The following is a 144,179-nucleotide window of genomic DNA, read 5'->3' as shown; positions in this document are numbered from 1 at the left end:
GTGAATTTTATTCTTCGACTTCTAGCTCATCAACAACACCGACGAGCGTCACCATGGTTGTCTAGCGGCTAAGGTACTCTGCTGCTGACGCGCTGGTTGCAGTGTCGGCTTCCGGCGGTGGCAGCTGTACTTTCGATGGAGGTGAAAATGCTGTAGGCCCGTGTTCTCAGATTAGGGTGCACGTTAAAGAAAACCAGGAGGGAGAAATTTTCGGAGTCCTCCACTACGGCGCCTCTCAGTATCATAAAGTTGTTACGGGGCATTGAACCCCACTTATAAAGAACACCAACGGTGCCGGTACTGAGTTTTGTACGACACAGGCTCGATAAAGCTATCGTGCTAAGGGTTCCTAAGCCCACTCTCACTATCGTCAGTATAGACTGTGAATTGCCTGCTTTTACTCGGTTATCATAAACCGTGGTACGTAGCTAGCGGCCAGACGTCACCATGGAAAGCGTTTTAATAAGCATGTGCTAGGCAACACCCGTTATTCTTGTTATGAGCTGTAAACGTGTTCGTCATGTATACTCAAGTACTGCTCCATCATTCACTGTACATACAAAGTAGAGGAAACGACTCTGTGAGCACCGAGAGCACGTGAAAACGGTGATAACGAGATAGAATAATTGAATGGTCGAAGTCTTTTTTTTTGCTTAGAAGGGCTTCGCATTTGAAGCAAAACTACCACCGTTCCAACAGTCCTGTCAAGGAATAGTCCAGCAGTGTAAACTGTACTTGGGACGAAGAAACACAGGTAGAGAGCCCGGCTGTAGACTAACAACTGATTTGTTGAAATCACAAAGACTTTCTTCGTACAACAGTGAGCATCTGCAAAGAATCACAACCACGTGGGGATGGTACACTACCCTACCAAAAGCACGTGAAATCCGCGAACGTTGTGGATATGTAGGCACGTCCCAGATAAGCGCGTAATCGCAACATCTGTACATGTCATCAAGAAAAAGCGCCATTATATTTTGTATACTGGTGCCTTGGCGGGGGAGTGTACTATAATTACGTGTTCGTTAGTGCTATTGCGCACACGTAAATTTACTACCAATTAGTGCCTCAAAACCAGTTCCCCGAGCAGTAAGTATCCTTTGTTGCAAAATTACGACCAGCAGCAAAATTAAATTCTGCTACAACTGCCCTTGAATAAACGTAGTGTGATGAGAGACTTGTAAACTTACAAATTTAAGGCAAGTTTTGTGTTGCCATATCGACCTTAGTCCAGAACTTGTGTGCCTGTGAAAAAAGTAGTAAACATTAGTGAAGATGTCACGACATTTAGTAGTTCAACGTCATTCAACGCTTCCTTTTCGTTTGCATTTATCAATTATACACATACGCTTTCACAGCTGGACTTAACCTATTGATGACCTAAAAAATTCTTTGTCGCCCTAATCGCCCGAAGAGGTGCTGCTGGAAAAAACGTGATTGTGCTTATTTTCCAAAAATAGGTAGTAGTGGACGCCCAGAAGCACACACCCAGGTACGCCTGTAGGTTGACACTCACTTAACTTTTTGCGTGAGTGTCTCACTACTGCCAACATAGGCGTATCTCCTGAGTTTGCAAGGGGATGCTGCCCCCCCTCCACTGACAAAAACGAGAAATGCTGAGACCCCTCCCCCTATTCCGGCAGTGGTCGTTGTCAGCTGTCCACTGAGAAACTTACTGGGGTAAAATTTTGGATCAGCCCATCAGCCACGTAACTATACTATAGAGCTTTTCAACATACATTTTCTAGACTTCTGATGGGAGGGGAGAGGGGCGACGAGGTTTTTGCCATGTGTCGAAACTACGCACTGTAGACTTTCGGATTTCCTGGCCGCTTTCGCGTCGTTTACTCAAACTTTGTAGAGGCGTTTACTACTCAGCAGGGGCTCTAGAGCTTTATACCACTCTGTCAGTCAATTATTGTGGTTCGCCTGAGCATGTATTTATATACAAGTGAAGCAGGTGCAGGTTGGAACCAAATAGAAAACGCCATATAAACCGATAGCGCACTCTTCTTGGCTAAAAAGTTATCTTTCTTGGAAAACGAATTGAATCGCCACTGTTCTACATCACAGCCGCAATGAGTCAACGAGGCAGTAGAAGTGTTTTTAAAGGAGGTCAAATTATGAGAGCAAAAAATACTTGGCAGTTTAGACACCCATTTACCAGTTTCATCTTATGTATAACTTGGTAATTTGCAGTAAACTGGCGTGGCTCGCAATGATGTGATGAGCAGCTGTCTAGAGCACAGAGGGAAGCCCGTCTTGGAGGTTTTTCCTGCAAATTTATCGACCTGAGCAGGGAGAAGGTTACGTCCACAGTTATCTGGACTAAATAGACTGCTCATCTGCGCAGCTTCTTATCCCTTTCTATGAATATTGATTTTATCCTGCCGGAAAGCAGTTTCTAGAGAACAGTACATGTGCTTAACGGCTCGATATCGTTATACTACAACTACAATTATGTATTAACTGCGCCAGATTCCGTGTAGCCAACTACTACAAAAGCCACCGCTAATCTTATCGACGGGAATCCTTTAAAATTACGCTCAGGGGACACTGTGCGGCGATGCCGAGGAAACCTCACCATAGTAAAGCACTCTTTATAGTGCACAAGCAATTTTAACGCAACGAGTTTTCACAAATTTGCGACGTCGCGTATAACGCAGGTGATTTAAAGTGATACGAACTTTTTTACCATTTGAGAAAAATTATTTTAGTGGTATAGTGCACAAAAAATTTTAACACAGTAGAAAGTAACGTGGACACAGCGCAAACCACCAACTCAAACTTTATTAAAAGAAAAATATATGCGTAGTTCAATAAGCACGCGTTGAAAAGCGATGATTTAACAAAAATGAGCTCATTGGCATCTTTTGAGAAGTTCAAACCTGAGGCAATCGCTAACAGGACCCAAAGTTTTGCGAAACAGAATCCCCTGCTTTTTGCATTAGATACGTTTATTTCTTCACTTTCATGCACTACCCTATCGTCAACCTACATTGCAATACCGTGTCAGCAGATAGAGGTGCGCAGCCGGATTCTCTGCCGCAAACTGATAGCTTACAACTCGGCTGTCTTTTAGCGAAGCTAGAGTGTATTTGAACAGGGGAATGCTCAGAATGGTCGCAGCATGAACGTACTGACGTTGAAGCAGAAACAGGGTAAAAAGCCACTCGGGGCGCCGTGATCGGTAGTCTGTAGGGTGTTGTCGTTTTAAGAGTTCAGCGTAGTTTCATAAAAGTGGTGCAAAGGTAGAGTGTGCCTTTCCTACTCGAAAGGCCCTGGCTTGAATCGCAGCTGTAGATGTTCAGTTTCAATTTGCTGGTGCAACTTCTTTAGCTGTTTTCATTTTTCTTTATTTCTCAAAACTACCAGTATTGGGGGCGTGTTCCTACAATAACTAACTTGAAACGTGAAAATCGAAAAAAAAATTTCATTGAGCGTAATTATTTGCAGCGTGGCAACATGGGATTCGAAGAAAACGTTAAGTATGACTCCGAAACTTCTCGCATTCGCAAGATCTTGGAGCCGTACTTTACGGTTGCCTTTCGTTCAACGTTCTTTTATACTAAGAAACGCAGACAAAAACTTGTATTGAAACAGCAAAAAGGACGAAAAGAGCGAAACAAAGAGTGAAAGGGGAAAACTATGAAATAAAATACAAATACTATAAAAGTTAAGAAGATAAAGATAGAGGAAGAAATAAATAAAGAAAAGAGCAGCAACAAAAAAAGTAGAAGACGAAAGAAATGAAGAAGGCTTCCCAAATCCGCCATTTCTCCAGGCTTGGCACCAATACGTGCGAAGCTGCATTTTTGCATAAAAACACTGCAAGAGCTTGTTTTTGTTATTTACGACTTTATTTACAACGTGAACGGTGTTCAGCTGCCCTGTGTTCCGAGCCCAAGCTTCCTCTGATCCAATACGTGGTCACATGCCAACAACGTTATAACGTGTTCCGTACCAACAATCGGTGTCTGTATGAACAACGTGATGGCGGGTGGTGACCGCGGCTTCGTAAAGGCCGCACCGACTTCGGCTGTCAGCGAAAGTCATTTTTCTGTCATTATATCCGTACATTTGTAGCACTTCACTCTCGGTGCGCTCCAAGAAACGTCTGAATACACCGAGCTTCGTCCAAACTTCAACGAATACATGAGAGTTCTGTCACAGTTCAACAATATATGCGTTGGCCAGCCAAGGGAACACGGCCGTTTGATTCAAATATTCGAACTAACGGGCATGGAATGAAGAAGTCTTTACTGTATAAGCAAACCCTTACAGTAAAATATTAACACACGGCTTATTCTTGAGACTTCGCCGAACTATTTTGTTGGTCAACTACATCATTCGTTTAATAAAGTTATTATTTAGAGTGATGAAGTAGTAAGACGCTCTGCATAGTCATCCTATTCACAATGCTGAACTCAAATGCTAGTTTGCAGATGGAATAATGTGTCCGAAAAAAGCTTAAGTGCGGCAGGCCCCGAGGAAGCATTTTTGATACTTTTCTCTTTAGAATTTTAATTGGTAAGATTGAGCAATCATAACAACGCTAAGCTTACAATTCATGTAGATGCTACCAACGTAATTTTCGTGGGAAAACTAAATACAAACTTGACAACAAATGCTAATGCGACCAATGTTGGTATACTTGGTGTGCATGAAAACCACCTAAAGTAGCATGCCGAAACATAGACCGTGTTTTTTCGTAATAAAATCACTTGTAAATTGCGAATTACATCACCTATGGTAAACACACTTGCAGGGGAGACTCCAGCGGCTTTGTAAGGCCGGGTATGACTTATGACGCGAAGCGTCATCGTCTTGGAACAAGGAGTGTACGAGCGTAGGCTTTACAGTTGCAAATTCTGGGCCAATTGTGTTTAGGCTAACTGAATAGATCCTGAGCTCCGTTATACTTTTAGGGGAAATTTGTAGGGCCGGGGTAGAGTTACGCCACGGAGCGTCATGGTTTACGGACTAGGACTTGCCCCATATACAAATCAGAGGATTGAATGCCTCCCTTTCCCTACCTATTCCGCGGCTGGACACTTTCACATTGCCTGAACGCTAGCGAGGATACAGGAAAAGCATTACTGGCCTCGCCTCACTGCCGATGTCATACACTAAAAATCTGCCTCGACTGTTAGCGACGAAACACACCGCTAACTAGGCCAGTTGGACTTAAGCAGCCCATCGAGCAACCTGGCCGGTGGTTTCAGCAAATGGGCATTGGCCTGCTAGGACCATTGCCGACGTCGAATTCCGGAAGAAATGTATTGTTGTAGCTACTGTCTATCTCACCCGCTACGTCGAGACGGAGGCGCTGCCAAAAGACAGTGCCACCGAGGTAGCAAATTTATTTGTCGAGAACATCGTACTGCGTCATGGTGCCCCAGAAGTCTTCACAACCGACAGAGGTGCGGTTTCTACTGCGGAATACACTCAGGTGATCTTGGCACGCATCCATACAAGCACCGCCAGATGACAGCGAACCACCCACAGGCGAACGGCTTCACTGAGCGGCTAAACAGGACAATCGGCGACATGTTGGCCATGTAAGTCAACGTTGAACACAAGACCTGGGACACCATCCTTCCGCACGTGACCTTCGTATACAACACGACGGGGCAGGAGACGACTGAGTTGCCACCATACACGTTGTTTTACGGAAAGAACCAGTCCAGGACGCCCGACGCGACACTGCACAACGTCGCTGTCGAAAAAAACCTCGACGTGACTGTCTACCTTCAGCGCGCCGAAGAAGCACGACAACTCGCCCGCCTGCGCATCAAGAACCAATAGAAATTTGACAGCCGCGATTACACTATTCGGCGAGACTTCGCGGAATAGCATCCCGGTAATCTTGTTTGGGTGTGGCCACCGATTTGCCAACGTGGACGCCGTTGAAAACTTTTTCGACGATACTTCGGATTGAACAAGGTAGCTCGATGTCTCGGCCTACTCATCTACTAAATTGTCCCCGACGTCATCACAAACTGTCGACGACGCCGTGAACAGTCTGAAGTCGTTCATTTCGTGTGCTTCAAGCCATTTTATGTGCGTTAGCGAACCTGAGGAATGTAATATTTGTCGCTTATTTTTGTTTTGTTGCTTGTACCTATTTATTATTGCACTTTCTTTATTGTTATTTTCAATGTGCGTGTATTTTTGCCCACGTTCTGTTTTAGGCATTGCGACGCTTTTTTATTACGGGGGCAACGCCATACACGTTTCTCATTTTCAATTTGTTATTTCGTTTTATTCCACAAAGCCTGGGCCAGGAATGCTCAGCGCAAAATGCGCATCATTGTTCGAGAACATTTGAGATAGTTTTAGATCATACTGTTAATATTGCCCACTGGACACGAACGCTCGTGATTATTCCAGAGCGTGTGCGAAGACCAGTGATAAGGCTGGAATATGCGACGACATTGCTTGATTGATTGATATGTGGGGTTTAACGTCCGAAAACCACCATATGATTATGAGAGACACCGTATTGGAGGGCTCCGGAATCGACCATCTGGTGTTCCTTAACGTGCACCCAAATCTGAGCACAAGGGCCTACAACATTTCCGCCTCCATCGGAAATACAGCCGCCGTAGCCGATATTTGATCCCGCGACCTGCGGGTCAGCAGCCGAGTAGCTTAGCCACTAGACCACCGCGGCGGGGCGAGTACGCGACGACACATGTATAATTATAAGTGCCGCCGCGCTTCGCGACTTGTCAGTTTAATATATCGCCGGCCTACACTCTGTTCGCCACTATCAGTGCCCGTGTGTTGCTGTAGTCCGACCTTCAGTTTCCTGACCACAAGTTCGGCCGAATAAACCATTTTTTTTTTGAAAATGGAGTGTGGTCTCTTCGTTCACGTCCGACGCTGTGACAATCCTAAACACTGCGGTCTTTAGGAGTTCGTATCTGTGCATTTTCTAGATAAAAACATACAATACCTAATACCTACGGTTTGATGTTGCGCCTCAAGTATGGGTAATATTTGTTTTTTTTTTGCATTGAGTATGTCAACAGGTATTAATGCAGTATACAGGTCAACATGGGAAGGCGTTCAACAGGGGCACAAGGTTTCGCCAGAATTGTCCGTCATTACTAGCAGCAGAAGCACACAAAGAAACAAACAGACAGACTAAAACTTCTGCGTTTAAGTATCCCATCAAGACCGTCGTCTTTAAAGCAGTAGTGAGGCATGGACGGGACCGAACGAGAAATCACAGCATATCCAATGAGTGCATGATGATTAGCGGGGTGAAGCATTCGTTAAACTGTCCGTTCGTATTCGCTTCCTTCCGTCGGTCTGTGTGACCGTCAGTTCGTGCATCCGTTCGTTTGTGCATCTGTCCATTCGTCCATTCATCTAGTGAGGCCTCCAAGTACCGCCATCTCGAATCTTTTCATCATATATTCATCATATAGAAGCACCGCCACCCAGCGGACATTCCAAGGACTAAACGAGGGGTGACAAGGGAGGACTAGAGGAGTGGCACACGCGCACTCTTTTACGACCTGCGCTTCGTGTCTCTTTCCCACCTTTCACATCCGCTAGTTCATGGCACTGCGGCCAAACCCTCGCTATATCTTGCTAAAACCAGGAAGGTTACGCCATGCCCCGCCGCGTTGGTCTAGTGGATGTTGTAGGCTGGTGTGCTAAGATTTGGGTGCAAGTTAAAGAACCCCAGGTGGATTAAATTTCCGGAGCCCTCCACTACGGCGTCTCTCATGATCATATGGTGGTTTTGGGACGTTAAACCTTATATATCAATCTATCATTGAAGAAGGTTACGCCCATCGAATTTATTAAGGCAACCCTTTCTGGTCAAAGAGTGCTCAAAGTGCATCTTTTCGCTTACTTGACTTTTTTAGTAAGCATAACGTTGAATGAATGAATGAATAAGCTCTATTTCAAGTCCAGCACTTATCACCAAGCGAAATGGGGGGAAGAGGGGATTAACCCCTGTCCATTTCCATACTCCGTCGATAATGATGACGGTGCCTCAGGTGACCGCTCGAAGTCCTTGGACCCGGGCGGCATCTTCAGCTTGCTGAACGGCCCAAAGCTAGTCGGCCAGATCGTCGCTGGTGAGTACCGCCTCCCAGCGGAAGCGCTGCTGGCGCTGCCGATCGGTACCAGTGACCACAGCCGCGAGAGCATCCAATTCAAGGCAATTTTTATTGGATATGAAGTCAGCTATATTCGCATCTGTAAACAATTTCATCAGAAACAACTAACTTTTCGTGTATGATTAACGTGCGCGGGTTTCCTCCTCAATTAAAAAGAGTACGCTCGTGCCTCTCCACTAGCCCGGCCGTGGGGCTGGCGACCTACTGCTACTACTTTACATATGTCGTAGTGTGGTGCACGCCTCTCGCCTGGCACGAGTGCGTGTACTGTGACCAGACTAGTGAGTGGATGCGTGTTTCTGTGGGTCATTGGCGCAGAATGTCAGCAAACTTGGGGCAGGCAAAGCCCTTGATACAGGCCACTGCGAGGAACTCAGCTCCTCCTGTTCAATAGACGGTGCCTGGCTAGTAAATAGACTCAATGGGATGCTCTTAAGGTGCTAATATTCTCATAAGAAGGTGTCCTTGCCTGATCAGTCAGCGTCATCTCAATATCTTTCCAAAAACTACAAACCGAATACGCGTTCACTTTGTTATTGAGATAAGTTAAAACTCGTGCAATCTGGAAGACGATTCTTTATCTGTGCTACATCGCAGCAGAAGTCAAGCAAAGCATCTGTGGAGCTGCTTCGACCGCTTTGAGATCAAACAAAGAAATCATGGCGATCGGGAGACTCAGCGATCGCTTGGCGCGTGAACCCTACAGAAACGCGATTTACAGCATCAACACGCACGATTATCACGATTATCAAAGCAAATGAAGTGGTCAGATAGTAAATGAGTGTAAATACTGAAAACTAGTATTACGATGATAAAAAGCTCAGGGCACATATGAAATATAAACACTCAAATATTGAAACTTCATTAGTGATACCTATACGTAAAACTGACCGCACACTGGTAAACGTCGCATAAGTACATGAGAAAAATCTACGACAGTTGGATATCAACTTCAAGACAACTTAAATGAACGCGTAGGGCACCCTATGACTCTTTCTCGGTGTTTGTGAACTATCTCTCGTTGTAGCTCTTCGTATAAGCGCTGCTAACGTGAAACTTAAGCTCAATTTAGAGCAGAAACAACACTGCGGTTCGTCATGCTCAATGACTGTATGACGCGAAGTAGGGCAGCCAGTTGACTAGGCCGATGAAGAAGTAGGGGCATCCATCGGAATTTGTAGCATTCTGCAAATGCTGTGTCCATTGGCTTTCCACTGCTTCTATTTCTATGACGTGCACGTCTACGGTTGAAGGCACGGAGCGCTGATTCCTTCTTCATAAAAATGAAGCACACACTCATAGACGAATGTCAATTCCTACATTGAACACTAAACCATCTTTTAGGCGTCAGTGCAGCAGAAGTGCCAGGTGCGTAACGTCCCACGTACAGCCTACGTTTTTAGCATGGGTCGTATACACCTTTTAGCTATTTCAACATAAAACAATGCACAGTATCTGCCACCAGGCTGAGTGCACTATGTAACATTTATTACAAGGATGAGTTGGGTCTGCTTCAGTTTTTCTGTTTTGTTATACTATAACGCTCTTACAGTAATTACCAACCGTACACACAACAACGTTAAAAATATGACTTATTTCTCAAGGCGAATCGATTGGCATTGCTCAGTTGCTGGGCGCCCCTATATCCAGCCTGCCCCCCTCCCCCGAGGTTCCGATAAAGCGGGGCGTTTTCCCGAGAATAAATAATGCGAATTCGAGTTTTCCAAAGCCTCCAATAAGTACCCCATCTCCCCCCCCCCCTGAAAAAAATTCTGACTATGGGCCTGTGTGCTTTATATTGCAATGATTCATTTTCTACGAAAAAAAACGCACAATATAACGCAACACATGTGATTAGGCACAGTTTTGCCAAAGTGTATGCGATATTGTAAAGCATTTTCCAAATAGCTTTTGAAAATTCATGTACGTTTTACAAACACACTGACGAATACTCACAATACGCTTGCTAACAAGCATATGACAAGAATAAACTGCAGCGTCTTCATTGCTTGACTTGAGAAGAATATGGAATTACAAAACATGCAGGTGGTTTTTGTAGCAGCAGGTGATGGCTTGATCTCAGGACGTCAATCGTAACCAGAAGTTTCGTGAACTTCTTTCACTTTTCCAAACACTGGGTTGCTCTTTTTTTCCTGTATCCGAAAGTTGACACGTTCGAAAAAATTAAGGTTCTAACAAATTTCCAAGTGCTTTCGCTTGCTTGGTAAACATGATCCGTAATCTTGGAATGATATATTTTCACTCGACAAGTTCGTACAGTTTTTTGCTATAAGTACGATAAAGTTAAGTAGTTTTCACAAAAGGCATATGTATCCTATTGTTAAATGTTGAAGCCACTTCAGAGTTTGTCACATACGTTTCACAAACACCTTATATTCACAGTGTAACAAAGAAAGTCCGATGAGAGTGAAATTGAAGTAAACTTGAAGGAAAGTTTCAGACTGTTTTCGTCTTTTACGGTGTATGAAGAATAGGAAAAAGATGAAAAGAGGAGCATGCGTAAGACGTACTCTTCACACACGTTCTTCACAGAGAAGGAGCACCTTGTCAAATGAAAGGCAAGGCAACACACTGCTGCCCTAGCTTAATAAGTAAGTAGTGTTGCAACTGTCTTGAAGTTAGTCTGCGAAATAAAGGTTGGTGGTGGCATATAACTGCTGATTCTCTACGTTTGACACGTTCCTGTTGTCCATTCGTGCTAACCTGTGATTGATAGGCAAACGCGTTGAACGTGAGCTTTCCTACGTGGTAATGAGGAGTGTGACTATTTAAGCTTTTTTTTAATTTTCTGCAGACAGTACAACGATCATTTGGGCTGGTTGGTTCATCTCAAGGCTTTGTCATAACGCCGCCGTTTCAGCAATGATGACGACAAAGACAGACAAAAAGAAGTTAACGCTCTAAACGCAACGTTGAACTGCGTTGTTACATCCTTTGTTCACGCGTACGAAGTGATGACGCTAACTCCAGCGATAATATAAAGGAAGTATATAAAGAACACCGAGCACGTATATCCTTTACTTTATTCAATGCAAAAGCTTCCCGTTTATAAGAGGCTGTGTTTATCTATCCAAGAACAGCGGTCGAGTCAGACCACAAAAGCTTTACGTAATAGGTGGATGTTCCTTTCTGCACTGTTAGCATGAGTCTTGCAACTATCAGAGCTCCAAGCTGTTCTAAGCTCGGAAGCTTTAATACTTTGAGTAGTGCGACGCCTGATTTAGTGACCATAAGTCTACTTTTTTTCGTTCTTTGCCTTTTTCGTGCGCAAACCACAGCTCCGCATGCCAGCGTGCTCGCATCTGAAAAAAAAACGTAAAATGTTGTTGTACACGACCATTCTGTTCTAGGGATTGTGTGTGGAACATGTATCATGTTCAAGAGACGAAGTTATAGGGACGAGCTTTCCGAGATATCGCTTATTTAACGCGCAGATGATCGTCCCAGTCGAATTGGTGTTTTTTTCAATAACTCTTGAAAAAACAGGTTTTACGCTTTGAATGCAGACAGAACTTCATATAAGTTGTAAATTTGTGCATAAACCTTTAAGCCTTTTTATTTGTTATCTTCGTTGACGCTACGATCTGCATAATATAGGAGGTGTCAAACCCGTACATGTTATTTTCGCGGTATACTAAAGAAATCTCAATATTTTCTTGACCTTCGGTACTGTCAAACTAATGTACTCATTATATGGCTTCGTTTTCTTCACTAAGATCTTGAAAACTTGTGGAATGCGTTGTCCATTCGCGCAGATGCATTCCTGCTTCATTGATAATATTGGCTGAATGATTCCGCATAAGCAAAATCGCTTGGGCTGTTTTGCCTTAGTCACGAACTCGTCGACATAAAACTGCTATTTTAGACCACTGGACAGCTCTCGATTTTCTCCCTTTGTATTTCCGAAGCCGTAATGAAGGATGACTTAGAAGAACTGGACTCGTTGCAGCTCCGAATTGTACACCACTCATTTTCCACCATACAATGTTTTTGAAAAAGCTTCTCCTTGTTTCAGGGGGCTCTTTCATTAAAAGTACCAATGTACATCGCGATTGACTTCCGCCTGATAGATTGGCAAAACGCCTTCTCAGTGTCAGCCGTAACCATAATGTTGCAGGTTCTTAACTTTCAGACGAGCTCAATCCCCTGAAGGATTCAAGTTTAGTCCCGCATGTAAAACGTGTTTCAAAGACAGTTGTCAGGGCTGCACAAAGAGCCATCGAACACAATCCTTGTATTTTCGTTTTTTTTCTTTCTGTAGTTGATTACCATCCGGTGGGCTAAGTAGTAAACAGGTCCTATCACTTTGTGGGCTGTTAGTTGTCCTGCCAAGTTATTTTTGGTCATAATCCTGTTGTGTCAGACTATTTTCTTGAAGTGATGGGCGGAACTATCGAGAATACGAGCAGGTTGAGGTGTGCACGCGCACGTGGTTGAGGAAAGTTGGCATTCAGCATCAGCAGTGAACGAACACCTCTCTTTCACGTCAACAAATCGGCCACTTGACTACAATGTTGGTGCCGAAACCCGGGACTGCCCCTCGAGAGGTGCCTTCACGTCACGGCCATAGCGAACGCGGACCAGCTGGCAAGAAGCGTGATGCATTCAGAGGTGGATTCATAAATTTTCCATAATATACGCTAGAGGGAACTCTGGCGCTAGAGTCCATAGGGGGGCTGCAATGCATGGAGCTTCAGCGAGTATAGGATGTATGTGTCGTACGTTTGCGTTTCTTATGGCTTTGCGCGGCTTGAAGCTGCTTTGACACGAAACAAGAAAGGACGAATGTTAGGCAGCTACGCTTCACCACCTTCACCATTAAAGATCACCATTTCAAATCAGTTGACTCAGTTCAAAAGAGTTTGTTCTTTCAAAAAAAAGAAGTTTTCAAAAAGGAAGTCAGTATGTACCAACCAGCCTATTTCAAGACGTTCTGAAGCGGGGCGCACTTGCTGAGTGATGGGAAGCCACCCTGCTCAGCAGAGCTCTCGAGGATCACAAGTGGGATGTTCAGCGGCCCACGGCCATTGCCGAGGACCTCTAACAATGTTCCTCGAACGGTGCATCTCGGGCAGCCGGGCCCCGGGCCCAACCGTTGCGCAAATAAAGTTTATTCAACTCAACTGAAAAATTCTTGCGAGAAGCGACATCCTTGAAGCTCCGTCGAGCAAAGTCGTCTACCTGTTCGAGCACGGTGACAGGAAGCTCGCGGGGCACGTGAAGCGGCGAAAACAATTCCCCGCTTGTGTCTTTTCACACTGAGACATTGCCCGGAGACAGTTCCACGGAAGCACCTTCGGTGGTAGTTAGATCCTCTGGAACACTCAATTTGGTACCGATGTGTGCCGGCCCAATTTTTGCGGCAGCTGCCTCTAAATTGCCGTGTCATGAACCAATAGCAGCGTGAGTAAAAAAAGTCTAAAAACGGCGCTACGCTTGTGATAACACACCCACCGAAAACTGTACCAGCAGGAAAGTCTTCCGTGAGCACCCCTTCCTTTTCGTCAAATACCCCGCCCTGGTGGTCTAGTGGCTAAGGTACTCGGCTGTTGAAACTGTACCAGCAGGGAAGCCTTCTGTGAGCACCCCTTCCTTTTCGTCAAATACCCCGCCCCGGTGGTCTAGTGGCTAAGGTACTCGGCTGTTGATATGCACGTCATGGGATCGAATCCCAGCTGAGGCGGCTGTATTTTCGGCGCAGGCACATATGCCATAGGTTCGTGTGCTCAGATTTCGTTGCACTTTGAAGGACCCCTGATGGTCGAAATTTCCGGAGCCCTCTACTACAGGGTCTCTCATAATCATGTGATGGTTTTGGGACGTTAGATTACGACCTGCTCTTTCTGAACGTACGCCTAGTGCAGACCTCGCCGGACGGGCGGCATTGAATCAGCGCGACCAAGCTTCACGCACCTTGCGAATTAGGTGGACCCTCCTCTACTGCTTGCACCATTTTTTTTCTTCGGTAAACGCATGTTTGTGCTCCTCAGACATCTCAAGAGTTGAATGTAAGCGGGTCCCACCAGTTGACGACTTTGTCGCTGTTGACGTTGTCTGATGCGAACACAACATGAGCGGAGAACCGGAGAGCAGGAAATATCCGGGATATCTGGTAGCTACTTTTGCTTTAGCTGTATTACAAAGAAATTGGCGTTGCATCGCGCTTCGGTGGTGTTCTGTGCGAACGTGTCGGAATTTCGACGGCGAGAGATATCCACTGACAGCGGACGACGGATTCTCGAGAATTAAGGAGCCAGAAAGGCCCTTGACATCGAAGGGAGACAAGGCATAAGACTACCCAAAATTTCAATAGCTTCGCTGTCTAAGCAGGTTGAAAAGCATGCCGTGGGATAGACGCAAAAAAGTTGTTCCGAGACCAATTTAGCCGTCACGCTATAGCGGATCACCTGTCCGCTTTCGGCTGCACTAGCTCAAAGCACGTGTATAAACAGCCGGCTGGAAATTCAACATGGCGGCAAAGTCGTGCGCGGTGGTCGCACATGCGCAATCACAAACTACCCGTGGTGCACGACAAAGCGCCCGGCTTCGACAATGATGCGTTAATGGAGGGCCCGGTTTGAATTACGACGGCCGAGAACACTGGAACTGGAAGAAGGTGCAGCAGCCATGAGTCGGCATGCTTTAACGTTTATTGCTTTGGCTTAGTGGCTGAAACCCCCCCACCGTCACTTTCTGTACATGAACTCGTGTCAATTTTTGCTGATGTATCAACCGCGGTACGTCTAATTCACGCGGTAAGATGCCCGAAACTCCCTTTACTCCACATCCTCTATCCCAATTCCTATTTTACTAATGCCTTGCCTTTTCTGCGGAGCGGTCCCGGAGTTATTTCGCGTAACGCTGGAAGGTCAGCGTCCGCTTGCCAGGCGCTCTGTCAAATCCTCTCTAATTCCAGTGCTCTAAGACTGGGTGGTCATGCTGCGCAGCAAAAGCCCGAGTGGACAGCGGGCACTGGTTCGTGAGGCACGTGACGCAGCAGCGGATGTTGGAACTTTGGAGTGAGAGCCACACCCGAATTACTTATTGAATATAAAGTTTCTCTCCCGACGCAACGCTTGATAGGTGGAACATGTTTCCTTTCAGTGCTTTACGTGCGGAACTATCATTCGGTACTGAATTTATTATTCTCGAAACGCGCAAGTTGGAACGAACTCATTGAGACAAACGTGGTGGCGCGGTAGCATGTGCGAGGGGCAGAACAGATATGAACCTTTTCGACGAGCGCGGACGTCACGTGTGGGCCACGGTACGCTAGCGAGAGACACCTGAGATGCGTATTTGAGACCTGTGGTCCGTAGTGCGACCCACGGTAGAACTGGGCCACAGAAGAGCGACCACCTATATCGCGATGCGCCTGTGCCATGTCACATATATATATATGTATAAGAACAATTTTTCGTCACGATTTGTTTGCGATCAAAATAAGCAGTGGTGTTGCGAAAAGTACTAATATATGCGACAACAGTGTTTGCCGGCAGTACTCTTTGCAGGTATTATAAACACTGTCAGACAGATATCGGCATAGTATGCAGATTTGATATCCGCCATTACTATAAATGAACAATACTTTCATGGTTACGTAGCGAAAAACGACGCAAATCGTTTGCATGGCTATTTTTTCACTCTCTTTCGTGTAGTTGTACGTCATCAACAAACTTCGCACATTTCGTGTACTGCCATGCAGAGGGAAACAGCTGACCGGCTATGTCAACTTCTTCAGTGGTAGACTTAGCTTCTCGGAACTCGCAGTTACACAGGTTAACTAAAATGCTCAATTCAAGAGATTGTATTAGTTGAGTTAGATTTTGAGATGTTGTAGGTATCGACAGCCGCTTGTTGATCCAAATGCACGCTGGCAACGCGAAGGAAGAGCCAGAGTCTGGTTGAAGAAAGCGTTTATCGCACGGCCGTCCACTCAGGCCACGCCCAACGAACTCACCGTTCCGTCTTCCAACCGCGCTTTCGCACGCAGTTGAAGAACCATCATAAACAAAAACTTTGTAGGCGCTCCCCCTCTTCCTTGCTCTCAGCTAAGAGAAAAATAATTCTCCGGACATTCTCTTTCGGGCACACCACCCGCGTTGGCCATTATCGCCGACGGACCGTAACCTAAACCCGCGCTTCTGCTCCTCGGTCGGGTCAGCCTTATGGCTTGGACTGCGGCGCTCACCTGGCCATCCCGAAATCGGCTGCGGTATTTTGCCTCCTCGGCACAAAATTTTAAAGGCGATAATTCAGGGAAACTGCAACCGCCTTCAAGCCGCCTCTACCGACGACCCCGTGTGGCATCGGCTCCTAGGACCCGCGTGCGCTGCGACCTATCAGCTCGAACACGTATTCTAAGAAACTCACACACTTTGAAAATGACTGTATGAGCCACTTATTTACCTTGTTTTCCATAACCTTTAAACTGAGTAGCTCGTATGGGCATGTAAATGGAAACTAAGTATGGGTCGTTCCCAGTTTTAAAAAGGGAATAATACAGGCTTTTCTTCAAGTATTACGTGATTTCGCTGAGAAACCAAGCTGCAACATACAGGGAAACAAGTGTTGTTGTTTTTTAATTTCAAACGAAAATCGTTTCAAATATTCAGAAGTTACATGGCAGGAGACTGGGGTAGATTTACTCTGCCGTTTAGCGATGTGCGTAGCTAAGCTAAACAGAAAGATTTGTTGAGTGCCTCGCCTTTCGTGGATATGGGTTTTAGTTTCTGTTTTTCGATTCTTATTTTTTATTATTAGAAACTTCAAAGTAGTGCGACGAGCTGGACGCCTGCTCAACGTGTTTTGTGAGGAAGGCTTCCTGGTCTTCCAAGCAATCACCTTGTGTGTTTAGCAGCGAAGGTGAATACACTTGTCTTCCTGCAACTCTACTAACCATATTCCACACGTTTTAACCCCAGGTGTACATGAATTGATGCCGGATAAAAAGTTCCACCAACTGTCTCTTCTATATAGTTGGTCGGCGCCTTATTCTGTGTTCGGACATTATGTTTTGAAGATTGGTAACATAACCGCCTGTCAGTGAGTGTTGAAAGTAACTTCAGACCTTAATTTGTTTGTTGCGTGTACTTCGACACTATTTACACAGACATGGCAGACGTTACTGGCGAGGCAGTCCACATTTGTATGTGGGGTGCATTCAGGTGCTTCATCAATCTAAAAAGTCCACAGCAACTTCCATACTTCAGGCACAAATGTCAACCCAACATAATACTAATTTTTATATGCAAAGCAGCTGATAGCGTAGTTCAATCCGGTGTACGTGCCGATACTTACTGCACATGCTCAAGAGCACTCCAAAGCACTACACGAACGCGCTCACCCGCTATTGCATGCCGGCTTGCATAAATATGAATAGAGAGGTTTAGGAAAAGACAGAACTTCTGCACTAGAGCCCTAGTTGTGAGCCGCGTAACAAACACGCTGTGGTCTCTATTTTCCTTACACTCTTTCAGCAATTATGCGATGGCGTTGGGCAACCAGATTCTGCAGACGCCCGATGAACCAACGCGTCGTATTCTAGCTAGAACGTGCTGGCATGTGCTACGGCGTTCGCACCTTGGTAAGTGGCTGTGTAAAAGCCGCGGTGTGCAAACGCCGTGTGCACCCCCCGTGCTTTTCCATATCGCCTCATGCTCATGCTACCCTTAAGCGAGAGATGTAAGCTTATCAAACTGTTGGCAATCGTCTTTGTCACTGTGCCTTAGCCATGTATGGCATGTACCATGGTGGTAAATGAAAGTGATGATTGGTCGATCAATCGATTGATCGATTGATTGATTGAATAATTGATTGGTTGATTGATTGATTGATTGAGTGCTTGATTGGTTGATTGTGGGCTTTAAAACCACCGTATGATTGTGAGAGACGTCGCAGTGGAGAGCTCCGGAAATTTCGACCACTAGGGCTTCTTTAACGTGAACCCGAATGTGAGCACACGGGCCTACAGCATCTTCGCCTCCATTTAAAATGTAGTCCCCGCAGCCGGCCTTTGATCGCGCCACCTGCAGATAAGCAGACGAGTACCTTAGACACAAGACCACCGCAGCGGGGCGTATATGAAAGTGAGGTTCAGTGAGAAAGAAGTTGAAAGTAGTTGAAATGGTCAAGCATCAAGTAATTTTTGACGCTGCAGTATAATGGTGGGAGGGAAATCGACATGAGGGTGAGGAAGTCAATTAAATCAGCGCACTGCTTGTTTAGTGTTGTCACCACGAATGCCTAGCTGCCACAGTCTTTTAACTCAACAGCATTAGAGGGCTCACTTCGCAGGAATTCCGGCGTCAGCGTCATTGGCTGAGAACGAGAATATATCGCCTTTTTTTTTGACCAAGCAATCAAAGAAGACCAAAAATGAGATGACTGAAGTTTCCTTATTCGAGCGAACATCGAACCCAGGTCGTTTCTGTTGCAAGCACGGGTTTTACCAAATAAGTTTATGTGCCTGGAAGTGCAGTGAAAATAACATTCTGGCCTTGCAGACACACGCGCCTTGTAGTATTCACAGCCATGTAATATCTGAGCGATATTGGGTGATACAAGCTCCCGCAGGGACGTCTGTAATAGCAGGCGTTTGATGCGTAGCGTGACCACGGACCCGAGCTAACAGGGGAGTTTCTTCGACTCTCTCCCACGCCTAGAAGTGCATGGCTGATCCGTGTCCGGGGAAAAGAGAACCTGGAGACTGAGCCAAGGCCGGGTGATTGCACCTTTAAAGCCCCTGGCCGAGGCAACACACCCTTTTGGCCGCGGCTTCACGTAGACGGCATCTTTGGACGGACTCACCCAGGGGAAATCGGCAGTCACCTTTCCTACCTCTCTCTCTCTACATCTTCGTCTTTGCCATCACTTTTTATTTTTCCTGTCTTCCTGTTTCTGCCTTTTACTTCTAATTTTCCTGGAGGCGAGGGTTAACCTTGTGCAAATAGCCCACCTTGGTCTAGGCGCATTGGGTTATAGTGGCGTTGTGCGGCTGGTGTCGGCAAGTATTTAGTATTTACAAAGTTGTAGCGTCCCCTCGTTGGGCTCCATGGTGGGTGGCCGTCAACGCTCCTGAATCAAAATAAAACCAGCATACTTAGAGCATTCCCCTTGCTTACCGATCGTACCGGTTTGAAGCGGGTATGCACTGATGACAAAATTTTTGAACCATCCAATAGAAACATTTCCTCACTTCTACGTCATTCACTCCGAGAAAACTGAAAAGTAAGCCAGGTGCCTTACCACCTGGCTTGCTTCCAGGTGTCTTACCGAGTTGCCAGGTGTCTTACCGAAATTCTCGGGGCTGGATACAAGGTAACCAAAATGGCTAGCGGAGACCTCCTCCTTGAAGTGCGGGGCAAAAAACAATTTGAAAAGCTAGACCATCTTTCAACTTTCGGTGCCGTACCGATCACCGTGACACCACATAGATCATTGAACACGACTCACGGAGTGGCATTTGACTCAGACCTACTTGACCTGACCGAGACTGTACTCTAGGAGGGGTGGAAGAAGTAGAATATGACCAATGTAGAGAAAATGATCATCAGAAGAGACAACAAAGAACCACAAACGAAACATTTATTACGTTTGCTTCAAGTAGACTTTCACAAACCATTCAAACAGGTACACCAAGACCTCTCTCAGGCCATATATACCAAACCCCGCCGTAGCTTTTATTGTCAGATGTATGGACATGGCTCTAAAAGCTGTCGTGGTCGCCCGACCTGGGCACATTGTGGAGCCCTGGGCCACGTGTCTGAGAACTGAAAAGAGCAGTCGCACTGTGTAAACTGTGACGGAAAACATGCTACACATTCACGTTCCTGTGTATACTGGAAGAAAGAAAAGGAGATGATAACGCTGAAGGCAAAAAATATTTCTTTTAAGGAAGCAAGGAAAAACGTTTCGCCATTCAATGGCCAAACATGCTCACGCGGTGTGCCAGGGGCACCGCAGCACCAGCCCTCGCCACTTCATCGGCCCGCGCATACCGAGCCGGTGGTTAGGGCACCTGTCCCTAAGGCAGCTACAGTCCAGACTACTCCACCTACTCCCGAACAGAGACCTGGGACTCCAGGGTTCTCAGGTCTCAAAGCCTCACCTGTCGAGGCGAGGCTCAAAAATTTAACTACTAGCTCACACGTGCGGGCATCCAGTATATCCGAGGAGGCTACGTCAGTACCCTTGGTGCCGAAGAGCGGCTTGGCTCTGTAAAGCACATTAAAAAAACAGAAAAGCAGATAACAAGACCTAGAGAAGGCCCTGTTTCTTGAATTCAAACTTCCCGCCTAAACAACTACTCGCTGTTCGTACACACAGCACCACTTTACTTTCCCCATGAACACTCAAATAATACAATGGAACGTCTGGGGCCTTCACAATAGTTTGGACGTTGTCCAAGAACTTTTACACGAACACTCACCAAAAGTGCTGTGTGAACAAGAAACACACCTATATCCAAAACACACCAACTTTCTATGTAAGTAAGCTATTTCCCGAAAGGACCGTGATGATGCCGTGACATCATCTGGAGGTGTTGCCATCATAGTGAATCAAGGGATTGCAAGCATACGCTTTGACTCCAAACATCCCTTGAGGCAATGAACGTTCGGGCTGTGCTTTCCGACAAACTGATCACAATTTGCACTCTTTACGTACGTTCGAGATATCACCTTAAAAAACATGAATTCCAGTCCCTAATCAATGAACTGCCGGAACATTTCGTTCTCCTTGGTGACTTCTATGCACATAGTAGGCTATGGGGTGACTCTCGTTGTGACGCCCGAGGTCGCCTTATTGAACAGTTTTTTTCCCTCTTGCAGCGCGTGTCTTCTGAATAAAAAACAACCAACCTATTATAACCTCGCTACAGACCTAAGCATAGAATCTCCATCGTTTGTGGCTCTTCTCCACTGGATAGTCATCGCTGATCACTACGGAAGTGACCATTTTCCCATAGCTTTAAGCACACCTACATTGACTGAATGCCCGCCACAGGTTCCTTAATGACTATTAAGCAAAGCCCATTTGGAACAGTTTTATACCATCACTCATTTGGGTTGGCGCGACATATGTACTTAAAGCATTGATGCTACTGTCAACTACTTAACCGCGTTTTTTATTTATGCAGCCACAAAATTCATGCTCCAAATTAATGGACACTCTGGCAAACAACGTCTGCCATTGTAGAACTCTGAGTGCCGAAATGAACGCAAGCAGCATAACAAAGCATGGAGGTTGCTTCGGAACTCCCCGAAAGCTGAAAATCTTGACAGCTTTAAGAAATAAAGTCTCAGGGCAAGAGAAAGCGTCGGCAGGCCAGAAAACAAAGCTGGCAGAAGTTTTTATTGGTAACGCTTCATATACACACGAGGCTAAAGCCTGGAACATGGTTAGTAGAGAGCAGGAAGACAAGTACAGGCACTCCCTTTCATAAAAACACATGGTGACACCTTGGACCATCAGGCGAACTTCCTCTGCGTACAATTAGAACAGGTGCCCAGTGCGTCACGCCATACTGATGTTTTCCAAAAATACAGAACAAAAATAGAAAAGCAAAAACTCGAACCACATGTGCAAGATGTGAGGTGTACAACCAAGCTTTAAGCTTAGCTGAGTTCCAAATTTCACTGAACTCCTGCAATGATTTCACCCCAGGTTCTGACCATGTGGTGTAGGAAGTGTTAACAAAATCTACTAATCGCCGAGCAAAAAACCTTACTTTTTTGTACAATGCTATCTTGTTCTCTGGCGCTATCCCTGCGTCCTGGAAGGAGGCTAATATTATTCCCAATTTGAAACAGGGCCAGTTTTTTGGGACGTTAAACCCCACATATCAATCAATCATTCAAACAGGGCAAGGACCTTTTTTCAATTTCGAGTTATAAGCCTGTTGCTCTTACAAGCTGCCTGTGCAAACTTTTCAAAAAAGTGATAAACTGCCGACTAGCACATTTCCTTGAAAGAAGCAATTTGCTCAACCAATTACAGTGCGGGTTTCCAGAGCGTAGATCCACCACCGAGCCCCGCCGTGGTGGTCTAGTGGCTAAGGCACTGGGCTGCTGACCCGCGCGTCGCGGGATCAAATTCCAACTGCGGCGGCTGCATTTCTGATGGAGGCGGAAATGTTGTAGGCCCGTGTGCTCACATTTGGGTGCACGTTACAGAACCCCAGGTGGTCGAAATTTCTGGAGCCCTCCACTACGGCGTCTCTCATAATCATATGGTGGTTTTGGGACGTTAAACCCCGCATATCAATCGTAGATGCACCACCGAGCACGTTGTTCGTATCAAGGCACAGATATAAGAAATGCTTTCGTTCATAAGCAACACTTTTTCTCTCTGCTCCTCGATATATAAAAGGCATGAAACAACATGGCGCTTTTCAATATTAGGAGACTTGCTTCACCTTGGCTTGCGTGGCAGAATGTTTCCCATAATCGAAAGTTACTTGTCAAATCGGACATTTCGTGTCTGAGTGGGCAACGTTCTTTCTCAAACATTTGTATTTGTCTAAGAAACAGGAGTGCCACAAGGTGCTGTACTTAGCTGCACTCTTGTTATCATCAAAAAGAATTTTTTGTGCTTGTCCATCCCTCGCAATATGGTTTGCTGTACATATGTCGACGAAGTCCGGCTTGTTATTGTACTCTAGCCATGTGTGAGCGGCAGGTTCAGCTTGGTTTAAGCAAAGTCGCCAATTGGGCAGAAGAAAATGGTTTCCCACTGAATGCACAGAAAAGCAATTGTGTTTTGTTCTCCACGAACAAAGGCATTCATTCCGAACCCGATATTCAACTACATGGGCAGTGACTTTCTGTTAATACTGAAGACAAAATCTTAAGCCAAATCATGGACACCAGGCCAACCTTCATGGCACGCAGGAAGTATTTTAAAAACAGGTGCATAAAAGCAATGAAAGTTCTAAAAGTGTTGTCACGCACTACGCGGGGAAGTGACAAGATGCGTTTAATGAATTTGTACAAAAGCATCATACGTACCTGCCTAGACTATGGGGCAATAGCATATTAGTCTGAGACACCTGCCCTTAAAATGCTTGACCCTGTTCTTCACCTAAGCATCCGCCACTCTACGGGCGCTTTTCACACTAACCCCGTGGATAATAGCCTGTACGTGGAATCGAACGAATGGTCGCTCCGCCTACATAGATGTTACGTGTTCTTTTAATACTATCTTAGAGTGAACGCAGACAAGGAACATCCTTCACATTCTACAAAACGACTTATCAAGCCTTGCTGTGACTGAGAAACTGCCTTCTTTGAGACAGCCCTCCTCACTTCGTGTGAGGGGCCAAGCGAAAGAAACCGGTGTGCCACTTGAACAACGTTTGATGGCTCCCGCTGTATGCCTGCCACCGTGGCAGTGGCAGGCGGTATTTCAATGTGTCTTTCTTGGAGGTTACGAAGCACGCACCAATTGCACATATTCAGACATACTTTCTCGAACTACAAGAGAAATACATATACGTGTCCTGAGTTTTTCACTGATGCCTCAAAGTATAATACTTCTGTCTCGTACGCAGCCGTCGGCCCATCCTTTTCGGAAGCCGGCGTTCGGCACTCTGATAAAGCATATTCATCAGCAAAGCTTATGCGATAGTTGCGTATGTTAACGACATTAAACAAATAAAACTACACAAGATATTTTTATACACAGATTTCCTAAGCGTAGTATAAAAGCTCTGAAAACACCTAAAAAACAGAAAAACGCTGTTATTGTCTCGCTTTATTCACTCCTATGCAAAGTGTACACATCCAAGCAGCATGTCGTAGTCTGCTGGGTGCCAGGACACCGCGAATTACCAGGCAGTGTTCTTGTGGACCAGCTAGATGGATCGGCCAATAAAACCGCTACCAATACATCAGTACCGAATCCTGCACTTAACTTGAAACCTTATCTAAAGCGAAAGCTCAGGGGTTTTCGGCAGAGCATATGGGACACACACAGCATGTCATCACAAATTGCATGTCATCAAGGTGCAACTTCCTCATGGCGATCCACCTTTGTGTGATATATGTGTCAAAGCACTCACCATACTTCACATTTTGATCCAGTGTAAATAATTAGACACGCTAAGAAGACAACACTTTCCATTATACTACCGACAACATATACCACTTCATTCTTCAATGTTCATCGGTAGCGAACCACTTTTCACGCATAAATCGTTGTTGGCTTTTTTGAGAAAACTCCGTACCTTACATGTGATATACCCGGGAATTCCGTAGCACGACCTCGAGAGGTCTCCGCTGCAGTGGCTACACTGAACAAAGCACTTGCCTCACGGCCCTTGGACGCCAGATTGTGAATGATCGAGGCACTTGTGCTAATGCCATACATTGCCACCACGCTTGTTATTGTCACAATATTCCGTCATGCATTCACACCATTGATTATTCACGGAATGGTCACGATTTTATTACTTCTTTACTTTTACCCGCCTTAGGTCATGAAATTTTAAGGCCCTTAGACAGCGGCTAATCCCAATTCTTGTTTACATCTCTTCTCCCATGAACTGGCGTTCTTTAGTTATCAAATGGTCCTTGGGCCACGAAGCACCAAATATCATCATCATGTGTGATGCAAACCTACATTGCCAGCAGGCATTCCAACGTTTGATCATCATAACGACTTAGTGATTTGAAACTGGTCACCCATTACAGAATCCGCGTATTCCTTTACCATCACGTAGTGCGTACATAGCAACTTCGAAAAACTTCACGCGCGTAATTTCTCAAGGTTGAAGTGATACTACCCATTCCTCAGAACACAGAAATATGTGACAGCTTCTCTGACAGAAGCTACTGTCAAGTTTGTTGAATAAATTGTAGTAATCAACGATTTTAATTTTCGAGTTGCATCATATGACAAAATCATACACTAAGCAAATGAAATATGGGCAAGGCAGTGGAGTTCAGTATTACGTTTAAAACTTACACACGAAAATAAGGATATTAAATTATTAAAAACTTTAAAAGTGAATTATTATGGCTACATTTCAAATGCATGCGGTGCGTTGCGCTAGTGTGTGGCTAGGCTGTTGACTTTGCTCAACCTATGGAACAGTCGGTGATAGATTGCGGGAGTACCAGGATCAGTGATCTCGCAAGAGTACTTACAGTGGCAATGGCTTCTGCTGAGCTTGTGTGCAAGGTAGACTTCACTGCCAAATGCAATAACCTTTCGGTATATGTGCAATAAAACAAACCCTTGATTTGTTTCTTGATTTGCTTTTATTACGGAAGCGAAATCCACTTTCTCACGGCAGAATGCCGGTTTTCCATACAAGGTTGGGCGAGCCAGAAGCTCGTGTTTTCTGAAGCTTTCACTCTGTAGGGTTCCGCACTTCATTTCTTCACACTGCTACGCAGTGCTCTAGGGAACTCTGTTATGTCGGTGTGTAAAGGCTCTCCAAAGTTATCCAGTTAGGAAATATTCAAGGTAAGAAATACATGCTAGCATGTAACGGCCATCTCTTGGAAGCAGGTGACCAGCGCAGCGCTGTAGAGGCAAGAAAGTAGCAATATTAACATAAACATCTGTGTTATCTATCAGAATGCTGTGTTCAGATTATGATCACGACGAGCGCTGTTCTAGGGAAAAATTTGTACCAGCTGGCATTAGCTGCAAACAGAATAAGTCTGAAAATTGTTATGGGCCACTATTTACAATCTGAATCATACGTAATAAATAAGTGCAAATTTCTGCGTTTCTCTATTTGCAGATAAGTGAAACCAACCAAGTTTAGATTTTACAAGAGAAGTAAAACAGGAAAAAAAGCCTAAGTGTTCCCTTACGGATTCGCTCAATGCGACTAGAAAGCCAAGATTATTACTTTGAGATAATGAGCGACAGTTTTCGTAGAGCATGTCCCGTCAACGCAGCAAGTGCTCCTGTGAATACTGCGACTGATGATAGTTATGATCATGCATTATATACGTTAGCTCTCGTAATCTGCTGGCAGCTTTGGTAACGCTTTTAACCAGAAAACTCTAGCTTGGAGTTGTAGCTAAGTCGTGACTAATGAATACGCCATTTGCATTGCCCACGAACTATAGGCGGCGAGCAGTGCAATTCACGGTGGTCCGCGGAGGGGGGCTGACCCATCAGTTAGCATAGCAACACATAGGATGTGCAAACAAACGCCTCGTGCTAGTTTCTTTGGTTAAAGTCATCAGCTGCACTGAAGTGTACATGAGACGAAGATACTCTCTCTTTAACCATAAAATATCTTGACCTGATTAATTGCCGTGGTGTGAGAGGTAGCATTTCAGCTCTTTTACCATTCATAAACGATGCTCTGCTAAACCCTCTGCGAGCTACAGAAAGCTGCACTAGAACTCACGTATGAATTGAATCGCACTCCTAGGTGGTATATACCGACCCTGACTGACGGATTTGCCGAATGAGTAGGCCGACAGCGAGTAGCGCCATCGCTGATGCATGAAACCAAATATTTAACGCGTCGATTGTTTGGAACATATTGCACAATCGTTAATACTAGCGCTGTCATGAACAGGAAATCGTTTCTTCCACATATTGCACCGTCATAATTACTTGCGCTGTCATGAACACGAAATCGTTTCTTCAACAGAACACAAACATTTACCAACGTAGCCGGGCAATTTACTGCATTAGGATGTTCACGACTAGAACAGGAACATCGTCGAATATGAATCCGCTGAACAATGCTGTTCGGAAGGTAGGGGCGAAGCACAGACGAAACTAGCGGATAGGCTTGAATTGTGGCCGCAAACACGCATTTCATTGCCATGACCATTTCGCAACAGGATATCAACAAATATTTCTACATGCAATGCACAATCTCGACGTGGATGCCTTTTCCACTCAAAGCCGTCAACAAGCAAACTGCTTGTTGTGTGCTGCTACCTATCAGTAAGCATACAAACACAGACAGCGCGGCACTAGCGAAATTGAAATTGCTCATTTATGGAAACGCGAATCTCGAGACCGCGCGTCTTTCAACGTAAAATGTTGTGGGATTCATAAAATTAAGAAAATCTTACGAATTCTATATGCAAGTAAAGCAGGCTGAGTTTCGGCTGAAAGGGCAACACAACAATAATTATAAAAAGACGTCACTACAGAAAAGTTCCAGAAGCTGATATGTGTATGCTGTGGGTAATGATAAAAAGCGAGAGTTGCCACGTATCTTAACGAAAATCTCGTATCACGCAAGCACTAATCAGATTCACTCTTCAGATTGATTGTGTCACAGAGGGCCCGATTTGTTCACTAAGTCAAAAAATATACAAGACCGCAGTGTTCCTCTCTTGCTAACCCGCCCCCACTTAGCATAAAAAGACATTGATGGGGCCACTGTCAGTTTGAAAGTGTGTTCAGCCGAAACTTGTGATATATTCAACTGATTATGCCACATCGTTTTGTGTTTTCATCTCTTTTGTTCCTATTTGATTATTTTCGTTTTTGTTTTTGCGCTCGATATAATTCACATGATGCTGAAAATATACAGGCGAGGGGTTTCAGAAGTGGCGAAACAACAGTTGCTACGCGCCGGTCGGCCATAACGTGATTTTTCAGAGAGGGTAAGGGGAAGAGACCACAGCTCACACTGATCCATACACGGACGAAAGTGCACTAGTGTGAGACATTATATGCTTTCGCATTAAATGCCTAACGCTGACTCAATCTACTGCAAAAAAGGGTACGCTCACATAACTGCAGCCCAGTCTCTCATTCATAAAGAACGCTTCCTTCACTTTTCTCTTCTTTCCTTTATTTCCCAGACGTTCTAGCTTCTTCTGAAAACATGGTATCGACATACTGTTAGAATAGTCTACTACTAAATCACCAGACTTCGTCAGCTGACCTACCAAAACTTCATGTTTCGCAGCAATCTGTTCAGGCACTGGCCGGATTAGTCGACTTACGTCTTGCAACATGTAAGAGTAATTCTATGCACTGTGCCAGATAAGCACTCTACACAGTTATATATATGCGCAATGTCGCTCTTTTCCTGCAGCACCTGCTCAGCATTGGCGTTCTTGCACAGCCCGCACCATTTTTGAGTAGCTGAATAAATCACTTTGATCCCGTTATCTTCGCTATTTTTAACTGATGTGATAGTCCTTGTAATCACGCGATCACAAACATCGTTTTGTATTCTTTGCTGTTTACTTTGTCCGGTTTCCCCTGGGCAAAAAATATCCCTAAGCACCTTTTTCGGTAATGGAGAAATTCGGCGTCTTTAGGCATCCACACTTGAGATGTTTGGTGCCATAAATAGAGAGTGCTCCATCTTTGTGCTCACATGTCTTTCGACCACCCATCTTACACAGGAGCGTACTATCACTTCTTTAGGAAGTTACTGTAGTCATGGATAGGGGACGGGATAAAACAAGATTAAAAGTAAAAAAAAAACAAATTCAGTACGCGCCATTAATAATGCCCGTTGACTGTCACGGCTCCAAGCAGAGTTCACCAGCGTACTCTCGAGCAGGGCCCGTACGCAGTCGCTCCCCTGAGCTAGCTTGACTGTTGACGCGTCAGCTAGTAACGACTACAGCTTTGCATGCTTCTTGACTTACTGAGCAAACCGCTCCCCCCATGATGGCATCAGTTCGATTTTTTTCCTGCGCGACAAGAAGAATTAGTTATAATACGGCGAACCTTCAAAATAATAGCCTACACAATCAACTGCGGGAAGGTATATTAGTATATATGACTCGCAGTAGTGCCAGATATATATATATATGTGTGTGTGTGTGTGTGTGTGTGTGTGTGTGTGTGTGTGTGACTAGTGTGACTACAATTAGAGCATGCCGAAATTAATTGGAGCCCTTAGCAACAATATTTGATTTAGCAAAATGAAAAGAATCCAAAATTCATAGTCACGCTTTATTTTTTCAGTGAACTCCCGACAGTCTAGCCTAAAAAATCTACGTATTAAGGCAAGCCTACCAGAACTTGAGCAACGCAGAATAGTACACAGAATAAAATTCATTCACTAACATTACCATGGGGACTTGAACTTATCATGGGAACACAATCTTAAGCAACCTTGAAACCTTTCAGTAGGTACGAATCGCGAGAAAACTTCCCGGCAGCCAATTAGCCACTCTAATGCCCAATGTTCACTCTCTTGCCTCGCGCTATTTCTTACTAGAATCCATTAGCTGCAGAGGCAGTTAATGCTGCCTCGACGGATTCATTTATAAAACGTATTGAGAGTTTAAGTATTTTGATGAAACGATGTTTATTGAAAATAACTTGATTTGTGTATGATTTAAGAGACTTGTATGTATTGGAAAAGTTTTTGCAAATTTTTTTTGTCTGTCATAAATTATGAAGTACTAAACACTGATATTACTTTCGGGTTGTGTACTTCCTGTTTGTATATTACTTCGATTATGCAATGATATTCACTGTATTATCAAACACTGTTTGATTGTATATTTGTATTTCACTCCTGCATGGGCCCGAGGAGGGCCTGCAGTATTTGTAAATAAAAAAACAAGAATATGCGGTTGAATAAAATTTGTTAGTGCGCAAGTGCCTTGCAAGTTTCATGGTATTTTGTCCCTTGTCTGTGTTTATCTATGCAGCGCATTGTTTCACTTCGCATTCGCCATGGGAATAGGGGCGCTGAGAACAGGACGTCCCGTTTTCATCTCTAATATTTCTTTTTCTCCGATGTATATCCTCTGATACTTTCAACTTTTTTACGTCATTCCTACGCTGGCCCCGCCGCGGTGGTCTAGTGGTTAAGGAACTCGGCTGCTGACTCGCACGTCGCGGGATCGATTTCCGGCTGCGGCGCCTGCATTTCTGAAGACGGCGAAAATATTATAAGCGTGTGCTCAGATTTGGGTGCACGTTAAAGAACTCCAGGTGGCCGTAATCTCCGGGGCCCTTTACCACGGCCTCTCTCAAAATCATTTGGGGGTTTTGGAACGTTAAACCCCACATATCAATCACTCAATCATTCCTACGATGAAGTTTTTTTGTTTCTAGGTTTACTATTATGTATGCAGTTTATTCTTTCTTTTATCCGCTAAAGATTCACAAATAAGGCGTAAAGCTGCTCTCAAACACTTCGACAGATGAATGAAATAACGGTAAATTAAGCAGCAATGACACAGCGTATGAAAGCGCCAGCAAAGCAGATATTAAGACAACATAAGCGAGACAGACAACAGAAACAGCGACAACACAAAGTAGCAGTCATCCGTCCACACTGGTCAGCTTACCATCCGACGGTTCATCTTGCAACTTACCCTAAGCGAATCGAACATATCTTGTGCGTCGATCTTGTACTTCTCTGTGAAATGCTTCATATGCAAGAAATAGGAGGAGCAATGATATTACTTAAATCTCTCTTTCCTGTGCACCACTTAAATAACTATTCAATGTCAAACCCTTACGCATTCGACTCAAAATCCAGAAATATGTGCACTATGAGCAGCTAAAGCTTTTTGGTACTGGTGTGCGTAGCCGAGCGGCAGGAAACTACAAGAAACTGCATCGCTGCAGCATAGAAGCGCCCGATCTCGCGGATTCTGGCACTTCCGAGCCCGGCATCCTTTGCGCCTGTGTGTCCTTCCTCCCATCGACATCACGCACGACTAACCACTTCGTTTCACGGGAGGTGCTTTTCACTCACGTTAAAAGCTGTCCGGGGACATCGCCACTCGTCTGTGTCGGCTCCTTGGTTATGAACGAAGATCCAGGGATTTTCCGCGAAGCACGTTGCGGTTTGCGAATAAAGGTATTATTGCGATAGCATTTGCATGGGTACTCTCAGCTGGATTTTGCCGCAGGCGTTGGCAACGGTGTCATCCACCGTATATGTATATGTATCTACATATATGAAAACGCAAGAAAGAAAAAAGAAAAAAAGCATACCGCCACGCGGAATCGAACACGGGACTTCTACGTCGTCATTGCGAGGCGTTAACCATCGAGCCACCCCGGAGAACGTTTCTTTGTCGTTCAAACGGCGAGATAATTATAACTACTACTTGCGCAGCTGTGTTTTCGGTATTACCAGAAAGCTAATACCATGAGCGCACGTCACCTCATCACGCAGCGGCGCCCGCTCTAATTTCCTACGCGTATTTTTCCCCGCTTAGCGAAGGGGAGCTACGCTCTCTCGCGCGCTCTTATCTCGCGGTGGCGAGGAGGGAAGCACTCCATACCTTGGCTGGCCTCGGGCTTTACGTGGAATTATTCTGCTGTAGTTACCGGGCGCAGAAAGATCACTGCAATCATTTCAGTCTCCGTTAACGAAAAGCGCGCGCTTTTGGGACTCGGCGAAGTAACGCTTATTCACGTGCATCGGTAGCTGTGAGTACGTTTGGTGCGTAATTTCTGCGCGAGAAACGCGGGGCACGCTTCGATCTGCTTTCCATTCTGTGCGTGGCCTTTCCAATTGTTGCTCTCGCGTTCATTGCTTCACCTTTGCGACAAAGCTCTGACGTCTTTCACTCGACGTGTCCTAGACTTGCAACCATTCTTATTCTACTGATAAGACGAGTATGCATCGATGAGCTGTCCCGGTGATCCAAACCATCTTTTCGTCGCGCATTTCTCTGGAAACCAGAATTTACGTTAACCTGTTGAACTGTTTACTCGGACAATTCCACCACGCGTTCTCGAGAACGAACGACTGCACGCACTTTCGTGGAAGACGTGCTCCAGAATACAATATGTCACCTGACAGGAAGGACCAAATCAGTCTTAACACGGCAATGCATTCCGAAGCAATGGACAAAAACTGTTGACACCCACCATGGTGGAAAACCAAGGTTCTCTGAAGAAGATGGATGGATAATTGTTATATGCTATATTGAAGATGGATGGATAATTGTTGCATAGACCTAGTCATATTTCTTCCCCTTTTTCCTTCTTTCGCAGCAAGGACGAATTAGTCGAATAATACTTACTATGTGGAGGAAAAATTTTGTGGAGGTAAAACCTTCTGAAAACGGTATTGAAGAAAATGGGTATGAAACTGGTTGCCAGCTGTTTCTCCCAGCCTCCCTCCTCATCTTTATAATAAATAAAGGATCTATTATACACCGTATACCAGTTGACGTAATTTGAGACACGTAACTTCAGCGTGTTTTCGTCATCAGCAGTGAGAATAGGAAATCGGAAACATATTTTCTTTATTCTCGTGCATAGCAAGAATCAAGGAGCACGTAGTTCAGATCCTGCTTACGTGCTTTATAGAAGGAAACGCTTGTGCAGACAGGACGTCATGCTCCGACTCAATTATGATATAATTGAATCGCGTTCCTGAGATACTAAAGTAATACTTCGCAGACTTCACTAATGCCTAGGTATTTGATCATTCCATAAACGAAGCTACACACTATTTTCCGCGGTCTTCAAGAAATCGGGGTAGCAGAGGAAAGATACGGTTACATTAAGGGCTTTTCGTCAGACGAAAATTCCCGCTTGAAGTTCCAAAACGTTCTATCATTGTCATCAGCCTGATTACGTCCGCTGCAGGACAAAGGTCTCTCCCATGTTCCACCAGTTAACTTGGTCCTGTGCTTCCTGCTGCCAATTTACACCCGCAAACTTCTTAATTTCATCTGCCCGCCTACCCTTCTGTCTCCCCCTAACCTGCTTGCCTATCGTCAGACGAAAATTCCCGCTTGAAGTTCCAAAATGTTCTATCATCGTCATCAACCTGATTACGTCCGCTGCAGGACAAAGCTTTTTGCCATGTTCCGCCAGTTAACTCGGTCCTGAGCTTGCTGCTGCCAATTTGCACCCGCAAACTTCTTAATTTCATCTGCCCGCCTACCCTTCTGTCTCCCCCTAACCTGCTTGCCTACTCTGGGAATCCAGTCAGCTCCCCTAATGACCAGCGGTTATCCTGTCTATGCACTACATGCCCGGCCCATGTCCATTTTCTCTTCTTGAATTCAGCTATGATATCCTTAACCCCCGTTTGTTCCCTAATACACTCTGCTCTCTTCTTGTCTCTTAAGGTTACACGTACCTAATTTTTCCATTGCTCGCTGCGTCATCCTCAATTTAGGCTGAACCCTCTTTGTAAGTTTCCAGGTTTCTGCTCCGTAGCTAAGTGCCTGCTAGGTACAGCTGTTATATACCTTCCTCTTGTGGAATAGTGGCAATCTACCTGTCATATTTGGGAGTGCTTGCAGAATGTGCTCCACCCCATTCTAATTCTTCTAGTCACTTCAATCTCGTGGTTCTGCTCCGCGGTTATTACCTGCCCTAATTAGTCATGCTCTTTTATAACTTACAGCGCACTATTACCTATCTCGAAGCGCTGCTCTCTTCCGAGGTTGTTGTACAGTACTTTCGTTTCCGAAACATTTATCCACCCCCAATTCATTTAGGTAGCAGGTTTAAGCCGTGGGGCTCGGTTCTTTGCTCTCCCAATGTATATGGTAAAATGAAGATTCCTGCTGCTCTGAGAACCAGAAGAATTAGAATTCAGTATCTGTGCGGAACACATCATCCTCTGGAAAAACCAGGGTAGTGATGCGAAAATCGAGAATACCACCGGATTGTGGAGAACACTTTGGTTATCTATACTGCCAGTAGGGGTCCTTCACGCTCTCCGCAAAAATCATAACTATACGTCTCAAACCGAAAGTCACTCCGTAGCAAGCAAAGCTGCGAATTCGATAAAAAGTACAGAGGAAACTGTTTATTCAAGAGAATAGACGAAATAATTGAATAATAAACAAAATTGGCGATGCCCACGTACAGTGGGAATCGATAATATGCGAAGCAAGATTGAGAAAGGTTGATAAAATAAACTTTGAATAAACACTTTAAAATAAACACCAAGTTAGGAGGTGGAGGTAAATGATGCCGTAAATGACTTCCGTGTCATGATTATTATGTTTGGATGTGTCGTTTACCTTTGTCATCAATCATGACACGTGATACTAAATTTAGTATTGCATTTAGTATTGCATTTAGTATTTAGTAAGTAGCATTGCTGCACGCGCACGCTGGGCATAGCGACTCTATGTTAGCAAAACGCGAGCACTGTATAGCCTGAAGCCAGGCGCCACTGGTGCGACCAGCGTCCGTCAGCGTAGCCCGAAGGCGACTGGTGCGAAAGGCGACATGCTGCATTTCGTGCTGATGCGTTACCCAGACAACACTGCGTTTCCCTCTTTTTGTGACGGAGGGACGCCGGACGCGCTTAAACGCGCATGCGTCACTCCAATGCAGCGCGGCGCGTGCCTGCGAGTATATGGCAACACCAGCGCCTGGCGTGGCAACGCCGGCGTGACTCAACGAACTGAACGCCGGCGAGCACACGCACCACGTCACGTCCAAATGTATTGGCACCTTGACTGTGGCAGTCATGTTCTCACACGACACATATCATGATTATCACTTTTGCACCAGTCACATACTTCTTCATCCATTGACGTCACGTAATACCGAATTTGGCATATGTGAAGCTAGCAAAACGACCGCAAGAGCATCATCAGTGTGACATGCAGTCATGTTTTTACATGACACGTATGTCGTGCTTATTATGTTTGGATGTGTCATTAGCCTACGTCTTCCGTTCGCGTAACGTAATACCGAGTTTGATACATGTGAAGCTAGCTAAACGGCCGCTAGCGCATCATGAGCGTAGGACGTAGTCATGTTGTTACATAACACGCATCTCCAGATTATCAAGTTTGAACCAGTCACATACCTTCGTCCTCCATACACGTACAGAAATAACAAATTTGGTATATGTGAAGCTAGCGAAACGGCTGCGAGCGCATCATGAGCGTGGCGTGTAGTCATGTTGTTACATGACACGCATGTCATGATTTTCAGGTTAGGGTTTGTCACTTGTGTTAGCCATGTAATCATACCGTACCAGTTTTGCAAAAAGCCATGTAAACGTAACAACCGCAAGAGCTGCAGGACCATGAAATGTAAATTATAACATTCATGACATACATGGCATCATTTTCGTTCTATGACAAATCATTTATGTTCTTCATAAGGTCATGTTATGCCATACCAAGTTTGGTATCGATACCTTTATCGAAACGGCCTGGAGAGCTAAAAGTCGTAGGCGGCCAGATAGATAGATAGATAGATAGATAGATAGATAGATAGATAGATAGATAGATAGATAGATAGATAGATAGATAGATAGATAGATAGATAGATAGATAGATAGATAGATAGATACGCTCAATGTCGCCGAAGTTCGCTAAGAAATGCTTCGCATTGAAAAGCTTCAGGGACTTGCCCCGCAAGCCCTTCATTTATTTGGAAGCGTTGCGTGGAAAGGACGTGGCTTCAAGAATAGAAACTCTCTCAAACCAACCTAAGCATACGTATTAAGCCCTGTGTTCTATGCCACGCCTTTCTCAAGCATCAGGTCTGAGGGAAAAAAGAGATTTGACTCGCTCGTTCGATGGTGCATAAGAGGGGCCTTAGCTTTACAAATAAGCACCTTCAAAGAGAAACTTTTCTCCATTGCAGTGCACATTACATTGTACAAAATAGCGGAGGTTGTGGGAATTTCACACCTATATCGAGTAAGGTGAACGACCACAGGCAGAGCTGTCCTAGATGTGGCAGGCCTGCAAACCTACAAGCGACAACGAGTGAAATTCAATATCCCGAAAAACTGCCACGACAGTGTAATTCTTTTCTCCTTGTATGGAAACATGCACGCCATATTCATACCACTACATACATGCATCGGGGACGCACGACCCTCGACTTTAAAAAAATTGGCAGATCCCACGTACAGTGGGAATCGGTGATATGCGAAGCACGAATGAAAAATGTTGATATGTCACTTTAATATCAGCACAACGTTATGAGGTGGAGATAAATGACGCCGTACATAACTTTCGTGTCATAATTATTATGTTTGGATGTGTCGTCGACCTTCGTCATCTATAAACGTCCCGTGATACCGAATTTAGCGCATGTGCAGAGAGCCAAACGACCGCGAGCACACTATTAGCGTGGTATATTGTCATGTTGTTAGATGACACGCGTGTCAGGATTTTCATGTTTGCACCAGTCATACGTTTCGTCATCTCTTGACGTCACGTAACACCAAATTTGTACATTTGGAGCTTGCAAAACGCCGCGAGCGCATCATGAATGGCCCAATATACTCCAATGTAGCGTTGACGCGCGCGCACGCTGGGCATAGCGACACTATGTTAGCAAAACGCAAGCACTGTATAGCCTTACGCCAGGTGCCACCCGTGCGACCAGCGTTCGTTAGCGCGGCCCTACGGCGACCGGCGCGAAAGGCGACATGCTGCATTTCGCGCCGATGTGTTACCCAGACTGCACTGCGTCTCCCTCCTTTTGTGATGGAGGGAAGCTGGATGCGCTAAAAGGCGCGTGCTTCAAAGCAACGCAGGGTGGTGCACGCCTTGGAGTATATGGCAGGACCGGCGCCCGGCGAGGCAACGCTGGCGTGACGCGACGAAATGAACACCGGCGAGCAAACACACCACGTCACGTCAAAATGTGTTGGCGCCTTGACCCTGGCATGTAGTCAAGTTCTCACATGACATGCATCTCAAGATTATGTTCGCACTAGACACATACCTTTGTCATCCATTGACGTCACGTAATGCCCAATTCGACATATGTGAAGCTAGCGAAACAGCCGCAAGCGCTTCATGGGTGTGGCATGTAGTCATGTTGGTACATGACGTGCATGTCATGATTATTATGTTTGGATGTGTCATTTACCTATGTCATCCGTTCGCCTCACGTAATACCGAGTTTGGTACATGCGAAGCTATCAAAATGGCCGCGAGTGCATCATGAGCGTAGCATACAGTCATGTTGTTCCTTGACACGTACTTTAATGTTTATCATGTTTGCACCAGTATCATACCTTCGTCATTCATTCACGTCCCGTAGTACGAAACTTGGTATAAGTGAAGCTAGCGAAACGGCCGCTGGTGCATCATGAGCGTGGCATGTAGTCATATTGTTACATGACACACATATAATAATTTTCATCCTATGGTCGGTCACTTGTGTTCGCCCTGCAATCATGTCATACCATACCAGTTTTGCAACATATTATGTGGGTGAAGACACCGCAAGAGCTCTAGGACTATGAAATGTAAATCAAGTCATTTATGACATAATGTCATGATTTTCATATTATGGCGAGTCAAACATGTCCTCCATACAGTCATGTTGCGCCACACTAAGTTTGATATCTATACCACTATCGAAACGACCAGGAGAGCTGAAAGTCGTAAGCGGCAAGATAGATAAATAGATAGATAGATAGATAGATAGATAGCTAGGTAGATAGACAGATAGATAGATAGATAGATAGATAGATAGATAGATAGATAGATAGATAGATAGATAGATAGAGAGATAGGTAGATAGATAAATAGATAGATAGATGGATGGATGGATGGATGGATGGATGGATAGATAGATAGATAGATAGATAGATAGATAGATACGCTTAACGTCGCCGACATTTGCTAAGAAATGCTTCACCCCTGAAACCAATGCGGGTTACGGCTGGCAGTGCAACTGGACTTGATTTTTTTTTGTAATGTACTTGATCTGGTGTCTTCTGTCAACTGGACTCTTCGTATTAGTGATCATGAAGTTGTCGCTAAGATACCTTGCGCCACCAAGAGTCATTGCTCTGCGTAGCCCCGTAAGGTCTTCCTTTGTGAAAAAAGGCGAGAACACTTCATATTCATGTGAACTAGACATTTCCGCAGTTTGTAACTAACAGTTCATGCTAGACACAAATGTATTACGGAATATTTTCAAAACTAAATTATATTCCCTAATAAGAACATACATTCCCTAGCGTCTCAACACTTCCCAGCGCCGAAACAATAAACCGTGGTTCACTGAAGAAATTCGTACGTGATAAACGCAAGAAATAGAGCCCTTCGTAAGCACTGCCTCTCGCGGAATCTTACGGTGTACGTAATTATGTAAGAAATGAGCAAAAAAGTTGCGTGCTTGATGTGTAGTGCACTGAGTAAGTTTCTTTTCACTCTTCGAGACGAAAGCTAATCCAAAATAAATGTGTTAATATGTCAACAGCAAAACGAACCAGATGCTTTTCCTCACGTCATGGAAGAAGAAAGCCACAACATAGACATCATGGCGAAGGCCGAGGCCTTCAATGCTTATTTTCACTCTGTGTTTCAGCAGTCGAAAGCTGTAAATCTCATGACGTCAGTAAACTGATAGAGCTGAGAAAAATTGAGCGTCTAAAGATGGTATCGCATTACAGCTCGAAAGAGTAACATCCACTCGGCTGCCAGTCCCGACTTTGATCCAAATTTTGTTCCCCAAAAATTTTCAGCATATCCACGGAGTGAATTATGATAATTGAGGTGAAGTGTCCATCAGGCCGTAAGTGCTCTCGTCCAAACAAGCTCCCAGGCCCCGTGTCAGAGGTCTACGGAGCCGCAGCTGACGACGCAGACTGCCCATACAAGTACTGCATGCCACTGAGAGTTTAAGACTCAGCGCGGTCCATCTATTCACTGCACGAGGACTAAGCTCAAAGTCCACCAAACGGCTACTGTCATGACCCAAGAAACGAATGTTAGCCCGCAGCCTCCTCTATTTTTTCGCTGAGCGGGCTTACGCTATCTTCAGGCCGTCGAGTGCGCGCTCCTCCTCCGCTCATCTTTGCCCCTTGTGGCGTTGTGCGAGTAGACTACGGGTAGACGAGTTGACGAATGCGAGTGCGACGAGTGCGAGTAGACATTCGGCAATGCGGTCTTGTTCATGACATCAAAAGTTCAAGCAAATATATAAATTAAGCAGCGTGGAATATGTAGGCTTGCTTTAGGAGCTCACGGGAATACACCAAATCAGGGAGTACAAGGTGATATGGGATGGACATCATTTGAGGGCAGGGAAGCTAGCAGCAAGATAAAATTTGAGGAGCGATTGAGAGAAATGGGGAGGAGCATTGGGCTAGGAAGGTATTCAGCTACTTGTACATGAAGAATGTCGATACAAAATAGAGGAAGCGAACCGGAAAATTGACTGGTAAATACTTAAAAAAAAGCAAGGGGCCAAACCAAAAAAAAATATCGGTTAAGAAGGCGGAGGAAGCTGAGAATGATATGCGGAGAATCGGCATTATTAAGTCCGCACTAGAGATCTATCGAACTTTATGGTAGGAAATTGCCAAGAAAAGGATCTATGACAATACTCTACTGTTAGTTCTCTACTGTTAGTTCTCTACTGTTAGAGGCGAGGTCGGGAGTATTGCGAACCAAGACATACCGGACCAAATACGAAGGGGTAAACACGGTATGCAGTGCGTGTGGAGAGGAGGAAACTGTCGAACATTTGATAATGTTCTGTAAGGCGCTTCACCCTAAAGTTCAGGATGATGGCGGAGAGATTTTCAAAGCACTGGGTTTTAGGGACATGGAAGGCAAAATAGACATTAAGCGGGTGGAAATAACTTGAAGGAGATTATCAGATTGGAGGCTAAAGTCGAGGCACGAGTGAAAATTAACCCTTCACTGCAAAGTACCAGTTCTCCACCGCACTACTTAAAGGAAAAAAAATAAATCTAGCTGTTGCTTCTTTAATTATTACGGCTTAGAGGTGTTAGCCACCACCTGATCGAGAGGGTACCGCAACATCAATCCATCCACCCATTCATCCACGCGATGTTGGCGCTTAACGGCCGCACGTATTAGGGAGCATGCTAAAGTTGTGTTTTCTTGCGAGTTAATTTGCAGTCGTGCTTCTTCAGGACTTCATGGATTCAGGAAAGTAACACGAATATAGCGGCGTGCTGTTTCCACCGGGCTTCGTCGGACCATGCTACCGGTTCGATATATGCGTTCGAGTTTTATAGCATTCGCGTTTTATTTTCTCTTTCAAGCTATTGAAGCGCCATTATTCCACGCATCAGTATATAATACTGCTGTGTACCACTCTGCATATCTGACAAAAAAAACAAACAGATTGTCTTTTTTTCATTAGTTACGAAAAACAAACCTCGCTGATCTTCTCATAGATTCACCTGAAACGACTTGTTTGTGTGTTTGTTTGTTTGTTTGTAGCCTGGAATCCACCACACATACCCACTTCGTAGGATTATCCAACAAAACATACAGTATCCTATAAACAGTAATTGCGCTATTGCTTACAAAAAAGATAAGAAAAAGATGTTGAAAGAAGGCATTCTCAAAAAAAATTTAAGAGAGTTGGATAAAAAATAATCTCTAATATAGTAACTATACCTCCATTTTGGCAGCTGAGTGTGCCAAAATGAATTAAATTGGGACATATGTCTCTTAGTTATTGACATTTCAAAAATTACTTCCCGACTCTTCTTTTTTTGAGTATTTGTTAAAAGGCACCTTTTGTTGGAATACGTGTAGTGTCTGAAATGAAAGTGCACACTGCATCAAATACATCTCTGTGGCGATTTCCCAAAACGGAGGCACCAAAATTTAGTACAGTTTCTGTTGTTAAACTTAAACCTAGCTTCGCAAACGGAATAGCTAGAAGTATTTTCCCAATTACCGCGTACTTACGACATTAGACATAATAATGTTCAATTATTATCGGCCTGTCTCACTCAAGTTGGTGTGTTGCAAAATATTTGAACATACAGTGGAAAAAAATATTCGGCAATTTTTTGAACAAAATCAATTATTATGTCCTTTCAGCATTAATTTCGCGGTGGCCTTTCAACAGCCGTCAAGTCACACGACTTATTGAAACTATACATAACTTGTGTATACCTGTAGATGCCTGTATGCAAATGGATGTTGTATGTATCTAATTTTCAAAGGAGTCCAACAGAGGTTCAAACCGTAAGCTGCTATTCAAGCTTGGCAATGTCGGCATTAGTGAGAATGTTCTCATTTGGATCAGAGCTTATCTAGGCAATCAACAACAAGCAATTAGAGTGGGAGATGCTATGTCTGAAAATCGGGAGGTGTATTCGCGAGTGCCTTGAGGATCTTTATTTGGGTCCCTACTCTTCTATTTATACATAGATGATATTTCATCAGTTGTCTAACGACCAGCAAAAATTAAGCTATTCGCAGATGACTACCTAATCTATTGTCCGGTATCATGCAAAGAACATCAAGTGAATATCAGTCAGTGCTTACAAACTCTAAACATATGATGTTCTAAATGGGGTATGGAAATCAACATTAAAAATCCACTTACACACACATTACAAGAAAGAAGAAAGTGCTTTCGTTTGCATATACCATGGGTGATAATATGCTGGTGAAAGTCTGTAATTTTAAATACTTGGGTGTAACTACAACAGATAAGTTGAGCTGGCGTCCTCATGTCGATAACATCGGTCAATCAGCGTGTTACCATGTCAAAAATTGTGCTTCCTACCAAGGAAGTTAGGCCGAGCCACAAAAGATGTCAAGCTGCTTGCCTGCAAAACGTATGTCTGTCCGAGATTTGAATACGCTATTGCTGTGTGGAGCCTACACCAGAAGGTCTTAAAAAATAAATAAGAACGCATTCAGAGAATAACGGCTCACTTTATCTGCTCCAAATATTGAAGAAGAGATTTTGTTACTGAAATGTTAAAGGTATGTAAATTAGAATCACTAGAATTAAGAAGGCGGAAACAGAGGTTGTAACTTCTTTTTCAGATCTTGCATCGCGGGGTTAAAATAAACAGGGATGATTATTTGAAGCATTCTTACAAAAGGTTTCCAAGAACAACATGCACTACATGCATAAAACCAATACATGCTCGAACAGATATCTTCCGATTTTCCTTCTTTCTCGATGCTATTATTATGTGGAATGAATTACCAAATGATATCGTGAAAAAAAAACTTTGAGTGATTTTAGGTTGCTCTTAATAGGCATTTCGTTAAAAATGTATAGTTATTAGTGTTCAGGTATGTGTTTCCTTACAAATGTTTCATTGGTCTTAGATATCATGTTAAAGAAGCACTGAGTGAAAAAGCATGTAACTGTGTTTCTCATATAGTTATGCTATATGTTACAGAGTTCATCTTACAATTTCTTTTCAAATATTTTATTTGGGCAACTCAATCCTTCACCCTCCCTGTAACGACCCTCAAGTGAGGGTTAAAAGTATGACAATAAATAAATAAATAAGTAAATACAAATAGTTTTCGATTTTTCGCCCGACAGACAAAGAGGGAAGAGTGTCAGACCAGCTCTGTGTAAATAGAAATTTAATGGGGGAACATGGCACCGGAATCTGGAGATAATACCTTCAAATTTTTTCGACGGAAACCGCGAAGAATTTTTATGGAAGTTTGAGACGGCTGAAAGGCAAAGCTATCTTCGTTTTCTTCTGATTAAATGCACTAAATGTTTCCTAGATCCCTCTGGGATATATCTGTGCCCAACATGGTTTTATTACTGCTTCAAGGATTGGAGAGGAGACAAAGCTAGTTTTCTGTTCCTCAGCTGGTTATGCACTGCTCTCATGATCGGCCCAAGCGAAGATGTTATACGATGCCGTCAAGTTTTGTGACCTTCCGATACGTCACATTTATGATATAAAACATTTATGACTTTTACGTAAAGATGATTTCTTGCATCACTCGTGATCACGCCGCCGACGCGAGAAGACGCCAGACGCCGCCGGTGGTCAATTTTTGCTTTTGATGTGACATTTAAAGCCATCACCCTAATGCAGTGTACGGCTGTAGCTACGTGAAACCGAAGCTTCCGCTGGTGTTCAGGGGAGACTGCTTGCAGTAATCAGGCAGAACAACTGGTCTCCTTATAAATATTCGTACTACACGCTAATATTTAACTGTCATTTACAACTCGAGTATTTTGTAGATTATGAGTAGTGGCGACTGAAAACTACCCGCCACGTTTGGCAGCATGGCAACTGGAATCACAAAACGGGAACGCGCTGCATGTGAGCAGTCAGGAAATGAGTCTGTCAATAGCAACGCTGCCTCTCGATCGCTGCCGTGTGCAACGCTAACATTACGCTACGAAGCTGAATGGTAGCCCATGGGCATCACACATTCATTAAGACACTATTCTGCTCGCTACATAATTAAGATGCTAGAGGGAAGCAGAAAGAAACAGAGCTGAGCAGCCAGATAATAGGGCTACAACAATCCGTCCATGAATACACAGACAAGCTCAAGCAACTGACCGCATGCCACATTTTTCATGCATGTTATCTTGGCTTAAGTTGAGAGTCGGCATTAGGCTTCGAACTTTAGCAGCGCTTGTTCAAAACACAGGCAATGATCGCATAAATCGCACCGCATATGAAGAGGTTCTTGTCTATTTGACAATGATCTCATTGTTTAAGCTCTGAAATGGTGAAATCACCTGCCATAGTTCCTCATATTCTGACACCAGCTTTTTCTCGGTGGCAACACATGTCAGGCTTTGCGAGGGAAACGAATGATGACCTATACCCCTCAAAGCAGTCTTGTAACTTTTTGTGCAATTAGGTGCATGAACTCCAGGCTTGCGTCTAATGCGCTACGCCAATAGAGAGTAGCAAGCATTGAGGAGCATTAGACACCCAAGCTTTCATTATTAGCTCCTGGCAATGGCTTCTCTCAAAAATCGACTTTCAGTTAGTCAAAAAAGCAACTCTCAGTCTAGCGAACGCCACGGTTGCAAAACCATTTTCCACGGATTACTCACACTGCTATTTGGCATCGGCCTAGCTAGCAGACCACGCGCGAGCGCCTCAATCAAGTATTCCCGAACGACTCAAGCCTTAGAACTAAACTGAGTACCCAGAACAACACGTGCTTCACAATTCTCGTTTTCAAGTGTCCATTGTACCTTAAAAAATGCGATTACAGCCGACAACCAAGCCTTATAGGAGCTTCGAATGTAACCGCGGCATTCGTTTGCGCCAGAGACGACGCGGCGGCATCTCTGCTCCAGTTGCGGCGCCTGGAGGCCTAAAGGCGCACTACCACTGACAGCCGCTTCCCATTGAAATCTGCTCCTTTGCCAATGCACTGAAAAAATAGAGGAGGCACTCGTTATCCATACTGAAACACGGAGTTGTCCTATTGATGCACAAGGATCTGAAGGCACAGCAGCTACAGCTGCCGATGTTTCAGCTGGGGAAGTTAGCAATGTCTCTCAAAGGGACGCACCGACATATTTGCACCTGGACCAAGTTCAGCCTACCAGGTAGCCTGCAGTGTTTTTTTCAATCAATCTGATTTTTATTACAACCAAAGAAAAGATTACAAGATATCTGGACCGTTAGCCTACACTGGCTAGTAATCGGTCCATCATCATCATCATCATCATCATCATCAGCCTGACTACGTCCACTGCAGGACAAAGGCCTCTCCCATGTTCCGCCAGTTAACCCGGTCATGTGCTTGCTGCTGCCAAGTTATACCCGCAAACTTCTTAATCTCATCTGCCCACCTAACCTTCTGTCTCCCCCTAACCCGCTTCCCTTCTCTGGGAATCCAGTCAGTTACCCTTAATGACCAGCGGTTATCCTGTCTACGCGCTACATGCCCAGCCCATGTCCATTTCTTCTTCTTGATTTCAGCTATGATATCCTTAACCCCCGTTTGTTCCCTAATCCACTCTGCTCTCTTCTTGTCTCTTAAGGTTACACCTACCATTTTTCTTTCCATTGCTCGCTGCGTCGTCCTCAATTTAAGCTGAACCCTCTTTGTAAGTCTCCACGTTTCTGCTCCGTAGCTAAGTACTGGCAAGATACAGCTGTTATATACCTTCCTCTTGAGAGATAGTGGCAATCTACCTGTCATAATTTGAGAGTGCTTGCCGAATGTGCTCCACCCCATTCTTATTCTTCTAGTTACTTCAATCTCATGGTTCGGCTCTGCGGTTATTACCTGCCCTAAGTAGACATAGTCTTTTACAACTTCAAGTGCACTATTACCTATCTCGAAGCGCTGCTCCTTGCCGAGGTTGTTGTACATTACTTTCGTTTTCTGCAGATTAATTTTAAGACCCGCCTTTCTGCTCTCCTTGTCTAACTCCGTAATCATGAGTTGCAATTCGTCCCCCGAGTTACTCAGCAATGCAATGTCATCGGCGAAGCACAGGTTACTAAGGTATTCTCCATCGACTCTTATCCCTAACTGTTCCCATTCTAGGCTTCTGAAAACCTCCTGTAAGCACGCGGTAAATAGCATTGGGGAAATTGTGTCCCCCTGCCTTACACCCTTCTTGATTGGTATTCTGTTGCTTTCTTTATGAAGCACTATGGTAGCAGTTGATCCCCGGTAGATTTCTTCCAGAATGTTTATATATACTTCATCTACGCCCTGATTCCGCAGTGTTTGCATGACGGCTGATATTTCTACTGAATCAAACGCCTTCTCGTAATCTATGAAGGCTATGTATAGTGGTTGGTTATACTCTGAGCATTTCTCTATTACCTGATTGATAGTATGAATGTGGTCAATTGTTGAGTAGCCTGTTCGAAATCCTGCTTGTTCCTTTGGTTGATTGAATTCTAATGTTTTCTTTACTCTGTTAGCAATTACCTTTGTAAATAGCTTGTATACTACAGAGAGCAAGCTGATCGGCCTGTAATTCTTCAAGTCCTTGTCATCTTCTTTCTTATGTATTAAGATGATGTTCGCGTTCTTCCAAGACTCTGGTACTCTTCCCGTCAGGAGACACCTCGTAAACAGGGTGGCTAGTTTTTCTAACACAATCTGTCCTCCATCTTTCAGCAGATCTGATGTTACCTGATCCTCACCAGCCGCTTTGCCCCTTTGTATGCTCTCCAAAGCTTTTCTGACTTCTTCTATCATTACTGGTGGGGTGTAATCTGGGTTACTGCTAGTTCTTATAGTATTAAGGTCGTGGTTGTCTCGGCTACTGTACAGATCTCTGTAAAACTCCTCCGCTATTTTAACTATCCTATCCATATTGGTAGTAATTTTGCCTTCTTTGTCCCTTAGTGCATAGAAGGCAAAATTACTACCAATATGGATAGGATAGTTAAAATAGCGGTCCATATCGGAGTACATAAAAGCAGCTTAGTGGAGCATATATAGCAATAAACACATATATACACAATTATTTATACATATAACTATTCACATATGCACATGCATACTACATACATAACCGGGTGTACCTATATGCATTTTCACAACATACCGAAATATAGTATGTTTCATAATCATCGTCGTATATAATAAGTGACTTGGTAAAAGCACTAATTAGCGCAGGAGAAAGTGAAAAATAAACCTATTTATATGTCTTGATGCTGCAAGCAAAATATTTTCACACTGTGTTTAACATTTCTTGCCACTTTAACTTCTAAGGGTAGTCGGTTCCAAATTTTAGTCCCATGAAATTCTAATAAGCGTTTTCCATATAAGTCATAGCTTGTAGGTAAGTTAAAATTGCCATTCGATGCGTGTCTAGTGTTTCGCGATGGTATTGTAAACAGAGTGGAGGAGAGGGGAAAGCTAGTGCCTCTAATTTTCTGAACAAAAAGGACAACCTTATAATCGCGAAGTGCCCAAACTGGTAAGATTTGTTGTTCCTGAAATGTAGTTTTATATGAATTTCCATGGTTTCCACCTATTATGCTTAGGGCTCTCTTTTGTAGTCGTAGTAATGGCTCTAGGTATGTCATATACGTTACACCCCACGATTCAATACAGTAACTAATGTGTGAATGACAGGAGGAAAAATACAATGTTCGAAGCACGCTGGGGGGAAAGCATTCACGTGCTTTGATTAAGATATAACAACCATAAGCCACCTTTCTACAAACACTATGAATTTGTTCTTCCCAGTGAAGGTGCTCGTCAAAAAACACTCCTAAATATTTAAAAGAAACCACTTGTTCGATAGGACTGTTGTTGAGGTAAAGTTGCATAGGCGCCGTGTCAATATCCTTTCGCCTTGATCGAAAAACAACATACTTCCTTTTTGCCCGAATGTAGTGTCAATTTATTCTGTATAAACCAGTTGCTTACGTGTGTCAATTCAGACATTATGTTGGCTTGCAGTGTTGAGAGACTATCTCCTGTGAATACTATGGCGGTATCGTCCGCGTACATTAATGCTTTTGAGTACACTAGTGTATTGGGGAAATCATTTATGTACAGAGAAAAAAGTACCGGGCCTAATACGGATCCCTGGGGCACTCCACACACTATTGTGTTGTATGCTGATTCGTTATTGTTAATCACCACTTTTTGTTTGCGCGAGGACAAGTAGCTTGAAAAGAACTGGAGTGAACTCTCACTGAAGCCATAAATTTCAAGTTTTTGTAATAGTATGTCATAGGGAACTGTATAGAATGCCTTTTTAATATCTAGGAAGATTTCTACTGCGATTTCAACGTTGTGGAGCGCGGTGATTATATTGTTAGAATGGGTTAGAATGGCTAAAGCAATACCTAGCGGGAACGAATCCGTACTGTTATGGGCATATGATGTCGTTGTCAACCAGAAGCAGGTGGGACCTAGTACCGAAGCGGATCAAAAATCAGAAGGCACAACAAAAACCACTGAGAATCATTGAATTGGTGAGATTAGCAATGTCTCACAAGGGGTACCCCCCGACACACCAGCACCTGGACCAAGTGTTGTCCACGGGTTAGCCTGTAGTGCTTCGAACGAGGGGCCTAGCGGTCGACGGAGATAGTGACTCCCACCTCACCTTTTGGCTGAACTACTGTCCGATTCAGATTCTGAGGGGGTAAATGAGGACGCTATGTTTTATAGTGAGCTGTCTACCAGCCAGAAAGTTTACAAGGTTTTAAAGATACCGAGGCAGCGCAAAGCTACCTCGAAAATGTCACCCTGGCAGACGGGATTGTGGCACCGAGGCGTCGCTCTTGTTGCAAAAGGCAAAGTTCTGGAACAGCTCTGACGAGAGTTCTGCCCGGAATGTGCCAAGAGTGCGGAAGAGCTTTCAAAACAGAGATTGACATCAGCCTGCATCGTAAGAACAAGAACTTCGAGGCATTCAATGTAGACAATAATGTCGAACGGAGCAAACCTAGATGGACCAACGAACAAAGCTACCTGATGGTCAGGTTTCAAGCAGACCTGTTTGAACAAAATGTGTAAACAAGAATCAGAAGTTAGCTGTACGCTTTTCGTCCAGAACGTTAGATGGTATAAAGTCCCATCGTCGGGCTCAACGATACAAGGATTTGGTACAGGAGCTGCTAATAGATTGATATGTGGGGTTTAACGTCCCGAAACCACCCTATGATTATGAAAGGCGCCGTTGTGGACGGCTACAGAAATGGCGACCACCTGGGTTTCTTTAACGTGCACCCAAATCTGAGCATACAGGCCTACAACATTTCCGCCTCCATCGGAAATGCAGCCGCCGCAGCCGGGATTCGATCCCGCAACCTGCGGGTCAGCAGCCGAGTACCTTGGTGTCACACCTGTCCCGTTATTAGGGAGGCGATCGCCGGGCTAATTCCAAGAGCCGAAGTGTCGGCCCCCTGAACCGCACCACGAAAGCGTGGACAATTTAAAAGTGGTCCTTTTTGGTGCGCCAGCGGACGCCGGCTGTGGCCCAAAGAACAAGTCAGAGCCGAGAGTTGATAAACAAACAAATTATATTCTCAATAATGGCAGATCGAAAATAATACACAAAAATGCACACTCCACAATAGTTACATACAATACGTCACCAATCAAACAACGTACTACACGGTACAATCAGCCACACTCAAAACAACGGACACGGACAACAATACGCACTACAATGCAGTCGCATGCATTGAACAACCAAGACACTTAAGGACTAAAGCGATAGAAAACCTATTCAGTCCAAAGTCCTTGGAACAAAAGTCTGAATGATACTCTTCCGAGAATCACTCACTCAAAGTCCAGCGTTGTTGTCGTTCCGTAGCTCTCGAAGTTTCTCTTCCAGGAAACCTCGCGTCCTCAAATGGCCACTCTCCAAGCTTCAAGCTTCTTCGCCGGAAATCCGTCGGCTTCCCACACGCAGCTGTTGCCCGCGTCTTCGCTCGATAGCGGTAAACCCACGCTCTTGCCTGTAGCTCGAGCCGTCCCTACGGACCAAAACTTCGCCGACTACACGGCGGAATCTCTACGCGCTCCGGCGCTAACTTTCCGTCTTCTCCTCCTGTTCTGTCACTACGGGCAGAATCTTCGCCGGCGCGACGCGCAGCGAAGGCTGGGGAGAGGCACGAGACGGTTCGGCTGCCCTCCCCGGAGCATGATTCACTCGGTCTGACCCCGCCTCCTTCGTTCTAGAAAAGTCGCGGCCTTGCTGGGCCGCCGATGTGGGGTGAGGAGGTTCGTCTGTGATGCCATGCTTCTGCGGGGAGAGCGCGCGCCCGGGAGCCTTGGATGTTTGCTTTCTTTTATCTTCTTTTTACCTCGCGGTGTTTCTGCCGCCCGTTGTCGCAAGGATTTGGCGGCGCGCTCTTTTTTTAGCGCTCGTTCTGTGACACTTGGCCACTGGATCACCGTGGTGGGGCCAGGAGCTGCTAAGCGCAGACAGTGCTGAACCCAGACCGCAAGTCTACATGGTAATGAGGGGCTAATGGTAACTTTGGCTCGCTCGACATACACTTGAGACACAGGATAACAAGAACATTAACACAACATATGTCACTCAGCCCTGCCAAACACATTCTGATTCTACCTCAGCACCTATCTTGAGTACTTCGAACAGCGCTTGCGCCCCTTTTTGCGGTGCTCGCTCGATCTCTTCTTGTGCTTCCACGTTCTTTTTCGGCGAGCCCTTTCCAACGACGATATCTGAGGCGTCGTCTCCGCCATCGTTGTCTCTTCCGACACCATTAACGCGTCATTACATTCGACGGGTCCTGTCTGTTTATTTACCCGCTTGATCATGCCTCTACATTTTGCCCGGCTGGCCAACTCCGTCTCGTTTACACTGTCGGTCGGTTGAGGTCGTGCCGACGTAAGTCCGGTTGCTCGGCCCGCGAACTTATTCGACACGATCGTCTTCTCCTTCGCTGTCTCTTGCGCCGCAGCTTCACCTTGGGCTCTAGTGAGATCCGTCACGGGATGCTCCTCCACTGTATCTCGCGACCGCTGTGTTGGCGAGGGCTCTATCTTCGGGTCTTCTCCCAAACATTCTGGATCACTTGGCCCTCGCGCCCCGTCGATGTTTCCGATGACAAGGTCATACAGGGGGGTCGTCATGCATAAAGCAGTAACCTTCCCGCTGAAGTACGGGGTTTCAACCTCAATTTCTGCTTCGGAGCATCCGAACCGTACGGTCAATTAGGCAAACCGGTCTCGTTCTGCCTGTCAACTCACTTTCCCGTGCCAAATTTCTCCGAACGATAACAGTGGAGCTGCCGGTATCTCTTAACACCGTAACTTTTTTGCCCGCAACTTTTCCAGGCCGCGCTGGCATTCCTTTCGTAACACCGGTTGGCTGTTTTGACATTACAGCACCGACAATAGGAATTTTCTCCCCATTTTCAATTCTACGAATCCGTCGGTGACGGCATTATTATCGGATTTCGGTGCCACTTGTACACAGGATACCTGGTGAGTTTGACTCGCTCCGTTTCGACATGCATCTTCTTTGTGCCCAGTCTGACCACACTTAAAACATTTCACTACCGTAGGGCTCGTAAAGATCGTTCGACAGTTTTTCGCGCGATGACCCACTCGGTTGCACAAAAAACACCGCGGAATGCTCTCTGGTGCACGCTTCTTTTCTTCGGGAGCCAATTTCTTCGAATCATCGGGACAATCCTTCTTGACCTTGGCCAAATTAGTTCCTCCTTGCGCTTCTAAGAATCGATCAGCCAATTCAAGCATTCCTTCAAATGACTCCGCCTTCCTCTCTTTCAAATACAGCGACAGGCTTGGGTGGCAACTAGTAAGAAATTGTTCTTTAATTAGCAGCTCTCTAAGCTCATCGTACTCCTGTGCTGTCCCTGAAAGTTCAATCCATCTGTCGAAATAATGGCAAAGTCGGGCAGCATACTGCGTAGCCGTCTCACCATCAGCTGGCTTTCCTGTCCTAAATCTGTCCCGGAATCCTTCCACAGTGAATCTAAATCGCTTCAACAAAGCAGCTTTCCCCTTTGCATAGTTGGCTGCATCGGTCGGCGTCAGCCTACCGTACACACTGAGCGCTTCACCACTCAAGCAAGTACTCGAAGCAGTTGCCCATTGCTGTTCCGGCCAATTCTGGCTCCTCGCAATCGTCTCAAATCTGTGGAGGTACGCGTCTAGGTCGCCCTTCCTTTCATCAAACACTACGAGCAGCTTGCTTGGGTTCAAGCGGAAGCCGTGATCTTCCCGTTCGCTGCTTTCAACTCTAGCTTGGACGGGAGTTTCACTTCGCTGTTGCAAACGGAGCCGCTCGAGTTCCATCTCGTGCTGCCGCTGCCGCTCCCTTTCCTCTCTTTCTTCTTTCAGCTGGCGCTCCCTCGCTTCTTTTTCTTCTCTCGCCCTTTCGGCTGCCAACTTCTCTCTCTCCAGCTCCAACTTCAATTGCTGCTCTCTTTCTTCCTTCGCTCTCTCAGCTGCCAACCTCTCTCTCTCCAACTCAGCTTCTTTTTCCGCTTTGGCTCTTTCGACCGCCAACCTCTCTTTTTCCAGCTCGGCTGCTTTTTCTTCTTTTTCCCTCTGGGTGACCCACTTCCGTAGTTCGGCGCCAGAAAGACCCATCTTTTCACCAAGAGCAACTAACTTTTCGAGATCCATGGTGTCTCGCAAATAAAACCTTGCCGCGTGCAAAAAGTATCTGCCTAGATCAGTCTATCGGAGCACTCCTCTGCACTCGTTAACGAGAACACTGAACAACACACAAAATCGTTCCGATAGCACTATCAACAACTCGAGGCTCTTTCTCACTACTTTGGACACACTGTGCACCAAAAGGTCCTGTCACTGACGCCAGAATAATTGTCACACCTGTCCCGTTATTAGGGAGGCGATCGCCGGGCTAATTCCAAGAGCCGAAGTGTCGGCCCCCTGAACCGCACCACGAAAGCGTGGACAATTTAAAAGTGGTCCTTTTTGGTGCGCCAGCGGACGCCGGCTGTGGCCCAAAGAACAAGTCAGAGCCGAGAGTTGATAAACAAACAAATTATATTCTCAATAATGGCAGATCGAAAATAATACACAAAAATGCACACTCCACAATAGTTACATACAATACGTCACCAATCAAACAACGTACTACACGGTACAATCAGCCACACTCAAAACAACGGACACGGACAACAATACGCACTACAATGCAGTCGCATGCATTGAACAACCAAGACACTTAAGGACTAAAGCGATAGAAAACCTATTCAGTCCAAAGTCCTTGGAACAAAAGTCTGAATGATACTCTTCCGAGAATCACTCACTCAAAGTCCAGCGTTGTTGTCGTTCCGTAGCTCTCGAAGTTTCTCTTCCAGGAAACCTCGCGTCCTCAAATGGCCACTCTCCAAGCTTCAAGCTTCTTCGCCGGAAATCCGTCGGCTTCCCACACGCAGCTGTTGCCCGCGTCTTCGCTCGATAGCGGTAAACCCACGCTCTTGCCTGTAGCTCGAGCCGTCCCTACGGACCAAAACTTCGCCGACTACACGGCGGAATCTCTACGCGCTCCGGCGCTAACTTTCCGTCTTCTCCTCCTGTTCTGTCACTACGGGCAGAATCTTCGCCGGCGCGACGCGCAGCGAAGGCTGGGGAGAGGCACGAGACGGTTCGGCTGCCCTCCCCGGAGCATGATTCACTCGGTCTGACCCCGCCTCCTTCGTTCTAGAAAAGTCGCGGCCTTGCTGGGCCGCCGATGTGGGGTGAGGAGGTTCGTCTGTGATGCCATGCTTCTGCGGGGAGAGCGCGCGCCCGGGAGCCTTGGATGTTTGCTTTCTTTTATCTTCTTTTTACCTCGCGGTGTTTCTGCCGCCCGTTGTCGCAAGGATTTGGCGGCGCGCTCTTTTTTTAGCGCTCGTTCTGTGACACTTGGCCACTGGATCACCGTGGTGGGGCCAGGAGCTGCTAAGCGCAGACAGTGCTGAACCCAGACCGCAAGTCTACATGGTAATGAGGGGCAAGCAATCAACGAGGTCAATGAGGATGCGAGAAGCGCCGTAATTTATGAGCTGTTTAGCCTTACTGAGCACACACCTCCACCGTTCTTCGAAGGAGCACAGCTGTGGGAGATTACAAAGCGCTTCCTCGAAGGGAAGGCTGTATATCAACTCTTAAATGACTACCTCATTGACGTCTTTGCCGAGGAGAGAAGAGACGCCACTAGGGCTCCGCAATGACCGCAGCTCCAAAGCAACCGACAAAGGAAAAAAATTCTGCCATATCCACGAAGTGAATAATGATGAGTGGGCGAAGCTCCGGAGGTAAACCTGGTAAACCATGAATCCTCTGTACATTTTGCCCACTCGATTTTATTACATCACTTCCCCTAGCGTACGTCGCCGCACTAAATCGAACGATTGCCTTCAACCAATGACGCGCGCCGTATATGACATCATTCCTATTTTATAAGATCTCGCGTCTTTCATCAACTACAAGTACCGCTTTCCAGTTTATAACATCTTGCATCTTTTCATCATCAGCTACAAGTACCATCATCTAGTAAACACTACAAGAACTAAACGAGAGGTGGCTACATACAGGAGATGGTACCGCCATCTAGTGAACACTGCAAGAACTAAACTAGAGGTGGCTACATACAGGGGACGGTACCGCCATCTAGTGAACACTGCAAGAACTAAACTAGAGGTGGCTACATACAGGGGACGCACAGCCCACGCCCTAAGGAGCTTCGCCCCTAAAAGAGGGAGGACGCCGAAACACAGCGTCTCTTCAAGAAAGATCAAACTCGCTGTGCGCGGAAGATTCCTGAAGGTGCAGCCGAATCATGCGTCTACAATCTAGCGAAATTCCTCATGACATGACGAAGAATTATGGAGACCATCCAGGAGACTGTGATCTCTTCCCGCCCTGAAATGCCCTCCCCGACTTTCAATCCTTAAACGCTAATAACGACGGCTGAAATCTACTCTGCAATGCTCCCTGCCAACTCTGCCTCTGGACCTGATGGATTTTCAACTAAGAAGCTCTAAGCCGTACCGATGGTGTTGCTTCGGGTCCTATTGAACGTCCTTATGCCTCGAAAACGACTGCTGACTTTCCAGTGTCAGGCGAGGACAATCTTAACCTCGAAGGTTGTAAATGCGAGTCAGCCCTAACAGCATCGGCCTATTACTATTTCGCATGTGTTTGTGCGAATATTGCACAAAATGTGCTCCCGACTACTTTGGTGGCATGTGAAGTTAGACGAGAGGCAGAGAGCCTTCATCCCAGTAGACGGATGTGCTGAGAACATCATGTTGTTAGCGGCGATAATTGATGAGGCAAGGAGACAACATTGGTCCTATGCATGGCATCTGTGGATATAGCCAAAACTTTGACAGTGCTGTGCACCCGACTATAATACGTTGACTCTGTAGAAAAGGAGTGCAAGAGGATTTTGTCTCATACGTTGCCGACATTTACTAGACATCCCCTACAGTTCTGGCGTTCCAGAACAAGAGGCTTGGGGTCCACCCCACTGCCGGTGTGGGCCAGGGTGATCCCTTATCACCACTTCTATTCAACATTGTGCCCAATGAGTTTTTAGAGAGCCTGAACCCTGATTTGGTTTTTACAAGTGGTGATCTGAAGGTCTCAGGAATGGCTTTCGCTGATGACCTGATCTTGGCTGCGAGCGAAAAAAAGGGGCCTGCAAGCAAACCCCAGTAAATCGTCAACTTCGGTTTTCTTGTTTTCTGGGCAAGAAAAGGAATCAAAGGTCTGCAGAAACATCCGCTTTCACCTTCACGGAGAAAGGTTGCCATCCACCAGTGTAGCATCGGTGTGGAGATACTTAGGCGTCCTCTTCACTGCCATGAGAAGAATCTGGGGTTCGGTCCGACATGAGTTGGAATTACTGCTGAGCCCCGTAACAAAAGCGCTGCTTTAGCCCCAGCAACGCCTTGTGATCCTATGTATTTATTTTATGCCACGTTTGACCCACGGATTGTACTCGGCTCAGTGTTGGCGTGGACATTATGTCAACACGATCAGGTGATTCGATCCGAGGCACGGATGTGGCTTGGACTACCGCACACTGTGCCGAGGGGTTTCTCTTATGCTCTAATGGGTGAACGCAGGCTCGGCATTCAATGCCTGTGGACAAGCGTGCCAGGCCAACGGCAGCACCGCCTTGAAAGATTGCCGCAATCATCACGCCCTGCAGTTGTGGTGGCTGGAGACACACGTCTTGTGTCAAGCTCCCGCCAACAGTCTGAAAACCTCTGCCTATTCAAACACACTCGAATTTCCACAGCCGGGCAATCCTCGACATTCTTGGCAGCCGAGTCACACAGGTCATTCGATCGTAGGCTCTTCGAAGGAAGCCGCAACGCCTGAGGATCGACCTGGTGGCTGCGTGAGGGAACCAACTTCTTCAAGAGGGAGGGAGTTTATAGATTTGGTTCACTTCCACATTGCCACATTGCTTAACCTTACTCGCCAGAAACGAGGTCGAGAAATTGATAAGCGTTGTCGTGCTGGCTGCAATTCTCGTGAATTTTGGGGGATATCTTGCAAAAATGTTATTGAACCCATCACACCCACATTACTCGCCACGATAACATCGTTAACTACGTGGCCAAAAAGCTTTGAGAACGAGGATGGTGCGTAAAGAGAGAGGCGCACTTCAGGACTTCTGTTGGAACTAGAATTCCTAACCTGGTAATCACTCGAGACCAGCAGTCTCTTATTTTGGATGCCCAGGTGGTTGGTACTAGTGTGTCACTCTCCGAAGCCCACAACATAAAGGTGGACAAATACAAGATACAGGAACTGCTGAGCGTTATCAATCCGCGACTGACAGTTTCCACTATCACAATGAAATATCGGGGTGCATGGGCACGGGAATCGGTAGACAACCTTGGCGATCTGGCTATGATTCCAGACGATTTCAAAGTAATGACAATTGGATGTTTGCAGGGCGGCCTTCAGGGATTCCGAGTTCACCAGCGTAGTAGCGTGGTTTGATCTGGGAATGGTGCGCGGTAAAGACTTCGTGCTCCAACTAAATCAGTTCTTCTGCTGAACAGAGGTTAATATTTAAACAAGGCCCTATCCATGTGCAAGTAGTGGTACCCGGTAAGAACAAACAAGCCGTCATTCTCAGGAAACACCTCGTGCTTTTTGGGTTATCGGTGCGTTTGAAAAAACTTCCATGCGCCCGTGCATCCATTTTTTTGTCCATGCGTACTTCCTTGCGTCCGTCCGTCCGTGCGCTCTCCATCCGCCCGTTCACGCGTCCGTGTCTACGTCCGCTTTTCTGTCTGTCCATCCGTGTGCGCGTCCGTCCGCGCGTCCATCATCTAGTGAACACTCCAAGTACCGCCATCTCGCATCTTTTCATCATATATTATAATATACAAGTACCGCCATTCAGCGGACGTACTAATTACTAAACACGAGGTGGCTACCTAATACTCAATACATTAGGGACGCACGTACCACGCGTTGTAGAACTTCGCTACTAAAAGTGGATTATACATCTCCCCTTTCTTAACAGTGTTATTCAAAAATACCCGTTAAAGTACGTGCTATATCTTCAGGCCGTAAAACTGCAAATGTTATTCCGATATACCATTGTAGTTTAAAAACAACAACATGTAACTACAGACCAGTTTCGCTCACAAGCGTTGTTCGCAAACATCAGAACACGTTAATTACGCGAATTTAATGACAAAAATTTCAGAAAATGACTTCATTGCAACGCAGCATAGTTTAGGGCTTTCTTTTCTTGTGACGCTCAGATAATCAAATTTTGTCATGACATTTAAGCGTTTATCAACTCGGGTTGGCCAGTTCACTGCATCTCCTTAGACTTTCGGAAAGCATTGGAGGTGCTCGCTTTTCAGATGTCTCAGTAATATCTGGTGCGCCACAGGGGACCGTCTTAGGGCCTCTGCTTTGAAACGCGAAGCATTTCTTTGCGAACTTAGGCCACTTTAAGCGTGTCTATCTATCTATCTATCTATCTATCTATCTATCTATCTATCTATCTATCTATCATCTATCTATCATCTAGCCACCCACGACTTTTAGCTCCGCTGGGCGTTTCGATAATAGTATCGACACACAACTTGGTATAGCATAATATGACTGTATGATGAACTTATCTGACCAGTCATAACATGAAAACGATGACTTCTATGTCATGAATGTCATGATTTACATTTCATGGTCCTGCACCTCTTGCGGTGGTTTTGTTCACATGGCCTGTTGCAAAACTGGTATGGTATGCTATGATTGCATGGCGAACACAAGCGACAGACTCTAACTTGAATATCATGACATGGGTGTCATGTGACAACATGACTAGATGCCACGCTTTTGATGTGCTCGCGGCCGTTTCGCTAGCGTTACATATAGAAAATTTCGTGATACAGCACGTGATTGGATGACGAAGGTATGTTACTCGTACAATCATGACAATCATGAGATGCGTGTCATGTAACAACATGACTACATGCCGCGTCATGATGCACTGGTGGCCGTTTCGCTAGCTTCACTTAAACCAAATTTGATATTGCGGGACGTGAATGGATGTCGACACTATGACACTAGTGCAAACATGATAAACATGAGGCGCCAATACATTTTGGCGTGACGTGGTGCGCGTGCTCGCCGGCGTTGATTTCATCGCGTCACGCAAGGCGCTGGTGCTGCCATATACTCGCAGGCGCGTGCCGCGCTGCGTTGCTTCGACGCATGCGTGTTTCAGAGCGTCCGGCGTCCTTCCGTCACGAAAAGAGGGAGACGCAGTGTTGTCTGGGTAATGCACCGGCTTTAAATGCAGCTTGTCGCTATTCTCGCGGTTGCCATCTGACCACGCTGACGGACGCTGGTCGCGCCTGGTGTGAGACTATACAGAGCGCCTGCGCTTTGCTAACGTAGTGTTGTCGTGGCCAGCGTGGGCGCGTCACCGCTACATTAGAGCATATTGGGTCCTTCATGATGCGCTCGCGGCCGTTTTGTTAGGTCCATATATACCAAATTTGGGGTTACCTGACGTCAATGAATGACAAAATATATGACTAGGGCAAACATATTAATCCGGATACGCGAGTCATGTAAGAACATGACAACAAACCACAATCATAGCATACTCGCGGCAGTTTCGCTAGCTCCACTTATAATAAATTTAGTACCACATCACCTGAATTGTTGACGAAGTTAAACGACACATACAAAAATGATAATCATGACATGTAAGTCACGTACGGAATCATTTACCTCCATCTCGTAACGTTGTGCTGATTTTAAAGTGACTTATCAACATTTCTCATTCGTGGTTCGCATATCATCGATTCCCACTGTACGTGGGATCTGCCAATTTTTTCTAATAGTTGTTAATCGTGTACCTCAACACTACTCATGCCGTGTGAGGCTATATGCTGATGATTGCTGTACGTGTAATTACCACAAAATTTCGCCAGTGACCAGACAGCAACCAGCTGCACACCCCCTCACGTGTTATAAGAAGACTAAAACACGTGAGGGGGTCTGGCATCGCAGACAAGTTTTACGAGCGTGCCTTTCCATGCAGTGCCTGCACTGACAAATGTAATGGCGTAGGCAGAGGGCGGAAGGAAAAATTTTTTTCGAAATAATAAAAAACTCTCATAAATGTTCTGCTCAATACACCGCCATATATTGTTCTGTGAAGAAAATGTCATTTGTAAAACATAGTGATTACTGTACTTTCAAATAAAACAAGCTTTTTCAGTATTTGTGTTTGCTCCTTCAACACATAGTCCCACTTCAATCGCAGCACCCATAACTCCCCATGATGATGCGGCTGGAAATAGCTTCTAAACAGCTTTTTGCCCGAACCTTCGCAATCTATTTGAATAGTTTTTAAGACATACCCGCCTTTTTCTGTAAAGGCCATTCATAGCGGTGATAGCTCTTTTGGTAAGAATTCGCGGAGTTTAGCGACGCTTTAACAGCTCCTCTTAAATATATTGAATGTATTGACGAAGATCGCATCGAGGTTATGGCTCTTGGGTGGCTGGCGAGGAGGAGAGGAAGACGAAGCTATTAAATAGAACAGCCGGCCTCCAAACGTATGCCATTGTATTCCCCAAGCTATTATTGCTTACTATTGTCAATCATAAAAAAGTGGCTTAACAAATATTATCAATGGTTAGGTGAAGTAAACGCAGCCGTGCACGTGGCCATCTCAAGCTCTAAAAAATGAAAATCTCTAAACCAACTTTTTTAAATTTTCGTCCCTTTTCTCTCTCTTCTGGGTTTTTTACAATAGTTATATTTTATGAATATTTCATCCTTACACATAATTGCGAAGCTCACATAAAAAGTACTCTACGCTTTTTGGCCAATCCTCCTGAGTGGGTGTGAGCCTTACCATGAAGGAAACAAACAAAATTTAAACAAACGAACAGCTGGCCTACTGAACAGGCACTGTATCTATGTCTATGTGTGTCATTTCTCGACAGTGGCACAGTCCTTTGAAGATTTCGCGAACCTCAGCTCTGACACGACTTCTTAAGGAACGCCGTTCCACACGTCCTGGCTGATGTACCCCTCCAGGGGACCTCCACAACAAGTATCGATCCCACCAGCAGGAAACGGCGTCCATGCCTTCACTGCGGTTTCGGGGAACTTATGCAGCGACGCATCACTTCGCGCCAACAATTCGCACGGCCTCGTCTCGCCTACCGATGGCGTGCATGCCTGATATTCACATGTTAAACTCTCCGCGCTTCAAGCACCCTCCGTGGACGGCGTGCAGGCCTTCTCAGTGGCTTCACATCGCTTCATGGACACCGCGATACCATTTCACGAGACAACACACGGGTTCCGCTCACCTAGGAAAGCCGTTGGCAATTCCGGCACCGTCTCTCCAACTGGATCATCCGACAGCCACGCACAGCTGCAGCACACCATCACGCAACTCTGCGTCAGGGCTAACGCCTTAATAGCGATGAGCTCCAAGCTCTCACCTACCACCTTGCAAAATTATGCGCCATCGATGCCATGTTCTTTGTAGCCTCCTCACATGACTTTGAGGCTACCTCACCCGAGAACAGCCACGAGCTCTGGCGCTCCCTCACGGAGCTCTCTGACCAACTGTGGTACTTGGCGCCTGCACACTAACGTTTCTGGCCTGGCGTCTTACCATCACCACCTGCCTGCGAAATTACACAGTTCCACGGCTTCGCTGAAAATTAGGTAGCGGCCATTAACGTGGTCGGAGCTCACAAAGCCTGGACTAAACAACGAAAATTACAACTGGCGATCTATCTTTTTCGCAATACTGCCAAAGCGTGGCACGCCTACGAAGGCATCAGACAAAGGCTGATATGCTTTGCCAGAATAACGTTTGTATTCCGGCCAATTTTCCATGGTTACGACCAGATCGCTGTCAGCCCAGACTCTACCACAGATGGCAGCTCTACACCTCACCTCCTCAACAGTGTACCTCTTGGCAGCCAAGCTCGGGAAGAACATTGTCCCAGAGGTTCAGCTTCACCAACTGCTAACCAGCCCTTTTCAGTGAAATAGCTTGTAATAGGAAGAACGTCGATATCCCAATTTTTCCCCGGAGACTCTGCGCAGACGGAATCAAAGACGTGGAATGAGACGCACTCGATATCGATTGCAACCGCGAGCAGTACTAAATTTCACAGCTTTCGGCTTCCGTGGCTTCCACACCACCACACATAAATACCCCCGCGAGCCCCAGTCACAAGAGCCCAATATACGCCAGTCCTGGCCCATGGCCTGTGAGCTTGTTCTCCAAAAGAACTACTGTATTCGAACTGCCATTGTGTTTCCCCAAAGCCACGTAGACCACAGCACAGAGATTTCTCGCATGACATCCATCGCTGATCGACCGGGCGTCGACAACTTCGGGGGGAGAAGAACGACAGCCGATGTTCAGCCGCAGCCACGTCTGTGTAGAACTCTCGAGCAGTCAGTTTTTGCTCTTTGGGCCGAAACCTTGAGGCAGTTTCGGGCTCTGAAGTGGTGTATGAGGAGCAGGCACGGCCTATTTGTCAGGCTGACCACGTCAGCGCCTGATAGTACCCCAAGGTTTCGACCCGCAAACAAAAAACCGACTGTTCGCGTGCTACACAAACGTAGCCACGGCTGTGCCTCTGGGTACTCGCGTCAATTTCAGTGGTGCGTGCAGAAACGTCGAAGTTAGTTCTCATTTTTCCTTCAGTCAGTGTGTACAGATTCGAGGCGTAAGCGTATAATAGCAGCACAAAAGAGATGATACGTACGATCCCAAGCTACATGAGGCCAGCACAACTTTGCGCCACAAGCCAGAGCCATCGTCATCGGCAGCATTCCAAGGCAGACAACAGGATGTTCGAGATCTGCGACCGCTACGGTGCAGCCAGTGCCGGCCATATAGAATAGCAACTGCTGTCCACCAGACACGCTTAGGGCAACCTAGCGAGCCAAATCGCAGTGTGGCCAAGACAGCACCACGATGCAGCCGGCCACGGCCACTAGAACTCCACGCGTTTGCAGTCGTGACCGAGTGTAATGACAGAGATCTACATCGATAATCTGGCGCACGGGCAGCCGGCGTGAAGGACAGAAAGACATAGCTCGTGAAAAGGCATGGGTGAACAATGCCTTTTCAATGCAAGCCTACTGAAAAAGCCCAGGTTGGTGTAGGGTGTGTGGTAGCGCACCCCGCGATGCCTGGAAAGAGATTTTTATGTCTCTCTGTGTCATTCCTTGACACTATAGAGCTTAGGACTGAAGGAAATCTTTGCGAATGATTTGGTGGAACTTTATACGTAACCGAGAAAAGATTGCCCTGTCTAGTGAAAACAAGTCTTGAAAGGCGGGCGCTTATCGTATCCGTGCCTTATCGCGGCGACTTCGCTCCATCTTGCAGCTCCGGAACGGAACAGCAGTTATGAGTTTAGGGGCCCACGACGCAGTACAGCGACTTTATCTTTCTGTTCAAACGTGCGAGCGGTCCGGAACATAGTAAAGCGAGTTCCGAAGAACCTATGAATGTTCATTTATTCATTCGTTCATTTATTCTGACTAAAGGTCATACTTCCGTTCTCAAATGAAGCTCACCTATCCACTTGCGTGGGTATAATTATTGGAATGCGCCAAGTCTACTAAAAAAAGTTAATGCTACTTTGGGGGGAGCTCGGCGCCTCTGTGTCGAAGTATTCCACTTCAAAAAATTTGACGATAATAATGATGTCGAGAGGTTACAGCCAGGACATCAATACACTCACCGGATAAACGGTGTTCAGCGTCTCCAACAGCTTTTGCATGCAGTTAAGCACGAACACACCATGGGTAACTGTTGCCTGCAAAAAAGGGCACTCAATTTAAGCGCATTTGCTCTTCATCGATCGCAGAACAGACATTTCTTATGGTGAATTTTGGGGCTTGCATACGGTATATGTGCATGGTGTCTGTCGATCACAAAAAGAAGTCGCAAATTGAAACGGTGTGCTGTCAACAGTAAGGCAACTATTGTGAATGCATCCAGCGCATCTCCTTTTGCAAGTGTTTTAGAACCACCAATTGTGCTCGACAAAAAGCAAACAAACATGTACTGCGGGAAGCGGGTGCTGTCGACAATATGTGACCCAGCCAAATCTCTCAGTCGCGCGTGGCAAGCAAGCTTCAGAAGTGCAGCCGACCGCTGCCTCTTTCCTAACTACCATCTCTACACACAAATGCCCGTACACTCCCGTCAGCGGAGCATCATAAACCGTATCTATTCCTATATATCGCTGCTGTGATATCTGGCCTCACAAAGAATGGCGTTTAGTCATATGCACTTCTTGCCGAAGGCACAGGCTTGTAACAGGCGCACCGCTCAAGAAATACACTCTAACGACGCCAGCGCATTCCCTGAGACAGAACGATTGCGTTTCGTGGCCGATGAAGCACCGACTAAAATTTTTCATCCGTGTGGTTCCTCCCTGTAGAACTGTCGGCGTGTTTTTACATGTGGAATAAATAAAAATGAGAACGCTTACAGGGACACTAAAGAGCAAAACGGGTTTTCGCGTATTCTTACAGTAGGATTGCACAATCCCGAAAACACCACTGTTATAGTTGGTTCACACTGGTGACTAGCAGCGGTCGCGTGACCATTTGCGACTGGACCATTTGCGACTGATCAGCAAAGACGACTGCTTTGGCTGATCACTTCATGACCTGTTTTTCAGTCACGCGACTGCAGTCGGACAGCTGCTGGAATCAATCAGCCATGCCCAGAAGTTACGCCATTATTTCTGTATATGCAGGCTAATTGTTTCTTTTGTTTTTTTTTCATTGCGCCGGCCCCCTGCCACCATATACAAACGAGTGCGTTTCTCTGGGTCTGTGGCACAAGGGCCGCTACGGAGTATTTGTCTTGGAGATGGCTGGGCACAGCCGCTCGAACTAAGTGTAGAATTTGCGTGGCGGCATTCGCAAGAAGCTGAACACCGTCCGAAATAAAGAGAAAATGGATTCTGCGTTATCTTTCCCCGTATTAAGAATCAATTTGTTGTTTGTCTTGAACTTGGCTTCCCACCGCCTTCAAAGCAGTGCATTCGGAACGCATTCGTACTTCATTCCTTGGCACTGACTACAGACTCCGCGTTGGAGACGTGTTTGTGCTGCATTCGAGGCTGTGGTGAGTTGATTTAAATAAAGAAGCGTTTCTGAATACGTACTATTCTGGAAAATACTCCTCCTCATCTCAGCGCATATCGGAAGGCAGGCGGCTTGCATGGCTGGCCAACTTTCACGAGCGAAGGGATGAACACAACCACCACCAGCTTCTTTTTTTCTTTCGAGGCTTCTGTGCTGCCAGTGCTGACACCGAGGCAAAGGGAAGACAGGCTCAATAGGGTGCCTCGATACGCACGTCTCGGCTCAAAGTGCTGCTACCTTTTGTACTGCTCTCTCTACCTTCGGAATGCCTGCAGCGTCTTAGCCATACTGTAGAGATCACGTGCCAGCTTTCTTCTGCATGTTTTGCCTAGATGTAGAGTTCCTGAGGGCTACAATCATTCGCGTTAGGCTTGGGGCCACTACGTGCTAGAGCGAAGCCTAAATGCAGAGGAAGCGATAATAGCGGCCGCCACAGATGTGTTCACTCTGAGCGGCGGAGCGGATATTGAGGCACTCTAATGCCCGCATTCTAGATCGTCCCTTCACCTTCACTTGAGAAAGCCGATGGGAGCGCCGTCTTTAGGCGCGACAAGTCACTGTATATCAGCGATAATCTGCTGCGATTTTTGAGTAGCGCAACATCATTTTCAGCCGAACAGCGGGGCAGTGCTCTATTCTGTCAAGTGAAGGGTGAAAGTCGAGTAGAAGAGTGTTTGTGAATACGGGAGTATGGCTCAAGTTTGCGTAGGGTCACTGGCCGCCCTAGCAAAAAGAGGGCAAAGCACTGGTCGTTCGGATGGGCCGCGCTTGCTGTGTTTTGCCAATGTGCACCCATAAAACATGTTTCTTAGGGCGCTTATTTCACATTTCGCACGCTATAGACGCCCCTCCTTCGTCATCCGGAAAAGCCGGCACGCACTACTGCTGCATTGCTAGATGCTACAAATTAAAACATGACGAACACCTGAGAACTGCTCGTTAAAGTCTACCGTTTCCAATGCAAGCAGTACGATAACCAAAGGCGTCAAGAGTTGATTATGGCAGTTCGCCAATACTCCGCGGTCTTGTTGCTTTGAAATATTTTGTTCGTGTACAGTACTACAATCTATTACCTGAAGGACACGCGATGGCCGGACTCATACTAAAAAAAAAGCACGTTTGTAAACGGAAACTACAGCAAATAGGCAACCGCTGCACATTACGTGATTGGGCTCTGGCTTTCCGAGACAACCATTGGTAGTGCGAAAGCAGCGGACCTTGCTAGTTTAATACGCCACTCTTAAAATACCATACAATGAGCCATGCAAGTGTTTTATACAGCTGCTGGCTATTGACCTCTCGTAGCCGGTCAGTGTGAACAGATTTATGCGTCGGGTTCGCGCTGAGCGTTTAACGTACAGGTCTTGCAAGCAACACTCGCCGATAAGTTAACATGATGAGGTGTTGCGATGTTAGGATTGATTGATTGATTGATATGTGGGGTTTAATGTCCCAAAACCACCATGTGATTATGAAAGACGCCGTAGTGGAGGGCTCCTGAAATTTGGACCATCTGGGGTTCTTTACCGTGCGCCCAAATCTGAGCACACGAGCCTAGAACATTTCCACCTCCATCGCAAATGCAGCCGCCGCAGCCGGGATTCGATCCCGCGACCTGCGGGTCAGCAGCCGAGTACCTTAGCCACTAGACCACCATGGTGGGGCGATGTTAGGATTGAAGCCATGAGATTGATTCCCGCATACGCCAGCTGAATTTCAACTAAAGCAAAACGCAGTAACAACTCTCTCAGGTGGGTGTGCAAGAATAGAAGACAGGGCGTCTTAGTGTTGCATAAATCACGTGTATGGTGGTATGACGCTCAATGTAAACAGTGTGTGCGTACCCTCGGTCTGTTGTCGTCGTGCCCTTACACTTCAAATAGATTTAGGTACACGTTAAAAAAACTCAGGTGGCCGGAATCAATCCGCACTCTCTACCACGGCGTGCCTCCTAATGATATTATGGTTTTGACACGTAAAATTTTATATTGCATGTTGCGCTTGAGCCGCGGGAGATACACAGCTGCCGCTATAAAACGAGTTGAAAAAACGATGGCCCATTAATTTGCGATTGTTTCGCGAAATTTGGCGTGGTTATCACAGGCGAATATCAGCGTAACTAAAAACATGCTTAATCCTCGGGAACACTGTATATTATTACGAAGACCATGCGAGCTGCCAAAAACCCCAAATCGACATTCTAATCAGTGAACATGCTGCGTGATCAGGCGTGGATAATATCCGAAATTAAACATGCGCTGGAATACACATGTATCTTCCAAGTTGTCATAAAATGCTTTCTAGTGCGCATCTTCATAATTTCAAAGGAGCTGCTGAAAAAACCAAGGTGTAATTGAACTTACGATACAACCTTGTTACCGTCCAATGAAAACTTCGGTAAAAGTGAAACTCTTCTAAAACTAAACACTTCACATTGAAATAGTGCCAGTCACTCAACAGAGCAGACGTAAGTTCACTCTCTTCACACTGACCTCCTCATAAATTTAGAGCTGCGTGGGAAACTTGGCATTCATGCACTTGAAATTCGAACGCTGTATACAAACACACGCGAATGCGTGGTGGTGATTTGCCGACAACTCCGCGAAGAAACAATTGCCGCAGCAAATGCGCGTTTTACCCATAACATATATATAAAATTCATGCCGTGACCTCACTTTTACTGCCTTGAAAAGGTGGCTATTCACGATCGACATACACGTAGCACTCGCTCAAACACATCGGTTTGACTCGCTCGGTCCCGCTAAGGTTGTCAATGATTCCCTCTTGATTCTGATAAAATTCACACCATGAAAACGGTTTTACAATCTTTTTAAACCTTCGGGGCAAGTCAGGGGTGACGATGCATGTGAAGTGCGACGAGAAAACAGCGCGTGAAGAGCGCGTGAACTTTCTGAGATAGCGCATGCAAAAGGTGAGAGCGGGATACCGAGTGACCTGTTCTCGTAGAAAGGCGGCCAAACGTGCGCAGTGCAGTGCCCCCTGGCCGTGGTTGGGAGGCCTATACCACATGAGCGCCATGACAATCTCTTGTCTGACGATCGCTTGAATCGAACTCCTTGACGCTTCTGAGAACACTGTGCGAGAACAGACAAAAACAATAAATGCGGCGCGCTTGGTTAGCTCCGCTCACTCAGCTGATGGCACGTATTCTTGCACCGTGGCTGGCGGCGATAGACTGATCGGCACCCGTCCCCAGAGTTATGAATGATAACGAGATCCGGACGTGATTCTCCAGTTTTGCGACTTCCAATCGCTCACATGCAGCTTCTGCCGGTGTAAAAATCGGTCGCTTTTTCGTCGCCAGTCGCAAATTGTCGCGCGACCGGGGCTAGTACCCTGTGTGAACCAACCTTTACCGTGTCATGACGCTTAGTACGAGAAGACGAACATAAACTTTAGTTGCCGAATCAAGACGATTCGAGTCCGGCGTTTTTTTTTTCTATAGTCGGCCTGGGCACCCCCCGTGGATGCGGTTCAGAGAACTTGTCTCGACGCGGCTTCCCCAGCACGCTGGACGGCCCAGAGTTGTGCTGTCAGGTTCGAGCTCAGCACCGCGGCCTTACAGCTCGAGCGGAGGCTTGTGGTGGAAGAAAGAGATGAATCGGCACCCTTGAGTTGTCTAATATGACCTGAGACTCCAACAGCATGTGACTAAAGGTGGCAACCTTACCACATGATATGCATCTGCTTGTTGAGTAAATGTCTGGGGGTGCATAAGTTTGGTGTTTTGGTGTTAGTCGGTTTCTAATTGCCTGAAGTGTACCACTTGCGTTCTGCTAAGCCTTTCGTGAGGGATCGATATATGCGTCTTTATAACTGGTAGTGTTGGTGATATCATGAAACCTGGTCATACTATTCCCCCACGCCCAGACGTTTGCAGTTTCCTGCGGCGGCTGATCGTCCTCCGGCTATATCGGTGAGTGTGGCCTCCAGCAACGCGGTGAGCAGCTTCGTTGGGGGTTCCTTAGTCCGGTGTGGGCCGAGATTCATAGCAGGTCCCGTCGGTTATCGAAGTCAAACTCTTCTGGATGTATAGTATAACGCTGAAGTATGTTAAATGCCTCTTGCGGATTGCATCCGTTGGCGAAATTGCGAATTGCTGTTTGAAAATCGCTATTCACGTACGTGGCCTTAGTCTGTGTGAGGGCCAGTGTTATACCCACTTCTTCTGCCGCTTCGGCATGTGCTGTCTTCACAGCGAGGCTCGTGATGTATTTGCCGCGATGCCTGGTAACTACCGCCATGAAACTCTTTTTATCGGTATGACGTGCGGCATCAGTAAAAACCGCTTCCATATTGTTCGAGTAGCTGTAGGGTAATGCATTGTGCCATGGCTTTACGACGTCTCGTATGGTGTTTGAGGTGCATGTTGCGAGGCAATGGGAGCCCGTATACTTGTTCACGTACCAACCTTGAAATTTCCACCATGATGGCGTACTTCGTATGGTTGTGATGCCAATTTTTTTGAGCAGCTGTCGGCTCGGGCGGGTGTTGGATAGGCGCTCGAGCTGGGAAACTTGTTGCGCCTCCAAGAGTTTCTCGAGGTTGTTATGCAACCCTAGTTCTAGGAGTTTACTCGTGCTAACTCCGGGTGCCAGTCCCAACGCAAGCTTTTGCGTATCAGGGCGTTAAGTTTGTCTTTTTCTGCCATTGTCAATTTGTAAAATGGTGCCACGTACGTTAGTTGTGAAGTGAAAAAGGCTTTAGCTTGATAGTTTGGCGGCGGGCTTAACCAACGCGATGAAACGAACACAAAGGGAAAATGAAATTATAAGAACACCCATTTGTTCTTGGGCCTAGCTTACTTTTTTCTGTACGCGTTTTTTACGCGGCATTGTGCCTCTCTCATCACACATTGGAAGCTTCCGTATTCAGTGCAATAACTAAATTATTTGTTCTGTCCTTTCTCTCTCTCTCTTTCTACACACACACACACACACACACACACACACACACACATATATATATATATATATATATATATATATATATATATATATATATATATATATATATATATATATATATATATATATATAATACCACATGATATGCTTGGGTGAGATCCAGGAGTGAAAAAAAGACAAAGATGATCTACCTGAACTGCTGCTTGGCTAGTCGACTCAACGAACCCATTAAACTAAGTTTGTCTTAAGAAACGTGACAAGACTAGTGGAGGTGCTGGGCACAACGTCTCACGATCCACCCGATGCCCAAGACCCCACCCAGCAGCCGGAACACAAGCCCTGCACCCGTGGACACTCCTGTTCACGGAGTAAGCCGCCGCTAACGACGCCTACCACCTGAGACACCAACCACTGACGCAGCGACTATGACTTCTACCCAAGATCCCGCGCAAGCTCCGACACCTTCCACGCCGATCTACTGCACCGTCCAGAACCCACTTACGCCTAGCCCCTTTCACTGAGAGCAGCATGAAGATGTTGACGACTGGCTGAGTGAGTTTGAACGTGTCGCAGTGATAAATTACTGAGATGATGCCGCGAAGCTCCGGAACGTGTACAATTGCCTAAAGAACGGTGCCAAAACGTTGTTTTTGAACAGGGATGATGTTCTGACATTTAGGCGCGAGTTCCAGCGTCGCCTTCTGGAGACCTAAAGAAGCCCTGACCGCCCCGAACGGGCGGAGCGTGCACTACAATCACGCATCCAGATGCCAAAGGAGACCATCTCGATGTACAACGAGGACATGACACGGCTTTTCAAGCGAGCGCATCCTGCTATGGCAGAAGAAAAAAAGTTGCGCCACCTCATGCGTGGTGTGAAGGAACAACTTTACGCTGGTTTGGTGCGTAGTCCCCCCAAGAGTGTTGCTGAGTTCCTTACTGGAGCGGCAACAATGGAGAGTACTGCACCAACGGTCTACCCTGTTTGACCGTCAAGTGAATGCTGCCTCAACTCCCGAAATTTTCGCCACCCCTGGGAGCAAAATGGATTCGCGAGATCATCAGATCTGCCGTCCAGGAAGAAATCGAAAAGATGTACGGGACAAGGCAAATCGATTTTGTTTCTATCACCAGTGTCATCCGTGACGAGATCCAGCAGGTGTTGCACGCCCATCGTTTTCCGCCGATGTCGGTTGATCCGGAAAACTCCTGTGTATACTAACAGTCGCCGTCGTACGTACGCGGAAGCCTTGCGATCTGCCACGCCTCTTTCTGGTCAAGGAGTCCCGACCCAGACAGTGCCGCACGTCCCGATCCAGACAGTGCCACACGTCTTGATCCAGACAATGCCATTCGTCCCGATCCAGACAATGATGCCGTCAGTCGCGATTCAGTCAGCGCACGCTGGTTTGGACATCGATGGTCGCCATGCACCGACGCGCAAGTCTGATCTCTGGCGTACGCCGGACAGACGACCCCTCTGCTATCATTGCGGTGAGGCTGGTCACATTTACCGCGAATGCCCATACCGTCAACTTAGCCTGCGTGGATTTTCCGTCAATTCACCTCATCCCCGAATTAGTCAAAAGGCCGAGGGATATCAAAGAGTATATCGTGCAACAGCTTGCGCCCTTTACACGACGGCAATCGCGGTCACCATCTCTGAGGAGACCCGCAGCCACTGGGTCACGTTTCGAGGTGACGGCATGGGAACGCTCTCCGAGCCCTCTTCGGGAAACCTGAAGGCAGCGGCCTTCGGGGGCAAGGTCGCTGGGACTCAAAGTGCGGAAAACCTTCTATCTACGCTTGCACGCAACACGGAAGACATTTAATCAGAGAATAATCGCAGTACCGAAGAAACGCCACAATCCATATCTGACTCCACTGACCGCGTGTCACTTGACATACCTGTGCTGATTGACGGTTTTCAGGTCAACGCTTTGATAGACACTGGTGCAAACTATTCGATTATCAGTGGAAGGCTAGCAAAATATCTCAGGAAAGTGATTACGCCGTGGAATGGAACGCGAATTTGAACTGCTGGAGGACACGTTGTAACACCGCTGGGTCGCTGTACGGCAAGAGTGAAAATTCGTGCGTCAATGTTTGTGCTCAGCTGCCTCGTTCTGCGCGACTGTTCACGTCAGCTGATTATCGGCATGGACTTCCTTCGGGAATACAGCGTCGTCATAAATCTTCATGAGTGCACCGTGACCTTCTCGACTCAAGGTGCAACAGATCGAGACACTGATAACTGCCATAGACCTGCGCTGCGTGTTGCTGACGACAGTGTGACGCTGCCGCCTTGAGCGACTGTTCCCATCGAAGTCACTTGTGAAGACCTCCGGGACGGTGACGAGGTAGCTGAAAGCAACCTATCACTTCTGCTACTCCAAGGAGTATGTGCCGCCCGAAGTGTTGTGCGTGTCCGTAACGGACAGTCGCAAATACTGGTTACGAACTTCAACTACGAGCACCGGCATCTTTTACGCGGAACCACTGGAGACCCTGTTGCGGACGTCACGGAGTGCTTCGCGTCCGAGGAAACGCATGAGGATGAGGAATTTCTAGACCCCATCGACATTAATTCGACGCTGTCAGACAAGAGAAAGGCTGCACTTCATTACCTTTTAAGGAAGTATCGGTCTTGCTCCGCCTCTTCTTCCAAAATTCGTCAAACACACCTCGCCAAGCGTTGAATTATTACCGACGATGACGTCCGCCCCATCCGGCAGCAGCCTTATCGCGTTTCTTCTAAAGAACGTGCGGCTATTCAGACACAAGTAATAGATATGCTCGATAACGGGATTATTCAACCATCCAGTAGCCCATGGTCCTCGCCAGTCGTTCTAGTGAAGAAAAAAGACGGAACGCTAAGATTTTGTATTGACTACAGGAAGCTTAATAGCGTCACGAAAAAAGACGTTTACCCGATTCCACGGATCGAAGACTCTCTCGACAGATTACGGCGCGCGAAGTATTTTTCGTCCATAGATCTAAAGAGTGGCTATTGGCAAACTGAAGTGGATGAACGAGACCGAGCAAAAACCGCGTTTGTGACTCCAGATGGTCTTTACGAATTCCGAGTTCTTCCCTTCGGCCTCTGTTCTGCCCCAGTCACCTTTAAGAGGATGATGGACACAGTTCTCGCTGGCTTGAAGTGGCAAAGCTGCCTTGTCTACCTCAACGATGTGGTCATCTTTTCCGAGAGCTTCGAAGAACTTCTGAATTGTCTGAGAAAGGTTCCCCAAAAGTGCCATTTCGGCTATGAAGAGCTGAAAGTTCTGGAATATGTCATTAGTGCGAATGAAGTGCGACCTGATCCAGACAAAACTGCTGCTGTCGCCACCTTCCTTGTTCCATCAGATAAAAGAGCAGTACCCCGTTTCCTCAGCTTGTGCGCGTATTATCGCCGTTTTATCGCCAACTTCTCGAAGATAGCTGAACCTCTTACGCGACTCACGCGAGATGACGTGCCTTTTACTTGGAGCGCAGAACAAGATGCAGCGTTCGCAGAGCTACGGCCGAGAATGCAAACATTTCCTGTTCTTGCCCATTTTGGTGAGGACGCTGCTACAGAAATTCATACAGATGCCAGCAACGTCGGACTTGGCGCTGTCCTTGTACAACGACACGGTGGCTTTGAACATGTAGCAGCTCAGGCCAGTCGTACTCTTTTTCGAGCCGATACCAACTATTCTACATCGGAAAAAGAATGTCTTGCAGTCATGTGGGCGACGACCAAATTTCGGCATTATCTCTACGGTCATCCCTTGAAAGTGGTGACTGACCACCACTCGCTCTGCTCTCTGGCAAATCTTAGAGATCCATCCGGCCACTCGATCGGTGGAGTTTGCGTTTGCAGGAGTTCGATATTACGATTGCGTACAGGTCAGGCCGCAAACACAAAGATGCCGACGCGCTTTCTCGAGCGCCTGTGGAGCGTGCTGTCAGGGGCTCCGAGGATGAAGATGCTTTTCTCGGCACAGTCAGCGATTCGAATTTATGTCAAAACAGCGGGCAGACGACAAATTACGCCCAGCTATTGATTCCCTAGAAGGCCGGACCTCTCAGGTTCCTCAACACATTGCTTGCGAACTGTCCTCTTTTTGTCTAAGAAGAGGCATTTTTTACAAGAAAAATGCCCGTGGTAGCGACAAAGCCTTGCTACTTGTTCCTACCGACATGAGTGATGAGATCCTCCTTGCGTGCCACGATGAGCCCACGTCAAGACATTTGGGCTATTCGCGAACTCTCTCCAGAGTACGCCAACAGTATTACTGGCCGCGACTATCAACTAGTGTACATCAATATGTGAAAGGCTGCCATGAGTGCCAGCGTCAAGAGACTCCGCCTGTAAGACCCGCGGGCCTCCTCCAGCCGATCGCAACACGACGGACACCGTTTGACCTCGTGGGAATGGACCTTCTCGGACCCTTTCCTTTGTCGTCCTCTGGGAACTAATGTGTTATAGTTGCGACAGATTATCTTACTAGTTATGCTGAAACAAAGGCGTTACCCTGTGGCACATCCTCTGAAGTCGCACAGTTATTCGTGCACCAAATCGTCCTACGGCACCCAGAGGGACGTCATTTACAGCACGAATGATGGAGGACATTTTTAAATTGAGCTGCAACAAGTCATCGAAAAACGACAGCTTATCACCCGCAATCGAATGGACTGACAGAGACGCTTAACAAGACGATAGCGAACATGCAGTCAATGTACGTTGATGTACAACACAAAACCTGGGATGAGATTCTTCCATACATCACGTTTGCATACAATACGGCAACGCAAAAAACAACGCAATTTCCACCTTTCCGACTTGTTTACGGACGCAACGTGCGAACCATGCTCGATGCTATCTATGCTTCCGTGCGACCAAAGCAATGAACTCGCTCCAGACGCTGAGCAATACACTCAATACGCCGAAGAAGCTCGTCATCTAGCTCGCATAAACACCCGTCACCAACAAGACGCAGACGCACGACGTTACAACCTCCGCCATCGACACGTCACCTACCACCCTGGGGACCGACTGTGGGCGTGGATCCCTGTACAGCGACCAGGCTTATCCGAAAAACTCCTAAGCCGTTATTTTGGACCATACAAGGTTCTTTGACGTGTCACAGGTCTTACCTACAATGTATTTCCGGACGGCGCAGCGTCTTCTCGTCGACACCTTCGGCCCAAAACCGTTCATGTTGTTAGGCTGAAGCCCTACTTCACACAGTAGCCCTTGTGGTTCACGCGTTTCGACATGCCGTGACATTGCATTGCTGCTGCTGTTCGTGTTCTCCTTTGTTTTTGTGCCTTTTCTTTTCGCGCTTGACGCAAGCATAGGCGAAATTTCCTGACTTGTGCTGCAAGTACTGGCACACTCCCTCTTTTGGTTCTATATATTTGCGTGTGGATGCCTTCATTTTTTTTACGAGCATCGAGTCGATGATTTCAAAAGGGGGACTATGGCCACATGATATGCTTGGGTGAGATCCAGGAGTTAAAGAAGACAAAGACGATCTATCTGAGCTGCTGCTTGGCTAGTTGACTCAACGAAACCATTAAACCAAGTTTGTCTTAAGAAACGTGACATATATATATATATATAGGACCAATACGACTTCGCACGAAATTTACGGTCGGAGGAATATTTCTTCGAGAAACCCCAAAAAGATAACACACTTTTTCTTAGGGTGATCGGACTGACGGCGATGGACCCCAGACGCCAACAGAGATCGACATCTGGATCTCTATATAGACGCTGTTCAAAAAGATGTTATACATGCGTACAAGGTGCACAAACCAAGCATGAATAATATATCAAAAAGAGAAAGGCACTACTCACGTTGAGCAACTGCGAAGATCTCGTCATTAAACCAGCAGACAACGGAGGCACGATTGTTGTTCTGAATATATTGGACTACATTGAGGAAGGCGAGCGACAACTAAATAACAAACAATTCTACAAACACCTCGACTTTTACCCTACCACAGAGCACAAAAAGATCAATGTAACAACTCTAGAGGATCTCACACGTGAAGGCGCCATTAATTCAAAGCTTAAAAAGGCACTTATTACGGTACATTCGGCACCTGGTCGTTTTTACATGCTGCCGAAGATTCATAAAGAGAATAATCCTGGCAGACCCAATATATCTGGCACGGGAACGTTAATGAAACCCATTTCCAGTTATATTGATTCTTTAATCAAAGACATACCACCCACACATGAGTCCTTCTGGCGTGACGCAAACCATGTCTTTCGGAAAATAGCAGACTTGAAAATTCCAGACAGTGCATTTCTCGTAACATTGTATGTTAGCTCACTCTACACAAATATCCGACATGACGAAGGTGTAAAGGCGCTTGTTGAATCGTATGGCACACACAACCCTGTCGCATATCCAAGCAAAAAACTTATTGAAATCTTCGCAAGACTTGTACTCGCATTGAACAGCTTTGAATTTAAGAACCAGTACCAGCTTCAAATCAGCGACACGGCAATGGGTACAAGAATGGCCCCAAACTACGCTAACATATTCATGCACCACATAGAGTTCAATTTTCTTTCATCTTTTGATATCAAACCATTATTATATAAACGGTACCTAGATGCTATATTCATAATTTGGACACATTCGGAAAACGGGCTCCTCAAATTCGTACAGGCATTCAACCAGGTACACCTCGGCATTTATTTGACACACTCCTACTCTAACACTGAAATAAACTTTCTAGGTGAACTCATTCGAGTTGACGATGGTGCGTTGGTAACTAGCGTATAAAAAAACCTACGGACAGGCAACAATACCTGCACTTCAAAAACTGCCACTCGCGACATTGCAAGACCAGCATTTCCTATTCCCAAGCACACATATTCCGACGAATCTGCTCCCGCACTGAGGACTTCCACAAAAACAGCACACATATGCGCGAAGTACTCCTTAATCAAGAATACCCGCCAGCTATCTTCGATGACGCCATCAAAAAAGCTGAAAATCTGGACCGCCAGATTCTTCTCAACCACCAGAAAAACGCCGACCAACACCGCAACAAAAACTTGCGATCAACGTTCACGAGCAACCCACTGATGATAAACAAGGTCCTAAGAAAACACTTTAACATATTGGAACAGAGCGTGCGACTATCCAAAATTTTCACTTCTCCTCCTTGTTTTCTATACAGACAGCCGAAAATATAAAGGATCATTTAATAAATTCAAAGATAGGCATGAAATCTTAAATTGGGTGTCACGCTTGCGGAAAAATCAGATGTAAGGTATCCAAACACATGCAGACAACGACAGTGCCGAAAAGCACCCACTTGGATTTTAAGCACAGGATAAGAGGCGCACTAGACTGTGACTAAGACAACGTCATATACCTCCTGGAATGTGGGGTATGTAACAAGCAATACGTAGGCCAGACAGACACTCCGTTTAGAAGTAGATTTAACAACCACCGGGTATTTGTACGATCTCTGCCAGGCCTTCAACTTTCAAAACACTGCACATTAAAAGACCACAGCTTTGATGACATCAGGGTTACACTACTAGAGAACAACTTTCGAACAATCAGAGAACGGGAACAACGGGAATGTTATTTTATCTACAAATTTAACACGATAAAATACGAAATAAATGAACACCCAGGCACTCTGTCAACGTTACGACTGCTAAAAGACGCAAACGCTTCTCTCTAATCAGTCCGGTCTCATTACGACAATACTATTACCCGCGAACAAAGCTTTTAGCCTATGCATCTGACAACATAGAAAAGATTTGCCTCATCAAGCACAGCCGGAACGCACAGATGCGTGGTTCCGCATGTCGTACGCCCCCCCCCCCACCTTTTTTTCTTTTCTTTTTTTCTCCTTTAAGTTTTAACGCACACTCTGTTCCTTCACTGACAAGGAGCTGACAGCTAGGTGGTTTCGTTAACTTTTTCATACATGCGCGCATGTCTTCCCAGTGAGCTGCAACTGTGTTGTGACTGTACCGGATGTCGTGTTGTCTCCCTCCCCCCCTTTTTCTTTTTTTCCTTTAATTTTTAACGCACATTCTGTTCCTTCACTGACATGAAGCCATTGCATATAATGAATATAGATGGCGGCGCCTCAATCACCGGCTTTTTATTCCTCCCGGCGCAACCAGCACGCACTCGAAGCGCTTAAGCTATCCCCAGTAACTTGTCTTAAACTTTAAAGAAGAACGAGCCGCCAGCGGATTACACGGAAAGATGAAATACAAGAACGGCGGCACACTGCCCACTTGGGGAAGAGTGGGTGCGGGGTAGGTATTGTTGTACAATGATGACATTGCTCATCTACCTCTGCCCTACTCTGTTGAGATGCTGCCCCTTTCTAATTACGCCGTGTCGGTCTTGCTTCTTCTCCTAGATTTTCTATATTTATTTATTGTTTCTCCTCTTGTTTCGCAGTTGCTTTTTTTCTTTCTTTCCTTTTTCTTTTTTTACTTTTCTTTTGACGCCTTCCCTCCTGTTTCGGCAGGCTATAAGAAGACACGGAACATGTGTAAATATTATTATGCCTTGAAAAAGAGGGGTTCCCGTCAAAACGTCGGCAGAATAAACATTTTTATGTGAAAGCGCATCTACTTTCATATATATATATATATATATATATATATATATATATATATATATATATATATATGTATATTGTCACGTGATTACAGAACGACCACAACGTCTGTTCACAGGAGGAGCACTGGACGTCGAGCCGAACCGAACGTTAGAGCACGAGCACACCACCAGTCTTCTTTTTTTACACCATGGCACATGCTCGTATTGGCATGGCTAAACCTCTTTCCATGCCTGTGGCATTACACCCCCTTCCAAAGAAAAAAAGCACCACCCTGATGATCAATGCCGAATAAAAGTTAAAGTAATCCCGTACACGCACAAAGACGCATGATGAAGCAGTGTCAGGTGACTCGAGGGTAGTGTGGCTTCATCCGTGACACATGAGCAATGTCGGCCTGGTGGGAAAATCGAGATCGCCGAGCTGTGTCTTCAAGCAGAATTTCGTAGTGTGCATCTGTGAGACGCAGTAGTACTCTATAAGGACCGAAGTAGTGGTGAAGTAACTTTTCCGAGCAGCCCCTTTGGCGAACGACGATCCACAGCCAGACCAGACCACCGGGTTGGTAAATAACAAGGCGATGACGGAAGTTGTACCTCTGCGAGTCGATTCCTTGTTGTTTTCGGATCTGTTGGAGTGCAAGCTGGCGGGCCACGTCAGCGAGCCGGATAAAGTTGTTCGCATCAGTAGCAATATTGGTCATGCAAGACAAGAGCATGGCATCCAGCATAGTAACTGCTTCTCGGCCGTGAAGCAACTGGAAGGGAGTGAAACCCGTTGTCTCTTAAACCGCAGTGTTGTAAGCGAACATTACGTATGCCAAAACTTCATCCCAATTTTTGTGATCGCGGTCGACGTAGATAGATAGCATGTCAGTGAGCGTCTTGTTTAATCTCTTCGTCAGACCATTGGTTTGTGAATGGTATGCGGTCATTTTGTGATGAGCTCTTCCACTAAGTCGCGTGACGTCTTGCATCAATTGGGCTCTAAAGGCTGTTCCACGGTCAGTGATAAGAACTGTTTGCGCTCCATGGCGGAGGACGATGTTGTTGATGAAAAAATACGCAATCTCATTGGCGGTGCCTCGTTGTAGGGCTTTCGTTTCGCAGTACCTCGTTAAATAGTCGGTAGCGACTACGATCCAGCGGTTGCCATCGTGCGACTTCGAGATGGCCCCAAGCAAGTCCATGCCGATTCGTTCAAACGGTTGTGACAGGGGTGCAACAGGCTGCAATAAACCAGCAGGTTGCACAGGTGCGGCTTTACGGCGCTGGTAATGATTGCACGTTTTAACGTGATGCTTGACATCCTGGGTGAGCTTTGGCCAGTTGTAGCGAGTCCGAATCCGGGCAAGGGTACGTGCGAATCCTAAATGGCTGGAAGAAAGCTCGTCGTGGCAGGCACATAAATTGTCTGCACGTAGCCCTGGTAGAACGACGACCAGGTGTTCAGTCACATAAGGTTCGAAGTTCTTTTTGTTGACGATGTCGTTGCGGAGACGAATTGACGCTGAACGTGCGAATGCCAATGGTGGGCTCGAGCTGTGACCTTAAAGGTATTTGATAAGTTGTCGGATCTCTGAATCATTCCACTGTTGTTGGGCGAAGTCAGATTCACTCACTGCACAAAGAAAATGGCCGTCGGTATCATCGTCAATCGATGTCGTCGCGAGGGGAGCGCGCGAAAGGAAATCAGCATTAGTGTGCCTGCGGCCCGACTTGTAGACGACTGTAACTTCAAATTCTTGAAGGCGCAAGCTCCACCTCGCGAGGCGCCCTGAAGGGCCCTTGAGATTGGCCAGCCAATGGAGGGCATGATGGTCCATAACTACTCTGAATGGACGGCCATGCAGATACGGTCGGAACTTTGTTATCGCCAAAAAAACAGCAAGGCATTCCTTCTCCGTGGTCGAATAGTTAGTTTCCGCCGATGACAGAATGTGACTAGCATAAGCGATGGGACGTTCAGTGCTGTCTTGGCACTGAACGAGCACAGCACCAAGACCGATGTTGCTTGCGTCAGTGTGAAGCTCGGTGGCGGCATCTTTATCAAAGTGCTCTACTAAGGGTTCACTCTGAAGGCACTGTTGAAGCTTAGCAAAAGCGGCTCTCTGCTCTGTACCCCACACAAAAGCGGGCAAGGGGTTCAGTGGTGCTGGCAAAACTCCGGACAAAGCGCGTGTAGTAGGCGCAAAAACCCGAAAACTGGCGCAAATCCTGTTTGTTCGAAGGTGGAGGAAATGCAGCAACGGCCATGGTCTTTTCTGGGTCTGGTCGATTGCCATAGTGGCTGACAAGGCGGCCGAAGAACTTCAGTTCTTCGTGGCCGAAATGACCCTTGTGCGGTTTAACCCATAGGCCTGCGGATCGAATAGCGACGAAGACGGACTGATATCGTTGTAAATGTTGCTCAAATGTTTTGGAAAAAACAACGACGTCATCTAAATACACGAGGCAGGATTCTCCCTTCAGACTAGACAGGACAATGTCCATCATCCTAGAGAACGTTTTGGTGAAGAGCACAAACCAAATGGTGAAACTTTGAATTCGTAGAGGCCATCAGTAGTTATGAATGCTGTATTTTCCCTGTCACCTTCATCTACTTCTATCTGCCAGTAGCCGCTGCGTAAATCCATTGATGAAAATTATCGAGCAAGTCGAAGTCGATCCAGAGAATCATCTATGCGTGGGAGAGGGTAGACGTCACTCTTCGTCACTTTGTTCAGTTTCCGGTAATCAACGCAAAATAGAAGAGTGCCGTGTTTCTTTTCAACAAGTACGACGTGTGACGCCCATAGACTGTACGAGGGTTGCATGACGTCGTCGTCGAGCATGTTTCACTTGAAAACGTATTGCCTCTTCTTTTGCGACACGCGGTAGGCGTGCTGTCGTATAGGCCATTCGGTCGCGTGCATTATAATGCAGTGCTTCACAGTTGGGGTCTGCTTGATTATGAATGTGGAAGCAAAGCAGTCACTATACGTACGTAAAATCATGCGTAGCTATCCTCTGCGTAGCAGCAGATGCTGCTGCTACGCAGATGATATCTCGAATTTCACGTCAACTTTACTGGCTAATGCATTGTCGACTTCAGCAGCAGTGGCAATCGGAGTGATAGTGGAACATTGTTCGTCATCAATGGCTTCAAAGTTCGCGATCGCTGTTCGCTTTGCCAAGTGTTGGTACTGGCCACCAAAATTCGTGATCAGAGGCTGAGTTCTCCGATGTTTCAGTTGGACGATAGCGCGTGCGACCCAAATCTGCCGAGCCAAGAGCACCGAGAGGTTAGTTTCCGCGATGCCATAAGTCCTGTTGTCACAGTCGCTCTCCACAGTTACCAATATACTGGCTCGCAGAGGAAGTGCGATGGTGTCGTCAGCTATTCGAAGTGTTGTGTTCTGTGCAACTGCATCCTTTTGTAGGGCTGTATGGTCGTTAGATAACGTTAGGAGCAAATCGCCAAGGTTAATGATAGCTCCATGCTCGCGCAGAAAATCTATTCCGAGAATTAGGTTTTGGGAGCATTCGCGCAATACAACGAAGGAAACAATGTATGTCGACTCACGAATTCGGAAGCAGGCAGTGCATATTCCCAGCGGTGTCAGTATGTGACCTCCCGCAGTCCGGAGGTTGGTTCCACGTCCCCAAGGTGTCATTACCTTTCTTAGCTGTGCAGTGAGGTCAGCGCTTATAACCAAATAACCGGAACCTGTATCTACCAGAGCGGTCCGCGGGTGGTTGTCGACAAGGACAGAGATGCGAGCAGAGACACGTTTGTCGTCGATGGCACACGTCGGTGAAAGGATGTTGTCGTTTGTCGGCAGGCAGATTGGAGGAAGGTCCTGTAACGGTCGATCAACAGCGGCCTCACCCCCAGAGGACGCTGTTCTTAGTTTCCCCGGCGCGGGCTTGTGCATCTAGGCGATCTTTCTGCAAGGACGTCCGCAAAGGTGAATTGTTGGCCAGGTGACGAGGAACGCCGTGGAGACGGTGAGCGGGATTGGCGACGCGGAAGGGTTGAGGATCGCTGGCTTGCCAAGTATTCGGCGATAGCACGGGCCCGCTCACTATCTCTGGGTCGGCGAGCATCCGGACGAAAGCCAGGAAGACCCATGTGCCTGCATGCGCACTCACGGTAGACGTGACCTGGTTCACCACAGTGATAACATAAAGGCCGGTTGTCGGGAGCACGCCATACACTGGATTTCCGTGTAAGGGGTGGGTTGCCGTACTGCTGTGGTCCTGAGTAGAATGACGGCACCGTCTGCAGGGTTGACGGACGGGGTGGATAGCCAACAGCCGGTGCTGGAGTACGGACTGCTTCCGCGTACGTTAATAGCGGAGCTTCGGCTGGACGCGGGGCCGTCATGGGTTGGACCTCGGCTGCACGCAGAGTCGTCATGGGGTGCACCAGCTGCTGGACCTCTTCGCCAACGACATTTGTTAGAGCAGCAACACGGGGTGGAGAGGACACCACGTGCAACTTTTGCAGCTCCTTGCGCACTATACTGCACACGAGCTCCGTCAGGTCTCTTACAGTCGTGACGTCTGGTGTTGGCAGGGCCAACGACACTAACGAAAGACTGCCAGGGCGCTCATACTGATACGAACGCTGCCTTAGCATTTGCTCCATTGTCGTGGGTTCGCGGAGGAAATCCTCTACAGTGTTAGGAGGGTTCCGCACTAGTCCACCGAACAGCTGCTCTTTCACTCCCCGCATCAGGAGGCGCACCTTGTTCTCTTCCGTCATTGAGGAGTCAGCTCGCCCGAACAGCCGCGACGTGTCCTCAACGAACATGGCAACACTCTCGTTCGGACGCTGATTTCGGGAATTGAGGAGCCGTCTCCTTTCGGTCAGAGCTTCGGAAGGTGTTCCACAACTGTTTGCAAAACTCTGGACAGGTTGTCATAGTAGCCTATTGGTTTTCGAACCAAGTGCGCGCAGAGTCCTCGAGATAAAAGTAGACATACCGAAGCTTTCGCTGCTCGTTCCACTCATTGACGCTGCCGTAACGGATGTAGTCGGCAAGCCAGTCGTCGACGTCTTCGTAAGGGTCACCGTGGAACGGCTTCGGGGTTCGCGGGGCGTTGAAGAACCATGGAGGAAGCAGCATTGATTTCTCTTGCGTTCGCGTTCCCGCACTATCCATAGTATTGCCGAGTTGTGGAAATGGTCCGAATTCAGGAGGTAGGCCTAGTTGTCGCCTGCTACGCCGTAGGTCGTCTGGTTCTTCCAAGTCGCGACTAGTGTCGGGACCTTGCTGCTCATTGCAGTGCATACAACACTACCCCGCACCTCCACCAGAAAATGTAACGTGATTACAGAACGACCACAACGTCTGTTCACAGGAGCAGCACTGGACGTCGAGCCGTACCGAACGTTAAAGCACGAGCACATCAACAGTCCTCTTCTTTTTTTCACACCATGGCGCATACTCGTATTGGCATGGCTAAACCTCGTTCCATGCCTGTGGCAATATATATATATATATATATATATATATATATATATATATATATATACATATATATATATATATATATATATATATATATATGATAGGGAGGGATTGCTTACTTAAATTACTCAAGAAATGCAACAATGGTGCAGATGAGTGTATTTACTAAAACAGAACAGTCTCCTAGGGCTCAGAGACGAACATTCACAAGTCATCTTCACGCAAAGCGGCAGGCACGAAAGAGAAATTGTGCCGATCAAAGACAGCGCAGTTCACGCGCTGTATTTTCTGCATGGATTGGTGAGCAGCATTCAGCAGCAAAGAGCGCCTGTGCTTCTTTTTTGTCATGCCTTGAAGTTTCCCTAAAACTAAATGACGACGTTCGCTCAGCTAGGCCTTCACGTGTGACTTGAATTTTGAGGTTTTTTTCTATGGGGTAAAAGAAGGCACTGTACGCTGGCAAGCACTTAACAGAAAGCAGGGAGTTAGCCAAAGCCACCTTTTCTGCTTGGGCGTGAGCAGGTGCGCTATTAAAAAGAAATAGAGCTTCAATGTTTGGCTCATCACGTTTCACGTGGTCTGAAACATTGCTGAGGAAATCATTGAAAACTACCCAATTAGCTTTGTCCACCACAGTCCAGTGAATGACTCCGTTTGCGGACAGGCATGCTATGAGGTTCAAGTTCACTCCCTTTGTCATTGTGGTCATGTGCACAGCTGGTTGTCCTCGAGGTGCCCTGCCGAAGTTCCTGGAATACCAGATATTGAATTTAGTCTCGTCCAAATAGAAACGGCAAACCCGCGGTCCATCAGACCGCAGCCATTGCACGTGCAGCATGCAGCTGTGCTTGGTATGGTCATGGTTGCAATCTGTGGGCGTCTGTGACACTAGCTTTATCGAGTAGCAGTGGCCATCCTGCAAGCGATAGACTGTGCTTGCACTGATTATTACTCCTAGCATTTCGTCCTCCAGGGCCTCCTTTATTCCTTATTTAATGTAAATGTACAGTTTTTGTCGACAATTTGTCTCAAGGTACTCACGACGTCATCTCCAAACTTCCTTCTTGAACCTCTACCATGCTTTGATGCTTCTTTGTCGGTAATGGCAATCGATCTTGCTGTGTTTATGTTGATGTCTAGAGCGTGGGCCACTTGGTTTATGTCACGGTCACGCCTGTAGACGTTCCCAATCCTTGCCCTGTCGACCATCGATACTCTGCTGTTTTTTCAACGAGGTTCGTCTGGATTCTTAAAGCGTGGTCCTCGTTTGCGTCCAGCGACATCTTCAAGCAAAGCTCTCTCGCCGTCTGCAAATATGCCTCTACGAAAACACACGTGTTTCAATAAACGCGCTTCAGCAACACTAAGCGTCATCTGTTACATGAAAACCGTAGTATATTATCCTTCCATGCTTTCATAAAAGCTGAATTCCCCATGAACCCATATAAATGCAAGTTTAGTTTTAGAGTGGTTATTTTTGATTTAAAGAACGAATCAATATCATCTGTCGGTCACTGTTGTTCTCAGTGGGTTGAGCAGACGACTGCGAAAGCCTCAGCGAATGAGTATCTAAATGCCGTCTGCTAAGCAGACGACACGAACCTGTGGATATGCGATGCTCTACATGATTAGCCGGAATAATGCAGCAGCGATGAATCATAGACTAAAATGGACTCTATAATCAAATACATTTAGTACCCGTAAATGTAATTATTACAGAAGGTTTTTTTAATTTATAAGCTATGACACCAAAACCTTAGTGAGAAATAGCACTGCGAACTTCATTTCTTAAGCGCTAGCATGCATAGAACAGAGAAAAGTTCCTCCTGTGACTTCGTCTTTGCATTATTCTGATATTTATTCTATATAAAGCGGCAAACTAAGAGTTTATGGTGCACGGAATAACTTGACTGGCACCTGAAGTAAAGTCATTGGCAATCGGATTAAACACAGTGGCACTTGGATTAAACTCACTAGCACGAGGCCTGATTGAGTTGGCACACGAATTAACTATGTTGGCGCTTGTAATAAATGTTTGGCGCAAGGATTAAATAGCTTGGCGCTCAGATTATTTCAATGGCGTGCATTATATTTAAGCCGGCACTTGCATTACAGTGAGATAGAAAACCAGTAGTTGTCTAACTCGCATGCGTCTTCCCATAAAGAAGTCCCGGACGTAGTTGTACACTACATTCATAGATCCTGTCTGTCGCCATATGGCATCGTGGCGAACATTTTTGAAGGCCTTCTTCAGGTCCACACCGAAGTTGGCTCTCGTTGAGCACCCAGGATTTTCTATGATTACATGTTTCAGTTCCATAAGGGCGTCCTGTGTGAATAGATGTCTTCTGAACCCTATCATTGTGTGAAATATTAGGTTGTTGTCCTCGAGGTATTCTGGTAGTCTATTGAGAAACGCATGCTCCATCAGTTTACCTACCCACAATGTGAGGAAGATAGGTCCCAGATTTTCCGGCAGCCATTTCTTGTCAGGTTTCGGTATAATTGTAATGTGTGCTTCTTCCCAATGCTGGGGTAACGCACCCAACACTCATTAATATAATCTGTGAGTCTTGCAGATATAATCTGAAAGTCTTGCAGGGTGTTTATTCAAGTCACCTTTCGTGTATTGCACGTAAAGTAGGGTCCCTGCATGGTGCCGGTGCTGATGCTGTTGCCCTGCCTAGTTGGTTCTGCCGGGTCAGTGACAAGCTCAAGGCCGGCGAGTTACGCCGTTTTCCACAAATGCCTGACTTTCCGTGTTTGTAACCCCATGCCATATGCACCGTGTTGAAGTCGCCTCTAGTCGAGAGTTATTGCCCCTGGGCGATATCGAGTGCTCAGTTGAAGAGGACGTAGAAGTGGAGTTTGCGGCATGTGAACTGTTATATAGACGTTTAGTACGAATATGCTGTCAGACATTTTACGCAGTGGAATTGTCTCTACAAGGATGTTTTCAATATCCTTGACTTAATTGGGTGTCGTGTTGGATAACCGTGAGCTTTCGCTTAACCAGTGAGGTGACGTTTGGGTTATCCGACTTGCCTGTTATAGAATGACAACCTGAAAGTTTGATGTGGCTGTTTGTTTCCTGCAGTATGATGACGTCTGGGCGTTCGGGTATCTTTTTCAGGTATTGTTGTAATTTCACTTGTTTCTTTTCTTAACTTCTGCAGTTCCACTGAAATATTGTGTTTTTGTTCCGAAGAGAATCTGGTCATGGCCACATGTGTGGCGCCGCTTCGCTATGTGACGTCCCTAGCGCGATCTCAGCATCTTATATTCTGGACAACCTGAAATTAATTATCTCCAAGCTCTGCTGTTTCGTACGCGTAATGGTCACAGTGATAGTTTCCTCGAAACTGCTCAAGCGAGCCTCGAGTTCTTTCACTCAGGCGTCGCCTGCTGGTGCATGCGTACGCTTGGGATTTACTGCCCTGTTAGAGAGGCCCTGATACACTTTTGGAATAAATTCACTCGAATAGCTTATTGCTTCACAAATTATTCACGAGAAGGTTGTTACTCGAGTCATGGCACATACAGTGGACAGCCAATACCATCAACCGCTCTCTCGGAACCCTTCCCCCAGTGCATACGGTGACCCCCCTTCTCTCTCTTGTTTTGCTCTCCATGGCAAAACTAGGGAGAGGGGGTGGGTCACAATCCACCTCGCGAGTGCTTTTAAGACGCCGCTGCTACGTAGCCTCTACAGTCACCCCTGAGGAAGAAACCAAGACGGTTTCCAAACGTCGGGCTTCTTCAAAACTTTTGATTGGAGTGTAAATCATCTCCCAAACATGGTTATCGTAAGATGCGTGTCATGGAGCAACGTGATACATGCCACGAATCTGGTGGCCATTTCGCTAGCTTCAATTATACCAAATTTGGTACTAGTGGACGTGAATGGATGACGAAGGTATAACACTGGCGCAAACATGCTAAACATGGGATGCGTGTAATGTAACAACATGACTACATGCTACGCTCATGATGCGCTCGCGGCCGTATCGATAGCTTCACATGTACCAAACTCGGTATTACGCGACGTGTACGGACGACATAGCTATGTAAATAACGCATACAAACCTGATAATCACGACATGCACGTCGGGTAACAACATGACTACATGCCACACTCATGATGCGCTCGCGGCCGTTTCGCTAGCTTTTCATATGCCAAATTTGGCATTCCATGACGTCAATGGATGAGGAAGGTATGTGACTGGTGCAAACGTGATAATCATGAGATGCGTGTCGTGTGAGAACATGATTACATGCCGGAGCCAGGGCACCAATACATTTCGACCTGACGCGGTGCACATGCTCAACTGCGTTCATTTTGTCGGATCACGCCGGCGTTGCCATGCCAGGCACCAGTCTTGCCATATACTCGCGCGCGCCGTGCTGCGTTGCTTTGACGCTTGTGCGTTTCAGCGCCTCCGGCATCCCGCCATCACCAAAAGAGGGAGACGCAGTGTTCGAAGGGTAACGTGGTCAGCGCGAAATGCAGCATGCTGCATTTTCTGCCGGTTGCCACCGGGTCAGGCCGACGGACGCTGGTCGCGCCAGCCGCGCCTGGCGTCGCATTTCGCTCGCGTTGCGTCGCGGCGCCCAGCGTGCGCGCACGTCACCCTTACGTCGGAGCATATTGAGCCCTTCATGATGCGCTCGCGGTCGTTTCACTGGCTCCACATATAGAAAATTTGGTATTTTGTGACGTCAATGGACGATGAAAGTATTTGAATGGTGCAACCAGGATAATTCTGACACGCGTGTCATATGAGAAGATGACAGCATACCACACTCACAGCGTATTCGCAGTCATTCCGCTAGCTCCACATACACTAAATTTGGTATCCCGGGATAATAATAGATGATGAAAGTAAACGATACATCCAAATATGTTAACTATGACACGAAAATCATGTGCGGCATCGTTTACCTCTACCTCGTAGTCTTACGCTGACTTTAAGTGACTTAACAACCTTTCTCATTCGTGCTTCACATATCCTCGATTCTCTCTGTACGTTGGATCTGCCAATTTTTTGTTTTCTCCAAATGCGCGGCTTTTTCAGTGTGATCGCTCAAGTACGCGGGGACAAGTGGTGGCCTCTCACGGTGTTCGCTGTAACGAGCCACCATGCCATGATCAAATCAGCCAATGGCTGATAGATGGGCTCGCTACGTGTGATTTTTGTGCATATTCCCTGAATTGTCGAAAAGAGAGAAAGCTATTTTTTGCTGACTTTGATCATTTATTGAGGATTCCAGGCCACGTGCTGTGCTCTAATATTTGACTCGCGTGTTGTCGGGACCCTCTACTACCGATCGGCAGCGTTTTCTGACTATGCTCAAAAAGTGTTGCAGGGCCCCTTTAGGTGAAATAACGGGTCTGCGTTCAGTAATGAGACCTTCGACCTCAACGTCCTCTATAAGTTCTTGCTGTGTTTCTTGCAATGACTCTTGATCAGCCTCACTGCGAGCGGCAGGGTGGAGCTTTTGTATAAGTTCGTCTTTTTCATTATTCTGTGCCTGCATGCATTACATTTGCTTTTGCATGGTTTGTGTCATTCGTGTTAACTGAGCTGTCTCCACCTCTATCGTGTGCTTTCCCGCCAGCATCCGCGTTCGTTGCGCGTTTCCCTTTCACCGCATCTGCAAAGCTCACGGAATCAGTAGCTTTGGCGTCCTTCGTTCGGGTCCGTCCAGGTGTTTGGCTCCAAGCCCAGCATTGCTGCTGCTTCCGGGGTCTCGATGGGCGGCTACGAGATTGAGAGTGGCTTTACCTGGGGGTGCTGGATCTCGAGCGGGGCTTGCCGGTAGGATATGTTGTGGTAGTGGCCTCTGCCTTCTCTGTGGCCCTGCGTCGTTCCCATTGCCTCTTCGTCACGATGTAGGTCGTCTTGTACCTTGCGTGGCAGTGAGGTTCGCTGTCATGTGTGCGCTCGCGTACAGCTTGCAACGGGGGAACAGTGGTGGTTGGGGTCTGGGTTATGGGCGTCACAACCACGACACACTTTGTCCTTGGGATTCGGGCACACGTCCATGCGGGGACCAAGTCTCCCGCAGCAGTGACACATGTCGACTTGCTTGCGATACAGGGTGCAGAGAAGAAGAGCGCCACCGTACCTAACGTAAGTGGGGACGCATCGTCCTTCAAACGCCCTGAAGATGATTGTGGTGTTGCTGAGCCTTTTGGCTGCCTGGGCGTGAGGGTTATGCACGTTAACGATGTTGGTGCGATTGGACTTGGCGTCTCCTTCCAAACCGTATAGTCGGGGGCCATCTCTTACGCACTAACCTCGTGATGGCAGTCGCCGATGGTGATGGCATGAAGCTGTCTGTACTTATCGGCGTAAGAGGCATCGGTTGTGCTCACGATGAAGATGTTTTGATGGTTGTAGGAGCAATCCGTGTCCTCTCTTGCTTCGTGCAACGGTATGTTGGCCGTGTGATAAATCGCCGATGCGAGGCGCACGGTTGTAGTGGTGGCCACGTAAAGGCCTCCTCGTCACGGTCTTGAAATCAATCCGTGGGAGTAGTGCAATTTTGCTGTTTCTGATGACTTGCTGCTTGGTGTTACGCGGTTGTCAATACGAGGGCTGTCGGTTGCAGTCCGCTCTTTCGCTGGTGCAGGAGCGGGCTCCATTCTGGCTTTTGCTCTACGCGTTTGCGTGGTTAACTTGAGTCTTAGATCTTATGGTGCACAAATCCAAACCCTCCAGAAACTCTTCGGGAGAGATATTCTCCCCGTTCACTTGGATGTCCATCGCTTATGGCCGAAGAGAGTGCCCGCGTCAAACTAGATGCTCAGCGCGTCTCGTCGGGTGACCGGCTTGCGTGAGCGTAGGGCCAGTCGGGCGGGGGTAAAAAAAATAGGTCGCATATCCACGGGATGAATGATGGAGAGTGGGGCGCAGCATCCATCCGTTCATTCGTTCTTGCTTCCGTCCGTCCATGCGTCCGTCTGTGTGACCGTCCATGCGTCCATCCAACCGTCCGTGCCTGCGTCTGTTCGTGCATCCGCACATCCATCCGTGCACCCGTCCTTGCGTTCGTCCATGCATCCACCCCTGCGTCCGTCGATGCGTCCATCCATCCATGCAGCCATTCGTGCGTCCGTCCATGCATCTGTCTGTGTTTGCGTTCGTCCATCTAGTCCATCTCCAAGTACTACCATTTCACATGTTTTCATCATTTATTCCGCATATAGAAGCACCACCACCCAGCGGACGTTCCAAGGACTAAACGAGAGGTGCCACACGTACACTTTCGTACGGCTTGCGCTTCGTGTCTACTTCCCACCCTTAACCACCTCGAGTTCATAGTATATAATAGTTCACTGTTTTCATGGCACCGCGGCCCAACACTCGCTAAAGCTTTCTAAATCCAAGGAGGTTACGCCCAGCGAGTATAACGTAGCAACCCTTTTTTGTCAGATAGGGCTCAATGTACATGCCGATGGCGGCTAATGCGGAATGAAAGAGAGGAGAGTTCGGCTTTTAGTTAACGCACACGCTGCGAACTTTTTATTGGTGAACAACGTACATGAGAAATGTCCCACCGGCACAACCTTGCAGGTCAAAGCATAAGGCATGTTACGTACTACAACGAGGGACGAACGGGTGGCGGTTTAAAGAGCTTCGCCCCTAGAATACGGCCTACTTTACTCCGGACATACCCAGATAGCGGCTCTCCAATTGGAGTGCGTGTCTGCGCTCTCGTTCAACTGCTCGCCATTGGTAGCGCTAGCTATAACCTGCTAGTCTACTATTATATAGTTGTTTCAACGGCGCTCGAATAATAATGCCCGCATTTTGTGGCGTGGCTTCCTGGAGCGGCGCGCTCTAAGGAGCCACGCCACTCTTTCGACACCAAGGGTACAGACGTATCCATTACCTCTTTGGAGGCACTGAATGCCCACACGTGTGAGCTGTTGGTTCAAATTTAGGGCCTCGCCTCGTGACGTGAGGCCTTTAGGCCTGAGAACCTTGAAGTCTCCGGTCTCTGTTCAGGGGTATTCGGTGTATTCTGGACTACAGCCGCCTTTAGGGCAGGTGCCACAACCACCGGCTCGGTATGCGCGGGCCGAAGGAGTGGCGAGGGGTGGTGCGGCGGTGCCCCTTGACGCGCCACACCAGCGTATGTAGTTTCACAGAATGGTGAGACTCTTCGCCGTGATTCCTTAAATGAAATTTTCTCCTTCACCTTCAACATAATTATCTCTTTTTCTTTCTTCCACTATGCACAGCAGCGTGAATATGCGCCATAGCTTCCTTCACAGTTTACATAGTGTGATGGTTGTTTGCAGTTCTCAGACACGTGGCCTAGGACTCCACATTGTGCACACGTCTGGCGACCACGACAGCTTTTATTGCCATGGCCATACTTCTGGCATTGGAAGCAACGACGAGAGTTAGGTATGTACGGCCTGAGAGAGGTCTTCGTGTACCCTGTTTGAATAGCATTTGGCAGATAACTGGAAGCAAACGTGAGTATTTGGCGTTTTGTTGGTGTTTCCTTGTTGTCTCTTCTGATGATGATTCTTTGTCAATTGGTCACATTCTGACTCATCTACCTCTCCAGAAGTTCTTCCTCGGTCAGGCAAAGCAAATCAGCGTCAGGTACCACTCCACGAGTTGTGTTCATTTATCTATGTACTGAGGTGTTAGAATGATCGGAGTGTCACCAAAATTTGAAAGATTGTGTTGCTTATCAAACTGTTCTTTTTCTCTAACTTCGAGGAGGCGGTCTCCACTGACCATTTTGGTAACTTTGTACCCGGCCACAAGAGTTTCTATAAGACACCTGGCTACTACAAAGGGAGTTACAGTTCTACCTTGCTTGCCACTTTTTTCACTATGTATGGCATGGAAATGGAAGAAGTTTTCATTTGAATGGTTGAAAAACCAAAGTCATCGTTGCGTACGCGCTTCAAGGCGGTACGATCATTTAAGAGAGGAACAGCTTTATGCATGCCTGTTTCATTTTCTTCAGAAGCGTTGGCGGCCAGCCACCACGAAGCCCAACGAGGGGACGCTACAAGCTTGCATATGCTAAAACCTGCACACGCCAGCCGTACAACGCAACTTTAACCTAATGCGCCTAGACCAAGGTAGGCTACTTGCTCAGGGTTAACCCTAGCCGCCAGGAAGTTTGGAAGTAAATGGAAGAAAGTAGAAGAAAGGAAAGGTGAAAAGCGAGAGATAAAGACGAATGTGTAGGGTGAGAAAGAAAAAGGCGACTGCCGATTTCCCCTGGGTGTGTCAGCCCAGGGGTTCCATCTACGTGAAGCCGGGGTCAAAGGAGTGTGTTACTTCTGTGGGCGGGGGGGGGCCTTAAAGGTCCAATCACCCAGCGTTGGCTCAACCTCCAAAATCCTCTTTTCTCCGGACACGGCTCCGGCACGCTCGGCTATACTAGGGAGGAGATCAAAACCCCTTGATAGTTCGGCTCCGTGGTGTCGCTACGCACAAAACGCCTGCTTGTGCTGACACCCCCACGGGGCGCATTTTGTTTTGGGTGTTCTACGTAAAACACTAAGAAAAGTTTTACCTCTCACTCCACATGACATTCGATTTTTAGCAATAGAACCTGGCCTTTTAAAATACGATATGTTCTTTTTTCTTGGCTTGCACAGCATATGGTGAAGCCGCATGGCAGTCACACATTGTGATTTACACGCTCGGACAGTTCGTATTTATTTCATTGAATATATGTGCGCGCTGCAAGAGTTTTATAAACACTTTGCTACAATGATGAACTTCTAAATGCTATGGTGAATTATGCCATCTGAAATAATTTTAGGTATGTGTGGCAAATGGCTCATTTCTTCCTTGAAACCATGGCATAGAGTTTTGTTCAACAACAGCAAGTAACATTTAAACAAACAACAAACATTGCAGCATGTAAAAACAAACATTTACCATTGCAGCATGTAACATTTAAACAAACATTCAAACATTGCAGCTCGTAACATTTAAACAATAGAAATCACACTCCACGTAGACGGAGTGTGCTTGCTGTTGTTTCAATGTTATATGCCACAATGAAGAAAAAAATGTGGCAATTACGAAGTGGCTAGCATACCGGACCTCTGCTGTCGCGGACCGGAAAGTCATGATTTTGACTCCCCTTTGTCAGAACTTCTACTTTCTTTTGCTTTCTGGTCACGTGTGTATTTTAGACGTTTTTTCGACGTTTTTTCGACCTTATTTTCAACATTTTTGTCGACCTTAGTTTGACATTTTATCGACGTTAAACACGTCACTTTCGTCTGGTTGATCTCCGGTATAAAACACTTTTGTTTTAACAAACTGCAGTCAGCTTTCACTGGTCGTGCGAAGCCGGGAGTCGGTTGGCTGCTTGGTTGGTTCATCAGAATGGTGCAATCTACTGAAGTGCGGGGCAGTGCAGCCTTTATTTTCTTTTTCTCTTATGTTTTCGTTTTTCTTCCTCACTTTCTCGCTTTTCCTGTTTCGTTTTCTTTATTTATGTTTACCTCTATCGTCATAAAGGTGCTCAAACAGCTCTCTTGGCTTTTCTTTCTGTCTTATATTATTTTCTGTTGCTGTTTTTCCTTTATTTTTATTCACTTCTATCGTCATAAAGGTGCTTGAACTACAAGTGAAAAAATGCTCAATGCTGAACGCTGAAGAAGAAAAACCGAGAAAAAAGAGTGCTGAGGTTTCCTAAAGATGACTTCAGCAATGACATAGCACATAGGCTAATTTATTCTGCTCGCACGCTAAAATATTCGGAACGTCTTGGGGCCGGTAAATGGGCCAATATAACTAGAGAATAAAGGTTTGCTTACACGCACGAATTACCTCGGTCACGCAATACCCAAGAGGAAACAGCAAAGTAATCGGTAAAGAAATGGGCACTTTCAGGATTAGTGGGGGATAGCGGCGAAGGTGGGTCCAAAAAGAACCATACGCGGATTACCTACGAAAGGGTTGGTTGCCGATACATGCACTATGACTGTAAATTAGCCTCTCAGATATTTGATAAAATAGCACACCAATGGGATCGAACATTAAACTCATAAAAATGACTCGTTAAGCATCCATGTTAACAAATATGCCAATAAAAAAATAAAGAGGATGTAAATATTTGAGGACAATAGTGTTTGTAGCGCTGCTGCCTACAACACTCCCTTGAAGTTGGGCGACGAGCTCTACGTCAAGTTCTCATACCAGCACCAATTTCTACAAAGAGGTTGTACTATCGTTAATTTGTAAATGAATTTGTAACTGACCGTAATTTGTAACTGAACTTTAAACCTCGCTTTTTGTCGAACAGGGGCGCCCGAAAATGTTTCCATCGTCTGTTGTGGGGCAGTGCATGTCTCTGAAAAAGAATTCGTCTCTGGGGCGGTGAGTTCGGGCTCACCTATTCAGAGGCTGGTGGCCATGGCGCGGCGTCGACGTTTCCGCTTTTACCGCTTTCGCGCCAGAGCAACCATCGAATAGGTATAGGATTCATCTCCGTGCCTTTGTTAAAGGAGGTTCTCTCCTTGGCATTAACTATAATAACAATTTCATCTTCTTAGTTCTATCATGCGCACTACTAGGCGTAAGCAGAGCAAGCCCGTACGTTAATATTCAAAGCATTTGTAATTAACGCGTCTACGACCATCAAACGATTACTCTCATGTAAATTTAACCAGACCGAGGTGTTAATTTGTATCAAACCCACGCCAGTTGCATAGAGGCTTTTTTGGTTTTCTTTAATCTGCAACACTATTTTCTTTATCAGAAGGCAAGCCACACTTATGAGTCATGACCAACGCTGCGATTTAGCCGTCTGCTTACAGTATCCGCACTATAGTAATTGGGAGCGTGTCATTTTACTCCCATAAGTTAGCGTTTCCACCGGACGTTGATGTGCGCTTTAAAAGTGACGTCCAACTTCTATTTTATTACGTTTAAGCTAGGATGCTTTTCTTTCCGGAATGATTCATGTGTTTCGGTTCTACGTAAGGAAGGTTTGCCTTTATGAGTCGGGTGTTCATACTTACGTTTATGTTGTCGTCCATGACAGCATAGCACATGCGAAATGCAGTACAAGCCCTGTGGAGGTTCTGAATAATGGAAGAACATGCAGTTTAGTGTTATTGCTCTGTCTATATATAAGAATCCTCGTATTTAGCCTTTCGTCTGTTCTTAAAGAGGCTATCAGAGTCACTAATTCAGGGGACGTGAAATGCCTCCTGCAGGCTTTGTTTTTCAGCTATTCCAAAATTACATGAACGCATTACACCACGTTTGCAAAAGTACTCTCTTTCCGGCAGAATATTTGCGCTTACAGCAAAAACAAATATTGTACAAAGATCCTGCTGACGTTATAAGGTAGTTATAGATGTGCGGAGCAGTTTGTTCGGACCAAAGGTAAGCCGTAATATATACAGACGTACTCAATACCCACAAAAAAATGACCGAGGCCATATAAGTATTGAAATCAAATTTTGATCATTCATTCAGTAATTCGAGGGACTGGATCACGGCCAAGATATGACCAGGAGCGCTAGAAAAGTGATGACGATTTAAAACTAATATTTATGACTGGAAATAAACGTAACCTGGCTGTAAAGCGGCGGCAACAATCTATTCTAAAAATCACTTGAATGTGAATAAGCAAGAAAATGATGGCAGTGATTGGCACAGAGCTGCTTTGAAAAAGCAAAATAAATACAGGAATGAATAAATAAAGAGGTCTAAGCTTTTGCTCGTACACAAAGGCTGATGAGTTCCCAATACAAACAATTCAGCGTGTGTTTCGCATCTCAGTACCTTTTAAAGCACCTATTGTGGTTCTCTACGAGGCCTGCAGCCCGAAGGAGTGCCCTAACACCACACCACCACTCAGAAATTCGGATGGGAGGAGCTACTTTACCGAGTACAAATAGTAAAAATAGTTTTTTAGGTCTCCAAGAAGTGTTCCCTCATGCTTCACAGAAGAAAATAATTTCTGGCAGTGGTATTCATCTCAAGCACTAGATCACACGCTATGCTACATACTGTATAATATCGTCACCTCTAATGCGACTGAAGGAATGTTCATGCGTCGAATTTCGCCCTTGCAAGAATAGAGGAAACTTGTAGCAAATCGCATCGCCTCGCCATGCTCCCTTGGATCTGGATTATAAAGAAGAAATGGAGCTGTTTCATTGCAGAAAGGCAAGTAAGGCATATTAAAAACATCCTAACGTCCAAGTACCACAGATAAGCACGTTTAACACGTAGAAACGCACACAGCAACGTGTTCAAAAGGTGGTTTAACGCCCATCTCCACTAAAAATAATTCTGGTAACGCCTCTGGCAAGCACGGTACCTCAAAACCTTTAATGTCGCGTTATCTTTGATTTGCAATTGAATGGTGATTAAAATAATTTTATCTGGAGTACACGTCTGAAGACCGCGATATGACTACGAGAGCCGTAATGGAGGGCTATGGACATTTCTACCATCTGGTGTTTTCATAGGAATCATGAACAACTCTGCGCGCTTGCCATAATAACGCCTTGGTATAAGTCGGACACCTCCCACAAATAGCCGGCCATAATTTTTTAGAAAATTAAAAGTACGCCTATAGATACACTCATCGCAAAATTTGCCTGCTGCATTCCCCTTCAACTCACTTCATTCTGCAAAAGGGTGCCCCACCTGTGTATAATGTCAACTTATTCAATGTTGTCTGGCTTCCTCCACATAATAAGGCGGTGCCGACCGCTTTTTCTAAGAACTCGTAGTTCGGGTTAGCTGCTTGTTACTGCGCTGTAGCTGGCGTATCTGTGAGGTCTGGTCCATTGTCTTCACTGGGGAGAGCTGGATGGCGCTTTGAGAGTGCGGTGCGGGTGAAGTAACCGCTAGTCGCTGTTTCGTCCTGGAAGCGTTCGCGCGAGAGCTCATTTTCTCTTGGCGGGCCAGCGTGTCTTTTGTATAGTTCAAAACAGTGCATACTTTTGGCGCTGTAAACGGCTCCACCTGACAAGGGAGGTCATCAAGGAAGATGTTTGATGAGAATGTATCCGAAATCTTATAAAGCTTTACTTTTTTACTGGGAAACAAGTAGTGAAAGTATCATTGGAAATCTCCAGCATATCTGTGAGCAATATGGCAAGCAAGTTGAGCCAGCGCGTCCTCTATTTTTTTTCCAGTGCCCGAGCGAACGCTCTCTTCAAGCCGTCAAGCATGCACTCCACATCCGCTCGCCGCTGCCGCAGGGTGGCGCTGCGCGAGTAGACTAATGAAAAATCAGCAGTCATGATTTTCAACCATAATGACGGTAGTGAGCTTAAAATACAGGAGGTCACGCTAGAGGTAACAGATTAATACAAATATCTTGACGTATGGATAAGCAATGGGATTGAGTACCTACAAAAATGATATTGTCGACATAAATAACGATGCTGAATTTCTACTGTACGTGGTTGACACCAGTATTCTTTTTCGGGAAAAAATTTTGCTGAGATTATTGACAAAGCCCAAAACGTATTATCAGACGTACTGCGGTGGTCTACTACTAACGGCCTGCCAATCAATGCGAAAAAAAAACGAAAGCTGTCTTTTTCAGATCCAGGGGCACGGAAACTAATCTTCACCAATCGTTAACGCTTGAGGGAAGACCCGTAGAAGTAGTGGAGAAACATTAATTTCTAGGTGTAACTTTTCCTGCTCATATGACATGGTCATGTCATGTGGAATCATTGACTAAATCATTATCACGTGCTGCTGGAGTATTTTCACGGGGTCGGCACTTTCTTCCGGAAAAGGCTAAAGTGCCAATCTGCCATGCTTTCTTTTCGCGCACATAAGCTACTGCCTTTTTGTCTGGGGTACCACAATCTTAGGCAACGCAAAAACTATTCACTTGTTGCAAAAAAGGGCACTGCGCTACATTGCAAATGTCCCACGCAGTACTTCCGCTGCTACTTTGTTCCACCACTACAAAATAATCAGCCTGTAACACATGTACAATTTTCGACTCACTAACAACTACATCTTTGCGAAGGCGAACTTCTGAACAATTCTTAAAGACTTATCAAACATAAGTCCTCGACACACAGATTCCCGAATCTGTAGCATAGACAGGTGGCTCGTTCCTCGTTCTCGCACGAATTATTTTCTGCAGTGCCTCAGATTTGGTGTTCACAAAAAGAGAAATGCGAAAATATTTCTTCACCCTGGCCTAGTACCTTTCTTTTTATCATGATATGTTATCATTAGTCGTTGTGTCGCATTTTTTTCAGTCTCTGTCGTGTTTATTTTGATACTGTTCAGTGTATTCATGAGTGCAGATGCATAGTTATTAGTTTGGTCTGTGTCTATTTGTTATACTGTTGTATTTGTAGAATATTCGTCTAATTGTTTGTTCTAATTGCCTACTTACATTACAGCAATTTTTAAGAGCACCCAATTTTGAAACTGCTGCCATGTACGTGGTGACTCAGGCACTCCCAAGTGGTTTTTCAACCGCTTTTCGCTTGAGGGACCCCCAACTGGTTGTAAAAGACTTCTAGGAAATAAAGAATGAAAGAATGAAGGGAACATGAAATATACGTGACAACTAAAGGTAACAGGAATGCAGCAGTGATAAAAAATAGAGCACTGTAGAATTACAATAGGTATGATCTTGTGAGAGGAATATGGAAAGGGGTCATGGTTTCTGACATTCGGCAATGCGATCTTGTGCATGAGATCAGAAGTTCAAGCAAAATTATAACTTAAGCAACGTGAAATATGTAGACTTGCCTTAGGAGTTCACGGGAATACACGAAGTCAGGGAGTACAAGGTGATAAGGGACGAACATCATTTGAGGGAGAGAAGCTAGCAGCAAGATAAATTTGAGAAGGGAATGAAAGAAATGCGGGATATTCGTTGGGCTAAGAATGTTTTCAGCTGCTTGTACATAAAAAATGTTGATATAAAATAGAGAAAGAGAACCAGAAAATTGACGGGGGAATACTTAGAAAACAGCAGGAGGCCAAGCCAAAAAGAACTATCGGTTAAGAAGAAGGTGAAGGAAGTTGAGACCGATATGTGGAGGATTGGCATGACTAAGAAGTCCATACTAGAGATCTATCGAACTTTTAAGCAGGAAATTGCAAAGGAAAGGATCTATGATAATACTAGGGGTAGTTCTCTATTGTTTGAGGCGAGGACGCAAGCATTGTGAACCAACACATATTGGGCCAAATGCGAAGGGGTAGACATGGTATGCAGTGCGTGTGGAGAGGAGGAGAAAACTGCGGAACACTTGATATTGTTCTGTAAAGGGCTCCACCAAAGAATTCAGGATGATGGCGAAGAGTTTTTTAAAAAACTGGGGTTTAGCCACAGGGAGGTCAAAATAGACTTTAGGCGGGTAGGAATAACTAGAAGTAGGTTATCTGTTTGGTGGCTAAAGTCAAGGCACAATTGAAAATAAACCCTTATTGCAAAGTTCCAGTCCTCAACCTCAATATTTAAAGGTGAAAAATAGATAAATCTAGTTTTTATTTCACTGAGTATCACGGCTTGGTGGCGTTAGCCAGCGCCGGATCCGAAGGGTACAGCCATATCAATCCATCCATCTATTCATCCATCCAGGAGATGCTGGCGCTGAACGAGCGCTCGTATTAGGAAGCACGCGAATTCACGTTGTTATGCGAATCAGCTTGCATTCGTGCTTCTCGCCAACTTTCACGGGTTCAAGAGGGTGAAAATTACAACGAATATATCGGCGCACTGTTTTCACAGGGCTCTGTAGGGCCGTGGTACTGGTTCGATAAATGCATTGTAGTTTTATAGCAGTCGCGTTTTATTTTCTCTTTTAAGCTCATGTGAACTCATCATTCGCATGCCTCAGTATATAGTACAACTGTGTACCATTCTGCATAACTGACGGAAAGAAATCTGATTGTCTTTTTTTCATATCTCAATATATACAAAAATATTACCAGTCCCCTTATGGATTCACCTGAGATGACTGAAAGGCAAGAACAATCCTCGTTTTCTTCCGATTCAATGCATTGAATATTTCTTCCTGATCCGGCCAAGCTTCGGGCCGTGGCCAAATTCCACAGGCCTGCGTTCGTCAAAAACTGCGTAGTTTCGTGGGCCTGCGTTCATACTTCCGAAGCTTCATACGAAATTTTGCCACAATCCTATCACCGCTGACGAGGCTCCTTGGAAGTAACGGGCTGCTCAATTCGTGGTCGTCCGAGTGCGACGACGCGTTCGCAAAGCTCCGCCATTAGTTGACGTCTCTTCCCACTTTATGCCAAACGACCCTATAGCCCCAACGGACTCCAGTGGTTCAGGCCTCAGCGCTGTCTTGGCGCAGCGCAAACCCCGATTCCCTGAATATATCATAGCATATGCTAGCCGTACGCTCACGAGAGCCGAGACAAACTACACCGTCATGGAGAAAGAGTGCCTTGTGATCGTCTGGCCTCTTGAAAGTTTCTTCCTTATTTGTATGGTAGCCCATTTGATGTCGTCGCCGACCATATGCACTATGTTGGCTGTCATCATGGAAGAATCCCTTAGGTTATCCCACCCGTTGGGCACTTCGCTTACAAGACTACGACATTCGCGTGCTGTACCGCAACGAACGCCAGCATGCTGACGCCGAGGCCCTCTCGCGCTCCTCTCTGCGTGAAAACGACGTGGCCTGCTTAGTAACCTCAATTGCTGTTGCTGCCATCGATGTTTAAGTCCTCGCTAACAAGCAGCGAAAGGATGATTGGATCACCCCGCTGAATGACTTGCTCTCTAATCCGTCCGCAACACCATCGACGCATGCCTTTCGTCGTCGTGCTCACCATTTCGACATCCGTGACGGCCTCCTACACCGACGCAATTACGACCCTGTTTGCCGGCAGTGGTTACTCGTGATACCCCACAGTCTGTGGTCGGAAATATGTGAATCTTTCCACTTTGATCCGCAATGCGCGCACTCTGGGGTATTCAAAATTTACCACCGTGCTCGGCAACGCTACTTCTGGCACTAGATGTACCGCTACGTGCAGCAAATTGTTCGCGCTTGCCTCACTTGCCAACGCCGCAAAATGTCAGCACACATGTCGCGTGCCGGTGTGCAACCGTCACCTTGCCCTCACCATCTCTTTGGGCGCGTAGTTATCGAATTGTATGGACCACTTCCTCTGACATCGGCTGGTAACCGCTGGGCTATTGTTGCTGTCGACTATTGAACGCTATGCGCCGAAATCGCCGCTCTCCCTGCGGCTACTGCACACAATGTCGCGTCCTTCCTGCTGCATGAATTCATACTGCGCCATGGACCACTCCAAGAGCTTCTCAGTGATCGAGGCCGTGTCTTCTTGTCGTAAGTCATCGAAGCCATTCTAACAGAGTTTTATTCTGTGCACCGCAAAACTACTGCTTACCACCCGCAGACGAATGGCCCCACCGAACGCTATAACCACACACTCGGTGACATGCTTTCGATTTACATTGCCGCCAACCACACGAATCGGTATACTATACTGCCATTCATTACGAGCCCTTATTACGAGCTGCCAGCTCGTAATATGTGCGACGTGACGCCACTCAGGCTCATAAAATAGTGTACCAAACTCGCCACCACAGCTACAGATGGCGCTGACTGACTCTCCTGCGTTTGAATTCACATATATACCCAATAAAGTTGCTGGGAGAATAGCCGCCATGGTAGCTTTGTGGTAGAGCATCGAACACATTATTCGAAGGTCGCAGGTTCGGTTCTTGCCCATGGCAAGTTATCTTTTCACCCACTCCTATTTCTTCACATATACACTACAATGCGGTCTAACAACTTCCCCTATACGTCAGGCCTTCGTATATATATATATATATATATATATATATATATATATATATATATATATATATATATATATATATATATTGTCACGTACCAAGAGCCGTAGAGAAGGGACAGGAACAGCGGGGCAGAAAGACACGAGCGTGTATCTTCGAAACGAGCTAACCACACTTCTTCTTCGTTCTCCTTGCCCTTTTCGGCTCGCTAGGGCTTGCCGGCTCACAACTCCAGATGGCATTATTCCCCCTCCCATTAGAGCATCGACCCGATGCTCATACACAAGGGGACAGCAGGGTCGGTAAGGGGAAAAAAAGAGAAACGGTAGCTATAGTGCACAGGGCATATGCAAGTGCAAAAAAAAATTGTCTGAGGTTGGTCATAAGAGAAAAAAAAACCATTACAGAGTTCACAGTTCGTTCGAGACCCAACGGGCAATGTAAAAAAAACGAAAATGTTTGCTGCCCGGGCATAATAAGACGAGTATCACCGCGTAATATAAGGTTTTAGGCGGACGACATGCACAATCTCTGTTCGTGGTGAGCGGCGCTGTGTCGTTGCCGAGCCTCCGTCTGGAATAACTTCATAATTGACCTCGTTCAACCGCCGTAATACTTTGTAGGGTCCGAAGTACTTGCTCAGAAGTTTTTCGCTCAGACCTCGCCGTCTAACAGGAGTCCAAACCCACACTTGGTCGCCAGGTTGGTAGGAGACTTGTCGGTGGTGGATATTGTACCTTCGGGCGTCTTCACATTGCTGCGATCTTATGTGCACGCGAGCTAATTGACGTGCTTCCTCTGCACGCTGAATGTAATCGTCGACATCGGGAGTTAGTAGCTCGTGCTGGTCGATGTCACAAGGAATCATATCGTCTAGCATGGTTTGCACGTCTCTACCGTAAACGAGGCGGAAGGGTGCGAACCTTGTCGTTTCCTGGGTTGCGGTGTTGTACGCAAACGTTACGTATGGCAGGATTTCGTCCCACGTTTTATGCTGCACATCCACGTACATAGAAATCATGTCCGCCAGCGTTTTGTTCAGCCTTTCTGTTAAGCCGTTACTCTGGGGGTGGTATGCGGTTGTCTTGCGGTGGTTCGTGTAACTGAGCTTGAAGATGTCGTCCAACAGTTTTGCCGTAAACGCTGTCCCTCGGTCAGTGATGATGAATGACGGGGCACCGTGACGAAGCACAATGTGGTGCATGAAAAACTGGGCGACTTCAGATGCTGTACCGCGTGGCAATGGCTTCGTTTCAGCATAACGCGTCAAGTAATCAGTTGCGACGATGATCCACTTGTTTCCGGAGTGAGACATAGGAAACGGTCCAAGAAGGTCCATCCCAACTTGGTCAAACGGCGTACGCGGTGGATCGATGGGTTGTAAGAGGCCTGCAGGCTTCACAGGTGGTGACTTGCGACGCTAACATTCGCGGCATCCTTTCACGTAGCGTTTGACAAAAGCTGCGAGTTTTGGCCAGAAATATAGCTTTCGAACCCGGTCGAGTGGCCGTGAGTATCCCAGGTGGCCGGATGTCGGCTCATCGTGGCAGGCTAATAGGATGTCATCACGAAGGTCATGAGGGACGACTAGAAGATAAGATCTGCTGCCAACACCAGTGTTTTTCTTGTATAATATGTCGTGTCGTAAGCAAAATGACGGCAACGTACTGGAAAGGGGACGAGGAAAAGACGCGGTGCTCCCTTCTAAATGATCGATGATGGGTCTTAACTCGGGGTCCGCTCGTTGCTTACTGAGGAGGTCCGCCCCACTGAGAGTCCCCAGGAAGGTGCTGTCGTCTTCTACAGCTGTATGGTCGGACTCCAGAGGTGCTCGTGATAGCGTGTCGGCGTCTTCATGCTTTCTACCCGACTTGTATACAATGGTGATATCGAACTCCTGAAGTCGCAGACTCCATCGTGCTAATCGTCCAGAGGGGTCTCGGAGGTTAGCCAACCAACATAAAGCGTGGTGATCACTCACAACTTTGAATGGGCGCCCATATAGATAAGGCCTGAACTTTGTAATCGCCCATATTACGGCGAGACATTCCTTCTCTGACGTTGAATAGTTCGTTTCGGCACGTGATAGAGTGCGGCTCGCGTAGGCAATCACACGTTCAATCCCATCTTGTGTTTGCAGCAGGATAGCTCCGAGACCAATGTTGCTTGCGTCAGTGCGCACCTCTGTGTCAGCGTCCTCATCGAAATGACCGAGTAAAGGAGGGGAACACAATTGATGTTGCAGTTCCGCAAAGGCAGTCGCTTGTTCATCAGTCCACTGAAATGGGGTGTCGTCACGCGTAAGTCTGATGAGAGGCTCCGCAACCTTAGAGAAGTTTTCAATAAAACGGCGATAGTAGGCGCAGAGCCCCAGAAATCGCCGAAGACTTTTTTTTTCTGTCGGAGCTGGAAAAGAGGCCACAGCGGCAGTCTTCTCGGGATCGGGCTGAACGCCTGCAGCGCTCACAACGTGACCGAGGAACTTCAGTTCATTGTAGCCGAAATGGCACTTCTCTGACTTGAGGGTAAGGTCAGCGGATCGTATGGCTTCAAAAACACTCCGAAGGCGATGAAGGTGCTCGTCAAACGTTTTTGAAAAGACAACGACATCATCTAGATAGACGAGGCAACTTTTCCACTTGAGGTCAGCGAGAACGGTATCCATCATTCGTTGGAATGTGGCCGGAGCAGAACAGAGGCCGAATGGGAGCACTCGAAACTCATACAGGCCGTCAGGAGTTACAAAAGCCGTTTTTTCGCGGTCACGTTCATCGACTTCAATTTGCCAATAACCACTTTTGAGGTCGATGGAGGAAAAGTACTTTGCTCGCCTCAGCCTGTCAAGAGAATCGTCCACTCGAGGCAACGGGTACACGTCTTTCTTTGTGACGTTATTCAGCTTCCTATAATCGACACAAAAGCGATGTGTACCATCCTTCTTATTTACAAGGACCACCGGCGAAGACCAAGGGCTACTTGATGGCTGTATTACACCGTCTTGAAGCATTTCCTTCACTTGCTTTTGAATCGCGCGTCGTTCGGTTGGTGAAACGCGGTAAGGCTGTTGCCGTATAGGGTGCGCGTCGCCGTAGGTGATAATACGGTGTTTGGTAATCGATGTTTGGCGGATTCTCGATGAACGTGCAAAACAGGCGTGGAATTCTATCAACAGGTCGTTAAGCCTTCGTTTGTTTTCGTCAGAAAGCGCTGGATTTATGTCGACGCCCCGGAGAGGTGCTTCGGTATTATCGGTTGCCTCTGAAGCAAAACACTCAGTCACATTAGTTACTGGGTAGGCATAGGCGATGACAGTACCAGGGAAAAGGTGTCGGCGCTCGTAGCTGAAGTTCGTAACAAGTACCTCGCAATGGCCATCCTGAAGGTCTACTAGGCTTTGTGCTACGCAGACACTTTGGGAAAAGAGCAGGGATCGATTGCTCTCCGCAACCATTTCACCGTGTGCTGATTTGTTACCAGCCACTTGAACCATAACACTTGAGCGCGGTGGTATCGTCACAGCATCGTCAATTACCCGCAGACATACTCGATCGTGGTCGGGATTATGCTCTGGTGTGGCGCTTTTTGTTGAGAACGTGACGAGGCGTTGTCGAATGTCGATGATAGCACCGTGCTCCCTCAGGAAGTCCATGCCAATGATCAGGTCTCGAGAACACTGACGGAGAACGCTCAAGCTGATAACAAAGGTTGAACCACGAATCTGTATTCGTGCTGTGCAAACGCCGAGTGGCATGACGATGTGCCCGCCAGCAGTACGAATTGGCTTGAGGTTCCAAGGCATCGTCACTTTCTTTGGAAGAGCAGCCTGTTTTTCACTTATTATAGAAAAATCCGCACCCGTGTCAACTAAAGCAGTGACTTTGCGACCGTCGAGCAGCACTGGAATATCAAATGAAACCTTTTCGGAACCAGCTGGTGTCGTTGTTGTCGGGGAATCTTCAGTTTGCGGAAGCGTCGGTAGGAGGCCTTGAGCTTGTCCAGTATGAGCGGCCTCGCCCCCGAAGGTCGCTGTGGTTAGTTTTCCCGGCGCGGACTGGGGGACCGACCCTGCGCCACGCTCGAATAGGTGCGGCGATTAGGAGAAAATCGCCGCGGCGACGGGGAGCGTGACTGGTGAAAGGATGACGAAGTTCCGCGCTGTTGAGCCACATACTCTTCAATATCAGGGGGCCGCTGACCGAACCTGGGTGGTGGTGAGTTCGTCGAAAATCCGCGTAGTCCAAGTTGCCGGTAAGAACAGTGTCGGTAAAGATGCCCAGCTTCACCACAGTGTAAGCAGAGAGGACGTCGATCAGGCGCACGCCAGACGTCTCATTTTTGCGGAATCGGGCGAGGTGCGCTGTAATATGGCGCTGCTTGGACCGTCTGCAGCATGGCTGGGGCCACGGTGGGATGCGGGATTGCGGGTGTTACAGGTTGCTGCAAAGCTTGAGCATACGACATGCGGGGGAAGTCACCGGGTGGTTGATAATCCCGCATGCAAGATGGTTCTCTTAAAGCATGCTGGACTTCATCTCGGACAACGCTGGAGAACGAAGAGGTAGGGGGCTGCGAGGGCACTGACAGCTTCTGGAGTTCTTCGCGGATGACTGAACGTATGAGCTCTCGGAAAAAATTCATTTGGCCACCGAAAGCTCCAAAGTAGTCCGTAGTTGAAGCATTGACGTGCCGCTCGTATGACGGGGCCCGGTGCCTAAGGGTGCTTTCGATGGTGACAGCTTCCGTGAGAAATTCTGACACAGTCTTGGGTGGACTGCGTACAAGCCCACCGAAAAGTTGCTCTTTGACCCCGCGCATGAGGTACCGTACTTTCTTTTCTTCTGGCATGCCGGGGTCAGCTCGGTGGAAGAGGCGCGTCATTTCCTCGACATACATCGCAACCCCTTCATTTGGTAGTTGTATGCGGGACTGCAGATCGCGCTCAGCTCTCTCCCGACGGTCAGGGCTTGCATATGTCGCAAGAAGTCGGCGTTTGAAGTCTTCCCATGATGTAAGAATACCTGCCCGGTTCTCGTACCAGACACGTGCGCCGTCCAAAAGACTGAAATAGACGTGCCGCAGTTTGTCTGCGTCGTTCACTGGTTGTGCACGGCAACGAACTCGTAATGGACAAGCCAATCTTCCACATCCTCAAGTGCAGTGCTATGAAAAGGATTTGGCGTTCGCGGTGTGAGTAAGGTGCAATGGAGCGGCGTTGTGCCGTTCGTACCGGTTGGGTTGGTGTCGGCATGGCTGGTCGGAGCTGCCATGTTGTTTGCGAGCAGTCCAAACTCAGGGGATTGCCCTCGGATCCTTCTGCTGGCGCGGTGCACAGGAGTGACCACCGGTACGACGCTTGTGTTCCTGGTATGTGGAGGGGTACGGTGCATAGATCACCCATCACTTCCACCAGTTTTTCACGTACCAAGAGCCGTAGAGAAGGGACAGGAACAGCGGGGCAGAAAGACACGAGCGTGTATCTTCGAAACGAGCTAACCACACTTCTTCGTTCTCTTTGCCCTTTTCGGCTCGCAAGGGCTTGCCTGCTCACAACTCTAGGTGGCAATATATACAAAGGCCTGACGAAGACCGTGCCGCAGCCGAAACGTATAGTAGGTTGGTGCTGCATGGTAGACGTAGGTTGATGTTGCATGATAGACGAAGAAAGTTCTTAACAGCGCAAACGACAGGAGGGGATCGCGCTCTGTTCTCGTCTCTTCTATCCCCTCTTGTCGTATGCGATGTTAAGCACTTTCTTCGTCCACCAGCAAATTTTCATACGTTGCGCTATCATGCAAACAGCGGATATTTCAACTTTGGAGTGCAAAAGCAATGGCCCCGACTACACCGTATTGATGCCTTAAATTCAACAGTACATCCGGGAGAAAGTTCCCCGACAACTTTCTCTTGTAGCCACCATGAACGAGACCTCCACAGCACTGGATCACTCACTTCGCCGTGCTATTCATTCGCAAGTTGCGGAGGCTCTTCCTTTGCCCGCGTCCCAAATATCAGTTACTGCACCGCTGACTTATGCACAAGCCGTCCGCCGACCTCCTTTCCAACGGCCGCTCCCTTCATACAGTTCAGCCACGAACTACTACATGTCGCCAGTTTCAGTTTATCCTGTAAATCGACCCTTCTCGCCACTTCGAGCACCTGTAAACTTTTGGAGTACTCCGGATAACCGGCCCGTCTGCTACAACTCCGGTATTCCAGGGCATGGCGCCCGCTACTGTCGTCGCCATAGATTCTATTTTGATAATGGTCAGCATTCCGGCAACATTTCACACGTTAATCAAAATCGCATGTTACACCTGATGCGCCTGGCCCCCGTTCACGTCGACCAGACTTCAGCCCACGTCGATCTCCTTCACCTCGTCTTTGGTCTCCTTCCCCCATGCTTCGCCGTTCCAACCACGCCCAGGAGAAAAACTAACGGTCGCAGTTCCTGAGGCAAAAACAGCGCAACCGACGAAATTTCCAAGGCTTCACCTTTCGCCGTCTAAAAAAATTGCCGTGTTTGTTTACGGTTTCGGCAGAACTGCGACACTTGTGCTGCTATTTGTGCAATCAGTGAACTGTTGTGCCACAAACTTAACAAAGTGGCCACTCTACTGGTTGACATTTTTTACGCACCTTGAGTTCACAGCACATCCAGCCTTCTGCCACTGCTCGCGTTGTGATTCTAGGAGTGTTTTACATCGTTAAATTTGTCGTTCTTCCACATGCGGCTCATGAATTCGTCCTCCGATGGAACTTTCTTTCCTCTAATCAAGCGGTTGTCGACTGCGCTCGTACACAACTCATTTTGTTTTGGTTCAGCACGACATTCATAGATCTCCCTTGCTCACCCAAAAGTGTACGTCGCTGCTGAAGTTATCACCTCTACTTTTTTTCGGTCACCGTGGTGTCTATTTTGCGCAACTCCATACCTGATTCAACTGCCCTTTTTATGCCGCCACGAGAATGCGCTGATCGCCAGTACCTTGTCGTCTCGTTTGCCGTCAAAACGCTTGCCAGTGGTTCCAGTGCCGTGTACGTGTGCAATACGTTCCCTTGTCCCGCTACCTTATTGCATGGCGATTGTTTTGGGCGTGTTGACGCTTATGATGCCATCTTTCTTCTCGATGCCCCTTCCGATACGACGCCGATGTCCGTGGATGCTCTCACGCACGCCACCGCACCCTCACTACTTGAGGAAGACTTTCTGTTGCGCAGCGTGGACACCGGGCTTACGCGAGACCAGCGCAATCAGCTCGTTCAACTACTTGACCGTTTCTGCGCCTCCTCGGACCACGCACAACCTCCCTTGGGACGCACGTCAGTTGTTGCTCACCATATCGACACCGGTCATCATAATCCGCTTCGTCAGCGCCCCTACCGCGTCTCGCAGGCTGAGCGTGACGTCATCACTTAACACGTCAATGAGATGCTCCATCGTAGTGCCATTCAACACTCACATAGTCCCTGAACTTGGCCAGTGGTCGTCATGTGAAAAAATGGCTTCATTAGGTTTTGCGTCGGTTATCAGCGACTACACAAGACCACAAGGAAGGATGCTTACCCCCTGCCCCGCATTGATGACGCCTTGCATCGCCTTCAAGGTGCGGAGTTTTTCTCTTCACTGAGTCTGCGCTCTGGATTCGGCAAGTGCCGGCAGTGGCCAAATCAGACCGCCCGAAAACACGTTTGTGACCTCTGACGGCTCATATGAATATAATGTAATCCCCTTTGCTCTTTGAATTGCGCCGGTGACTTTTGAAAGGATGATAGACAGTGCCATCAAGAGACTGGATTGGCACATCTACTTTTGCTAATTCGATGACATAGTTGTATTCTCTGCAAATTTCAAAACTCATCGTTCCCGTTCAGAACAAGTTCCCCATTGCCTTACGGCAGCCGGGTTGTAACTGAACTTCAAAAAATGCCCTTTTGCCGCCCGCAAACTTGCAATTACTAACCACTTCGTCTAAACAAAAAGGAATATCGCCAGACCCTGCCAAACTGCGTGCCCTCGCCGAGTACCCCAAGCTTACTACTCTAAAGGAGCCCCGTAGCTTCGTAGGCTTGAGCTCATACTTTTGTCTTTTCATCCGCGATTTTGCCTCTATCATCGCACCCCTGACTCTGCTTCTTTCCAGTAGCGCGGACCTCTCGGCCTGGAATTCTTTTTGCGATGACGCATTCACGACGCTGCGCCGGCTACGCACGTCTCCGCCAGTTCGCCGCCACTTCGATCTGAATATACCTGCTGAAATTCACGTGGATGCTAGCGGCATCGGCTTCGGTGTGATTCTCGCTCAACGCAAGGATGGCTTAACGAGTACGTTGTCGCCTATGCCAGCCGTATCATGACGAAAGCAGAGTCCAACTATTCCGTCACGGAAAAAGAGTGCTTGGCTATCAATTGGGCAGTAGGAAAATTTCGTACTTACATTTACGGACGCCAGTTTGATATTGTCACAGATCACCATGCCTTAATCTGGCTAGCGTTCATTAAAGACCCTACTGGCCACCTCGCTCGTTGGGCTTTACGCCTTCAGGAATAAGAAATCCATGGTGCTTATCGGTCAGGACGCAGACATTCAGACGCCGATGCCCTATCCTGTTCTCCGCTGCCTCCTGATCTTGCCTGCTTACCAACTGCCATCTGAGATTCGTCATCATTTAGCATCACCAAAATGCCAGCCGAGCAGTGCAAGGATTCCTTGATAAATTATTGGCTCGACGACCTCTTTCACAGTGTGTCAGTACCGACTTCAAGCTCCCTCTCTAGTCAAGCAAGACATTTTGTTGTCCGTGAAGGCTTCTATCGCCCTAATTACCTAACGGATGGCCATAGGTGGATCCTTGTCATCCCCCGTCATTAGCGCTCGAACATCTGCGCTGCCTTTCAGATAACCCGAAGTGTGGCCACGCTGTAGTATTCAAGACTTACTCTCGCCTTCGTCTAAGATACTACTGGCGCGGCATTTATCGGCACGTTCACCAGTACGTTCGGTCATGTGCCACGTGTCAACGGCGCAAGACACCTTCTTACAGGATTGCTTGCTCTTTGCAAAGCTTGACCTGCCCAGCGGACCATTCGACCACGTCGGAATTGATATTTATGGTCCTCTATCCAACACTCTTCGAGGCAACCGGTGAATTATTGTCGCCGTCGATCATTTGACGCGCTACGCTGAAACATCTGCGCTACCTGCGAAGCACTGCTGGTCCTCTACCCAACACTCTTCGAGGCAACCGGTGGATTATTGTCGCCGTCGATCATTTGACGCGCTACGCTGAAACATCTGCGCTGCCTGCTACCACTGTGAAAGACGTTGCTTCTCGTCTCTTTCACCAGCCTATTTTGCGACATGGTGCACCTCGTGAACTACTGAGTGACCGTGGACGCGTGTTTCTCAAGGAATGTCGCACTGTCCATCGGAAAACCTCGTCATACCATCAAACCAACGGTTTGACAGAACGCCTTAATCGTACCCTTGAACATATGCTTCTCATGTACGCGTCGGACGACTGCACAAATTGCGACGAAGTTCTTTTTGTCACGTACGCGTACAACTCTGCGCCACCAACAACCACCGGCTTCTCTCCTTTCATCCTCTTGTACGAACGCGAACCATCATGCTCCGTGGACCCCAATCTCCTTTACAGACCTGATGTTTCTGAAGCAACGCCTGTTTCCAAAACAGCTGCTTATTCCGAAGATTGTCTTCAGCTCGCTTGCTCGTTTACCGCGCAAGACTAATGGCGCCAGAAACTGACCATGATGCGCCTGCGTCTAGGGCCCACTATAACCCTGGAACCTTGGTTTGGCTCTAGTTTCCGTCTAACCCTCCCGGTCTTTTCCCAAAGCATTCATCGAAATACCATGGCCCCTACCGTGTAGTGCGACAAACATCTTGCGTCAGCAATGAAATTGAGCGCATTGATGCACCTTCGGGCCGACGCTGCCGTGGGCGTGAAACAGCTCACGTATCACGCCTAAAACCGTGCTATGACACCCCCCCCCCTGTCGTGTCAGTTCCTTAGGTCTCCAGGTTGGCTCCTTTCTGCGCAGGGAGAAATTTCATCAAAGCATAGTGGCACCAGCTTTGTGCCAGCGTGAAAAAAGGCGTTGACACCCGTCTGGCTCGTGCGTGCGGGTTCCTGCCTGAACCGGCTTGTTGCGATTAACGCTTTTTCAATAATAACAAATGTTTATACGTGAACTCGCTCATTGCAGTATATATATATATATATATATATATATATATATATATATAATGTGAGCACAGTCACCGACTCTTCTTTCATCAATTGGACGTGTCATCATTAGTGTGTGCCAGCTCGAGCTCGCCTCGAATAAAGCTCTTTCTCATAAGTGGGGGACGGTGCTTCTCAATCCCCAAGTACTCTTGCACGTTATCACTGGAGCTCCGCTCGCGTCGTCGTCTACTACCACCTGCCTTGGCAGTGCACGACAATCCTGGTCCATCCAACACCACCAGCCCAGTGCAGCCTCTGCCGTCGACCCTGGCCATCCACAGCCACCGGCGTGATCCGCCAGTATTTTCGGGTCTCAAAGAGGCTAACGTTGAAGAATGGGTACACACCTACGACTTCGTCAGCGAGTTGAACAGAACAAGTTGCGTACGGTCCCTTTCTACCTAACTGATGTTGCCAAAACCTGGTTTTGGAAGCACCTCCAATATTTTCCCGACTGGGACACGTTCGCACGGCAGCTCCGTCAGAGTTTTGGTTTCCCCAGTGTTCCCGCTGAATCAGCAACGAAGAAGCTTGTAGAACGCATTCAGCTGGCGGGAGAATCATACACCTGGTACTTTGAGGGTGTTCTTGCCTTGTGCAAGCGTGTATATTCAGCTATGTCTCAAAGCGACCAAATACGCCATATTATCAAAGGCATAAATACCGTCGCATTCAACGCCCTTACGTCTCAAAACCCTACCACGACTCAAGATGTCCTCCCCATTTGCCAGAGGCTAGAATAACTTCAGTCTCTTCGTCCTTGCCATGATGCCTCGGACATTCATCTTCCTGCGGCCCTCGACATTCGTGCCCTGGTCCGCGACATCGTTCGTGAGGAGCTTCATAGGCGCCGCTCTTCCTGCGCCCCACCATCTACATTGGCCTCCGCTCCAACCAACTTGAGGGACATCATTAGGCAAGAGATTGCATCTGCGTCACATTCACCTTGTTCCGCAGAATCCAGACCTCGTCAGGTACCAACGTACACAGAAGTCGCGGCGCACTCAGCACCCACCACTATCCCAGCGGCTACACCAGGTGGCCATGTACCTGTGGCGTCAGCGTCACCACCGATGCGCCCACAGCAGCATTACGCCATGCCACGTCCTCAACGCCCAATCTGTTAATATTGCGGCTATATGGGTCATATATCTCGCTTTTGCCGAAGGCGTCAACAGGAGGAGCAACGTGGCTACGCTCCATAGGAACGCGGACGCTTCTGTCCACTCGCGAACTACCAGCGCACGCCTTACCGATCTTCTTTTCAGCGTTCGCCCTCTCCACCTTGCAGTAGTGGTCTGCCTGTGAACTCCCGTGAGTCTCGCCGCCACTCACCATCTCCCAATTGCCATTCCGTGTCGCCTCTGCGACCCGCCTACAGTGCTCTGAATGCCCACTCTGAAAACTCCCCAATGCAGTTTTAGGAGGGGAAACTGCATCCACCGGACAGCCAGCAATACCTCCAGACAAACCATCGAACTTGTTAACAGTGTTAGTAGAAGGTATATGCGTCGAAGCTCTAGTGGATACTGGCACTGCTATTTTCATTATTTGCTCTGACTTTTGCTCCTGTCTCCGCAAAGTAACACCACCTTATTTGGGCCCGTCTCTCCGTGCTGCGACGAACGCCATTTGTCACCCACTCGCCAAGGGCGCAGTTCGTGTTTTCATAGACGGTATTCGTCATCATATTGCTGTTGCAGTTCTCCGTGAGTGCACCCACGAACTCATTTTGGGGTTGGACTTTCTGTCGTCTGCACGCGCTTCTATATCTTGTCGTCAGTGCCTTATCCACCTCAATCCCACCGACTCTTCTGTATCGGAAACCAAAGAGCGCATTCGTTTTGTCACCACTTCATATTATGTTCTTTGGCCATCCCGAGAAGTAATTAGCGTTGATTGCATCAACATTGTGGATGGCGACGTGCTTCTACTACCTTATGGCCACACGGTATATTGAGGCATTCTGATCATTCCAGGCCTTGTTCGTTTTTCTGAAGGGTCGGCTTTTATTACTGCGGTAAATAAGACCCCCGAACCCTTATTGTTGCCCTGTGGACCAACAGTCACATGCGATAGGCTTGCAGGTGGATCGGTGCCGGGCGGCCACCATTCAGCCCTTTTCTATCAATGCATTTCAAAATACATGTCTTTCATTATAACAGTTTGGTGGAGGTGCTGGGTAAGACAAAGGCGCTCCCTACGTACGACGACGCACCGACTGCAGAGACGCAATACATGGTGATTTGCCAGAGTAGACGAATGGCTGGCCTGCCACCAGAGATGGATTCCGACATGAACAACGAGCATCCAGCACCTGCTTCTGGTCTCCCTACACCGGCCACCTCCAGTCACCCATGCTCACCCTACATCGAACCACAAACCTTCGCAGGAAAATCTGGTGAGGATGTGAACGCATAGCTGAGGTTCTGCCAATCGGCAAATCAGTTCAATGGTTGTACTTCCACCTGGTCAGCAGAAATTGTCAACAAGAAAGTGTTAGAAGTGATGAGGAATTGTGGCGGAAAAAGTATTGAGAGCTATTGGTAGTGAAATTGTTACTCGGTATCCTAAAGACGAACTGAATGAACCTGGGATAGCGGGTGTACTTGAAACTACTTTATAAACTTTAAAATATTATGAACAACAATAATCGAACTATTTTTCTCAGCTTGTTGCTACAGGACCACAAGGATGAAGATTTGTCTTTGTGGTCGAAGTGTAAGGTAACGCAAGGTTCTTAGGGTTGTGTGTCATGGCAGACCGTTTGCCTGCGGGTGAAGCGATCAAGTGTCAGCAAAATAAAAAAAACAATGTTTTGTGAGTTCAGACTTTTCTGTGAAAACAAGGAGCTGGTCGCACGACTAATAATAAGCGCCTACTTTTCACAATCTGAACCAATGAATATGTCAGCAAATATTTTTCATGTGGAGCACCAATGACCTAATTCATGTTTTAGAAGCATCACATCAGTTGCACATGAACACTCTCATAAAGTATGATGTTACAAAGATGTTTGAAGAGACGTTAGTAAATAACAGGGCAATAATTATTTCGCTATGCCCACACACGACCCATGTGAACAACGCCAAACTAAAATAATGTTTTGAATTTATCCCTAATGCGAAGAGAGCGAGAAAGTGAGCAGCTTTTGAGTACTTGGCTGCTTTCTTTTGGGATCACGTATAGTTCTCATGGACAGTAAAGGTAGGCATGAAATCATGTTCTCTTGTACTTTTTTCTGTCTTAAAGTGTGTTCATGCCTTTTTGCCGAAAATAATGGTGTGAAGTTACCCTAAGAAGCTACGTATCTTTATCCGTTGTTTGAACTGTGCAGTAATAAATGAGCGTTTTAATACGTTGCAGAAACTACCTACTTAAAGAATTTTGAGCTTAACTGTAATAATTGTAGGTTTAATGTGGCTACAATTCTATACTTACAGGGTATACTGTTCATGTAACACCAGATTTCATAAAGCATTTCATAGTTCAAATATGAGCCGTCAATTATTCATTCGTAAAGTTAGCAGAACTACAAAATCAATTTAGCCGACCGGACGTTTTGCTGTCGAACTTTCCTGAACATGCGCATAAACGTATGATTGTGCCAAAGTTATTCATTCGGTCATGCAAAAGCCGCAAAAAATGCTGATTGGATGTTGCGCAACTCTTTCGGTTGGGAGTTTATGGCTTCATAATAAACTAATCCATTTATTCGCGTGCTGTTTCAGTGTCAACCGAGATACAATGGCTGAATAACCGGCCGATGTAACGCACCATTGTGCAAGACCAGGCTTTACTTGCAGGTTCGCAATGCCAAGGAAGCATATATGCTCAAATCAAGTATTAAGTACAAAAGAATTTTGCATCAATGACAAAGTAGATGGATGACACTGACTTGAACTGAATGCTACAGCGCTTCTGCATCAGAACGTTCCAGAGTGAAAATCGCCTGCTGCTCAGATGTTTTGCTGCTTTAATTTGATTTTTCCTATTGAGAGTACTCATTGGTTTTCACACACTATCATATATACCTTCTCTTCAATAAAAGTACTTTCCCAACATTTTAATAATATCACATCCTTTTAGGAGCTCCTAGTACATCTTCTATCAGGTTTATTGACTGTACGATTAACATTATAACTTCATCATTGCACAAAAGTGCAGGTAGAGATAAACCTGGAGATGGCCCATGCTGCCCGTTCATCACTGGCAAAGCTGTTTCCACGAATACTTGCGATATATTGTTGTACGCAACTAAACAAGAAATATTTTTTTCAAGGTGGAAGCTCCTTGAAAAAAATACGGCCGGGGCCTTAATCATTTGTATTGATACCCATGCCATTATACAAGATACCACATTGTGCTAAGCTTACCAGCTGATGTTCTTCGCATACTTCGCCTTCATTATTCACTACCACAAGGAGGCCAGTTGTACCCTGGAGTCAGTGTTGCCACTGGTGGTTACCTTTCGTTAAAATTTGAGAGGCCCTTGGCGACCGGCCCCAGAAGAGGGCATTGGGTAAAGGGGGGAGGAGGAATCGGAATGGTACAGACAGGTAGCGAACAGTTTACAGGCAGGATCAGTGCAAGAACAACAAAAACTATATATATATATATATATATATATATATATATATAAGTGAAATCACATTTTAGGCTATACAGGGCGAGGTAAATTTGAGGGAATACAGCACTTGATATGAACATGGCGACAGAGGGATACATTTTAAAAATAAAAAAAACAATGGGATTATAAATCACCGTTACGCAATGCACTCAGAATACAGAAACAGGGTCACATAGTGAACTGAGTGAGTAGCTGACGGCGAAATGTATCGGGATTAGATATGGAGGCCATGCAATCAGGGAGGTCATTCCAAAGACGAACGGCCCGAGGCAGCGGTGATGAATTGAATGCATTAGTTGACCCGTATATGCGCATGAACCTGAACTAATTATGCAATCTGCGTGAAAAAGAGTGAGGTGTTTGAAGCTGAAGCCGCGTTCGTTTATTAGGGGTAATATATTTCTGGAACAGACAGAGAAGAGCAATGTTGCGACGGCTATCCAATGACGGCAGCTGAAGGTCTGATTTAATTTGCGTTATGTTTTAAGTGATGTCGTAGTTTCGTGATATGAAGCGGACACCTCTATTTTGAATCCTTTCTACCATAATAATCAAGTAGTTTTGATGAGGAGACCAAATTGCTGAAGCGAATTCTTATATTGGCAGAATAAAGGTAAGAAAGGCTAGTTTTCGAATATCAGTAGGGGAATTTCTCAAGTTGCGGTGGAGGTAGCCCAGTGAACGTGATGCTTTGGCACAGGTAGACCTATGCTTTATATACTACTTTCAAAACAAATGAATGACGACATTTTTTAATTTATATTAGCTTTATACCCATTAGTATGAGGCGCATTTCATGCACAATTCAGCATGTCTCAACTCTTTCTCACGAGAATATCCTCTATTCCAGTACATTCAGGAGGCACTGGTGCGTCTGCCAGCAATCTCCAGGCAAAACTGAGGTCAGCGGGCTAATTCCATGTGTCGCGAGGCGGTGGCGTTATACTAAGTTATTCAAGTGTTTTAAGAACTCAGTGTTTTTCTTTAATGCTTCACGTCTGTAATGGCAAGATGACAGATATTCTACGTGTTTCAACCAGTGCTCTAACTGTTCTGAATAGCTTTTCGACTTCTTCACTACTGTACTGCACCCTCATGTGGTATCTATTGTTTCTAGTTTTAATTACCATACTTGCCGTACCACGATGACGTCGGCTTTTTGAGACAGCCTTCAGAAAAAGCACCGAGCAAAATGTGCAGCGTAAAAATTACCACAGACAGCGCGGTTACGCGAATCGCAGTTGTTACGTAGTACTTTGTACTTTATTTTCATTGTCAAATACGTCTAAGCTGTTAATTTAGTGCAGACGCAATTTAACCGCAACTAAATTTTCTAAATCTGCAGGAACACCGCTTTTGTTCTAGCGAATGCTTGGTCCTGTATTCACTACAACTGAAACCACAACAAACTTTTGTTATCAGGCCCTAGCGTTCAAAAACGCGGCTCGTGCAGGTGTGGCTTTTCTCAGTGCTTGTATGCTGAAGCGGGTGACGCGACTGCATAAAAACTAATTCCTTCTATAGTGTAGCGAGGGATGCTAGTCACGTTACGAAAATCTCCATATATTTTAAGGGTTATGAATTGTGGTGTACTCTTCGGGGCGATACATAATTAACAATTTTTCTTACGAGGCGCGCTACGCATGCATAAAGTGACGACGTTTTTGGTGAATTTTGAAGGCAAATAGCTATTTTAGCCACTTTTTTCTACATTTTTTGCGAATCTCACTCAAACTTCAGAGGCGACACTACTAGGAGTTCACACAAAGGTAAACATAATTGTGATTTTTGTAGTTTTTGTAGGATATTGACGTATTTATTGTTGATCAAGCAACCTTACGGAAGGAGAAGAGTAGACGCTGGGATGTTTTAAAGGTGATACAAGAATCGAATTTCCCCAAGAGGTATTCTGATGGAGTGAAAGGCCAATTGAGATAAGCGCACATGACCTTGATTTGTGGAAGCACTGTCCATTTTGTTCTGATTGTTTACACTACTATTATGTAAAATGAGTACCGGATTTGCGCATACATCCAGAAAGTGGTTTTGCGTGAGTGTAATAGAGACTTGATTATTTTTTTCTTGGTGCTGCAGATAAGTCGGCATTTCGTAGATGAAGATATTTCTTCCGTTCCTGCGAAATATGAAATAACCAGCTTTCACTTTGTATATGTGCATTTGTGCTTTTGTGTACATTGTTCTGCGAAAACTTCTTGTATGAACAGCAATGTTTCTTTCAACCTCGTTACACTGCACTACCTCACATTGTGTAAGCCACACAGATATATTCTAGAAATGAACACTCATCTAGATGTTGGGTCATACCCGCAGGTCACGCGATCGAATCCCGGCTGTGGCGGCTGCATTTCCTATGGAGGTGGAAATGTTATAGGCCCGTGTGCTCAGATTTGGGTGCACGTTAAAGAACCCCTAGTGGTCGAAATTTCCGGAGACCTCCACTACGGCGTCTCTCTCAATCATATAGTGTTTTTGGGACGTTAAACCCCACATCAATCTATGTTGGGTCATTATTTGTCACTGATTGCAGACGGCAGACTTTAAAAAGCTAATGTGAAGGTTTTTTGAGCACCTTACGAATAAGCTCATTGTTGCTCTCAGTGCGCCGAATTCCGCATAGTCATGCACCAGCCTGACGTATACAAAACCCGTTATCAGTAGCTTTCAGGGCAACTGCAGCACTCAAACCATACAGAAAGAGCAATATATATATATATATATATATATATGGTAAAAAAGTGTATACCTAAGGGCTCGTTTTTTTCCGTGTTATGACACAATATTAATGAGATGTAACAGACGGTAATGCCAAGAAATGTACAGGGAAAGGTATTAGAACCAATGTAATGTAAATAAAAAGAAAGAAAAGTGCGTGAAAAAGTAACCAGCTGTGAGCAGGAATTGAACCTACGACCTTCGAAAGCATTGAACGCGTTATTCGAAGGTCGTAGGTGCGATTCCTGCTCACGGCTGGTTATTTTTTGACCCACTTTTTTCTTTTATTTATATTACATGAGTTATAACTTCCCCTGTACATTCCTTGGAATTACTGTCTGTTAGATCTTATATATATATATATATATATATATATATATATATATATATATATATATGTGTGTGTGTGTGTGTGTGTGTGTGTGTGTGGATTAGAATGAATGCATGGCATGTAGACCACGGCGTGTCTCCAATTTCCAGCGTCACACACAGACACACACACACACACACACATATATATATATATATATATATATATATATCCCAATGAAGGCCAGACTTTAGGCCGGAACGTCGAAATAAACCATGTTGTGACAGCTCACAGAGGATCTGCTTGACAATATATATATATATATATATATATATATTGCCACGTTCCGTATCCTAAGTTTTGTTCAGGCGGCGATAATCGACGCAAAAACGTAGGGTCCCATTCATTTTCTTCACTAACACCACGGGGGACTCTTGGACGGCTGGATAATGTCATCCCGCAACATTTCATTGACTTGTCTCTTCATGGCCTCACGTTCTAGCGTCGAAACCCTGTACGGACTTTGACGGAGTGGTCTGAAATTTTCTTCGGTTATAATGCGATGTTTCGTGATTGGAGTCTGCTGAATTTTTGATGATGACGAAAAGCAATCTTCGTATTGCAGGAGCAGGGCCTTGAGCTGTTCTTGCTTACTGTTCGGAAGTCTGGGATTGACGTCGACAGCTTTGGGAGGGGCTTGGTTCCTCTGAGCAAGTTCCGCAGAATCGGCGAGGGCGAAAGCACTGGTGGCTTCGACAATTTATTCGATGTATGCGAATATTGTTACTTTGTTCACATGTTTGTACTCATTGCTGAAATTTGTGAGCTTAACCGTTGCTTTGCCTCCCCGTAGCTCTGCAATTCCTCTTGCGACGCAAATATTTCGGGTGAACAACAGATGCTGACTGCCTTCAACGACGCCTTCCAAGTCAGGTGATTTAGGAGCGCCGACTGAAATAATGACGCTTGAGCGAGGCGGAATCGTGACTTGTTCTTCTAGCACATTCAAGGCATGGTGTCCTGACGGCGTGCGCGGCGGTAGTGCTTCTTCTGTGGATAGCGTTATCGACTTTGTTTTTCTGTTGATGGCAGCACCATGGAGGCATAAGAAGTCCATGCCAAGGATGACATCTCTCGAGCAACGCTGTAGGACTACGAAGTCTGTAGGATAAATACGGCCGTCAATGGTGACTCTCGCTGTGCAGATTCCTGCAGGCGTTACGAGATGACCTCCGGCTATGCGGATTTCAGGGCCTTTCCAAGCTGTCCTAACTTTCTTTACTTCGCGGCGAACAAGCAACTGATGACAGAATAGTCGGCTCCAGTATCGACGAGAGCAGTCACACTGTGGCCGTCGATAAGAACGTCGAGGTCGCTAGTTCGCCGTCTCGAATTACAGTTAGGGCGTGGCGTCGGGTCACGGCTGCGTCGGCTTGTTTCGCTGCTTCCATGTTGCGTCGTCAGGCCACCTTCGGTAAGTGACCTTTCGCCGTCAGGGCTTTGCCTGGTTGCTGTCGTGTTCGGAAAGCTCCGTCACGGCGTCATCTTCGTTGGAGGATCTTCGGTAGTTCGTCGCGCAGCAACCGCACCTCCATCGGCTGCTGCCCTTAGTTTCCCAGATACGGGCTAGGAGAGCGGCACCGCGTTGGGCCAGAGTACTGCAGGGGGTGCGGTGACATTCGGCGGCTGGGCGACGGCGAACGGGAAGGACTTCGTGGTGTCTATTTAGTACCCGTCAGGTAGTCGGCGATGTTACGTGGCCATTCCCCTGGCTGCGGACGTGGTGCATTGACGGCGAAGCCACGCTGTCCCATCTGTCGGTACTGGCAACGGCGGTAAGTGTGCCCGGCCTCGCCGCAGCGGTAGCACAGTGGGCGGTGGTCAGGGGTGCGCCAAACGTCAGTTTTCTTCGGCGCACTGCGCTGGCCCGCTGGCGAATGGTAGGGCTTCAGTGGGGGTGGTGGCGGCGGTGGCGTTTGGCGACGGAAGTGCGATGGGTCGGCGTTTTGGCGTGCGCGTGGAGGAGGGGCGTGGCGGCGTGCTGCAGCAGCATAGCTCATGACTTGCAGCTGCGGCTCTTGAGGCTGAGGAACGCCCAGCGACTGCTGGATCTCCTGGCGTACGACGTCCGCGATGGATTCCACGTGAGGCTGCGCTGAAGGAAGTAATTTTCGCAGCTCCTCTTGCACGATCGCGTGGATCATTTGACGCAAGTCAGTGGTTCTTAGCGCTTGAATGCCGGCGTAGCTTGTAGACGAGAAGCAACGGTTATATTGCCGCGTGCGCACCTCGAGCGTATTCTCTATCGTAGATGCTTCTGAAATAAATTCGGCGACCGTCTTTGGCGGGTTTCTGATCAGCCCGCGAAGAGTTCCTGCTTTACTCCTCGCACAAGTAGACGAACTTTCTTCTCCTCGGACATGTCGGAGTCATCGTGGCGGAAAAGTTTAATCATATCTTCCGTGAATAGCGCCACGTTTTCATTCGGCATCTGCATGCGGGTTTCGAGGAGAGCTGCGGCCTTCTCCTTGCGCACCACACTTGCGAAAGTGGTAAGGAACCTGGCGCGAAAGGCGTTCCACGTTGTGAGGCTTCGCTCTTGATTCTCGAACCAGGTCTGAGCAGCATCTTCCAAGGTGAAATAGACATACCGTAGCCTCCGTCAAGCCGTGAACCCAGCCCACGTCGTGAAGACACCGACGCAAGCAACGAGCAGCGAGTTAGCCGCAGGCAACAAGGTCTGCCACCGGAGTACGGGCTTTTACTGGACAAGGCACAGAAAACCAAGACGTTGACGTCCACCACGGCGACCATGTCAACGCCGGTTCTACCTAGCACCTCCACCAGATGTCACATGGTCGTGACGTGGCCGAAGACAGGAGACTTCGTGTTGGGGTTTAACTGTTTATATGGGCGAACCGGTGCCCGGTAAACGAAAAGTCCAATTACAGCAGCAGTCTTGCACAGATAGCAGTCTTGCACTGATAGCGGCGAACGGAGCGTCGGCCTTCAATCAACAACTGACAAGCGGCGAAGCACGTCGGCATTTATACTCTTGCCGTCGAATGTTCTAGCGTTATCGCTGGCGGTGGCGTAGGTTCCAGAATAATCTGTACCGTTCACAGAGTGGGCGTGATCTTATCGAAATGATCTACTACAGTCCGGAAGCTTCTCAAAAACTGCAGGCGCGGTTTGCGCTGAGAATCGTGTAGTGTTTTTGGACGATAACAAAACTTTGGAAATGGAACGTGGCAATATATATATATATATATATATGGCTTATTTGCATATACAAGGACAAAATTGATGCTGTTGTTAATATTTTGAAGCTGGCTATTTAAAAGTGGCGGTTCTTACGCTTGAATAAACGCGTTCATGTCTTTTATTATGACACAGTAGTCCACTGAAGCGTGTCTGTTTTCGTAGTGTTATTTATTTGAGGTTGCAAGCATCTTGCCGCTGGTGTAGTTGTTGATATCATTCAACAAAAAGTCACATTTTCGCCACGAATTTAATAAATGAACGCGAAAGCCATAAATTTCAAGGTCACGCGCACAATGGCATGCAAATGAAAATATGCCCACGTTTCTCGCGCACAAGTGCCGCACGGAGCGTGCTCACAGGTACAGATGAACGCGAATAAGCGTCTCAGTGGTTACTTTGCTGTGTCAAAAAAGCGCGTCTTTTTTGCAAATGGAGACTGAGGAACGATTGCCGAGACCTTTGTGCGCCCGGTAACTACAACAACATCGTTCCGGTGGAAGCCCAAAGCCGGCCAAGAGGTACGATTGTTCCCACCGCCAGATAAACGTGCACGTTAGCGTTCACCTGCTCCCTCTCCGCGGTGCAAGTACGCGTGGGAAATGACAGCGCGCGCGGCCTCGTAGTGACGATGTGGTGACGCCCGCTCATTGCGCCATCTTGCTGGTAATGCTGAAAACTTGATAGTGCATCCCGAGATGATCCTCACTAGCGGTAAGTGGTAGATATGAATAGCTTGTTGTTTGAATGTTGAAAGAGGTGTTCCTTCATGGCTCAGTGGTCAACGCCTTGTACTCACACTTCACTGGTCCAACATTCAATTCCGCACACCGGAGTCTTTTTCTGAATTTGCCTTTATTCCGTATATATATGTGACGCTATGATGAATGGGTGACGTGGCCTGGCTCATACGCCATGTTTATTCCGTTCTGCACTTCTTCCTTCTCGACCTGTACTAACCATCACTTGATACGTAACACGATTCTCCCTCCCCCCGAAAGAAGGCATGAATTACGCACAACAAAAAGTAAACAAGGATAGTTCGAGAAGTAACACATGTCAAAATGCACAATTGGTTTCATGGCCCCGTGGTGTTCCGTAAACTCGCAAAACTTCAGAAAAGAGTGCAGCAGCCCGGTAAATGGGGAAGTTCTGGTGGGCGAGGTTGGCTGTGGGGTTCTGGAGAAGGTAACCACGTCTTGCAAAACTGCACTGACCATGACGTGACTTAAAAACCTGCGAGACACGAACAAGCTTGAAAGTCCTTGGAGCATTTTAAGGTCGAATGTCGTATGCGCAGTATCCTCTGTCGTACGTATTGTATTCTGTGTCGCGGCTGAGACAGAAAGAAGTAGTGCTTGCAGCCTGCGTGTTCATGAACTGAAGTTCGAGGAATTATGTCTATGTTCGTGCATTGTACAAATTATAGCGTTCAGTCTCTTTTTCTAGTTTTCTGTGGTGTTGGCTCCGTTGTCGTGAACTAATGGGATGGTGTCTGAATCTTTGCGTGGTAGAACTGGTGACTTCTTGTCTTGTTCGGTGTTTCCTGAGGTTTCGGAGCTGTAATCCTAGGCGCAGTCTTGATATTTTATGCCAAATGCGTTTCTGGCGCCAATTCCTTACGCAAAGATGCCTGACGTCTTGAATTTGTTTTAAGAGGCTGACTTTGCGTCGTCGTCCTTGTCGGTGTATCCGTTGAAGTGTCTGCGATTCTTGGACTTGCTTTTGCTGGCATTGCTGATGTTGCTGTGGAACGCATTGCGGTGAGATCCCTTCTTGAACATCGCGCTCGTTTACTTCACAACTTGATGTGGGGCCCAGTCGGCAGCTGGTAGTTTGTGGGCTGTTGTCATGCACTTCGGGCAATGAAAATGATGCTTCGGAATTGGTAGAAAGTTCTTCAGAAGCTTCTTCTACCCTGTTCACTATAAGAGACTCTTGCGCATTGCAGCGTGCGACGTTCGATGTGTCAGAGCCTTCGGTGTTTCTCAAACTGTCGAGTGTGTATGGAATAGATGGCGATGCATGAACCCGTGTGGAAGGAGCATGGCTCGACAGGGTATTTTCCCGATGCGCCAGGTCATCTACCATAAGTACGGCGTCCTTGTAAGGCAAATGGTGAGCGTTAGGAGCGCTTGAAGAACCGTGTGATGAAAACGCAGGTGGTGGACCACGTATGCCAGACGAAGAGTGAACGGTATCAGGTGGTTGGGCAACGTCTCGGGTCACATGCTGAAGCGATGACTTCGCAAATGCCGACTTTCGTGCAGAAGGGAGGCGCGCTCGATGGCTGTGTTTTGCCCAAAATACGCGTTGTCGTCTGCCATTGAACTCATGTGCCACTTCGTCTTTTGTCAGAGATCGAATCTTGTTGTGCGTTCGAATGGTTGATGACTGCCTGTAAAATTGACGACTAAGTGCAGTTGTCTGTGGATGGTGGGTTACAAGCGAGTCTTTGTCGTAGTCATCATCGTATTTTTTAAACCAAACAATCAATTCTTGTTTTATCTTTTGCCAAGACTCATTGTTGTCGAATATGTGGTTATCTTTTGCCAAGACTCATTGTTGTGGAATATGTGGGTGAGGTAAAATTTAAACGCCTCACCGGTGACGTAGTCGCTGAAATTCGAAACCATTTCCCGTTACAACCAAGATGCAGTGGTAGCGTGGAACTCGAACAGGTCGAACCAGTCCTGTACAGGTCCATCGTTCGCTGCTCCGGTGTACTTGGGGATGGGAAGGTTGGTCGATGATTCTGTCATGGTGCTGGTCGCTGTGTGCGGCTAGGAGATGATACCGTAGTTGATGTATGGTCAGGGCGTCTTGTGTAGAACTGCGTCGATGATGAGACACTGATGAGGTGGGTGGGAGGTCTTCATCCTGTCGACTCGTGTGACGCTATGATTAATGGGTGACGTGGCCTGGCTCATACGCCATGTTTATTCCGTCCTGCACTTCTTCCTTCTCGACCTCTACTAACCATCACTTGATACGTCATATATATATATATATATATATATATATATATATATATATATATATATATATATATATATATATATATATGACGTATCAAGTGAGTGACGCAGACGCCAGCGGCAAACTCTAGCCGAGAGGGCCCGCATATTCGCTATTGTAATAATTACAGCCGTGGTAGGCCAGGGGCTATCGTGTTCAGCAACTGACCTGAAATTTGCGGTTTCTCTTTTTCCCGCGGCATTTACAGGTCCGCCTAGCGTACTAGCTCAGTGGATGTTTAGCACACCAGATGATCCTAGTTTGGCAATCCATCCACAGTGGTGTGCCTCGCACGCGTATGCTGGCTTCGCACGTAAAATTGCAAATATTGTAAAAAATTTGGAATGTTTGTGAATTGTGGAAGCGCAATTTGTTCGTCTTTATGGCATTGCCTTGGGCTAAGTGAAAGTATTCTTGCATGACGAAACTACAAACGAAACAACTACTTATTACGGTTGTGGGAAGCCTTTGTGAAGCGATATAAAAGCCAATTTTTATGCATAACATTTCCGTTAGAGAAACAAAATGCAACAAATAAAGTTTACTAGATAATAAGAGAAACAGTTATTTTGACTGGAAACAGAAACTTGTTATTCAGCACCAATTTCTGTACAAAGAAACAAAAAAGAGCTGTAAGATTATTGAAAGAAGAAAACAAAAAAACAGCTTTTTGGCGTAATACAAAACTGAAAAATGTGCATGCACAAAATCGCTCTAAAATTCATGTAAACTAAAATAAAAAGAAGTGAGACCACAAAAAACTTCAAAACAGACAACATAGGTTTACAGAAATTTTCTGCGAAGAGTGCTGCCAGAAAATTTTACTTCGGTTTCAGAAAACATTTTTTCTGTGTAGTTTCGGAGGATGCTTTGCAAAACAGGACGCATTCCGCCGATGTTCAAATTACCCACAGCCAGCGCCTAATATCAATCTAAAGCATGTGGCACTTGCAGCGTGACGTAGTGTGTCTTTAGTTGATGATGATGATGAATCCACAGACATGGCTCGTACCCACTTAGGGGGATTGGCCAAGAATCGATGACTTAATTAAGTAAGTTTTTTTTAAATATCGAAACCACCCACCAGAAAAAAGAATGAAAAAAGTAAAGACACCCTAGTCAGACTGAATGGAGTGCAATAGTTGCTTGTCACTCGTGCAGATAAGACAACTATTCATTACCTTGAATAAGAATCAGGATAGTTAAACAATGCTCTTGTGTTCGTTGGAATTATTTTTTTTGCATGATTAATAATCACGCAATTAAAAGCTTAATTCTTTTACTTTCATTCAGGTACTTGCAAACTGCGTAGAAAACTTTCTCGTGGCTGAAGCCCAGATCGTAAGCACCGAAGGAAAGTGTGTTTTCTATAGTGAAATTCAACCCCAGGCTAGCGAATGGGAGGGCTAAGAATGTTTTCCTAAGCAATTTGTATCGGCGACATGATAAAAAATAGTGCTCTATTGTTTCCAATTCTGAACAAAAGTTGCATAGTGGTGATATCGCCAGACCAGCCCTATGTGAATAGAAATTTAACGGTGAGACACGACGTCGATATCTGGTTATTATGGTTTCCAACTGTTTTATAGGGCACCAATGACTTTTCCATGGAAATCCTAAGTGAGTAAATTCTGGTGCTGACATTATTGCTTCCATAGCGTCTGCACTGAGCGCAAGCTTTCTGTATCTTGTCGCCGTTATAGTGGCCACTTCGGGAAGGACTGATAGTACTGGCCCTTCCAATGCTGCTCGTGCTAGAGAGTTGGCGATTTCATTTACTTCTAAGCAGCAATGACCGGGTACCCATACTAATTTCAGTAGCTGCAGCTGAGGAGGAACTAGCATAAGGAGCGTCTTTAAGGCCATCGATTCTGTTGACGCCGTAATCGACGTACATACTGACAGGGAATCCGTTATTATGATCGCATTAGCGGCATTCAAAGGTAGGTGTTTAGTTGTTCAAGTTTTTGCCTTGAACACGTCGACTGCTGCCTTCGTCAATGTCTTGACCATCTCACAGTAGGCTCTTGATTGATATGTGGGGTTTGACGCCCCAAAACCACACAGTAGGCTCTTGTCATCCCACTAGGAGTACCAAGCCTAAAAGAAACTGCACATCTGGGCAGCCTGCTTTTCTGCTGTTCAGTTTCTGTCATTTTCTGTCATTTTTTCTTTTCCATCTTTTTGCTGCTTTTTCATACTTTATATGCATTTATTTTTTTCTACTTCTTTATGTAGCTTTTCTTTGTCTCGATTCTCCTACTTTCCCGTTCTTTAACCTCATATGTCACTCTTTCTTCTTTTTTATTTTACAATTTTTATGCATGGCTTTTCTTGCATCATGCGAGGCACACAAGTCGCTTTTTTGCTATTAATGTTCTTGTTGACGGTGCTTACTCATCATCATCGAGACACTTAAACAACAACAGCAAGAAGACTGCAGCAATTACATCAGCTGTAATAATAACAGATTCCTTATCTGCCTGTGCGGCACTTTCTGTCGGGACTGATAATCAAGTAACAAAGGCGTTCCATGCACCAGCGCCTGTGCATTTGAGAAAAATCCGATTAGTTTGGGTGCCTTGACATAAAGGCTTATTCCTAAATGAAATAGCATATTACTTAGCTAAGTCGCTAATTAGCGAACCGATTCTACCACACTGTCCATAAGCTGCTTATGTGACCGCTTCTCGATTCCGCAGACGCACGCTTATAATAGTCCTAAGTGTATAGAACAAACTAACTCAACAGAATATCGCCATTTATTATATCCCTGGCGAAGAAACTTTTGCTGCACTCCTAAACAAGAAGTAGCTATCACAAGGCTGCGCTGCCATGTACCACATTGAAATTTCTATAAACACAAGTCTGCTCAGGCACCTTCGCCTCTGTGCGCGTTCTGTGATGAACTTGAAACACTAGATCATTTCTTTTTGACCTGCAGGTTGTTTAACACATTACGAAAAACGCTTTTAGAGATACCTTCACGTAGTATTGGTATGAACTTATCTGTGCCGGTCATTTTATTTTGAAGCTTTCATTTCAGGGTTCTCTAATGCGAAAGTATGCGCGGCTGTCCGGGACTATATTGATGAAACTAATTGGTTGACTAATTAATCTGTTTTGTTATCCTAACGTGTCTACGAATTTATATGCGTAAAAATTCGATTATTTCTCTATTCTACGAATAAATTTGTTCTTTATTTAAATATTTGTATGCATTTGATCAAGCACCACACTTTCCTAGATCATCGGTAATCTTTCCATTATATCTCAATCATTTTGAATCTGAACAATATATTTGAACAATAAATTTTAAAACAACTTGATTCTTGGCCTATCTCCTATAGTGGATATGCGTAACGTATAACAGGTGAACAAGAACAAGACTTCTTGGCGTTAACGCAGGCTCAATATGCCACATATGGAGCGTTACGTCACGCGGCTACGGCAGCTTACGACAGCCGGCTCTCAAACGTGACCCGCATTTCAAACAAACAATTGAAAGGAACTCTCAGGGACGATTTTCTGAAATCTAAAGAGCACAGCCCTACGCCATGCTCCTTTGCCAAAACACGTACAGGCGAAAAACACGGTGAGCACTGCAGCAACGTAAAGAATTGCTGCTATCAGTTTAAACTGCTGAACTACAAAGAAAGCGTTTACTACCTGCAAAACTGCGCCAAAACTTCAACTCTTTGGTGATCACGCGGAAAACTGTGTTCTTCATTTACTCGGAGTCACCACTTCATGTCAAGGCTTTATTATTTATTTTATATATGCACTATCACAAAAATGTGAGGGAATAAGCTAGTGCGTTATCCTTTTCCAAAAACAAGTGCAACTTTTTTGTATACTATTTCTCCAAATGTGTACGGAAAAAAATGGCAGCCTTGATAACATATACTCACTCAGATGACCACCACACAAACGCACTGTTTTAGCTTTTAGCGCTGTCACTGGTGCAGGCATTTTCATCCCTGCTGCGCAAATGAGAACGATTTCAGTGAGCATCTTGGCTCACAGGTAGGCCGCCGTGAGAAAAACACGACGCCCGTCTCTTTGCTCAGTTATAAGCTGAAGGCTTGGCCGGGTTGATACTCCAGCGTTCGCTGTCGGCTGAACAGCTCGCGTGTGCGCGTTGATATCGTGTTTGTTTATTGTGCGTGTGTGTGAATGCTATGAAGAGCCGGCGTCGTTATTTGAATGGCGCGAGGCAACGCTGAAATGACAGTGTCAAAGGAAAGTACGCAGTAGCTGTGAGTATGATAGATGCAGCCACGCGCGCTTTTGTTTATTCAGGCAGCTGATCATGGACATGAAAAACAGTTTACATATTTTTTATTATTTTACCCTCAGGGTACACAGTATCTTTTAGAGGGGAATGGGCACTGTACCACAATAAAAAAGGAATACAAAGCAGATATCACACAAACAGAACAACTGGTTGTGGCAGATTAATGAGTACAACTAACAAACTCTAAAATGTAACTAAAAGTAAGGAATTAGTAATATACTTAGTAATATTAGAAGGTTAAGGCATTAGGCAAAATGAAGTAACAGTTGGATAAAACATAAGACGTCGTAATTAGATGAAAATGGCTTTAATGATATGCTTAAAGTTTTGGTGTCAAGGATGGTTGCCTAATATGAAGACAGGGAATTTAAATCAGTGGAATCCCTTCAGAAATTTCATTGGGCATGTGTTACTGTGTGGCAATGCGGGACTGTGACCTTTTTGCTTAACAGGTTTGAATAATTCGTAATAAAGGATCAGACTGACATGATAATTTATTAAGCAGACAAATGGGACTGTACTTTCAGCGGGAAGCTAAAAGGATCAGGTTTAGAGATGACCTTCATTGGGGTGACTAGCTTATCGATGGTAATCAGCGAAATTGAAACGAAACGAGCTGCACAATTTTGGACAATTCTAACATGTGAGATAATGTTACCTGATCATGCTACCAAACAAATGAAGCATATTTCATTTGAAGATTGATATGCGTGGTATGTAGTTATAATAAATTTAGTGAAGATAGACCAAGACAGAAGTTCCTTCGAAGGTAACCCGGAGATATGCTAGCCTTGAATGTTGTGTTTTGTGTGTATTGTGCAGGAGACAGTGCTAGCTATGAAGAAGCCCAGGTAATGGTAAGATGTTACACTTTCTGAGTGCTGACTATAAAGAAACTAAGTTGTACAAGTTGCATTCGTTCTAGAAATTCTCAAAGGCTTGAATTTTCATTGTTTTGAACCATTTCGCAATAATGACACCAATGAAGTAAGTTATCGAGTTCAGCTTGTAGAGAATGAATGTCATTGTCATTAAACATTTAACGAAAAATTACGCGGTTATCAGTACAGACCACATTATATGCAGACGATTATATTGTTCCAAGCGTTCCCATCTTATCACTTTGATATATGAGCATAAATTCGAGGTCAAGGAGAGCTTGTATTGTGTTTTTATAAAGCCTAGAAACATGTATGTTTGACCTATTGGCCTAAATTTTGATATCTGCTTATAAATGCCTATTTTCAAGATCAGCGTCAATATGAACACTATTTGACCTCAAAATATGTTTTCCAGTGCAGCTTGTGATTGTTATATATATATATTACCAGGGGAAACTAATTTTTATAACTATATAGGGTACAAGCTAGTTCTGTAGTACAGCAAACTTCCGGAAAGCAACCGCTAGCAGCACTAAAATGGAGGACGCCGGTGACCCGTCATGGCCGTGAAATTGCGTGAGAGGTATAAGGAAGCGAGGAACAGATGCGATTTTGGTTATTATAAATGGGAGAAAGTCCTAGCGTATACAATAAAATGAGCAAATTAAGGCAAAGACGGGAAGAGGAGGCGAAAGAAGAGATTGACATTCATGGCCGAGGACGTAGCGGGCGGCGTTTAAAGCCGGTAACTTAGTCCAATATTCCCAAAGATTCGATGTGCTTCCGTGAACACCTGGTTATGGTGGGGAGGGGGTGGCGGAGGAAGGTGCCTCTGCGCAGCCACAAGAAGATGGAGAAATAATGCAAAAGAATCAAATGTCCATTTGTAATTTATGTCTCTTAGAACGCTTCAACAGGTACAGTATGATCCACTCTTGGAGAGAACACACCAACGCGTGGCCGGGGAATCTCATGGATCAAAGTGGCGGCGAGATTTGTAAATGTGGCGCATGCACATAGACGCACAAGGGTGGGGCTTGCCACGGTTCGGCTGCTACTTTCCGCTACGGTGCTAGACGTGTGCTAGATACCGCATTTGCTTTTTTGGGGTGTGATTCATGTCTTCGCCACTCTCTCTAGGCCTCCCCGGGTAATCAGCAAGCGGGGAAAAAAGTGCCGTTCGTTCCTTGTTGCGCTTTGTCGGTATTTTTGTTGCGATTCCATTCATGGCCACAGCAACCGAAAGAGAGAACTCTTTATTGAAAAGCAGGGGATTTAATCAGTATATATAAATTGCTGACTTGCTATTTTGCCTGGAGAAGGGCATTGAGGATTGAAAGTACGAATAGGGAGAGCTACAAAATAAAAAGCAACATGTAACGATAAAATATGAAAGAAAGGAAAAGACAGCCTTTGTGTCCACTGAATGAGGACGCGCGGTAATAGTTTTTTTCGTGGTGTCAAACTGCAGCTAAAGTTGGCCTGGCTGACCGATGCTGTCCAAGCACGCAAACAAAAGTTTCATAGTACGCCTCTGTAAAGTGGGGCAGTTTAAATGTCCGAATACTCAGTCAAGGAAGAAATTCCTCTCGGTTATCGAATGCATGCGATGCTCATAAAGCGCATGCTCCTCAGCATACGCTCTACACTCAAACAATAAATTGTTATGGTTAAAGTCGAAGGGTGTTTATTAGCAGGGCGAAATTGATGGTTTGGTCGTAATTGCGTCGGTATGACGCCAGTTCACGCCTTACTCCTCTTCTGTCTCGGCTCATACCCGTTGCGTTTCCCGGCTCCCAGACGAAGCCCGCTGGTCGAGTATGAATCATTCTGAATGTTGAGGGTCAAATTGTTTAAGGCGGGCGACATGTACCAGCTGGGTGCGGCTTCACCGACGGCCAGCTGATGTCAGCCGTGCTACCACGTATGTCAAATCGCTCAAGCGATCAACAATGACGGAAGGGCCACTGTACTGAGGTAAAAACTTTTCGTATAGGCCCCGTTTACGTTGTGGCGTCCCCAACCACACAAAGTCTTCTTTGCAATATGCTACAGATTGATGGTGGCTGTCATAGTTTTCCTTTGATCGGTGTTGTGAAGCCACAGTACGAAGGCGAGCAATACGTCGAGCTTTTTCGGCTAGGCAGAGTGTCCTGGTGAAAGAGTAGTCGCTATGGAAGTCAAATGGCAGAATGAGTGTCGATGCAGCTTAACGTTGAACGTGCGTAAAGGAGGTAAAGAGGGCTGTAGTTGGTTGTCTCATGTTTGGCCATGTTATATGCACAAGTAATGAAAGGGAGAATGTCGTCCCAGTCCTTGTGGTCAGACAATACGTACATGGCCAACATGTTAGTCAGAGTTCTGTTCGTACGTTCTACGAGCCCATTCGTCTGAGGTTGATACGGAAATGAATGGCGGAACTGCGAATTGCAGAGACGAACAAGTTGTTCGATGGCGTCCACAACGAACTGACAACCACGATCACTAATGATCACTCTGGGAGCACCATGCTGAAGAATGATAAATCAAAGCAAAAACGTGGCCACGCACGCCGCTGTCGAGGATGGTATCGCCGCAGTTTGTGCGTAACGAGTTAGATCGTCGACGCACACTATCACTTATCGATTGTTGTTAGTTGAGCGTAGAAACGGGCGGAAAAGGTTTATACCAACTTGATTAAAAGGTAGATGAGGAGGTGGCAGCGGATGGAGAGGATCTGGCGGAGGAGTCGTAGGCCGCTTGTAATGTTGGCATTGTTCGCAACTTGCGACATAGTGCTTAACTGTGTCCCGCATTTTGAGCCAGTAAAAGTGCTCTTGTGTCCTATTCAAAGTTCTGATGAACCCCACATGACCAGCTGTCGCATCATCATGCATGGCCTTGAGTATGTCAAATTGTAGACTCTGTGGTGTGACTAGAAGAAAGCGTGCGCCTTTAGCCGAAAAATTTGTCTTGTATAGAAGGTCGTCACGGACGCAAAAACAGCCGTTGGCTAGACTACGCGCCTTTTGATCAGCCTCTTGTTCTTTCTTGAAAGTACTCAAGTCTGGGAATGTAGAAAAAATAGAGGAAAAACAGTTGTCAAAACTGTCTTCTTGACACTCAGTTGTGTTCAGGCGAAGGTGGGAGAGAAAGTCGGCATCTGCGTAGCGGCGTCCAGACTTGAACGAGATCACGAAGTCGTACTTCTGAAGTCGAAGAGCCCAACGTGCCAGTCTACCATTCGGATCACGAAGATTCACCAGCCAGCATAAAGCGTGATGGTCGGTAACGATAGTGAACGGACGTCCATAGATATAAGGTCGAATTTGTGTACCGCAAAAACAGCTGCCAAGCATTATGTTCTGTTACGGTATAGTTGCGTTCAGCTTTGTTGAATGAGCGACTGGCATAAGCCACTACGTGCTCAGCTCCTTGATGACGCTGCACAAGCACAGCACTTATGCCAATGCCACTAGCATGGGCATGCACGTCCGTAGGCAAACACGCATTGAAGTGACGCAGTATCGACCCCGACGTTAGAAGAAACGTCTGCTGGTGGAACGCATCGTCGCAAGCTGAAGTCCAGGTTAAAGGGATGTCCTTCTGAAGAAGACGTGTTAGGGGATGCACCACGTCAGCGAACGTCGGAACGAAATTATGAGCATAGGCCCAAGAAGCTCGTCAATTCCCACACCGATTTTGGTAGTTTGAAAGAGCTGGCGGCCTTGATTTTTTGTGGGTCTAGCCTTAATCCATTTCGGTTAGCGAGATGTCCAAGTACTAATGTCTGCGTTTCACCAAAACGACATTTCTTAGAGTTTAGGATCAAGCCGGCGTTTTGTATGCAATCCAAAACAAGACAAAGACATCTCTTATGCTCGTTCAGTGTGCTGCCAAAAATCACCACATCATCTAGGTAGCACAAACAAATTTCCAATTTAAGTCCTGGAAGTATTGTGTCCATAGATCGTTGGAATGTTGCCGGTGCATTACAATGACCGAACGGCATAAAATTAAATTCATAAAGGTCATCAGCTGTCACAAAGGCCGTTTTCTCTTTGTCGTTTGGGTGTATAAGTATTTGCCAATACCCTGATCGCAAATCCAGTGACGAAACGTAGGCAGCAGAATGCAGGCAATCAATAACGTCACCAATTCTAGGAAGCGGATACACATATTTTTTTGCTGACCATATTTAGTTTTCTGTAATCGACGAAAAAGCGCCAAGATTCATCCTTTTTTCTTACCAAGATCACAGGCGCTGCCCACGGACTAGATTGACTCTTGAACACGTTTTCGCAACATATCGGTAACATGTTCAGCTATCACTGCTCTCTCTGTCGACGACACGCGGTAAGGTTTTTGACAAACGGGGTGTGTAGATCGGGTGTCAATTCTGTGATGAGCACGAGAACACAGTAGTGAAGTCTCCATATCACCTTTTGTGAAATCGAAAACCAAAATATGTGTCCTAAGAACACGTGCAAGAGTGTGGCGTTCATGTTAGGGCAGTGACTTGCTGATCATTCTTAAGATCTTCAGAACTGCTTCTCTAGGGTTCGCTTGTTTCAGACTGCTGCTCTTCGCTTGAAACGTTGATAGCGCCGTACGTGATTTCGTCGAACTCGGCAAGCTTCATGTCACATGGAAGAACAGCAGGCACCGAAGAACAATTGAAAGCCCATAAGCTTGAGGTCCCATTCACCACTCTCACGAGAGAACGACGTAAGTATATTTTTTGTCCCGCAACTCGTCGCAAGTGGTTGAATTTGCGCGTCAAACGATAAAAGGTCGGCAACAGCAAGAATAACAAGAACACGTGATAAAGACCAAGGCATTAAAGAAGAATCATTCGACACGATGAAACAGCTTTTCCCCGGTAAAGATGCGTCAGCACACGTAGACGAAAGCGCGTTATTCATCGTAATTTCGCCTATGCCAAAGTTAACAGAAGCACCACAATCCTGAAGAAAGTCGATCCCAAGAATCACATCATGAGTGCACCGTGGTAATACCGAAAACTCCGTGACAAGATATTCAGCACCAAACAAAACACTTGCAACACAAATACCTAGAGGAACGAGGCACTCTCCGCTAACACCACGAAACGTCACAAGACCATTCCACGGGAACATAACCTTCCGACCAAGTCTTTCCTTGAATGTGGCACTCATGACCGAAACCGTAGCACCAGTATCCCCTAACGCAGTTGCAGGCACACTATCAGTGAATACACATTCTTTGTTTTGGTACATCATAGTCTGAAGAGGAGCAGTTTTTGCAGAGACGGAGACCGGCCGGCGACCTTACCTTCATCGGCCACGCCGGCTAGTTTCCCGAAGGAGGCGGTGGTTTAGAACGTCGCCGTGGGGATGGTGAACGGCGTGAGCGACTAGTTGGTGGTGTCAGGCTGCGGTTTGATGCTGGCGAGTCACTCCTCCTGTTGAAATGGCGGAAGGAATTCCTGGGTGGCGAGCCTATAGCGTTTGTTGCGCGATGTTCTGCCGGTCAATGATTATTGTTGACGCCTTCAAAATTAGGCCAAGACGGTGGTGGGCCATACCTCGTCTGGTGGTGACGGCGACAAAAACGAGAGATGTGTCCTGTCGCACCGCAGCTGTAGCAAACAGGTGAAGAGAGACCAACGTTGTAGACTTCGGAATAAGCCGCCTTCGGAAGCTGCGAGTAGTAGATACCATCTTCCAAGTGCCGATTCGTCGTCGTACCCCGATAAGCGCATTGGCCATGCGTCACGTCGTCATGAAACGTGTGGTGGTGCTGTTGTATGAGATCGGTTCGACTGTCTGCAACGCCTGGCGCAGCTGACAGCGAGAAACCACTGGTGCAGCTTCCTGACGTTGATTGAAAACGCAACCGAGCTGCTCGGCCTTCACGGCGTTCATTGATTTGCTGTGTAGCTCGAGTTCCTCACAGACGATTTGTCTCACAGTGGTAGCATGGTTCTAATGGATACTGCAGCTGTCCTCAATGCTTGTAACCGTCGCAACATTCGCCAACCTGCCGAACTTTGGCGTGATACGGTGTAGCTTCAAGGTCTCTGTCACTAGTATATGCTCAGGCCTGGTTCGCTCGTCGGGAGTTGCGAAATGAACCGTAGAGGCTGATGGTATCAAACGAAAACTACCACTTCATTACCATGAAAATCACAAAACGAAAAACAAAACAAACACGCACACGTTGAAAAACACAGAAAAGGAGATGTCTTAATGACGCGCGTTTCAACGTGCGATTCCGTTGGCGTTTCTAGTTCTCGCTCTTACAGTTGTGGCGTGGCCTCCGGTCGATTAGGAGTCCCTCTCAGGCGTGATGACACGCCATATTGATGCTCAACGGTGGCGACGATGCTGAAGAACCACTACAGTGGTAGCTCCAGTGGTTTCTCGCGGAGGCAGGTGCTCGGGCGAGATACACTGCAGACCAGGGTCGGCGGTGGTTCCGGGGCTGCTCGCCGAGGTCCGTGCTCGGGCGGAAAACTGCAGCCCAGGATCGGCGGTGGTTTCGGGTCTGCTCGCCGAGGTCGGTGCTCGGGCGGGAAACTGCAGCCCAGGATCCGCAGTTGCTCTGTGAGCTGCTCACCGAGTCAGGTGCTCGGGCGGGAAACTGCCGTCCAGGATCAGCGGTTGCTCCGTGAGCTGCTCGCCAAGTCAGGTGCTCGGGCGAGAACCATTGCCGTCCAGGGGCAGCGGTACTTCCTTGCGCTGCTCGCCGAGTCAGGTGCTCGGGTGGGAGCCTCGAGCGAGATCCAGTCCGAACTTCGGCAGCCCTTGGCCCTTCGAACGCCACGTCCCGGCTCTCACGTTCCTCACTCGCCTCGCTCCCTCTTCGTTTTTTCTCTTCTTCTCCCTCAATCCAGCGTTTTTAATTACCTATTCAAGGCAACTTCTTTCTCTTCTTCTTTTCTTCATCTTGTCTTTCTTGTCAATGGCCCCCAATTTTCGAGTTTTCGCTCCACGAAAACTGTCGTCTCCACTAGCACCATACACTTCATTGTACCACACAACACATCCCTGCACGACACAGCACTTCACGGCACATCTCGACACTTCCCCTTACCGCACAACTCTTCACGGCACATCACGTCACTGCACGGCATACTTAAATTCACTGTGGCACCACTAGGCTTGCCTACACTAACACGCACATCCATCTTCGTGAGTCACAGTCACATTTCACTGTCACCCCACATCAGCAACGAAACAACGATACTAGGTATGTGTCCGCACGGAGTTTCCTACTTCATCATTCTACTCATAAAATCTGCGCCAACATTGTGTCTCCCTTTTATGTACTGGACCGAGAAACTGTATTCCTGTAAGATAAGGCTCCACCACATGACTTTAGCGTTATTATGCTTCCCCCGGTTGAGGTACTCCAGTGGCTGGTGATCCGTTTGCACCACAAACTGGGTTCCATACAAATAAATGTGAAATCGTTTAACAGTTCATATTAAAGCATAACATTCCTTCTCCACCGTAGCGTAGTTTCTTTCCCGGTCATTCAGCTTCCGACTTGCGTACAAGACTGGATGCAAGATCCCATCATATTCCTGCAACAGTACCGCTCCAACACCCCTTTCTGATGCATCCGTTCGCAAAACAAACGTCCTACTGAGATCTGGTGCTATAAGGACCAGTGGTTGAGCCATACACCTCTTGAGTTGTTCAAATGCCTGCTCATGACATTCCGACCAAGGCAATCTGTTAGGCACGTTCTTTTGGTGAGATCGGTAAGATTATTCACTATATCCGTGTAATGAGGGATAAATTCTTTATAGTAGCCTGTAAGGACCAAGAAGGATCTCAACTGCTTCTTGTTCAATGGCCTCAGCGCTGACTGTATCTTCTCAATTGTGTCAAAATGAGCTGCGATGTGTCCCATTCCTAGGGTGTGTCCAAGGAAGGTAGTTGCTTGAAACCCAATTTGGCATTTTGTTGGTTTCACTGTGATCGCTGCCACTTGGAGCCTACGAAACACTTCCTGTAATGTCTTCACATGTTCCGGCCGAGAATTTGTCACCACTACGATATCGTTGATATAATGCTCCACGTTTAGAAGTCCATGCAGTACTATTTGCTTGAGTTTAGTGAAAGTCTGCGCCGCAGTTTTCAGTCCAAAGGGCATGAATCTGAATTTAAAAAACCGCCATGCCCATGAGAAGGCCGTTTTCGCCTTTGATGCTTCATCCAAGGGTATCTGTCAGTACCCTTTAGTTAGATCCAGCTTTGAAACATACTTTCTTCCCGTGACCTTCGCAAATACTGCGTCGACTCGCGGTGTGGGCTCTGTGTCATCAACCGCGGTACCTTATTTAGATGCGAAAATCCACACAGACTTTGTTAGATCCGTCAGACTTGTTAGATCCACAAGATCTTGTTAGATCTTGTTAGATCCACAAGAAGTGAGTTGTACGCAGATTTGGAACGCTCAATAATCCCCAGGTCTAACATCTGTTTGATTTCCATATCTATGTCTTTCTCTGCAGCTAGTGGCAGAGGATACTGTTTCACATAAACTGGCCTCTCCGGGGTTATTCACATACTGCGCTTGAGCAAGGTCGTCTTGCCTGGGAGGTCTGAGAAGATTTCGTCGAACTCTTGTAACACATTTTCCACTTCTTACCTCTGCACCTCATTGAGATCGGGGTTTATAACCACCTTCTTTCGACCCATTGTTTTGGTTATGCTGTAAGTGGGTATTTCTTCTTCGTATGGATCTCCCAACTCCGTCTCCGTAACAACCATGCGTGCGATGTAATCTGCTTTGTTGGGTTGCCTGTCCTCGTATTTTTTCAGCATGTCGACATGCAGTACCTTTCGCCTTTCTCCTATTTCAAGCTCATAGTCGACATCACTCACTTTCTTCTTCACCTCAAAAGGTCCCTCCCAACTCATTGTGAGCTTATTGTTGTCACTTGGTAGGAGTGCCAATGCCTTGTCCCCAACCTGCAAGACCCTTTTTCGGCTTCTTCTATCCTAATGCTTTTTGTATGATGCCTGGGCCTCGGCAAGGCTCTCCCGTGCGATGCGCCAAGTTTCTTCAAGCTTGTCCCAAAGTTCTAACAAATACACGTACGAGGACATTTGCTCTTCTTTCAATGCAGTGTTCGACCAGACTTCCCTCAGAACCATTAGTGGTCTTCCAATCGCTCTTTTATAAATCAACTCGAACGGCGAAAAGCCGGTGCTTGCCTGTGGCACTTCCCTATTTGCAAACAAAAGAGCCGGTAGTTATCGATCCCATTCCTTGGGTTTCTCCTGGCACACCTTGCGCAACATATTCTTGAGCGTGCCATTGAACCTTTCAACCAAGCCGTTGCACATGGGGTGATATGGTGTCGTCAAGAGGTGTCGCATAGACAGCAGTCTATAAATCTCCCTCATCAATTCCGAGGTGAAATAGGTTCCTCTATCCGTTAATATCTCTCTCGGAACCCCATATCTCGTAAACATTTCCACCAAGGCCTCCGCTATTGTTACCGTATCTGTGTTTTTCATTGGAACCGCATCCGGGTACCGAGTAGCCACATCCACCATTGTGAGTATGTACTTATTTACTTTGTGGGATACTGGTTTTATAGGTCCAACGATGTCCACTGTGACTCTTTGAAAAGGTTGCTCAATTGTAGGCATAGTTCCCAAAGTTACCTTCGAGACCAAACCTTTTGGTGTGGTTCTCTGACATGTGTCACAAGATCGCACAAACCTTTTAAAGTCGCTTTGAATTCACGGCCAAAAAAACTTCAGCGACCCTGCTAGTTGTCTTTATTACTCCCTGATGGCCAGCTATAATAGTGTCATGTGCCAAGGCTAGAACAGCCCTTCGTAAACTCATCGGTACTGCTAACTGGCTCTTGTCCCCTCCCTCATGGTCTTGACTATTCTGTACAGCAGCCCTGAGAGCTTCTCATACTTATGCACGACCCGACTCCTCTTACAATAGATCCATTTGCCCTGAATCTCAAAACATCGTCGCAGCGTACTGTCCGCTTCCTGCATTCTCCCCATTTCTGCTGCAGTTATGCCCATGGCTGCTACTGAGTTGTTCTCCTTGATGCCCTCCTTTTCCTTTTCACTCTTGTTCCTCGTAGTTTTCTCCACGGCATAGGCGGAATCTTCCCTGGTATGCTAATCAACACATCTCTCGTCACGTTCATACATAACCTTATGAGGCTGGAACTCCGTACCCTCAGCGCGCGTTGTAGTAGGCGATCTCTAGAGCGAATCCGGATCGTCAACTCCTCTGACCCCGGGCATATTACAGAGAATTACATCATAAAGAGGGTCTTTGATACATCGGGCTTCATTCAAACAGCAGTAATACGGCGACAAAATCAGTACCCTAGCAACTGGCATACGCCGTACTGTTTCATCAGCCAACCGAACCGGCTTTTCTGTACCCGTAATATTCGTTTCAGGCACCATGAATTCTCTTACAAGTACAATGTTGGAGCCCGTGTCTCGAAGTACCAAAGCTTTACGTCCGTGCAACATTCCCACGACCACTGGCATAGCATCTTCGGCTTCTCCCGCCTTGACAGAAGTCGTAACAGCACTTGTCATATCCTTGTCTTCTTGGTCACGTTGCTTTTCCCTGTCAGCATCAGCAGAGCTTTCATCTGCAACCATGCAAGCTGTTTTATTTCCTGACCGATCACGACAGGTTTCTGTTGTGTGCCCACGCTTTCCGCACCGATCGCATTTCGACGATGAACTGTGAGTGCGACCCGCGGCACAATTTGCTGCTTTATGCCCTATCTTGTCACAGAGGTAGCATATGATTGCACTCCGGGTTTGCTCTTTCTTCTTCAACCCTTTCTCATCTTGGGCTTTCCCTAGATTCCTTTGACCTTGAGCTTCCAAATAACGGTTGGCGTGTTCGGACAGCTCAGCCACCGTCTTCAAGTTCCGCTCCTTCAGTAATATTGCCACTCCCTTGGGACATGATGCCAGGAATCGTTCCGCAATCATGGTATCTCATAGATCCTCGAATGATCTCTCTATGTTAGCCATCTACAACCACAGATCGAAGTAATTGGAGATTCGAGCAGCGAACTGCTGGCCTGTCTCATTTTCTTGTTGTTTCAAGCTCCGGAATTTCTCTCGGAAACCCTCGGCAGTTAATCTGAAGCGTTGGAGCAGAGCCCTTTTCACCTTGTCATAATCTAGCACATTCGCTGCTGGCATCCAACTAAAAACAGCCAGTGCCTCTCCCGCAAGGCACATGCTCAATCCAGTCGCCCAATCACTCCTCTGCCAGCCTTGTCCTATCGCTATTCTCCCGAACCGCTGTATATAAGCGTCTAGGTCATCTTGCCTTTCGTCCAAAGGTGCGATTAACTTACGCGGACTCACTTTTGGTGGCTTTTGTACCATCTCTGACCTATCTGGTACTTCCACACTAGTTCTTGCGCGCAACTGCAATTTCTGTTCAGTGCGCTCCTTTTCCAACAAAAAGTTTTTATAAGTTCGCTAATCTGCGGCTTTCGCTCGCTCTTCAGCGGCTTTCGCTCGCCCTTTATCTTCTTTCGCGGCCTCTCGTGCCTCTGCACGCTCTTCACGTAATCTTTTCCGTTCCTCGTGATAGAGCGTCATTAGAGCCTCAGCCGATAATTCCGCAGCACTACTGGCTGCCATCAAGCGTTCCAGATCTATTTCACGGCTCCCGACAGACCTAGGCGTGTGACAAAGTTACATGGATCCTAGCAGGTTCGCCATTGTCACGAGTATATGCTGAGGCCTTGTTCACTCGTCGGGCGTTGCGAAATGAACCATAGAGGCTGATGGTACCAAACAAAAACTACCACTTCATTACCATGAAAATCACAAAACGAAACAACGCATACACGCACACGTCGAAAAATGCAGAAAAGGAGATGTCTTAATGACGCGAGTTTCAACGTCCGATTCCGTTGGCGTTGTCTAGTTCTCGCGCTTACAGTTGTGGCGTGGCCTCCGGTCCGCTGGGAGTCTCTCTCAGGCGTGATGACACGCCATATTGATGCTCAACGTAGGCGACGATGTTGACGAACCACTACAGCGGTAGCTCCAGTGTGTTTCTCGCCGAGGCAGGTGCTCGGGCGGGATACACTGCAGACCAGGGTCGGCGGTGGTTCCGGGGCTGCTCACCGAGGTCGGTGCTCGGGCGGGAAACTGCAGCCTAGGATCCGCAGTTGCTCTGTGATCTGCTGGCCGAGTCAGGTTATCGGGCAGGAAACTGCAGTCCAGGATCAGCGGTTGCTCCGTGAGCTGCTCGCCAAATCAGGTGCTCGGGCGAAAACCATTGCCGTCCAGGGGCAGCGGTACATCCTTGCGCTGCTAGCCGAGTCAGGTGCTCGGGCGGGAGCCTGGAGCGAGACCCAGTCCGAACTTCCGCAGCCCTTGGCCCGTCGAACGCCTCGTCCCGGCTCTCACGTTCTTCACTCGCCTCGCGCCCTCTTTGTTTTTTCTTTTTCCTCCCTCATTCCAGCATTTTAAATCACCTATTCAAGACAACTTCTTTCTCTTCTTATCTTCATCTTGTCATTCTTGACAGTCTCAAAGGTGCGGCAATGATGGATCACTTCAGCTACAGAATTGAGGCTCTCCTTGCCAATCAAGTAGGTATACACGTCTTCGGCAATACCTCTCAGAACATGCGCGACTTTGTCCTCTTCGGACATACGAGGATTCGCCCTCTTACACAGCTTCGGGATCGTCTCAATGTACGTGGTACAAGTCTCACCTGGCACTTGAACAAACTGAAGTAATGTCTGCTCGGCTCGCTTTCTTTTCGCAGCGAAATCCCCAAAGCCCTCTGTGAGTTGGATAGCGAAGTGATCCCAGGTTGTTAGCGACTCTTCGTGCTTCTCAAACCACGCAAGAGCAGTGTCTGCCTGGAAGAAAACAACATACTCTAGCTGAGCCGTAGCATTCCAGCCGTTGCACTTGCTCACGCGTTTGTAGTGTGGCAGCCATTCTTCGACGTCCTCGCCAGGATTCCCTAGGAAAGGGCGTGGCTCCAACTGACGCATCAAGGCACCAGGTGTCCGCATCGGAGGAGTTGGAGATGACTGTAGGTCACCGTTGTTTGACATCGCGAGTTCCGGTAGCCTTGGAGGCAGTTGCATG

The 144,179-nt window shown here is 46.5% G+C and overlaps 1 protein-coding gene and 1 long non-coding RNA gene across 2 annotated transcripts in view; both read right to left on the bottom strand.

The window, feature by feature from the left end:
- Positions 1 to 10,226, bottom strand: part of LOC142803445 (uncharacterized) — a 20,828-nt gene extending 10,602 nt beyond the window's left edge. Inside the window, exons 1-2 of the long non-coding RNA XR_012894122.1 lie at positions 10,101 to 10,226; positions 1,191 to 1,245 (exon numbers count right to left, since the gene is read on the bottom strand). This is a non-coding gene — a long non-coding RNA (uncharacterized LOC142803445). The remainder of the gene's footprint in view (positions 1 to 1,190; positions 1,246 to 10,100) is intronic.
- Positions 10,227 to 25,466: 15,240 nt separating this feature from the next.
- On the bottom strand, positions 25,467 to 129,938 carry LOC142803444 (uncharacterized). The gene is made up of 6 exons (XM_075888563.1): positions 129,804 to 129,938; positions 95,921 to 96,021; positions 94,905 to 94,967; positions 62,473 to 62,547; positions 30,452 to 30,505; positions 25,467 to 25,694 (listed from the first exon to the last, which is right to left on the bottom strand). The coding sequence occupies exons 1-6, from the start codon at positions 129,904 to 129,906 to the stop codon at positions 25,611 to 25,613; spliced, it is 480 nt and encodes a 159-aa protein (XP_075744678.1). The 5' UTR covers positions 129,907 to 129,938; the 3' UTR covers positions 25,467 to 25,610.
- Between the last annotated feature and the right edge of the window lie 14,241 nt (positions 129,939 to 144,179).

This window comes from Rhipicephalus microplus, chromosome 3, assembly GCF_043290135.1.
Source record: "Rhipicephalus microplus isolate Deutch F79 chromosome 3, USDA_Rmic, whole genome shotgun sequence".
In the NCBI taxonomy this organism is placed as follows: domain Eukaryota; kingdom Metazoa; phylum Arthropoda; class Arachnida; order Ixodida; family Ixodidae; genus Rhipicephalus; species Rhipicephalus microplus.
This window is presented reverse-complemented; position numbering and strand designations above follow the sequence as displayed.

Bases quoted from the DNA above. Each gene is read 5' to 3' on its own strand.
- LOC142803444 (XM_075888563.1), bottom strand. From the start codon at position 129,906: ATGCTCACTGAAATCGTTCTCATTTGCGCAGCAGGGATGAAAATGCCT. The intron at 94,968-95,920 runs GTGACGATATTA...TCCATTATTCAG, and splicing joins TTCCTTCAGTCGCATTAGAG to AACCTCCACAGGGCTTGTAC. The intron at 30,506-62,472 runs GTGAGTGTATTG...TTGCATATGAAG, and splicing joins CGCTGAACACCGTTTATCCG to CATTTCACAGAGAAGTACAA.